At 43.5% G+C, this 139,454-nt stretch overlaps 15 protein-coding genes and 2 long non-coding RNA genes across 35 annotated transcripts; 13 read left to right on the top strand and 4 right to left on the bottom strand.

The window, feature by feature from the left end:
• The first annotated feature begins 11,972 nt into the window (after positions 1-11,972).
• Positions 11,973-12,919, top strand: LOC6498355. Its single transcript, XM_001962579.4, has one exon. It carries the CDS (start codon positions 12,106-12,108, stop codon positions 12,814-12,816), a length of 711 nt encoding a protein of 236 aa, XP_001962615.2. The 5' UTR covers positions 11,973-12,105; the 3' UTR covers positions 12,817-12,919.
• A 64-nt stretch (positions 12,920-12,983) lies between these two features.
• Positions 12,984-14,817, top strand: LOC6498356. 2 transcript variants are annotated; one of them, XM_014906596.3, is made up of 2 exons: positions 13,193-13,276; positions 13,369-14,817. In XM_014906596.3, the coding sequence occupies exon 2, from the start codon at positions 13,420-13,422 to the stop codon at positions 13,882-13,884; it is 465 nt and encodes a 154-aa protein (XP_014762082.1). In that variant the 5' UTR covers positions 13,193-13,276; positions 13,369-13,419; the 3' UTR covers positions 13,885-14,817. The 2 variants fall into 2 exon arrangements, with proteins under 2 accessions (XP_001962616.1, XP_014762082.1); XM_001962580.4 differs by having other exon boundaries at positions 12,984-14,817.
• A 43-nt stretch (positions 14,818-14,860) lies between these two features.
• Positions 14,861-15,740, top strand: LOC6498357. The gene has a single exon (XM_032455298.2). It carries the CDS (start codon positions 14,861-14,863, stop codon positions 15,650-15,652), a length of 792 nt encoding a protein of 263 aa, XP_032311189.1. The 3' UTR covers positions 15,653-15,740.
• Positions 15,741-15,986: 246 nt separating this feature from the next.
• Positions 15,987-16,797, top strand: LOC6502465. Its single transcript, XM_001962582.4, has one exon. The coding sequence runs from the start codon at positions 15,987-15,989 to the stop codon at positions 16,749-16,751; it is 765 nt and encodes a 254-aa protein (XP_001962618.1). The 3' UTR covers positions 16,752-16,797.
• A 108-nt stretch (positions 16,798-16,905) lies between these two features.
• On the top strand, positions 16,906-17,758 carry LOC6498358. The gene has a single exon (XM_001962583.4). It carries the CDS (start codon positions 16,950-16,952, stop codon positions 17,688-17,690), a length of 741 nt encoding a protein of 246 aa, XP_001962619.2. The 5' UTR covers positions 16,906-16,949; the 3' UTR covers positions 17,691-17,758.
• Positions 17,759-18,052: 294 nt separating this feature from the next.
• Positions 18,053-19,578, top strand: LOC123257338. The gene is made up of 2 exons (XR_006507384.1): positions 18,053-18,179; positions 18,237-19,578. It is a non-coding gene; the product is annotated as an uncharacterized LOC123257338 (long non-coding RNA).
• Positions 19,579-48,801: 29,223 nt separating this feature from the next.
• Positions 48,802-82,789, top strand: LOC6498360 (serine-rich adhesin for platelets). Of its 12 annotated transcripts, XM_032455063.2 has the most exons (12): positions 48,802-49,012; positions 65,986-66,449; positions 72,829-73,386; positions 74,761-75,128; positions 75,194-76,857; positions 76,937-77,095; positions 77,446-78,123; positions 78,307-78,980; positions 79,048-79,711; positions 79,795-79,861; positions 80,341-80,406; positions 82,137-82,258. In XM_032455063.2, exons 2-11 carry the CDS (start codon positions 66,201-66,203, stop codon positions 80,357-80,359), a joined length of 5,100 nt encoding a protein of 1,699 aa, XP_032310954.1. In that variant the 5' UTR covers positions 48,802-49,012; positions 65,986-66,200; the 3' UTR covers positions 80,360-80,406; positions 82,137-82,258. The 12 variants fall into 12 exon arrangements, with proteins under 12 accessions (XP_032310954.1, XP_032310955.1, XP_044572307.1 ...); XM_032455064.2 differs by lacking the exon at positions 79,795-79,861 and having other exon boundaries at positions 82,137-82,789; XM_044716372.1 differs by lacking the exon at positions 82,137-82,258 and having other exon boundaries at positions 80,341-80,503.
• A 283-nt stretch (positions 82,790-83,072) lies between these two features.
• Positions 83,073-85,474, top strand: LOC6498361 (CD63 antigen). 2 transcript variants are annotated; one of them, XM_014906606.3, is made up of 4 exons: positions 83,073-83,127; positions 83,965-84,055; positions 84,561-85,163; positions 85,227-85,474. In XM_014906606.3, exons 2-4 carry the CDS (start codon positions 83,987-83,989, stop codon positions 85,299-85,301), a joined length of 747 nt encoding a protein of 248 aa, XP_014762092.1. In that variant the 5' UTR covers positions 83,073-83,127; positions 83,965-83,986; the 3' UTR covers positions 85,302-85,474. The 2 variants fall into 2 exon arrangements, with proteins under 2 accessions (XP_014762092.1, XP_001962622.1); XM_001962586.4 differs by lacking the exon at positions 83,073-83,127 and adding an exon at positions 83,758-83,903.
• A 1,216-nt stretch (positions 85,475-86,690) lies between these two features.
• LOC6498362 (tetraspanin-6) lies at positions 86,691-89,209 on the top strand. Its single transcript, XM_001962587.4, has 5 exons — positions 86,691-86,836; positions 86,937-87,048; positions 88,111-88,299; positions 88,357-88,527; positions 88,582-89,209. Exons 2-5 carry the CDS (start codon positions 86,968-86,970, stop codon positions 89,065-89,067), a joined length of 927 nt encoding a protein of 308 aa, XP_001962623.3. The 5' UTR covers positions 86,691-86,836; positions 86,937-86,967; the 3' UTR covers positions 89,068-89,209.
• Positions 89,134-93,194, bottom strand: LOC6497174 (argininosuccinate lyase). Its single transcript, XM_001962588.4, has 3 exons — positions 92,312-93,194; positions 91,674-92,074; positions 89,134-89,473 (listed from the first exon to the last, which is right to left on the bottom strand). Exons 1-3 carry the CDS (start codon positions 93,054-93,056, stop codon positions 89,192-89,194), a joined length of 1,428 nt encoding a protein of 475 aa, XP_001962624.1. The 5' UTR covers positions 93,057-93,194; the 3' UTR covers positions 89,134-89,191.
• A 224-nt stretch (positions 93,195-93,418) lies between these two features.
• On the bottom strand, positions 93,419-94,466 carry LOC6497173 (dTTP/UTP pyrophosphatase). The gene is made up of 4 exons (XM_001962589.4): positions 94,320-94,466; positions 94,016-94,260; positions 93,815-93,961; positions 93,419-93,755 (listed from the first exon to the last, which is right to left on the bottom strand). The coding sequence occupies exons 1-4, from the start codon at positions 94,407-94,409 to the stop codon at positions 93,611-93,613; spliced, it is 627 nt and encodes a 208-aa protein (XP_001962625.1). The 5' UTR covers positions 94,410-94,466; the 3' UTR covers positions 93,419-93,610.
• A 162-nt stretch (positions 94,467-94,628) lies between these two features.
• LOC6498363 lies at positions 94,629-100,090 on the top strand. Of its 4 annotated transcripts, none has more exons than XM_014906607.3 (4): positions 94,629-94,768; positions 96,009-96,683; positions 98,810-99,103; positions 99,159-100,090. In XM_014906607.3, exons 2-4 carry the CDS (start codon positions 96,114-96,116, stop codon positions 99,456-99,458), a joined length of 1,164 nt encoding a protein of 387 aa, XP_014762093.1. In that variant the 5' UTR covers positions 94,629-94,768; positions 96,009-96,113; the 3' UTR covers positions 99,459-100,090. The 4 variants fall into 4 exon arrangements, with proteins under 4 accessions (XP_014762093.1, XP_044572309.1, XP_044572311.1 ...); XM_044716374.1 differs by having other exon boundaries at positions 94,706-94,843; XM_044716376.1 differs by lacking the exon at positions 94,629-94,768 and adding an exon at positions 94,929-95,036.
• On the top strand, positions 96,690-97,942 carry LOC116656012. Its single transcript, XR_004311041.1, has 2 exons — positions 96,690-97,709; positions 97,766-97,942. It is a non-coding gene; the product is annotated as an uncharacterized LOC116656012 (long non-coding RNA).
• On the bottom strand, positions 99,865-105,194 carry LOC6497172 (igLON family member 5). The gene is made up of 6 exons (XM_001962591.4): positions 104,861-105,194; positions 101,145-101,388; positions 100,727-101,082; positions 100,393-100,674; positions 100,263-100,334; positions 99,865-100,198 (listed from the first exon to the last, which is right to left on the bottom strand). The coding sequence occupies exons 1-6, from the start codon at positions 104,937-104,939 to the stop codon at positions 100,107-100,109; spliced, it is 1,125 nt and encodes a 374-aa protein (XP_001962627.1). The 5' UTR covers positions 104,940-105,194; the 3' UTR covers positions 99,865-100,106.
• A 1,147-nt stretch (positions 105,195-106,341) lies between these two features.
• On the top strand, positions 106,342-107,898 carry LOC6498364 (DNA polymerase delta subunit 3). The gene has a single exon (XM_001962592.4). The coding sequence runs from the start codon at positions 106,415-106,417 to the stop codon at positions 107,717-107,719; it is 1,305 nt and encodes a 434-aa protein (XP_001962628.1). The 5' UTR covers positions 106,342-106,414; the 3' UTR covers positions 107,720-107,898.
• Positions 107,899-108,050: 152 nt separating this feature from the next.
• LOC6497171 (SET and MYND domain-containing protein 4) lies at positions 108,051-114,189 on the bottom strand. 2 transcript variants are annotated; one of them, XM_001962593.4, is made up of 6 exons: positions 112,905-114,184; positions 111,551-111,791; positions 111,215-111,495; positions 110,093-111,140; positions 109,599-109,941; positions 108,051-109,323 (listed from the first exon to the last, which is right to left on the bottom strand). In XM_001962593.4, exons 1-6 carry the CDS (start codon positions 113,345-113,347, stop codon positions 109,016-109,018), a joined length of 2,664 nt encoding a protein of 887 aa, XP_001962629.1. In that variant the 5' UTR covers positions 113,348-114,184; the 3' UTR covers positions 108,051-109,015. The 2 variants fall into 2 exon arrangements, with proteins under 2 accessions (XP_001962629.1, XP_032311140.1); XM_032455249.2 differs by having other exon boundaries at positions 109,182-109,535; positions 112,905-114,189.
• Positions 114,190-114,344: 155 nt separating this feature from the next.
• Positions 114,345-133,262, top strand: LOC6498365 (zinc transporter 2). 2 transcript variants are annotated; one of them, XM_001962594.4, is made up of 8 exons: positions 114,345-114,506; positions 115,874-116,070; positions 120,037-120,147; positions 121,027-121,147; positions 124,571-124,750; positions 131,301-131,826; positions 132,326-132,473; positions 132,935-133,262. In XM_001962594.4, the coding sequence occupies exons 1-8, from the start codon at positions 114,475-114,477 to the stop codon at positions 133,078-133,080; spliced, it is 1,461 nt and encodes a 486-aa protein (XP_001962630.1). In that variant the 5' UTR covers positions 114,345-114,474; the 3' UTR covers positions 133,081-133,262. The 2 variants fall into 2 exon arrangements, with proteins under 2 accessions (XP_001962630.1, XP_014762096.1); XM_014906610.3 differs by lacking the exons at positions 114,345-114,506; positions 115,874-116,070 and adding an exon at positions 116,263-116,585.
• Positions 133,263-139,454: the final 6,192 nt, after the last annotated feature.

The following is a 139,454-nucleotide window of genomic DNA, read 5'->3' as shown; positions in this document are numbered from 1 at the left end:
TTTCAGCTGGACCAAATCGCATACATCATAAATATATATACACATATATATATATAATATCTGGCAGTGGGCTGGGGGTGGAGGTGTGGGTGCAACTTCAATAATCATTATCAGCAAAGCGACAACGTTGTCGCTGCCTCCCGCCATCAACGTTGTCGTCTCGCACTTTGCAACATCATGTTGCGGAAACAGATAACGCACGGACACGGCCAGGGGTTCATGGATGGGGCTGGCATAGCGGGAAGGGAACATACCAGTCGTCCTGGGGAGGAAGCAGCCGGGTCCGGAGCGGTGGCAGTCCACGCAGCACATAACATTTAATGCCGATAGTTCGGGGTCCAGCCAAGACGACAACTCGAGCTTCAAATTGAAATCAATGATGCGCAAGCTTATGCCACAAAACCAAAAACCGAAGGCGAGGAAAAAAATACACCCTAGCTGACAGTGGCGGCTCTAATGTAGCATCAACATATGGGGACTCCCAGGCCGGCGTGCCCGGGAGCAAATGATGCGAAAATCTGTATTCCACTTGCCACCCGCCAGGCAACGACGCCGGTGTCCGGATTTCTGCAGTCCAGCCGGAACCATAAAAAAGTGTTAATGTTTTTTCAATCTCCAGGAAAGGTAGAACGTGCAAGAAGGAAAAATTTATAGAAAAAATACGATATGCTTGGAATTTCCGTTGCCAGACGTTGGTCAGAAGGAGCTTACAAGTTTTCCAACAAGAGATAATCGTGCTTTAATAGCGAAATATGCCAAATCCGAGTATAGGATTTCACTTTGTGAATTTTAAGCCACACATTTCATGCCTTGAATATTCACATCTTAAGGCAAGTTGTCCGGCAACTGTATAAACCCGACACCATGGAGTCTTAAAATAAAGTTGTTCGATCAATCGATCGGGCCGCCACAAGTCTAACAAATCAAACTACGGGCTACTTGGTAAAATGGTTCAACGTCTGCCCACGCAAAAAAGTCACAGCTCCGAAAATGGTATACAAATTAGCAGATAAACTATAATTAGCATAAAACATGGCCTCAAGTCCAGAGCTTCAGAGACTTGCTTTGCAAATCAAATCCAACACAATCCAGTCAAAATTTATGCAAAATCAACACTTTACGCTAATGATTTGCGACAAACCGAAACATCGTAGACAGTTCCCGGACTTATCTGCATTGGGAGCATCAAATGAATACGACTTTCGGACCATTAACATATCCAAAACTTAATGCGTATTCTTCTATTGGCCTGGGCCCCGGTATCGCTTTATGAATGATCTGGATCGATTATGGCGTAGAACTTTCTGTAGCACATGTGTAGTTTCCTCTTTTTATAGATCGCGAATATAAGACGGAATATTGCTTGTATATAGTCAGATATTTAAATTTAACTGTTAGTTAATGATTGGCAAACTATTCCCCATACATCGATAAAGCTTGTATAAAATCTTAATCCGAAGACAGGTTACCTTTCCTTCTCGTTGTTGTTCCATGCATCTCCATTTGTTGGCCCATAAATTCTACTTAAAGAAGTTGTTAGTTGACAGTCGAAGAACTGTGAATGGACCCGAAGCCGATTTCCAATGGGCCTAGATAACAGCTCCGAGGGAGACTGAGTAAAGCATATATTTTAGGCCATTTAATAAGCTTATGCTTAGCTCAGAGGGAGAAGTGTGAGTTTTTGTTACCAAAAACTATAGAAGGGTATTAGCCGGCTGCTTTAACATATTGGAAGAACTAGATACTTAAGGAAATCACAACAAAAGACATCAATCATTTCCTTTAATCATTGAAGATTGTGCATTATTTTTTGGGGATTATATGACTAAAATAAATAGAATTAACTTTGGCGCTAATAACTTATGTTAAATATTACTATTTTTACTTCCTAAGGTTTTAGGGTTTGCTGTGAACCTTTTTATATTAAAAGGAACAGAGTCCCTGCTAGATCCTTTAGTCTGTGGATTGTTAAGATCCAAAAACAGAATTCTCACACCACCGCTTTATAAAATAGTTTTATTTACAAAATTTATCAAATGTATATATTTTAATTATATTATTTTTAACCAAAGCACGACTGGTGTGCTAGTTTAGAATGCTCCTCATGATTCATCGATAATCCCATGTTACGCTGCTCCGACACAGAGCAATCGTCCTTCTTGGAGTGCTCAGCAGACGACATGTCCTTAGTCCTTGTCTGCTCATGTTCTTGGCAGGCTTTTATCTGGCTGTTGTGAGTGGAACGGTATTCGGTGTTTGGTTACACGACCGCAGTCCATTTCGGGCCAGCCCACAGATGCGACGACCCCTGCCACCAGATTCGGAGGTTACGGGGTTAGAGTTCCCGCAACTAACATATTGTGCGAGCATACATACTTATTTATCGATGGACGCGTGTCTGTTTATTAATTGAAGTATTTGTTCAGTGTGTTGTCGTCATCGTAGCCGCCGCCTGTTGTCTGTTTGTTTTTCCATGGTTGCTCCTCGCTGTGGTTGTTGTTTCAGTGTCGCGTCAACACTTGAAATTTGAAACATTCGGGCTCTTCTTTATTTTCTCTGGGGTTCGATCGGTTTGCTACTTGTTTACATTAACCAATTAGCGTGGGGCAGGGGGCAAGCAGGTTGGGGTTAAGTCCTTTGACATTCCCGTGACATGTTTCGACTCATATTTGTTTTGACATTTCCATCAAGTGCGGGGGTGTGCTTACGTGTGCCACTGAACAACTGGCACATAGAAACCCTAGAGGCTCTAGTAGTTACGCATTTTCGTCCAGCAGGTGCCTTTTATTCAAAAATTACGCTTTTCCCATCAAAAAATGATGTAAAGATTTCATATTTCGCTGGAAACATGCCTTTAACTAGTGCTCCTTTTCCTTAGGCTTACTAAACGATTTTGTGAACTTTCTCCGATTAACCGGATAGCGATTTTCCCCACCAGGCCCTCCTGCCCCCAACTATCGTTCCCCATCAGGACGACAGAATCCATTGGTGCTTTGGGGATTCGTTCTTTTTTGTGCTATCAAAACAAATTGCAGTGACAGCAGCAGGCGCAGGAAATTTTATTTGGCAACCCCGCCACTTAACCCGATCTCCCGACCCCAAAAACCAAGCCCAACCCCATCTCCAACCCTAACCGTTGGAAGCTGTAACCCTCACCTTTCGCCGACCGAGGCCACATCCCACATAATGATGATGCGCAAGTGTCGCGTGCACCTTTTTGGGGTTAGGCGAAGAATCCTGGGCGGATGGCGGATGCGATGTATTAGTCGAACGTGTGGGGCTGCGGTCGTCCTGGGATGCCTGCAAGGAGATTGCCCATAAAAATTCCATAAAGATAGCGATTTATGTTCGAGAGCGGCGAGAAAGGGTTGCCGAGTCGATGCGTAAATTGATGTGGCTTCTGCTGTAATGGCACTTCTCATCTCGGCATTCCAGATTCCCGGCATCATCAGCATTTGTTGCTGACATTTTCGCTACTTAGGGGAGTGCGAGATTCTATATATACACGCCGATATATACATACATATTTTTTTGTATCAGCTGTAAGGTCTTTTGTGCGGGGTTGGTGTGGAAATGATTTGCAGGTGGTTATTAATCAAATTAATGTGCTTATTGATAACGGCCTGAATGCCTCGCCGTAATGTTGTCGCCTCGCCTTTGTTGATGTTTGCCGCTTTAAGTGGAAGACCAGACCTCAGATCTCAGACGACAGACGGCAGACTGCAGACAGACGGGCAACACGCACATTTTACAAGCTTTTAAAAAGAGATTATCTTATCCCATCGGAGGAGCGGGTTGGAGAACAGGAACACGGGGCCGCACTTAATAGAAAACCAATTCCAAAGTTACCAAATTTACATTCAAATCAAAACGAAAGCGCCGCTGCGGCCGGCAGTGGTGGGGAAAGTGTAGAAGAACCATTCCGAAAACATTGGTAATCATTCCGGGAGGGACTGAAATTGAGACATCAAATTGGTTAGGGATCTCTTGGCCAGGGAAAAAACCACTTAAATCACCTGAGCGACAAGCGGAGATAACGAGAATTGAAACAAAAAACGGAAAAAAGACAAGAAACCACAAGCCGGCCAGAAATGGGCTGAAAACAAATCAAGCGCCCGATTTGGAGAGGCCCTTTCAATGCACCTATTTCCCCAATCGGAAGGCAGGCTGATTTATTTAGAGAGACTAATTATGTGATGTCTGTTTCAGTATTAGACGATGCTCGTACGACTTGAGGCGCACACACACAAAACCTGGCCCGAACAATGGTCAAAAACAAATGACTACAACAGGTCATGGCAGCAACAAACACACCGTTGACAGCCAAAGTGCATCTTTAATTTCTTGTTTTTGTTGCTGATGTGTGATGATGTTGACTACGATATGCCACGGCCCAGTGAACAGGGAGTATCTGAAGCTCAGGCCTCCGGAATGGACAGGGCACGCGATACTCGTTCGAAAGCCATTCGAAAGCGGCTAATAAATGCAGAACCGTCGGCTGACAGCCCCCTGGCAGACAGGTTGACAACTTAGTCAACCGGGAGACATCGAAATATATATGCAGGAGATGTGGTTTCAAGGGAACTAAGCTGGGACTAGACTGAGGAGCAGTGGACTGGATAGAGACACAACTAGAGGTACACCAATGGCTCTTTTTGCATCTTTAAGCATAGAGTACCTTGGCTTAAAAGAACTCTAATTCCATGTATTTATTTCTGACATTTTAATTTCGGCAAGACTTCACTTTACGTTGAAACTGCTCCCTTTGGGACTGCATTCCGCCACGTTTTTGGGAGTAGATGCCTTTCCATCAGACCTCCGCCCATGGCGAGCGGTTCAATAACTCGGCAACGTAAACAACTTAATTAGCAAACGGCGAGCGGCAAGAATGTTGAGCAGTGAAGGATGAGGGAATGGGAGTGGGAGAACGGGGGCTAATTAATTTCGAACGCATGCCAAAACCAATCCTGGTTGCTGTCCACCCGCTGATTATTATGTGAGTCCAACACCGCCGACTCCAGGCCCCCGGACGGATGGATCGGTTGTCTGGTAGCACTGCCTCAAGACTTAGCTCCAGCTATATGAATATATACCTATATATATTTTTGAAGCTCACCTACGCGAATCGAGGGGATTTTGGGGGTCCGAAGCGTTGGCGGTGCGTGCGTTTTTTGCCTAATTAATGGCGGCAATTTGTAAACGTCTCGAAATGCGCGAAAATGTATTTGCCAAATGGGCTGCGGCCTGGGCCAGCTCGGTAATAAGAAACTGGTATGGCATGGCAGGGTAAGGCGGCCCCAGCAGTGCGCTTTTTAAGGCGTTGATTGATCAGGGGCCCAGGTACGAGTACAAAAAAAAAAAGAACGCAGCAGCAGCTCCAGACGCTGCAGATGACGATGCGTTGCATGTTGATGAACAGTCGCTGGAGGATCGACCTGGATCGGCGATCGTTGATCGTTCGCCACGTACCTCCAAAGTGCCTATATTTTTCTTAACAAAATTATTTGCCTGGCATACATAAGCAGCACGCGAGCGCCATAATCCATAATCCATAATAATGTCACCAAGTGTTGATCGTCGACCGCCGATCGCACATCGCTGATCTTGCCTAATAATGATGTCGCGTCAGTTCAACGGCTTGTGACACATCGAAATATTAAATTGAAGCAGAAAGAAATGCAAGGAATCGAAATGGAAACGGATGATTTACGAGGCAATGGCCGACAATGCCAATGAATAATTTTGAAGGTGATTCCGCGGTGTTGGGTTCGCTTGATCTCGCCGGGCCGGGCAGTCCGTCGATTTATGGCCCTCCATAATTGTCATAATTCTCTGTATGGCCAACAAGTAGCTACCGCCCGATCCGGGGGGATACTGGCCCGAAGCTCCGGTATGGGATTCTGGAACACCTCCAGCTGGGCTACCGTTTAAATTTGATAAGGGAACCCTACCGGTCACAAGGTACCCACCGACGCCACATGTGGCCCATCTGTGGCGAATCGCCGCAACAAGATCGCAATTAATTCGCGCGGATAAATCTTCAAGTGCTAACTACATGACAACAACAAAGTAGTTACACTTCGCCCAGCAACCAAGCCTCCATGCCCCATACCCCAAACCCCACACACAAAATCACGACATCGGTCCCGTGAATTTTCGGTGCCTCCTCTGATTGCATTCTGCGGCTGCCGGAGTCTTCCGGCGATTGCCCCAAAGAATCTCCGCTGGGTCTCCGCGGTTCGGTGTCTTCTGGTGGTGTCTGTTCGTTTAATTTCAATTTGTTGCCGCTGCAAAATTTATGACGGTTATTAGCAAAAGACGTGCGGCCAGCACATTCCTCATCATGATGTTCATTCGCCCCGGCGGTTTCCTGTCTGCCCGGCAGGATCCCTCGGCTACTTAAACTCCATTTTCTTCACGCCTGCGCAACTGGCAACTTGCTACGTGCAACTTCCAGACGACGCGCGGTGGCAATGTTTACTCGCCCCAGACAAATTTCATTGTAACCCGAGTAACTTGGTAGTGCCTGCCTTTGGATCTTGGCTTTGGCTCTGGTCCTCTGTAGTTGGTAGTTGGAAGTTGGCTTTTTGGCGGGGCACATGTAGTCGCCTTTGTTGTCTAGGTAATTGCGTTTATAGTTTGTCATGTTGGCTCTCTGGTGAGGCCATTTTGGTTGGCTTTTGCAGTCTCAGGTTTTGGCTTCTGTTACAGTTTCATTTGAAATTTGCCTGCTGGCGCTTGTTTTGGCTTATCAAGATTTTACTGATTGATAGTTGCTCAGGTTCTTATGGAGTGCATCTACACTTGAAATTAATTTAAGTATCTTAAGATGTCTCAAAGAGACCAGCAGAAGAGTGTGAATATTTTTTTAAGAGGTATAACTGCCCATGCCCAACACTTCCTGACCTATGGCTAATAAATTATTTAATTAGCTCCCATTACCATTTTCACTCATCCTGGAGGAAGAGCGTGGCCGCACACCAAACTGGCGGATAAGATCGCCAACACGTCGCGACGTCCAGCTCGCGGGATCAGCGCTCATAGGAGGCAGAGGAGGGTGGCCTGGATTGCAGGCTCCCCAGCCTCAAGGGTGTGACAAATTTTGGGTCATCCCGTTACCGACTCCCCTACCGACATCGCCCAGGAGAGCCGATCTCGGTGTGTGGCTGGCGGAGATCGACAAATGCGCTGTTTACCTGCAGGAACACGAACTCTGGTTCGCATATCCCCATCCGAGAATTCATTAAGTGGTTAATCATATGCGCAGAGCGGCTCCACCAGACCTTGGTGTCCTTTTTGGGTGTCCTTTACCCCGCCAGGCTGGTTCCTCGGCTGCTTGGCTGCCTAGATGCCTGGCTGCCACAATTAATATGCGTCCAGCGATCGTAATCAATTCTTGCCAGGCCGACTCATAGTCGTCGTAGAACTCGAAACGCTGGCAGACCGAACACGTGCGGGTCATTAGTCGCAGTCACGCATTTTGAGTATAGCCGGTGTCCGAGGGCTGAGTAGGGCCCAACCCCCAGAGCGAGGCCCCCACCGAACACCTCTGCCTATACCGGCCACCACCTCCATGTCCATGGGCCACTCCATCTCTGCGGCATGTCCGTTTTGTTGATTTTAGTAGGAAATGATTTTGTACGCTTGGCTCAACTTGGCTCGTTTTTGTTTTCCCATTTTTGGCGCTCAGCTGCAAAATTTCATGAGTAGCTGGAACTGAGTAAGTCTTTGTTTCGTTCATCCAAATGGGTGCAAATGAACCCAGGCAGCTGACCGTTGGTCATCAATGACTACTGATTTGAAACCCGAGGGAGTCCTTGAGGGAAAAAGGATACTGTTTAACAAATGATTTACAATATGTAAAGAGTAGATATTTGCCAGGGCTGGAGGTTCTGCAGTTGATCTGCAGTTAAGCTTTAATCGAAAAAGAAAATGTAGCTTAATTGTTAATTATTTCGTAGTAATTTTATTCCCCATCCAACTAAGTCACGTGTGAAACCACTAAAAGCCAACTAAATTGTTTGATTTCATGCCACAAAAAATGAAATTACGTATTCGTGGGAGCCTGGGAGAGCAAAGAAAGGATGTGGTCGCAGGAACCTCACGATTGGGGCTTCTTGACTGGGCCATTTGCACGATGGCAATATGCCAACAGGAGTGTGGCATGCAACATCAGCCAGCCGAGGCTTTTAACCTTTTTGGCCTGCAAGCGACCGATTTCTTGTAGTTTCGATTAATGGACACACTAATGCACGCATTAGAGCAACTTTCGGGCCGAAAAATCGGTGGCACGTGCGGGACAAATACCGACAAATTTGTTATGATGAATAAACAAACAGAGACACACAGGAAAAATATATTTATTACTAATATCTGACAACAATTTATGCGGCCATTAACAGCGGCAATACAACGTGTTTATTTCAACATTCTGCCAGTCCATAAAAAGTATAAAAATATGTGGCCAAAACGACAAGAAGCCAAGCAAAAAACGACAAATAAAATAAATAAATATTAATATCTTGGAAATCAATCAAAATTCAAGGCATGTCCGTGGTACCGGCGCGCTCCGCTCGGACGAGTGCAAAAATCGCCCATAACCCATAAACTGTTCATAAATCCAAACACCCACGAAAAGTATTATTCACTCGGAGTGAGTGGCGAACAAAAGGCATTCAACAATAAGACTATTTGAGCCGATCGTCTGTCTGGCCAGTGGATTCGTGTGGGCCTTCAGTGGGTCATGGTGGGTCTCCCAGGAAAGTGATAGTAATAGTAATTGATCAGTAAATGGAATCAGTAAGCGAGAGGTTTCCGGTAAAGGGAGGTCTCATTCCACGCCTGTAAGTCCCGAAACTCTGAACGTTGATCTGAATTTGTCATCGCAAATAGCATGTTCCCATTCAAAGTAAAAAATATGGAAATTTATTGCCTCCCAGGTTGGTATTCCCAACAATCGAAGAGGAAGTTCCCCAACCTCTAACCTCGTTCTGGCTGCCACGTAAATTTATGCCACTAATAAAAATGTTGAAAAAATAAATTAGCGAAATTCCGGAAATTGTAACAAATTAACATTAGCACAAATGTAATTAGTAACGCCGAGTTGGGCGGTGCTTTTTCACTCTAGTTTCATTTTCCCGTTGCGGGGGTGAAGTATTGCATATATTATATAGTAATTATACGACCGTAACTTACACATTTTGGTCAGATTCGGAATAGACAGGGTTGGATACGAATGGATCAAAAATACCTTATTACAGGTGGCAGGCATTCGCAAAATATTTCCAGACACTCGTATTTTCGGGAACCTTTTCACTTTCTTAGTGGGTGTGTCTGCCGAGTCTGTTTGAACAGCTTTTCTCTCCTGTTGACTTAATATAGTTTGTTTGCTTAACTTTGTTTACAACTCCGCTGACGAACTAGGAAGACGCCGAAACAGCTCGCTTGGATTCAGAAGGTGCTCTACAATAACTCATTAATAATCTCCGATGCTGGACCGGGAACCATATGCCCCAACAGCTGTCTCGTTTTTGGATTCCCCGCTATCAGTTTTGGGCGGTAGGAGGGGGCCAGGAAAGCCATGCAGAACTTCCGTTTCGACGGGGGCTGCGGACGGGGGTGCTGCGGCATAATTACATGACTTTCCTAGTTGCAAGCTCCATTTGAGCTTCCGTTCTGCAGCGAATGCGGTAAATTTACCAATCTCCCGCCCATTCTCTTGCCCCAAAAATGCATTATTAATTGCTATGGCTTTGATTTATCTAAGAAGCCGTCTACAGGCGACCTCAGTGCCCGCCCCACGCAGCCCAGCCCCCGTCCTGAGTGTAGGGCGGCCGGGTGGCGAGGAGCACCCCGTTTTTGCAACCCTTGGAGAATTTTCCATAACGCTCCACTCACAATGTTTAATTGTGGAAATGAGAAATATGCGGAAGCGTTGACGATTCCGCTCCAGCGTCTGCTGCACTTGTCGCATCACTTGATGCGCCCAGCCCCAGTTTCAGTCCGTGTCCGTGCCCGTGTCCACATACACATGCCCCACCCAGCGGTGCCCCTCATCCTCCGGCTGAGCCCAGGCACCCTCGTTAGATGGCATGTCAGCGGCATTGTGAGCTCTAAGTCTACACTGGAAAGTGAACACTATAATTATAAGACAATATTTTTAATAAAATATATACGTATACTCAATATTCGAGCTCTAAGAAACACTTCTAATCACTTTGATATTTATAATTCTTTATTATTATTGCATCAAAAGCTGCTTTATAATCATAGTCTGTAATAATTTGTCAGTGTAACCATCAGCATCTGTAGCCTAGCCGTGGCTGTCTGTTCCACTCCCACATGCCCTGTCTCGGCACTTGCCGCACTGCTCCTCCAGAGCCGCCACCCCCCTCTCCAGTAAACTAAATGACACAAAAATATGGGCTTAACCGGAAACGGATGTATTATCTGCGCTAACTGCGCTGCCACACACAACAGTCAGTCAGTCAGAGTCAGCCCGGGTTGGGCTCAAACTCGAGTTCTAGCTTGGACTCGGACCTGGGCCGCGCCGGGGCTTGCGTTTGAGTTTGCTTTTGGGCTTGGGTTTGGTTTGGGTACGGGCTCGGGCTCCGACTCGGGCTCGGGTCGTGGAACTAATAGAATATTATAAATCGTAGAACGAGGCAACCTGTCTTCTCCACTGACCCACGGATGACGGTGGCCGCCCCCTACCCTGAGCCTCTCATTTCCTCTAAATCTCCGTGCCCGTTCTCGTTCGTTCCGCTTCTGTAAGCTTTTTGGCTTGTGCTTTTTGCGGCTCCCGAACATTTCATGTTGGCATGCAAAATCCCGAGTTACGTCGGAAAAACTGTGGTGTGGGCCTGTGCCGTTAGCTGGCTTGTTGCATATGGAGAGAGGGTTGGGGGTCCCGGCCTGGTCCACTGGGTTTGCTTGCATGTCGTTGTCAAGCACTTGCCGACGCTTTCACTTTCCTTTCCCTCTGGGCCCTTTCATCGTTTTTGGCTAAAAACAAAAAACTTATCTCTAGAAGTATTTTGGCCCACTGATATCTTTTTTGTGCGAAGTAACTACTTCTTATATGATCCTTCGTTTTTTGACTTAAAAAACTAAGAAGATCAATAATCCAATCACGAAATCAGTTACGGCATCCAGAAAAAGTTAACAATTTGATTGAAAACTCAAGGGTTACATCGTAAGCCTTTGCCGTATCTATTGCAGCTGCCAGATAAGTGATGTCCTTCCTCCCTGGCATTTGCATGTCTTGGGCGGGGATCAAGGATAACCCTGGCACAGCCAGCTGATTGAGATTGAGTCATTTCCGAACAATGCCGTCCAAACCGTCAACCATCAGCCATCAAGCATCTACCATCCACCGTCATCCGACTGTGAAAGTGATCCTGATCGAGGCCGCAGATGCGGCAGTACACAACACAGCTCGAAGAATCCTTTTTGGTCCTTGGTTGCATCCTTTGCGTGTCATTCAAGCGATCAGCAAAATAACAACAAACAATGTAAGGAGGGGCGAAAGGAGTAAGCTGCCAGAGCCTCCTCTCTGGCTGTTTTGTTAGCTTCGATCGGAGCTACTTAGCATTTTCCATTATGGCTTTGTTGTCTTGGTTGATTTTTGCATGCCTCGGTAAGTTTTCAGGCATCCTCGTAGTGCACAATAGGTCTCAACTATGGGGATTGTCAAATATTTCTGATTGCCATAGCATAGAGATATTACAACTTCAATAATGAAAAAAATAGACTGCAACATCTAGTTGCAACTTTCAAGGGCTGAAATATATACACTTTTGGCTGATTGTCCTTTTGACTGATAAGTATGAAAGTCAGTATAAATATTTGGCACTAAAAGATTCACAAATAGAGAATTTGAATGATTGCATGGATTAATCTTTCAAAACTAGACTTCCTCTATTCACACACTTTTAATTTTTAAAATGTAAAATATTCTGTTAATGAAAAACAGCATACTCAATTATCAAAATTTGGTGCTCCACTTTTGAACAGAATGCAAAGGAACGCTGCAGTTACTCCAGTTACCGCTGCCGTGACGAGACGATCCGTGGTCCGCTCCGAAATCAGTTCCATGAGGTGGATATGGTTGACCCGCTGCGAGGGTCGGACGGGGAGAGAACACGAAGTGTCGAAGAGATTTTTACGAAGCGTGTCTATGCGACAGCCTCGATATTTATTATTGTAGCTTCTCTTCAGATAATAATGCTGTCGCAGTGGCTCAATAAGGACGGCGAAATCCTGATGATTGGTTTTTTCTGCACCCTGGCAAGCGTAGGACCCATCGCTCTTCTTACCTTGGCGCCCAGACTGCGGAGGTTCATCTGTGTTAGCTGGACTCTCTCCTGCATTTTCGTAGAACTGTCAGTGGTTGGCACCGCCATGGCGGTCATAGATCATACCGTATACCAAGCTGTCTTATCCCTGTTGGGAGCCGTGGCATTGATCGTCATCCTGTGTATTTTGGGTGCAATGCTGCCCCAAAAAATTCTCCCAGGCGAAATAAGCATTTTTGTATCGCTTGTCCTATTCGGCCTGGCCTGCATTGTGATAATGGGCACGTTTATGGCAACGTACCATGCGACATTCAAACGGATTTTCTTTTTTTTTTTAGCGGGTTTTCAGGTTTTTATCTGCCTGTACAACATCCAGATAATCCACGGCAGACGATTCAAGGTTCCGGACTACGATTACGTATATTGTGCCACAATGTTATACCTGCACTACTTCCTGTTCTTCGTGGACATCATCTTTTGCTTCTGGACGAGACATGACCATGTGGTTCCACAAGAATAAGGAGCATTTTCCCAAAAAAAAAAATAGGTTCAGTAACCTGGACTTTATTTATGATTGTTTATATGGAACAACGTTAATTTATAGAATATATATACAAAACAAATGTCAGATTTGAGCAGGTTTTCAGTCGCAAACCCATAAGGAGCTTCTGCTTATAAAAAGAAACTTCCAAGGGATTGGGGGGTTTGGTCGTTGATTGGGTTTTTGCATTTCACGGACACTCGTTTCTCATCTCGTTTGAGAATTGAAAGGGACTCTGCTCTGCCGAGAGTCAATTGTCAGGGCTTTCGCCTGCCCCAATCTCTACTACCGATGGACAATATCTACCACCAGGACAATGTGCGAGCCGTTTCTATTGCAGCGGTGGACGAGATGACGCAGTTCATCCGCGGCATCTACTACCGTGCCGTGCCGTTCATCTGCGTGACGGTGTTTGTGTGGATCCTCCTGGCAGCAATAGGTATCGAACTGTACCACTACTTACTTGTTCCTTTCTACGTGCTACTGATCTTTGCTTTCCTGACGATGGTGGTGCTACACTGCATCCCCCAGACCGCCATATGTACCCCCTGCAATTGGATCTTGGCATGCTTCGTGGTGGCCATGACTACGTTGGGTGGTGCCCAATCCGCTACTGGCCTAGGGACGCTGCCCTTGGTTCTGGCCGTCTTCGGCGTGACTCTCATCGTCCTCATTCTTAACTTTTCTGGAGCGATGTGCCCGCAGGACTTTCTCCCCGGCGGTGTGTTCTCCACGCTTTTGATGATCTTCTTGTTGATAGCCCTCATCGCCTTGGGCATCGTCCAGTTGTGCACTGGAAATCAAAAGGTCCTGGACGCCTTCATCAGCATTCTTTTCATAATGGTGATCATTGCGATCCCCATCCAGGCGCAGTTTAACCATGGCCGGCTGGATGCCATCGAATTGGTGCCGCAGCAACACCTCGTTGTCTGCGCCCTGACCGTCTACCTGCACACCGTAATGTTCTTCAGCTGCATATGCTACTTCATCAAGGTAGAAGAGAAGAAGGCCGCCACGGCCCCTTCTACCACTTCAGAGTATTACTAGACGAATGACTGTATTCGATGACTGTATTCTCCATGAGACTCCAGGGGAAGAGGGTTAGCCAAGCCCCTAAGCAAAGAGCACACAGATTTGCTGACCAAGGAGGAAGGGATGTCATCCCATTACAGTCCTGATCTAGTCTCTAGCTCACTGGACCGCGATAAAAAAAATGGAATCCAAAGAACCAGAGCTTTCTTAATAGCTGACTATCTGCGACTATGAATCTGTGATTCATACAAAGTGTAGTGCTAAAGTGACAATAAAATGAATATATTTTTTAAAGAACATTTTTATAATAAACAATAAAAAGTAATCTTTATTTTTCATTCAACTTTTTAATTCAACTGGCTTCCAACTTTATGGCGGAACAGCTTACAGATAATATTAAAAATGAATCCTAAACAAACATTTGGTTTCAATTCTACAATCTGGTGGACCTTATGCCCACAGTATTAAGCTGTCAACCGAGGATTACGGTCGGGTTCAGTTGGACAGGATATTTTATCTGAACGTCCACAGTTACACAGCGCTAGCTTTGGTTATCCGGTGGATTGGATTCGAGGATTGTCCAAATTTCCCTATGGACGTCAAGAATGTTTCTCTGCAGTTGGCCCAGGGACTCCTGCACTGTCTTCGCGACTGCTTCACACCTGCTTGGAGTTCCAGGATCACAAATGAGAGTAAAATGCAGCTATGGAGCCCACCGTATTATTGATGGGGACGACGTTTCGACGCCCGCACATGTATGTGGTCAGATCGAGGGTTGGGGAGATTGTCAATGTCATGGATTACAACGTTCGTAACTCGTAAAAATGTTTCTTTTTGAAATACACAACCTGTAGAGCAAAGGGAAAAAAAGTTTAGTACATAAAACACCTTCTTAGGACCTATTCTTGATTCAGATAATAGTAAAAAGTAATCAGTTAGTGCCTGTTATTTGATGCTTTGAAATTATTGTCTTCAAAATTTGGTAGGCCTTATGCCGACAGTATCGAACCGGCAAACCGAGCCGGTAGAATATGGTGGTCAACCGGTCCACGTGGATACCATATCGTATCTGTCGATCGACAGTTACACCGCGATAGCTTTCGTTCGCAACGTTTACGCCAACCTAGCGATTCTGAGCACCGTGTCGATTATCCAAATGCTGATTGTCTCGTTATTCAATGTTGAAGTTTCACAAATGCTTCCGGTTCCGGCGTTCTTGTGGTTGATCATGGCCTTCGCTATCCTGACCCTGCTTAACTGCACTCCAAGGCTGCGGTACAAAGCGCCATACAATTGGCTCTTGGCCATCGTTATAGTCGAGTGTGTGACGCTTTTTACCCTGCACTTTCATTTCCTCGTGTATTCCTATGTGATGATTCTGTGCGGACTGTTTGCTGTTGTCTGCGTAATCGTTTGCACCTACTGGGGCGCCAAGGGCCCCAAGAGGTATATGCCCAACGCCGCCACTGCCACCGTCATAGTGGGAACAGCGTTGGTGTGCATGTTCCTTTTCCTGGTGATAGCTATCTTGATAAAGCGGGTCTTCATTCTGGGATTCATCTTTGTGCTGTTCATCCTGGTGGCCATGGTAGCGACTGTGCAATCGGAATTCATACACGCGCGCATGAACTACTTCCCGATGGGCGACGAGGTCGGCTGCGCCGTGACGATCTTCCTCTGCGGTTGGGCCATGCACTCCTGCATTCTCTTCTCGATTGTGGTCATCAGACAGCAAATAACTTCGAGTCCCCGGGGCGGAATGGGACCTATGGATAGTGCTTGAAAAATTCCGCGCGCGAAGACTTTTTTATAGAAACAACTTTGTAAAGAGTATCCCAATCCAGCTACGAAATATACAACTATGAAAATCACAGAACTCTTTACAGTTACCCTTTTGTGAATACGAATACTATCCAATACTTTTTCAGTTGCTTTGAGTTAAATGCCAAGATGAAAAAAAAAAAAATCATAAAAAGTAGAAACACATCCGAACAATAAACTGGATTCTTGAGCCACTACCGTACATTAAAAACATTACATTATACACATACATTACCGAACCATACTCTGCATCCTTAATATAGCACTAAATAAATCCTTGTTGAACGAAACCTAATATGGAAAACGAAGGTTTACCCATAAATCAGGTTTACCGATCCCCTTGGAGGACGAGAGACCAGCAACAGCAGCCGCAGGAGGAGATTTTGATCATCGATGAGCACCAACTGCACAGTTTCATTTTCAAAATTTACTCTCTTGCCATCACACTGTGCGCGTTGTCTGCGATTCCGTGGATTATCCTGTCAAGTCTCGAATTAGAAGTTGAAGAGAAGATCGCCGTTCCACCTTGGGTGTGGGCGGTGTTGGCCATGATCCTCCTGACGGTGCTCAGTTGCATTCCGCAGACGCCCAATACCACGCCCATCTGCTGGGCCTTGGTGATCCTTTGCGTGTTTTTTATCACGTTCTTCGGTGCATATTATGTTCACTATCAAAAGGTCGTGGTCCTCGTTAGTTGCATGTTGATTTCTGTAATTTTGCTGGTCCTGCTGCACTTCTACGGGGCCAAGGCTCCCGAGGTCGTGCTCCCCAACATACTCTGCACCTGCTGTGTGGTTCTCTTTGGCATGATCACAATGATGACTCTCATGATCCTGATGCTGATCACCAGAAACGTCATCTATCAGCTTGCCTTGGGCATAGTTATCATGATTATCGTGATAAGCACAGCCCCCATCCAGGCCATGTACAACTGCGGCCGACTTAATTACGTGCCCATTAATGAGACGGCAGGCTGCGCCAACGCATTTTATATTCACTTTGTATTCGGTACCGCCTGCATGTTGTTATTTGCTGAGTTCTACAAGGCAGTAAATACATGAAGTTACAATAAAATTGCCAGCCATTTCCAAATTTGTATAATAGTAATCATTTTTAATTTCAACCTGTACTCTGGTAAGTACTAACTTTGTTTGAGAATAAAAATAGTTTTGTAGACAAAACTTAATGATTTTAACTTCAATATCCTATCATTTTGCTTCACATGTCTCGACCAAAAACATTTTTGAAACAAATTAACGATGTTTGCAGTCCGCCGTGTAAATCTCCGAGCTTTGAGCGAGCCAGACATATTTGGCATTCCCCCCGACCAAAACATCAGCCATGCCGGCCGTGTCTACGGACTTAGTGTTGTCCTGGCCGTGGTGGCCCTCTCGCAGTGGTTGATCCTGGGCTGGTGCAACGTCGAGGTGGATAAAACCTACGAGGAACGCTACGGTTGGTGGCTGTTGTGCACTTTCTTCGCGGTCGTAATCCTCGCCTGGACGAAAGTGGGTCGAAAGGTGCCGTTCAACTACATCATCATCGCGTGCATTGTGGAGAGCTCCACTGTCTATATTGCCTTGGAGCAGACTAATAGCAAAAACGGACTAGTCAACTTCTATGCCGGCGTGGTGGTGGTCGCCCTGATGCTCGCATCGATTTTCTGGGGCGCCTACTTTCCCATGTTCATAGTGCCGGGAGACCTGGTGCTCAGTATCCTAGTTGCCATAGCAAACATAATGATGATCCTGTTCTTCCTGAATGCTTTTTGGTTTGGCTTCCCAGCTATATACACGGCAGTGAGAAACACATTCGCCGTGGTGGCCGTCTGCATGGTGATGTACACGGCCACCATCATTCACGACCGGCAGTTCGATGTCCCCAAGAACGAGTATCTGTTCCTCAGTGTCCTGCAGTTCTTCTCCTACATGATCCTGCACGAGCGCATCCTGACCCTAGCCAATCAAAACAGCCGGAATAGCATAGAATGCGGTGTATAATTTGGACTTATACATTAAAACAAATAAAAAACCATAATTTTTTACAGGAAATAAATTTTATAAAAAGTTCTGGAATATTTTTACTGTATTCTTTTTTCAGATGTATTTTTTAGGAAATCTTGGAGCCATTGTTTCCGGGGCTCGAACAGAATTTCGAGGCATGTGCCAGACTCAGACAAAGGAGGAAATTGAATAATAAGCCCACAAAATTTAAAAAAAGAATGTTTCATAATATTGAGGCGCGTGCAGGGGAGTCTTTATTTGAGGAACAGCTGATCCATCAGACTGCAGTTCACAAAGTAGGTAAACGACTAAATGCAGATCACAAGCCAGATTCATAATTACAGTTAATATCGTAATAATTCATCTTCGCCGAAGCGAACTGTGCAAACAGAGCTCCTTAAATATTCAAATTTAATAAGGACTTCGGCTCGGATGAGATCTAAGGCAGCTCCGCATCGATTTAAACTGGATTAAGTGGAGGAAAAAGTAACTATAGTTCGAAATTTACATAAGGTATGCAGTGCTTTACCCCACTTCGCCCAGTTGATAAGCTGCCGTAACCGAAGAAGTGCCTCTGAGAACAGGATTAGTCTGGCAGAGGACCGGACTGTCCAAGACCAAACAAAGCGGCAGCTGTGTGAGACAAAGGATCGCGAGTCCTTGCAACAATGCGCTATCCACTTAAGGTCCAAGCGAGGCGAAAGGAAACCCGTTATGAGTCACACAAATCTCAGACTACGCGGCGAGGGTTACCTTCCGCCGATCTGCCCGTTTATCTGCCGCTATCTTCCGGGAGTAGCTGCCCATCACCCCATCCCCTCGAAACAGATCCCTTCGGAACCCTTTTTCTCCAAGGCGTCGCGGTCAGTCGCGAAAACAATCGGCGGCCGAAAATGTTTATTACGAGGATAAGAGATGATGATGATGGTGATAAAGAGGAGATCATTTATACACTCGAAAAAATACTTTGCAATTGCAGGTCATATTTTATTCTTTCTTAGCCCCCTAAAGTCAATACTTCTCATAAGATATAAGCTCTCAAAAATATCAATGATTTTATACCAATGCTCAAGAGCCCTCTATATAACTTTATAATTAAGCCATAATTATTTCCGGATCCAGTTACGCCCTAATATTCTCTTAAGAACACATTTTTTTCAAGTGTAAAAGTACCATCTCACTGCAGCAGCTTTCGATCAAAGCATCTGGAGCCAAGCTGCGCCGAACTGACCTATGGTAGTAAGGAAGTAACCTTTCGGGAAAATCTTGCACGAAAATCGTGGGAAATTTTCCCAAAAGCGCATATCGAATGCAATTAAACGTTCGCGATGTCTCGCGGTGGTTACTTTGCAGCCCGAAACCCAATACCCGTAAACCGATTTCCAGGGGGTTGGTTAATGCGCGCGGAAAACTTGCGCCTTTTCCCCGAAACTCTCATTTTCACCCTCAAAATATAACGTGAAAGTGGAAAATGAAAATGGGGGGTAAAAGGAATAATTCCGCTTGTTGCGTGGTCAGCTTGTGATTTACCTTTCCGGTGACAAAACGCGGAAGTATTGTAAATCGAGTTGTGAGCTGCTGGGCAGCTACAGGAAAGCAGTAAGAGGAGGGTGGTGCTCGACTTTAACGCCCAACTTCTGCTAACGACTTTGGTAGGCGGCGGTGGGTTCTGTGGACTAACGTGGGAAACTCGGACTTCAACCTCAACTGGTAGCTGGCAATTGAAGGCATTCGCGTAATTAAATGCAACGAAATGTGGCAGCAGCAGTTTGATTTCTCCCCAGATAACCAAACTGAACCGAAGGTGGTGGAATTTCACGTAATCATTTCCATCTGTTGGTGGTCTTAATGGCCAAAATAAATAAATATTGTACTTTGCTGTTTATTTACAATGTTTATTTAGTTTATATTATGGGTGAAAAGCTTAATTTTTATGAATATTTTTGATATACTATATTAACATTCAAATTGCAAAGCCATATCGTAAGATATTCGCAAATCATTAGTCATATTTTAAGACCCCGTTCCATCGAATGAACTTGACTTCTTCGGAGGGTTCTAAGAAAAGCAGGGGGAGTTCCCTTCTGCCATTTCCACGGCATCATCAGCACGTCTTCAGTACCAAGTCTGGAGCCAGGTCCAATGGTTCCGTGACTTAATGCGAAATAATTACAACTTGTTCGCACATCATTCAGCACAAGCAGAAAAAAATTATCTGTCAGCTCGTCGTCCCCTTCATTTGTTTGCCAATGACGAATGTGACCCGTCGATGGCGATGATGATGATGGAAACTTCAAAACGACACTTGCCTTATTTGCTTGTTTTTTGCAAAAATAAAAAAAAAATGGGGAAAAAATAAAAGCTGTTGTGGGCGCGTCGGTAAAATTTCAAAGTCGGCATCATTAACACCAATGCGCCATTTTGGTATTTCGATGTCGATGAGTTGTTGAGTGTTGATGGTGATTGATGTAACTTTTGAGCCAGCCAGCCAGCCAGCGCACTTGGAACTCGATCTCGAGTGAGTGTACCAAATTGGTAGCTTGCTGGCAGCCCATCGACCCTCCGGCCCCGCACTCATCCACTTCCTCCCTTGCCCAGGGCCCTGTTCCCCGAGCCTGTGTATTTGTTGTTTTAGTCTGTAGTCTCAGGCCGCCTTCCCCTGGTCTATGCTAATTTGTTATTTTAAGCATGTTTGTTTGCCGACCCGCTCCTTCCAAGCCCTCCAGCCCAGAGTCTCGCCCGAATCGTATGAAAATATTGACAAATGCGACAGGCCGAGGGGGATCTAGATGAGAATGGGAATCGAATGTTACCATTCGTGTCTGCACCTGAGGCGAAATATACTCTGCAACAAATACAAACAAGTAAACCAATTAAAGCAAAAGATACAACTGAATTCTTAATGCAATGCATCGCCCAGACCGCCGTATGCCGAAATAAATTTGAAAATAATTTCCAGAAACGTGCCTCAGTCCTTGGAAAAAATAGCAAGTCCTAGAGTAAATTAATTAGGAAATAATTTGTAAGATTGAGGTGCGATAAGTGTTCTGGTAGGCCGGGAAAGAATTATCTGTTGCCCAGAATAATGAGGAACATGCAGGATCTTTTCTGGGTTTATCAAATGAAAATCCAGTTTTAGGACTCTTGTAATTACGACCTTTATTTTTGAACTTTGAAAAGGAAATTAATTGGCAAATAATTGAGAAAAAAAGGATTCTAGAGAAGGGTAGATTTATGGGCTTACTACATGTACACTTAAGACTTTTGTAAACCTTGTAAACTTTGTCCAGATCCTCAATAACCTTATTAACTCACTTTGGAAGTCAGTCTGGGAGCAATCTGGTCACTAGCTGTCCGGGCGGTCCTGTTCCATCGTTGAAGAAGGATAACAAGTTCTAACCCCAAATAAACCATAACTCAACGCACTAATTATGAGTTCGAGACAAAGGTGGTCCGGATTGACTTCACCGCTCTGGGCCGCTTGGCCCAAAACCAGACTCGAAATATTCAATTACCACAAATTTGTCGGCAGAGCATAAATGCAATAATTAAGAATCAAGTTGCCAACAAAGTGGACTAGACCAGATCAGACGGAGGTAGAGTCGCCGCAGTAAGCCGACCCTCTTTTCGGGGCGGAGTGGTGACTTCGACTCCGAATCCGACTGCATTTGCACAACTTCCGTCGAAAGTCATGTAACTTATTTCTTGTTACGCTTGAGAAATTTTCACAGTTGACATTGAGACCGGGCCGAGTAACTGAAAACTCGAAAACTAACCCAAATAGGTTTCGGAAGCTGCGGTCGACCGAGCCTCAGACCCTGAATGTTGTCGAAGGGGCGATACGCCAGGGGTTGGTGGGAAGGGGCCAGGGACGGAAAGGGACCCTGCCAAACAGTAACTTCTTTTCTTGGTTTTGTTTTAGCGGTGGACGCATTTAAATGTGTTTCCAATTTGTTCGTTCCGTCCTTTCGTCCTTCCGTCCCATATCCTTATCACATATACCGCCTGGAGTGGCAGTGGCACTCGTGAGAGAATTTCCAGCACCGCAAACCTCGGGCGGATCGCTCGACTGACTGCATTCCCCCCTCCTTGTCGCCACCCCTCGGCGACATCCTCTTTAAGGCAAATGTGACACCACCTCGACGGGCATTCGGTTTTGTGGATTTTAATTATGGGTGACAATGGCTGCGGAATTGATTTTCGATATTTGATATTCGCTGCGGTTAGTTAACGCTCTTTAGCGTTGAAAACGCGACAACAGCCGGGTTCAATGGGGTGACGGCTTGGTATATGGAATTACAACGCACCAGGAACAACCTAACTCTTTGATTTCATTTTCAAGACACTCGGACTCAACCTTTGATTTACGAGTACCACTAAAAATATATCAAAATGGTTTTAGTTCTTTTGTTTTAAAGTTAACGTTTCTTTACTTCGATGCTAAATAGGTCCTTTTTGGATTTATTTTTTCTTTTTGGGTCGTGAATCAAAATAATTTAAGATAGTTTTCTTAAAAGCTTGTTTCAAATATTTTGAAGAGATAAAGACTTTGTCCTGTCCAAATACTCGTACTATTTATCATCTTTAATCAATAATAAGAACTATCTTTATTGAATACATCATCTTCGAAAGCATCAAACCCAGAAATGTAGACATCAACTTATGTCCTGGAATGTAATCTGCATTTAGCGCCCCCCAATCCATCATCCACTGAATTCCTTCCACTTGGACAGAGTCCATCCCCTGTCGGCTTAGTGCAGTTCGTGGAAAAGTATATAGACGCCGTCCTGTCTAAGAACTTCCACTTGGCCAAACGCCCAGACCAGGTAACCGAACCATTTAGTTGGCCCGGCCCCCCACAGTACCAAACACTCTACCTGTTTGCAGAGACCGTGAAACGCCTAAAACTAATTGAGACCGCCCTCATTGAATAATTTCAGAAGATTTTTCTCGCTTCTTTTTTCCAAGCTGAGATTCATTTTCCGTAGACGAAAAGGTGCCACCGGCGAGGAGGGACTCGGTGCTGCGAGGGCACTGTGGGTAATGATGATGTATGGGTAATTTGAATGATTAATGGGCTGCGCTTGATGCCAGTGTTCCGGTCACAGTTGAAGGCTTGCCCGCTTGTCGGGCCCTCGGCAGAAGGATATGCCCCCAGCCCACAAAAAGATGTGAAATTTAATTAAAATAATTTTTATGGTAGCTTAAGAGAACGTCTGTAAAGGACGGCAAAAAGGTGCATTCGTGGCAAAGTCCTAAAAATTATCAAAACAAAAAGAATCCTTATTAAAGAGATTGTTGTTTCATCCACATTTCTGTATCGTCCACTTTAAATCTCAGCCAGTTACTGCTCCCAAGTGTGCTGTGCGTTCGCTCTGTCCTGGCTGCATAATCATTATGAACTATCGGACCACAAGCCTGGACCAATAAGGCGGCATATCCTTTTTGGCCCGTGGCCATAATCAGCACACAATCAGGCTCACGGTCCGTCCGTGATGGCCCGGGCGGATGGTAAAAATTAACTTTTTTAATGAATTGCCTGGCTGAGGTGGGGCTGTGGGGAGGAAATGGGAGCTGGCCGCCCTGTAGACAGTTGCAACGCAATGTAACGTGACGCCAAACGCATTATGTCATATCGCTGATTGAACCAGCGAACCGCACCGAACCCAGCCGAGTCGAGCTGAACTGAACTGAACTGAACCGGCGAAATTGTGGGTCTAGAACAAAAGATCTGGCCGGGCCGAAGGCACTGGCCTGGCCTGAGAGCCATTTCAGTGGCCATTAAAATTGTATATTTTAATTTGATTTTCCTCTCGCCGTTCCATTGCCAATAATAATCATGTAACGCGACCCCAAAACTTCACCTCTCGCCTCTCGGCCTGGCCGCCGAGTGTTAAGCGGATAAAAATGGCAAGGGCGGTGAAAATTACGGGGAAGCTGCTTATAAGGCTATTATATCTATCGGGCCTAAGCCGTGATTGCAGAATCTGTCGCAGTGTTCTGTCGAGTGTTACCCCATTCGCAACCCCTTATCCTTTTCCTTGGCGGAGCAATTGACAAAAGACAAATCCCCGTTTGACGCTTTTGATGCATCAGCAGCGGCTGCAACGCCTGCATCTTCCACAGCAATCGTATCTGAAGAGTGTCTTTGTGTCTTTGGATATCTGTATCTTCGCCTCGGCCCGGCTCATTCCCATCGGACATGTGCGGATTTATTATTTCCTTCTTTTTTCGTTTACTTTCGCGCAATGAATACGCGGCTTATTCGATTATTGTGTACGACGAAGAAGTCTGCTTTCATTTCCTTTTCAGCCGCGATGATTGAACGCCAGCTATCTTTTATGACTTAGGCGTTGTCTCTCTGGGACCCAATCGGTTGCCACAAAAGCAGGTCACACACACACACACACAGGACTCGGCGCGACTGTCAACGGATTATCCTTATTCCCCACCTACCCCTGCCCCAGCCATCACCTCTGCGCCGATCGGGTGAGGATAATTGTCAAGGTTCATGGCGGCCCGGCCTCACCCGCTGATTACTAAACCTCTCGTCACATTTTCCATTTCATATTTCATATTGCTTTTTTTAATTAAACCACTTTTTGTGGCTTCCGCCAAAGGCGCTTATTGAAGCCATTTTATTTTGAAATCATTTTTTTTATCAAAGACTCTCCTCCAAGGGACAGCCCTCGAGGGAGTTAGGCACATAATGGAAATAGTGTCAAGTTTATGCCAACCACTTCGATCGTTTTACTCCAATTTGGCTAATACTGGTAATGACAGCTATGACCAGACCAATGAGAAAGGGTAATGCCCCTCTCTGTTTATTTGCGACAACTGTGAAGCGGTATCTCGGCGTACTGTATCTACAATAGTTATTTGATATTTACTTAGATAATAGCTTATAGCTATAGACTTTGGACTCTGCTTATTATAGCTCCAGTAACTCTTGTACGTTTTTGCCAGCTTAACTATATCCCTATACTTTATTAAAGTAAATTTTTAGTCACCTTATGATTGGCTCCCAAAGTTAAGTAGCCTAGGCTGTGAGCTCCCACTCGCCCACTTCCGGCGGTCAGCAAAATGGCATCCAAACGGACAAAATGGCGGTGGATGCTGCCATGAGTGCGCTGACCCCAACACTTACGCACACACATTCCAACGTGCGAGTGTGTGTGTGTACTAATTTTTTTCTGCCCTGGGTAAACAATATTTTGAGCGTTAAAACCGACAAGCAAATAAACAAAGTCACAGGCAGCAGTCCCAGCAACAAATGTGTGTTGTAATAAATTATGTTTGCTCAAAATTTATGCCTATATGTGCACATACCGACTGGTGTGTGTGTGTGTGTGTGTTCTCTGGTCCAATATTAATACCTACATAATTAATGAGCGTCCGCTGCGGCCTCGTGCACAAAATGCATATGCCAAAGCCACCGCCAGACTCACATTCAGTCGAATACCACCCGCCATCCGCCACCCGGCAGCCCAAGTGCATGTGCTTGTGTTTGTTTATGCATTTTGTGGCTGACAGCATCTGTCATTTGCCATTGGGGACGCTGTGTCCGGGTCTGGAAATGTCAACCATTCCGGCGGTTAGAGTCAATATCAATCCCCGCCAGTTGCCAACCAACGGCTCATCCCTTTTCTCGGTCTGGATTCCCTGTTCCACTCCCAGTTCTAGAGTGTCTGTGAGTAATTGCAAAAATCCACTAAAATAAATAAAACCCAATTACAAAAATGGTTGATTGATGGCACTATCTTCCTTTGGCACAATTTTAAACCATTTATAAAATCTTCCAATTAATTACAACTTAAAGGTATACTTACAAATTAATAAAAAGATTTCATTTATTTACAATAGTTTGACTTTCCTAATACAAGTACCACCTGAGGATATATTTTAACAAAAAAATCTGGAAATTCTAGAGCCTGGGAAAAAAAGAGAATGTAAAATATTCGCACACATAGGCTAGTAGAGGTTTCCCACACCAGGTGGGTCCCGGGATTCCAGGACACTCAGCACGATCACAAACCCCACCGCCCCGGGGGTGAACAGTTTCTGGCGAAACCAAGCCGGGAATCGTAAAATCTTTCACACCTCCGGCCCGGCTGGAAGTCAGAGGCCCGGGACGACAAAAGTCGGCTGATTAATCGGAATATATCGATCAGGCTGTTTAGCAGACAGCCTGGCGTTAATGTTCCGCTCTCGGCTTTTCTTCAGGCTCGGAGCTCTCGTCCCTCGGCCCTCGGGCTGCCTGCTGCTTCTGCCCCGAAATCCTGCACCTGTGCGCGTCCTGTGACGTTTCAGGTGTGCACATTAGTCACAGACAGCCAAACACAGAAGGAGATGGTGGGTGCGGGGAAAAAGATAAAGCCAGGCAAGGACAACGCCGAGGACGACGACGAAGAGAAAGAGAATGAGAACGAGGACATTAACGAGCCAGGCAGTTAGTTGCTTTCGCCATCGATGATGCAGCACTTTGCATGGTAATTTCAGTTAGCCCGCCATTTGGAGCGGGGGGGAATTCTTTTCGGGTGCCCCGGTTCCGGGCCCCTTCAGCCCCGCCCCGGCTATACACCAACCACCGCCCCATCCCATCCCGGTGTGCATATGACAAATGTTTTTCAATGCCAGAAATTTTCACAGTCATGGTCATTTAAAGCGGGTCCCTTCATAATGCATCCGCGGTCTCTGCCCCACGAATTGTGCCAAATCATTTGGCCAAAATAAATTAAATATGATTTCGGTTTGTCAGCCGGACGAAAGCTGATTTATGGGGCCATCAAACGCTCAGCCATTCAGTCATAAATTAAGGACGAGCCACTTCCACATGTTGCTTGAATATTTAATATTTAATGGTTGGGCATATGTAAATATGTAACTAAAGCAGATGGATCGATAATTAATATTAGGTTAACTAAAATAAGTATTGCCTATGAAACCACCCATAAACTTGCATCATCTGATGGCGTTGATTAAGAAACAATTTTTAACACAGGTACTTAGCATTTGGAAAACAAATCGAGCTTAAATGCTGATAAATTAATTGAGACGGACGTCAGTGAAATATTAAATTCAATTACAATGTCTACCTACATTTCATTAAGGAGAGATTAAAATTTGAACAAAAACAAAACCAATAACAAGAAATGCAACATTCAACTGAACTTAATCGCCAAAAACAATAAACTGTTGCAGGTGTGTCGGTGTCGGAGGTTGGCGAGGGAGCTTTCGTGTTTGCTGAGTGTATCGAAATTTACGATCAATTTTTAATATATTTTATGTGAATTTTTAATTTGTCGCCTGCGCCGGAGAACCTCACACCACCGAATTAAGATTATTCATAAACGCTTCGTTTTATTTTCCATTTGGCGGCTACGCTTGTTGTACGTGTACATTATTAATATTTTAATATTACCGAGCGGGGCTCGCTCGCCGGGACTGCCTTAATTTAATATTTATTTATATGGCTTCACGAATTTATAATAAGCAACACACATTAACTAATTAATATTGAAACAAGCAAGGCGACGGCCAAACGACAAAATTCTAAATGCAGTAACAGCGGGCTAAAAAAAAGGCTATTTAAATTACCGAAAAATAACAATTCATAAAGATTCAATAAGCTCCCCGACTTTTTCCAGGCTCTCCAGCCAACAACCCAGCGCCATCTCTCCCATCCTGTTCCGCTGTTACGAGTTGCCCCTCCGGTTTTTAGTTCTGAGTCCCGGCTTCAGACTCGTTATCGGGGAGCATCGTCTTGGGTCTGGCCTTTGACTTTTTTAGTTTCTTTCTCCGATTGAGACTTTTTGTCGGTGACGCTGTCGGTGTCGGAGTCGGAGTAGCGTTGACTAATTTTCATAAAATAACAATCGATTTTAGAGCCGAAGAAAAAGGTGTGAAGTATTAATAAGATGTCAACGAGAAAATGTTAATTTCGTAAATAAGTCGATTTTGGTATCTTCTGCTTTAAGTCGAAGCTGGTTGTTTTGTCTTGTTTTGGTTTTTTTGGAGCTCTACACAAGACTATTGTTTTCATGCAGAAGCTATAATATTTTAGATTTAAAAGCCCTCTGAGTGTGCATAATCAAATACAGGTCACATTCAGAAGGGCCCGTGGCCCTAGAATGAATGGGTTAGAGTTCGCTCATTCAAGTTTTTGTATTAGTTTAGTTTATACCATCCACAAATTTTTTTTGAATTTTTTTCAAATATCTTATTTATATCTGTCCAAAATATGTTTTCAAGTTTACAGTTCCGTTAGCTGCATGGTTTCGTATTACAAATGGATCGACTCGATGTTTCAATTCCTCATAACTATAGTTCCAAAAATTTACATAACTCACCGGGGCTGTCCTGAAGCCTGCCAGTAACCATGAAATATCATTCGACGGAGGTATTTCTGTGTTCTGCGCTGAACGGGTCGAGTAACCGCATTTCTCATTCGGTGCTGGTTGCATTTTGGTTTCTCATTTTCTCTTGCGCCCTTCCCGCCTGGACCTTCATCGACTTTAACTTGCACTCGATGTCTCACCTTTCGAATGATTTATTAAAGTGTCATTAGTGCACGAATGTTCGAAAAATGAAACGAAACCGAGCCGCACAGTCGCTCAACCGCTGAACCGCTGAACAGCTCAGCCGCCTTGCCTATTGAGTAGCTGGTGAAGTGGGGGAACTGATGGGTCTGGAGTGCGGTAATGAAGTTACCAACGTCCCATCGACGATCGACGTGTAATGGCTGCGTTAAGTAGTTGATGTCTGAGGTGGTTGCCTCTTGTAAATTTAAATGAAGCGGGCATCCATCTCCGACCCATCTCCCCATCCTCATCTCCGATTCCGATTCCGAACCCAAATCCAACCCGATCCCAATCACACTCTCGCTCCATTACCGTTAGCCGTGATGCTCAGATGCCATGATCTCCAGCCTTTGACCCATCGTTGTGGTCTGACAGCCCCATTGATTTATTTTCGCCCATAAAGTGGGCTACATCTGGGATGAGTCGAGGCGAGAAAATTAAGTTGTAGTCGGGAGAATGCACTAGAGTGCCGCCTCGATCTGATAAACTCGATAAAAGTGCCCATAAAAGTTATATACGACTCTGACGCACTTGACCCAACAGATCAGCTGTCATCGGCTTATCAGATGCATAAGAAACAATTGGATTAGCTGATAAGGCAATTTATACAGCACCTAAGAATTCAAATGATTCAAGCTAGAGAGTTTAGTGGATCACCGAAAATGTTAAATGCCTAGGTAAGAGTTTTAAGATTGACATGGTGTCAATTTTTGTTTAAATCTACCACTTCCAGAATCTCCTTTTAAAATGGTTATAAATTGTTAGTTCAAAATATGCATTAGTATGTAATATGTATATATTTTTTAAAGATTTTTGAAACGATCAAAAATGTCCCAAAAAGTAACAAATTTCACACATTATGAAGTTTATTAGTTTTTATTTTGGCATGGCCACCCTTGACCAAGACCCATTTAGGCCGCTTCCGTTTTTGGAGCACCACCCTATCGTTGGATCGCTGGAACACCTGCGCATGTCACGTAGCACTTCTCCGCTGGCCAAAATACCACGGCTACCTTAAAACAGGCAACAACAAATGATAACCGTTCACGCCGCATAAATTTTTTGATTGTACGAGGGGGGACTTGGAGCTGCGAGCGGGCGTCCCAATCAAATATTCAAATTTGTATACGTTTTTGTGGGGCTACGGCGTTCATAACTTCATCTTTAAAATGAATCGATGAAATATGTACCAAAACGAAGCGATCTGCCGCGGCGAATGGCGACAGTTAGTGACTGTCCCCTCTCATATATTTGCTGGCCAACTTGTTACTGTCAAAATAACCGGAGAGCGGACTGGGCCAGGAATGGGATAGCTGCGACCTGTCTAATACCCCATAAATAAAACTTTAGGAGGGGTCGCCCGACGAAATTGTAGTGCACAAAAACAAATACCCCCGACATCGGACGAACACACGAGTCCAGGGCCGATCACTCATACTTACTAAAAAAATCAAAAACTGACCGCGGGGTGCACTGCGTGAGGGAACCCATTGTCACTCACTGGTTTTTTGGTCGGCCAGGGGACGTTTGGAGCAGAAGTGCCATCGTGATAACTTCATAACTTAACGCATTTGAATAATTTGGTATGCGCATTTCAATTTTTTTTTTTTGGTTTGTGGGTTTGTTTTGTTGCAATGGAAATGGAGCTGGATTCTAGAGGCGGGGAATGGAGGTTTATGTGTTCAGTCGGAAAATATTGACAGCGACAAATGTTAATAGATGGATATACATTTTGATTTTTGGATTGTGGGTACAAAACGAGAAACAAACTGCCTTGAAAGGAGACATTCATTATGGGTAGCTTTAAGAAGCACTAATAACATTCTAAGATTTAAGGCACCTTCGTTATTTTCACTTATCGCATTTTGTGTATATTTTTTTTAATTTTTTACTCAAAAATTACACTTTTATAATTAATATTTATACAACAGAAAATGAACAAACATTAATTGCTAGCAGATATAAATTATGAATACCGTAATTGCCAACCAAAAATATAATTTATTATAGAAGCTAATAATTATTCCATTTTATTATTTTAGGCCGAACAAATAAATGTAACGGTTTGCGAACTTCACATTATTAATCATAAATCATGCAAAAATGTGCATAAATTTCGCAAAGCCAAAATAAATAATTTGCGCCTTTACATGGGTCATAATAAGGAGCCGATTGGATTGCGATGAATAATTAATTGACAAAAAACGCAATTTTCTATGTGTAAAAAAAGTGTTGCAAAAACCTGCTTGACAAATTAGCAACATTAAATAAAAAGTTAGAATGCTTTCAGCACCCAACAAAGCATTTTACACAAGTCACCATAATATATTATTAGTTTTAAGAACCGTTTTAAAGAGCCCCGAGTGATATTTCGCTAATTCCTCAACGTTATCCGGAGCTAATCTTTGGCAATTTGTCAAGCCGGAATTGAAAACAATGTTGACTAGTAGCGATTTATGTTTAAATAACAGTTACTTTGCGGAGAATGGCTAGTTAATAATATTTAAATTAAGTATAAATTAAGGGAATTAATGAGGCAACACGCGTAAAAGTAATTTTTCTTTATTAGTCATACTAATCTTATAAATTCTTTGCTTTTTTTTATAAAAATTTTCTGAAGAATCTAAATTAAAACCTGTAAGAACTGGTATATTTTTATATGCCTATAGCAACTACAATTATCAATACCTAAAGTCGCTATTTAATATTCATATTTAAAAGAAATAATTCTCATCATTACACAGCCAAATCGTTAAGTTTTGATAATTTATCTTTATAACAAAGTATCACATTTTTCGGATCGCAATCATGAAATGTTAATTTCTAAATTTTCATTTAATTATATAGTCCAGCACGGAGAATGCCTGTTCGGGCCAGAGAGCCAGAAACTTTGAGCCAAAACGCCGACGACGGGGCCGCCATTAACACAAATGACTTTGCAAAATGGCGGCCATATTAGGCAAGAAGCACAGACTTGGCCGTCTTGACCGTCTTGGCCAGTCTGGCTTGGCCAGAAAACCAGCAACTACCGCCTGGCTGGAGCTTGGGTCTGGTTTGACAAGCGCATGTTGATTGGGGCACCGAGATTGGCAAACCACGATGGGGATGATGACGATTGCGATGATTATGATGATGGGGGGAACAGTTGCCGCCGCTGACAGTGATGACTGTCAAGAGCAATTAAAGTCAAACTCCAGTCCGGGGAGACTTAGATTTTTCACCGCCGCTAACGCAGCTGCGCATGGTCAGTGGACCATCTATCCATCCGTCCATCCAGCCATTCATCCATCCATCGGTCTAGTCCCGGACGTGAGCTGTCGTCCAGCCTGGCCAAATGCAACAGCGGAGTTCATGGACGTGGCAAAGGGGGATAGGTGTTGCCAAGCCCAGAGGATATTGGATTATCCAAATAAAAACTACTATTTTAGGTAAAATAAATTTCCAATTTTTTAGCCCAGGGCCACGCCCATGAAAAAGACTAGCAGCCTCAGTTGAGCAGATCCAAAACCTACAATTAACAAAGGCAACAGCAGCAGCTTTAACTTAATTTCTTGAGTTTTTCCACTCGAAAAACTATGTAATTTAGTACTTGAAAAGAGGCAGAAAGGGCCAGAAAACGATGTGTTAAAGGAGGGCGGCAGTGGAGGTGGAAAAAAGGTAAGAAAAAAGGTAACTGGAGGAGTGCGTCATCGTCATCATCGCCTTTATCGCGATCATCGTCGGCGTGGACAACTCAATCAGCGTATAAGTTTCTGCGTCTGCATATTGTGTGTGACATGAAGTGTGCCCAATAATGAGCAATTAACGCCTTACTGCCCACTTTTTTTCATCATCCTCACCGGCAACATCACCAGCTGCTTTTTGATTGCCAAACGGTAGTTTGTCTGCTTTTTTCTCTTTTACCTTTAAATATTCCGCAGTCCATAGCCAGATGAATTGGTGTCTGGAATCTCTAGCTCCATCTCGTTTGCACCTATCCGCCCCTCTTCTTGGCTCACTCATCAGCGGCACATACGAGACGCGGCGGGTAGAAAGCAATTTTGTAGCGCCTTTTATCTGGCACCGACAAGTCTTCAACACCTTTCGAGTGCTCCGCGAAGAAAACACGAAGGTAAAAAAACAACAACCCAAAAAAATAACTTAAAACTCGTTGTAATAAGAAGTTGGTTAAAAACAGTAATAATAATAAAGAAAATCACCAAATCATCATCAACATCATCATCAGCATCCACGATCGCCGGCATCAAACGATGAATCGATTTACACATCGTTGGCGGAGCTTTGGGATGCTGCAGATGCGAGGGGCGTTCTTTGAGTTCAATCTTTGGATACTTGTTATTAAAAGGGTTTTTTAAAACTACGGATATCCCTCAAATATATCCCTAAAAATAGTCTGCATATATAATAAATATAAAAACTAAACTCTAAGGTTTACAATTTCCTTCCTTACAATAGCAGCCATCTATAAAAAGTGTGAAACAGTATATTAAATATGTGCCAAGGATTAATTAAAAAACTCTTCACATTAATTATATAAATCTATTTGTATCATAAATGTATTTTTTGTGTTTTAATCATTTAATTCTTTGAAGCCGCATACCCTATTTCGGTATGCAAACAAGTTCGTTGCCTAAGTTATTCGTTTCTCCCTTCTTGTTTATTTACATGGATAAGTAATGCGCAAGCTGTATTGGCACTTGATGTGATGGAGGAGGAACTCTGATGGAGGAGGACTGTCGACTGCGAAAAGAACGAAAGGTGTAATTAATGGCGAACAACTTCATATTGATGAGCTGTTAATTAAAGTCGTACGTTGCCTACTGCGTCGACAGCATAATCCTCTTAGAGCGAAAAGACCAGCGTGACTATCAATTCCGCAAATAAATAAAAAATGCTCGGAATTGGAATCGTCGCAGAATTTGTCATTGTTTGCAAGAGAGAAGCCCAAAGCGGAGTGGGATCGAGTGGAAGGAATACGGAGAAAGTAAGTCATTGATGTTCTGGGCCGGATCTCTAATTGGCCGCCGACGTCTTTTTGGGGGCCACTTCTGGCCATTGTTCGGCGGAGGCCACCGGGCCATCGGCTTAGCAACGCTCCAGTGGCATAGTTATTAGCGTGATTGGCACGAAATTCGTTTTGGGCTATGACCGATTCGAGAAACCGCACGACCCATGGCAAAAGTCAGACCCGGAGAAAATATGTAGTATCTGGCTTGGCCCAGAAAAACCGCAACGCAATGTACATACAGTGGCACTGTCATCGGGTAATTGCAGCCAAATCTAAACTTTTAAATCACATTTCCAGCCGGTGTCGATCCTCTGATCTGATCCTTTTCAAGCAACAAGTGCTGCTCCCTCCAGCTGCCCTTTTTTTTACCAGCCGACCGCAAATTATGAACAAATGAATTGGCAAGTAAAAACCATAAGTGCAAAAGGCAGCAGACAAAAAGGGTTTTGCGGTTCGCATTGCTCCCTTTTGGCCAGACCCCTGAAAAATATGACATGCACCCAGACCGCAAGGCCAACAGATTGCAAATTGCGGGCTAAAGTCGGCACATTGCCTAGAATCACACTGGTGCCTGCGTGGGTGTTAAATGGGAGAGCACTACCCACAGAGGTTACAAAATAGGTTTTTACAAATAAAGCCGTATAGTTTAAGTTACAATTTTAGCACATATCCCTTTATTATTTATGCCAACTACCAGCTCACTAATCTGTATACATTTTACTGAATATTTCAAGTATTGAATGTTTAATATTTTACCCCCAATCGCTCAATTCCGCCCAAACAAATATTAAATATTCGCAGTTCATTCTTAATGAAGTGACAACAACCATAACTAAGTGGGCGTTGAAGATTTTTATTTGATTTTATTGTTTCTGGCGAACGTGCCAAAAGCTAACAGTTAATCTGGGCCTGTAGTCCTCCCCTTCTGGCCATGGGCGGGGGCGAGGGCATGGCAAATTAAATCAAATGAAAAGTCAAACCCATAAACACATGCTACGCCGCAATGTGCCACCAATGTGGCAATGTGGCCCCCACACAGGCACTGCCCGAAACACTTTTCCACCCTCGACGGAACAATTGCGAGGGTTGCTAAACACCGCGCCCAGAAACAATTGCGATACATTTTAGCTAAATTTATGCACCCCTTTTCACCTTGCACTTGTCATTTTTTACGGCCCATCGACACGAGGGGTTCCAAGTGGTAAAAAACAGTAACCGAACCGAACGGATCTGAGCTTACTGCGGTAATTTGAGCGGATCAAGCCGACTGTTGATACTCCCAAGCTAATACCCCTAAACGACCTAAATCCGCTCATCGATATATCACTTGATAGTGTCAGATTCAATTTGGAATGAATCGTTTTTTGCCAAAGCCAGAGCGATGAGGCCCATACCGAACAGTTGTGGGCTGATCCAAAGGATTTTCTGGGGATTTGTTCGAAGTATAGATGCTGGGAGGTAGTGTTAAGTTACGGATGTCCATCTGGCGATGAATCTAATATTTCCTGGACTTCAAACCCTAATTACTCTCATTAAAACGGCTGCAGATGAACCATAAAAAGTTGACCCTTTCCACAAACAAACCAAATGAGCGAGGCATTTAGATTAATGTCTAAATTACAAAGCCAACAAGAAATGTGGTAAATTTTTCAAAAACCAAAAAAAGCAAAAAGCCGAAATTCGAAATTTTCTTCACCTTTTATCTCAATTTTTTCGAGAAGTTGTGGGCGACCGAAAATGCTGATAAATGAGCTAAGTAAATGTGGAAATAATGACTCCAGCCCTGAGTCCACCTCTGCCTATTACTCCGGCTTGGTTTTAGTTGAAGCCGAGATATATGACGGCGGGAAAATAGTTCTACACAGCCGCCAATCTGATTGATGAACGGACATTAGGGCAGTAGTCGTAAGTGCCGAACGGGCACGGACGGAAAGTGTTAAAAAATTGTGAGTGATGATGCGCTCTAATTGCACGCATAATCAACAGTCAGTGCAGCGATGCAATCATCCAAAGTGCTTCTCGGGTCCTCAATTAAATGGAATCTTCTTCACAACCTCAAATGCCTCTGCGTCGGTCTTCACAATCGCGTGTTTATCGGCCACAGCATCCAAAGTTGGTAGATAAATGCTGGAGATAAGTCCGCATAGACGTCGGAATGTCTGCCTCTGCCTCTGCGTCGGATGGTGAACGATCGAGATAGAGAATCCCAGCAATCTTCCACATTCTCAAATGTATGCGCCGCTAATTTCGATTTTTATTAAACGACCATCGCAGCGCATATAAAAATCGGTATTCCTACTCGCCTTTTCTCACTCATTCCATTTTTGAATATCATCCTAAATAATTAAACATACCGGGCACGTCGTTATGGGTCTGCGCCATAGAAAAATAACAGCATATATATGAAGTACTCATATTTAATTTCAATTTCATGTCACAGACTTCTGGCTGGGAGCCGGGAGCTGGGAGCTGGCTGATGCTGCAGATAATTATTATGCCGACTGCATTAGAGTTAAAGTTCTTCGTTCGGCAGGCAGCTCTATTCGAATTCCTCCGCCATCGTCACTCCACTCCAGTCCACTCCACACCCATTGCCAATTGCAATTAACCCAAGTGACAGGCAGAATGGAGCCAGTAACAAAATCCTTCACGGCTCACAGGGGGAAGCACAGGAACGGGCATTGGCAAGTAAGATGTTTTTAAACAGCATTCGGTACGATAAAGCATTCGATAGAAATTCCTAAAGCTGAATGCTTAATTAGCAAACCAAAAATATTATTCTGTTTATCCTGCATAAGTAATTTAAATGGCTTTGAAACTTTTTAAGCAAGCTAATGGAAACCCAAAGTGCAACAAGTGACTTTCAGGACTTTCTAGAGCGGAAGGCTGCAGTCTTCAAATTAAGTGGATGCGCTGCTAAATGTGCAACAGAGTCGTTGAAAGAGCCCCGCTCTGAAAAAGGTTAAAAGTAAAGAGGGAAAATAGGAAAAACTGCTCAACGGCTGGCGGGAAAAACAAAATTGACAACACGCCGCAAAATTCAATTACGTATTCATGTATGCAAAGGAGGAAGCGCCAAATACGCAGCCGGGCGACAATGGTAGAGCCACGCCCCCAACCACCCAAGGCCCACTCTCAGCCTGTATGGGCGGGCCTAGAAGTAGAACAGTGGAATATAACTAAAGTTGAAATGATATTTTAATTTATATTTAAATAATCTTATGGAAAAAAGCTTAAGCTCTGAAGGTTAAATATAAAAATTATTTTTTTTTTGTTCTAAATATTTAAAGAGTCCTTTTCTAGGAAAGCACATGTGCTCCACTGTTTCAAACAGTTTGAGCTTGGAAACTCCCCTCCCAGAACGCCCTTTCTTAGCACTAGACGGCATTTGATTGTTTGTTGAATGTCTGAGTGTGTGGGTATACAGAATGTGCCTATATGTATGGGTGTGACTGTCATTTATGCAAAATAGCTGGCATGCCAAGGAAGCAGGGTCGCCTCCTGCAAGTCCTGCGACTCCTGCACCCCAGAAAGCCCCATAGCCCCACAGCTTATCTCTGCTGGCCTATTGATAAAGGCAGCGGAAGGGCTTAGACACCAAAAGGCAGCCGACGGAAGAGTCAACCCACAACAAAATTATTATGCCGGGGAAAAAACGAAAGTCTTCTGCTCGGAGCTGTCGGATTTGTGAGCCACAAACATTTCTATTAGAGATGCCGCCAATGAGCCCCAATAGATCCGATCGGTGGAGGAGTTTTGCGCGTGTTTATGTATCAATCAGAGGAGCGGATCCATTTGCATGATGCGGCACAAAACGAAGTAGCTGGAAATGGATCTGGCATCGGCATTGGAGCCTGAGATGGGGATGACGATAGAGATGGCTATGGCTATAGCGATGGAGATGGCGATGCACTGACTCAGCTCTGAGTTCTCTGCGATCATGAGAAAGACGAGATTAGCGCAACGAATTATGAAATTGAAATTACTCCAAAAAGTGTTTGGCGATCGATACGAATCCGAAGACCAAGAGTCAGCATTTTTCCCCAATACCAGCGAGTCATCGTGGATCAAATGCGTTTTGCCGACGCGTGATAGTTGTGTGTGTATATAGGTGTATATACTCCTGATCCCACCCCCTTCCAACTGCCGGCTGATGCCCCTTAAGATGCGCTAATCTGTAAAGGAGGCCTCCCGCCATCTAATCTCAGCCGGGCCAATTCAATCTAATTAATCAAAATTCACCAAACGAATAGTGTCAAATAGTTCGGGGGTCGCTTTGTAATTGCTACCAATTGAAACGGAAAACGGTATGAAATACCCGGACTGCCTCGCCCAAGTCGATTGTGTTGTGTCAACTGTGACACAGACGGTGACTGTCGCCTCCCGGTGACTGCAATCGATCATTTTTTGGGTAGCCCTGGCCTCCACTCACATCTTTGTGGGCCTCTGTCTCTGGTTAGCCGCCCCATTTGCCCGGCATTCCACGCCTGACATTTGCTCGGTTCGAGCCATTCGATTGTCAGCCAATTAAACGGTTGACCAAATTGGGTTAACAACTGGCCGATTGTGCTTGTTCGAGATATGGAGATCGAGCCACCGATCTGATATAACCCACACTTCGATACCCAAAATCATTCAATTATGGAAATTATGCTTTAATTTTTCCACAATTTCCAGAGAAAGATATTAATCATGGCGCAACTAAATGCCAAGTTTCGGCAACGGTTACAGGTATTATAAAGCCTCTGACAAATATTATAATAGAGGTTATAATAGAGTTTTAATTTGGGCCTACATTTTAGACTTTAAAACAATTGAAACACATTTTAATAAAAGTTTGCTCATCAGAATTCGAAACTCTTTTCTCACATAGATTATCTCGTTATTGCTACGCAAAGTATATTTTTGCATTTTTATTACCTGGTAATTAGTTTTTGAAAAAATACAACAAAAATGTATCCGATTCGAACGTTGACACCTTCCTTGACCATTTTCGTTGGCGTCACCTGTCCAACGCACGTTCGAAGCTGTCGCTGGTGCGTTAAAAATGATTAATTAAGGCATTTGAAAATCATTTGTCATTCTTAATTTATTAATTAATTAGAATTGCCCAACACGTACATTGACACCTGAGGCGGCCCGAAGCTCTCAGTGGGCGGGGGAGGGGTCGGAGAAGAGAAAACCGGTTCAAGGTGAACCAAATGCCCAAGCAGCTTGCCGAAAACAAGCACAAAATGCACTTTGGGGATGCGTTTGGAGCGCCAAGGAAACCGAAACATGCTGCATACTTCAAGGGTTTTTTTTTAAATGGCGACTACATAAATAAATATATAAAATTAGTTTTTACATTTCTTACAATTCTTACAAATATTTTAAATATATATGCTTAGCTTTTCTCATAAGTCCAATAATTAATATTTATAAGTATTTTTAATTCATTATACTGTTGTTAAGGTTTGCTTGGCGCCTTTCTGGTCACACAGGGAGCTATCCAAGTTTTGAACCGTTTGCTTAGAGATGACATTTATTTTAGAGATGGTATTTTTTATTATCGGAACTCAGCGCCACCTATGAGAGAGTAGACGCTTTACTGTCCCGTTAGTTCAAAAACCTAACAATAGGTTGTTAAATAATATAACTTTATAAAATAGTCAAAAAATTAATATTTTTTTATAAATTGAAAACGTAAAATATGGCTCACTTGGTTCTGCTTTGCACCCATTTGCACACAATGTTTTAGGTCCATTATTTTGGATATATATATATATTTTTTAGGGATATAGGTCTAAAAGTTATAAAACATTTATATGTTAACTCCATATTTTATTGTAGCAAAAATATAGACAGGCTAGTTTAAGTCCCGTATATCTAGAGTTTTACACATTCTTGGATATCAAAGAAGCCACCCCAAGACATTCAGTCACGTTCTCCGATAGCCGGCGATAAATAAACTAAATTGTGTTTTCATTATGCACAATCACAGTAGTTCCATTGTATGATGTTTTGATTCGCTTCGATTTACGATCTGACCGCACAATGGATCCCCGATAGCCATAAGGAAGTGGAAGTCTGACAGCTGCTGAATCTTCGCATGAGTTTGTCCATATGCAGGGTTTTTTTGTAACCGAATAATAAACGTGACCAACCATACAGCGATAAAGTGTCAAGTTGAAGGCCTCTTCAACGCCGGCATCCACGGTGCGTATACGTAATCCAAGCTACCCATCGATCTTACTCCCCCACTCTTCAATGGGTCTTAGATCCGTATTTCCTGGGTTTCACAATATAATTAAGGTATTAACGATAAGCATTTGAGCGTTTAGTTTGGCTTGCACAGCATGTACCAACTATTATTACTCAATAATAATATTTTCCGAAGCCATTCAAATGTTTACGACTTAATGAGTAGATTCAATCGCCTTAAAGAACTGTCAAATCATGCAAATAAATGGCCCCCTAACATCTCACACCCCCGCCAGTGGTCTTTATGTTGTCGTGAGGCTTTAAACAATGCGACCCTAAGTAAATAAACATTGGAAATCAATAAAAATTTCGGATTTTTTAATAAAATGCAGAGAGTGCCAAGAATATCTAAGAGTTATAAAAAGAGGTGGAATAAAAAATGGTGATAAATTAATAAATTATACATTGGAAAGGTTATTTCTATTGCTATTAAAAGAACTATTGCTTGAGAGGTTACTTTTATAGTTTTTTAAATGCAAACGTTTCTTAGATTAAAATAATCATTTTCCATTTAATTTCATTTCTAAAAACTCCATCTGATTAAAGATTTTTGATCTGTAGTAAATTGACGTATATGTGTCCCAATTTAAAAAAAGATTTTGGAATGTGTATACAAATGAATTTATGGTTAAATTTTGCTGATTATATAGACTTATATGGAAGAACAAGGCAATCGAACATCAAATTTGACAAATGGATGCAAATAAATAAGAATTTGACCAAAAATTCTCTCTAAACAACAGCTTAAACCACTCAAGAATCGGTTGGAAATTGACCAAGATATAGCCATCGCAGGGGGTCATATTGTGCTCCCCATGCACTTTCCGCATTTTGAAGGGGATAGCCCTGAAAATTTAACGAAAAATGTAAAAAATATTTTGTTTCTAGATTTTGATGCAGATTGATGGAGAATCGATCTACAAATCGTTTAAGGTATTCCGCTCAAGAATCGGCTGGAAATTGACCAAGATATAGCCATCGCAGAGGGTCATATTGTACTCCCCATGCACTTTCCGCATTTTGAAGGGGATAGCCCAGAAAATTTGGCGAAAAATGTAAAAAATATTTTGTTTCTAGATTTTGATGCGGATTGATGGAGAATCGATCTACAAATCGTTTAAGGTATTCCGCTCAAGAATCGGCTGGAAATTGACCAAGATATAGCCATCGCAAAGGGTCATATTGTACTCCCCATGCACTTTCCGCATTTTGAAGGGGATAGCCCAGAAAATTTGGCGAAAAATCTAAAAAATATTTTGTTTCTAGATTTTGATGCGGATTGATGGAGAATCGATCTACAAATCGTTTAAGGTATTCCGCTCAAGAATCGGCTGGAAATTGACCAAGATATAGCCATCGCAGAGGGTCATATTGTACTCCCCATGCACTTTCCGCATTTTGAAGGGGATAGCCCAGAAAATTTGGCGAAAAATGTAAAAAATATTTTGTTTCTAGATTTTGATGCGGATTGATGGAGAATCGATCTACAAATCGTTTAAGGTATTCCGCTCAAGAATCGGCTGGAAATTGACCAAGATATAGCCATCGCAGAAGGTCATATTGTACTCCCCATGCACTTTCCGCATTTTGAAGGGGATAGCCCAGAAAATTTGGCGAAAAATGTAAAAAATATTTTGTTATAGATTTTGATGCGGATTGATGGAGAATCGATCTACAAATCGTTTAAGGTATTCCGCTCAAGAATCGGATGGAAATTGGCCAAGATATAGCAATGGCGGTGGGCCATATTGTGCTCCCATCCGTTTTGTCAAAAGTTGTGAAGCGTCCCCTTTTAAACTTTTTTTTGGTCTTTGGACACTTTTACCTTTTTGTTTAAGGCATTGGCAAATAATACAAGTTCTTCGCCTTAAACTTTCTCCGTTGAAAAACACAAAGATCGAAGACACGTCTCCAATGCATCCGTTCATCTCCATCCCCAGGCACATATGTATATATCTATTTCCATATCCACCAGAAGGTGTCAGCTGCATTCGATCTGGAGCTCGACTTGTGGCGGTTACTTGTCGCTGCTGGGGCGTATGATTGATGTGATGATGACACCACTGCCACGTTGGTGCTGTGCACAGTTAGAGACAAAGGCGAAACCGTTATGAATCGTTAAAGGCCATCAATCATTAGGGGCTGCCATATCGATATCGATAGCTTTCTGCGTGTTGGCAGACGAATTGGTGCCAGGTCGGATGACTTCGATTGCCCAGAACTGATGGATAATAAAATTCTGATCTTTATGGATATGTATATCGCATCAAAAGGCGGTCATTTCCAATGGATTTATGTCAATTTCAAATATCGTGTTCCAGCCTGCGTTAGGGACCTGCTTTGAAGTTATGTCCCAGGTGGGCGTTTCCCGGCTCATCTCATTTTATTTTTATTTTACTTGTTTTATTAAAGCTTATTTTATAAGATCACGGGGATTTTTATAAGCAAGCTTTCAAAAGAAGAGCCATAAAGTTTTGATTATGTTTTTATGGATCATCTGATATGGGTATTTGTTGATTTATTGCAGAAATGTATATTTTAAGCATATTATATATTAATCAATTAATGATTTTTTAAATTTTTGGAAAGTTAATTCTTTATTATTAGTAGAGAAAAACACAAAAACTAATAAGTTTTGAATAGAAAAATTAAATATTTTGTAATCATCCTAAAAAACGTCGTTAAAATCCGTTCCTCATCACACCCTGGCTGCACCCAAACAATTAAAATTAAATCAATTGTTGGAGAAGCTCACGCAATGCAGTTTGACATTTGCCCAAAGATTTTGAGGAGATATACTGATGCAAACGCAATCAATCATTAGCATCTTTACAAAAGTTAATTCTCGTCTTTTCATGAGTCTTTTTTTCATGTCATGAAACAGCACCGCCCACGCTACTCCTTCATCGAGTGCTGCCATTATGTCTGGGATATATAGAAAATTGAATCGTTGTGCAGTGTGTGGCACGCATACAATTAACACAAATGAATGAATAATTAAAATGGAGAAAGACTTAAGCGACAAACTTTATGCCAGCGTCGAGTCGAATCGCATTGTGTCGAGGAATCGAGGGAGCAGCCAACTCTGCCAGCCAGCCAGTCAGTCAGTGAGTGAGTCAGTCAATCAGGCATAGTTCGGAGCTTCCCACCAGCCAAAATGTTAAATTACAAAAGAGCAGACATTGCATGTACTTTGCAGATTTGGTGAAGCTGCTGAAATGATGCCATCAGCGCCAACGAGACACAACAATAGACATTTTGTACAGTGAAGCCTAAACCTATCTTAATTAATAGAATTAAATTCTGATAGAAAATGTATCTTTTTAGTAGAAGGTAGTTAAATCCACCTTAAGAACAAATGATTTCTTAAATACTCATTTCTATTAAGAAAAAATTAATATCTTTCATATAATGTGAGGCAGAACTCACTGTATTTGTATCGGATGTGGGTTGCCTGGGCGAGCAATGAAGATGCCCAGATACACACTCCAAAGACAATTGTCTGCCAGAGTGTTTCTCAACTCCTGACCCCACCCCTTGCCCATTTTGGTCACCTATTTGGCCTCCCTCTCGCACAGCATACCTCTCCCTTTCTCCCTTCCATTCATTGAGCTTAATGGAGCGCATAATTAACTAATGTAGGTGAAACAGCCTCCAAGCCGCTCGGCGACGACCCGTGGCACAAATGAAGTGCGCAATTGTAACAGCTCTTGGCGGACCTCCTCGGAATTGGGCAACCCAAAAAGCGGGCCGAAATTGGGAAGAAACGCCTACTTTTGGCCGCCTTGGGTTTCACTCACTTGCCGCAATTAACAGTTTTTAATTATCCAAAATGCCGTTCGGTGGGTTACATTTAATATTGCCTTAAACACATTGGTTAATTGGATTATATAACACTCAATGAGTCTAGGAAAGACTAGGTCTAAAATATGTCAAGAGAGGATGAATTGTTTCCTACTATAATTTTTAAAATTTTTAATTAGTACGACTTGCAGTGTATTAAAGCCAAAACTGTATCTTAAAGGTACTGGAAACTTATTCGGTTCAATGATCCATTTCAGCTTGTACGATTACTTTGATAGAGCCCCCTCAACCTTCTTTCCCAGGGTGTTGGAAAACAAGAAATTCGCATTTAACCATTTAACAACTAAAGTATTTTTTTGCTGACCATTTACGGAGACCTAATGAATAACCGACTTGCTGACGGAGTACTGGCTGACTAGGACAGACTTTATGGCATGCTGTAGTCACTAAAGATGAAGAAACGTTGCGAAAGACATGGCCTGTCCCCCAATGAAAATGAGTTGAATAATTACGAAAAGCTGAGAGATAATAAAAATGCAATAATAGACTTGCAGTTCGGTGTCTACCCACTGACTAGAGCAAAATTCGAACTGAAAATATTTATGGCTCAGATGGTGTGTCATCAGGTGTCTTTGATATTTTTGCATAATTTTTCCAATTGGGTCACTATAATTATTTCCAAAATAACATCTAAATTATTCTAAAATCAACGTCATTTCACTTTATAATTATTCAAAATGGAATCTGGCGAGCATATGTAACTGGTATTAAATTATAAATCTCTATTGATTAATTGCTGACATGATAAATACGTTCCCTCTAAATGTGACACAAGTTGCGCGCCTCGAAACTATAGAGACGAATAAAATTAAAAATTAAAAATACAAAGTAATACCCACAATGGGAAGAACCACAATAACGACTACGGTAACCGCACCAACAAAAAGCACAACAAACAATTTGTAATTAACACGCGTGGGTCTCAGACTGAGACGCTCCACAAATCGAGGGAAACAAGCGATATAGAAATACTTGAACAATTTGATATTCAGCTTCGCCACATGGTCCAGTTGCCATAAAAGGTCGGCCGATCCACTGACAGCCTATGCCAAATAAACAGTTCTTATCGAAAAAGTATGTCACTTTTAATTCAAGCTCAATTTATCTTCTGTTGCTTAGGTATTAAAAATTAATTTAAAAATGACTTTTTCCTTTCCTAAAATAACTGAAACTATGCTCATAGTTTTATAGTTATGAAACGTACTGTGAAAGTATACAATATACAAATTTGCTATATAATCGCGCTTCTCCGCAAAAACTTGAACTTGTCCAAAATCGTTTGACTGACTGATTTATATGAATTTTATTTATAGAATTTGGCCAGAATCCAATAGAACTGGGCAGAACAAAAACATTTACATGCCATGTAAATTGGCTGTCCACTTCAGACATTTATTTAATTATTTATTTATAATTAAATTGTTTATTTAACCAGATATGTGGTCTTTGCCATTTCGGTTGGCCAGGAAGCCAATTAGTTTAGCTCTATAAGGCCTAAACTATTTGACGTTTCTCGTTGGTAGCATCTCCTAGCCATTCTGCATATACATGGCTTGAAGACTTTTATCGTTTGGCTCAATCTGCGTTTAGACCCGTAGGAAACATCCAAAATGTCAGCATTGCTAGTTAATTAAGTGATCACAAAAATGCTAAATACGATGACATAAATGATCTTGAAATACACGAAAAGGACAGGAAGGAAGTGCTTGGAATGTTTGGGAAGGCTTTGGTTTTAAATTCAACAGGTCTGAGGTCATCAAGACCCACCAAATTAATCTGGGAATTGTAGCCATTTCATAGTTTATTCAATTTAGGTTCACTCTTCTAGCCAACTTTTAATTTATATAATTTAGGCCCCTTGTAATCTGCAGTGAGTAATCTTGTCCGGAACGTCGACTTCTGTCCTGTCAGTCAGCCGGAGACAACGCAATATTTTTTAGCCTAGCTTGTTTGTGGCATTTTCTGTTTTTTTTTTTGGTGGCAGCCCGCTTTTGGGCTCCATTTAATCTTTTGGCTGCTACATGTAATAGCTCTTTAAAAGGTTCAGAGCCCAGGCTCGAGAGTACGACTCTTGAATTGGGTCAGTCAAGTGTTATGTATGCACCTAAGTATTTACTTATAAAGCATGTGAGCCGCTGTACTCTAGTCTAGGCGGCTTGACTCGACACGGCTGCCAGCTAACTTGGCTGGTGGTTACTGGCTGCTGGGGCATGCCACACACATCAGGCCCGGAGATGAACATTGATTAGACGGAGTCACAGGTTACGGGGGCTAATCGTGCGCCAAACGACGTTTACTGCTCGAAAACCAAATTTTTGGTAAATACTCTTGGGCTAAAACATCGCAGCATATGACTCAATTTGTGGCTTACAAAAATGGTTCCTTTATTAGAGCGTTGCATGATGGAAGTTGGTTTCTTGTCTTTCAAGGCTTCCTACTTATAAAGCTCATGTTCAAAGACTTGAAATCTATTTAAGCCATCGATGTTTTGACACCCCTTCGGAAACAATGATCCTGCATTGTGACCAATATCATAAATAGTTGATGTTATGTCATCAGTCCTCACCTCAAATCTCGGCCAAGACTAGCGCGTGGCCAAAGACCCACTCTAATTAAATATTCAAAACATATTCCCCCATAAATGTCTCATAAACACACGATTTTCCTTTCTTTTTTTCTTTTTGGTTTTTTAATTTTGTCAAAAAGGGCACGTACGTGGATAAATGCAAATTTAGTCGTAAATCAAACATAAACAAACAGATGACAAAAACATGTGTCAAGCTTGGAAATTTTAGAAGTACTCTTAGGAACTAGAACTTCAGGACAAACACATCCTTTGGTTCTAAACCCTTTTCCTAATTTCTCAATACGTCTATATTTGAATTGACATTTAGTTCGCTATTAAATGTTTACTTTGATTAAAGACCTTTCAGCTAATATGACAATTAGACAAAAATCTCAATTAATTATCAATCAATTAGGTTTTAAAAACCAAAGTCTTGAAAACAGCTTAGTCAGCAATCTGTGGCGACACCGGAAGCTACTGCGAAACGTCATCAGTTGAAACTTTACCCATTACCAGGGCGTGTCTTCACAATCAGCAAACATAAAATAAAAGGAAAAAATCTCCACAAAAAACTCTTCTTTATGTTTTGCGGCTAATTAAACATTGTATGTTTTTTATGCACTTTCTCTTAGGGTATTATGAGAATATATCAGAGAAAAACTGTATGAACCTTAAAATAAGATTCTTCACGACCTTAATTCGACAAAATCAACGGAATTCTTCAGTCTTCAACTTAATTAATATTTTTTAAAGAGTATTTAAATATTTTATCTCAAAACTTGTTGGCTTTTTTGAGGTTTTGTGTTTGGCAATTAGTCAAGCATGCACCGTCTAGTCAAATTCAGGAAGAATGTCAAAACACGTACAACAATTTGTTTGAGGAAGCACCCAGATGAACATACAAAAATATTAGCTTACCTTTTCGTTGTGGGATCTGCTGATTTTTTGTGTACATTTATAGTATTTTTAATTTACTTTTATGTCTGCGTGTGGCACGTGGTGTACCCAGCGAGGGAATCCACGATATGGTCACGCCCATTCGGTGCCCATTAGCTGATGCATTAACGCGTTAAGTTCCGTCATTTTATTAAAAAAAAAAAATAGAGATATTTCATTTGTGTATTAAGACAAAAATACGCAGAACAGAATACAGAAATAAGAGACTTCATAAATTAATAATATATATGTACATTTATTTCCTTCGAACATTGTCTATTATTATGTTTAGTTTTCCTTGTAATGGTCTAAGCCAAGTTTGGAAACAACCACCACTTGCCATTAGCGATTCATAACTAAAGAAATTGAAAACCGTAAATGGAGCACCCAAATTGTAACACAAAATCCCCAAAAATAGAAAAGCAATAACACTCCGAGGTGCAATTTGTTGGCCTGGCGACGATAACTTAAAACTCGTGCCATAACTTTCAAATGCGATTTGTTAAAAATTTGTAGCGAAATAAAATGTAAAAATCCACCAAGGAAGAGAACGGCAGTACAAGAGCTGGCCAGGCTACCGAGCAAGTAGTGCGGCTAATTCGCGAATCGGAAAAGCACAGTCCCAAGCACTTCCCAAACCAAAACCCAGGCCCAATCCAAATCCAATTTCAATTGCATTGCGAATGCGGCAGCAAAAGCCACGTTTTTGAACCGCCCGACCCCGAAAGGGTCAAGTGGCGCGTGTAGCAAGAGCCATGGTGAAAACCACCTCGGGACAGCGAGCACAGTACTCCAACCTTAGACAAGTTTTTGCTCAGATTCAGTTTTAGTTTACAGCCACCCACTGAAGGGTTTTCAGAGAACTGATCTCCCAGCCAGAGCGTTCGATATTCATGCCCCAGTGCGTGGCAAGACCTTACTTCCAGCCTGAACTTGACATGGATTTTATCTCGGATCGTGCGTGTTGTCATGAGTGCTGTAGGTAGGGTAGTAATCGGTCTAGAGTCTAGACTGCATTGGGCTCGACCCACGTTCAGCAATGAGATACTCGAATGTGCGAAACCGAATCGAAAGTGTGCTGTTCTAATTGATGGCTTAATTCCCCTGGCCGAGAGAGCATCAATGACACCTCGCTTTTGGCCAGAGGCAGTAAATGCTTAATTGGGCCGGCCAGTAGACACCTTAAAAGATTAATGCTCGTTTTTAATAATCCCCAGATTCAGTGCAAGACCCATAAAGTTATTGGTTCAATGGCACACTTGAATTCCTTACGAAGCACGTAAGCGGTTAGTACGTTACGTTAAAAACGCCGGTTGAGCGCCACAAAATAAGGCAACAAAAGCCGGTTGGAAAGAGCGGCTTGGAGGCTTTTAAAGAGAGTTTCAATAGGGTTGTCATAGTTGACAGGGAATAGTAAATACTATTCTATAGAGAAGTTGGGAAATATAGTAAAATACATCAGAGTTATAGTAAGAAACTAAACTTAAAGGTATAGTATTTTAAACTATTTCCTCACATCCTATTAAGTGGCAGGAGTGGGTGGCTGAAGTATGACTTCATTTCTGAGCACTTAACTTACCCATAGATCGCTTTCAATTGTTATTACCATTTATTGTGGAGCTCCTTTTTGAGAAATACACTATAAATCAACTTTTATTACAATGACTTGGGCCCCGTGTAGGTATGGTTATTGTAAGTAATAATAAATTAAATGAAAACAGAACTTAGCCAAAGAGAGACTTGGGTTTGGGACTTCTCTTTCAGCCCGTGGAGCTCTTACGGGCCAAGCTCCAACTGGCCGAGAGAGCGTGGCTCACTAGCTGACATCATCCGAGAGCTGGGCTCAGAGCTAGCCTCTGAGCCAAGTTGAAATGGTTAGAGCCAGGTGTTGGACGCGGCATATTTAATGCGCGGTGCGAGCGCAAAACTCTTTTAGTATAGCGTTGGCGTGCGAGACAGTCGGTTCGGTTCCCAAGCAGTCCGGCAGTCGGCCTAAAACGAGTTCGTCCTAAACCCAGACCCCAACAGACATATGTGTACAAAATAAATGTGTGGCTGTGTATCCGCACACTCGCGAGTAGATACTGTATGAGCGCACACCTCTGCGGTGCCGAAAATAAAAGTATAAAGTTAATCTAGATAATTTCGCTGGAACAAAAAACAAGAGTAAACACTAAACAATTGTAGACGCTGTGCGACTGATGTCAGCCAGACGCGTACCTCTTGAAGTGAAGCCAAGCGTTGAGTGTGAAATGCAAAACGAGCGAATTCAAAACCCCAGAGCTTCAGGCCCTAAACACTAGGCACTAAGTTGGCATTAAGTTTGCGTCTCGACGGCTAGGCAGGCAGCCGACTAGGCAGAGTTCCGAAAACAATTGCTAAGAAAGTGAAAGATCTGAGAGACAAAAGGAAAAGTCCGAGAAAGGGAAAGGTTAGAGCTACCCGCTTTGCATATGCTCCGTCAAGTGCAACGCTTAGAAGTTTTAGCTTTTGGCCATGCTCTTAGCCAATAGCTTAGCCAGGTAGCTAGCTAGCCATCTAGCCAACCCACCTGTGGCAACAGCTGTTACACTTAGACAATCGCCCACTTGCACCTAGATCATTGAAACTTTATTTTCAATATTTTTCAATAATTTTTTGCCCCATGCTTTGCCGTTGCTGACTTTGCGTTTTTATCTTTTTTTTGTATTCATCAAGAGCAAAATATATTAAAAATTAAATGAAAAAAACAATCCCCTATACCACGCGTTTTTTCGTCGAATTGCCATTGATTCATTGAGCCCTGTCTGTGTGAGTGTCTCTCTGTGCGAGTGTGTGTCTGTGCGTAAGTGTGTTGGTGAACATACAGTCAACAGAGCCCGGGGAAAAAAGCAGCCAAGCGACATTGATGCCAATGTGCAGTTGTTGTTGGCTCCTGCATCGGACCAGAATATAATGAAATAAAATTAAATAAAATATAAGCTAAAACGCCTTCAGTGGACTTGGGGGCCGAAAAGAGATATCAACGCCATCGACTATCGCGGACAGGTATGTGTAATTCGTCTCTTTTTGATTTATTTCCACTGAACTTTTTTGGTAACTCCAGGCCATAAATTGTCTTGTTTTTACGTGTTTACTAGGCATCCAATCTTACATTCAAATAGCCAAAATTAACCCGAGAGAAGTTGGCCAAAAGACAAATTGTCTTTTGGAAGGAAGTGACAAACAAAATAAACCAGTTGACAATATTTGAAATAACAAAAAAAGGCACTCTGGTTTATCACAATGAATATTTAATTAATACAATTTGCTACCACATTTAGAATGCAAATAATTTCTACCTGAATACTTTTCAAAATCCCATCACGAGTTCATTGACTAAGGTATCCTATCTTTGTTCTTTTGTTAATTCATTGTTATGAAAGCTGGCAAACATTACAAATGAAAGAAATACATTCTCTTTTACTTCAAGAAGTCATTCCCATGATTATAATTATGATTTCCGAACCCATTTCTCTCTGTGCTCCATTTTAGAACCGGCAACAATGGCAGAGAATATTCACTCTGCTTTCTTTTGTCCCATTTATAAAGATATTTTTCTCATTTAATTAGCTGATCTATCTATGATATTTCCATAAAGATCCGCCAAAATTTATCTAGATATCACTCCCATCCAGCTCATCAGGGTTCATTGGAGGACAAAGTACTTTGCTAACACACCATGAATCATTCAAGTTCAATGATTCTATTGCCTTTCTTAAAGTTTCTCGGTTAGTCATGCCCCGATAACATCAAACCCTATGACTACTTCCCATTTTTATATGCAGATTTATTGTGTTGAGTAAATACCCAACCTATTCTTAATATATCCTTCAATTTGTGTCTATATCGAATGCTTTTCGGACGATAAATGTGGCCGCCGAGACTTGTGGCGTACATTAGTGCAAATTACCATTTGGACTCCAAAGGTGTTGGCCCCAATTGTCACCTCCGAAAGATATTGAAACGGAAAACTGGGCGCGGAACTCAACGCTTATGGCATATTGCATTACCTCGTCAAAAAGTAACGATAGGACTTGATTTCATTGCTATTTATTTTTATTTTTACGGGCACGCGCCTTTTTGTCGGTTTATCGGTCGAGCTGAATGTCAGAGTTAGAAGTTGGGTTGCTTTTGGCAGCTGAGGTTGACATTAAGAGCATTTCAACACCCCAGCGAGATACTTTTTAATTAAGCTGAACTTACAGGGACACCAAAAAATGCATATTATGCATATTGGGAAAAGAGGTGGGAAAAAAATGTCCACCGAAATGAGCTAATCCTTCTCCTCCAAAAATAAGTAAAGCCTTTTGGCCGTGTTGTGTTTAATTAAGTGCCAATGTGGCTCCTGACACTTTATTCTCCACACCCTTCATAACCAGATAAGGTTTAATGTTGAAACTGACCAAAATTCAATTCGAGTGGAGTTCAGCTTTGAATTCTCAATAATTCTTAATGGTTTTTTTCACATTTGTTCCTTTTGTTATGCCAAAATATTTTCAAAAGTAGAATCAAATGGGAACAAAAAATCCACAAAGAATAAAAAAAAATTATTTCAAGTCATAATTGTTGGCTTTGCCTTTTTTGGCTGAAACAAAAATAAAATTCTTTATAAATCATTTTCTAGCTAATGTTTCCAATGAACTCTGCCAAGCCGTTTGCAATTTGTTTGCATTTCACGGCATTAATTTTTTGAGTTTGGGCTTAAACAGGATGCTCCAATGTGATTCATAGAAAAGTCGGATTTCTAGCCAAGGTTGTCTGCTGGCCATCGTGATGTCAGATCGCCACAATCTACGTAAGAGTCTATTTGTTTATTATCTCTTCTTGTGTCTTACGGATTTCAGTCCTTTCATTTTTCATCGTTACCGGGCTTAATTAAACCATAAACACCTCAAAACATGCTACCATATTTAACAGAACCCCACACAGAGTGTGTGGTGCCGAATGGTGGTGGTGACCCACCCATCTCAACTGGCAACGACCCACACGACAAGCATTTCTTGTTTCATTTTTCATTTTTTTCCAAGACAATGCCAAATCATTGAGCAGCCAAAAAGTGCAGCAAACAAACACCTCCACAAAACAGGCGGCCAACTCAAGCCACTGAGCCGAGCTGTGGTGCAGAAAACAGTCGAGTGGAGTGGCTCGGAGACCCAACCTATAGACATGTTTAATCAATTTAAATTACCTTCAATTAGGCTCTTTGTTTGCGGGCTCTTGGACATTGCGAAAAGTCTTCGGCGTCTCCATCTGCATAAATGAAATGCAAATGAGGAAAATGCAACTAATTTGTTTGGATTCCCTATCTCTCCGATGGAAGCTTGCCTATCTATCCGTCTTCAATGTTAGGCAATGCCGGCAATTAAACATTTAATAGCTTCATTTGATATGCATAATGGTCTGAATTGTAGTGGGAGTCGGCTCTACTTTGGATTTCCGAAAAATGCAAATTTTTCATTGAATCATAAAACCATTCCTTGTCGACTCTTTTGTAAATGAATGGGGGAGGGGACTGTGGATTGGTTAATAGAATTTATTAAGCCTTTGAGTGATTTTTGATAGCTTTTCAAGCTGATCGTAAAGTGATACGATGAAATTAATCTGGTGTTCTATTGATTTTATACTCTTATGAAAAGGGAAATCAGATTGCTATAAATTTAATTTAGGATCGAAAAGGAGAGGGACTTACCTTCAATGGCCCAAAATTTGCCATTAAAAATTACACAAAGTTGATCATTTTCAAGTCAATAACCCCTGAAAAAAATATAATTTCATAAGTAAGTAAAATTGGAAATTTCCCATCAAGTTTCAGTTTCCCCAGCAAAGCAAATACAAAAGACTTAAGACACAAACTTAGCCACATAATTGGTTTGCCGTGCATATAATTAATCTCTTTATCCAAATGCAGCTACTCGGAGTCTCCTCTGAGTGAAAGTTGTCCAAAGCCGATCGTCTAAATGTCTACGATCGTCACTTGTCACCCCAGTCACAGCCTAGCCACTCAGCCGCCCCCTTCCATCCTGATGGAACCATTTAAATGAGCTATCAAATCGGCACCCCAACCGAGACGTACTGTGTCATTGAACCAACAAATCAAAGCCTCTTACCGAAACTCACACAAAAACTCTTGGTTTACAGTCGCTCGGTGATCAGTGTTCAGGATTGATGACAAGCCTAGCAATGCCAAATGACAATTATCAACGCGGCACAGTGTCATAAAATAGACGAATGAAAATGGCTAAAAAAAACCATCAACTAAAACCAGAAACCAGAGCCAAATGACAGCGAACAAAAAGCCGAAATGTGTTTATTGACGTCATTCCATGGAACAGGCAAAAAACTTTTAATGTGGAGAAAATCCAGGCACTCCGTCCGGGTGTCGCGGGAGGATCTGAGGGAGTGGACAGGCCGGTGAGACGCCAACCACCAACAACTAACCACACCACCACCACCCGCTGGGCCATAGCCAAAGCCAAAGCCCAAAGCTGCCTGCAAACCGTAATAATTGCAAACAATTACAAAGGCAATAAGAGACCTGGCAAAAACTGCCAGGTATTAGTTGAAGGCCTATTTGATACCCTGGAATAGAAATCCAGGATTTTCTGGACTATAACGGACTATAGAAACTATCAAGAGTCATACAGAAAATTGTATTTCAATAATAACAACCAACACCCCTTTCGGAAAACATTTAAGAAACCCTAAGCCATTGTCTTGTCTAAGATTTTTTCGATCGTTTGGCTCCGATGAGGGATTAGCCTTTTTTCACTGTGGATACCGGGAAGCCATATTAAAGCCCATTAGTTGAAGGTTCATTACGGTTCAGTCCTGACACGGCTCCTGTCTCCTGTCGGTCGATTCGATTTTGTTTATTTATTTTTTGCGGCTTGCATAAATTATATTCACGATATTCTGTTGTTCATGGGGACGTCACCTTTTGGCTCTCGTCTTTGGGTCTCTGTTTTTTTCATGCTGGGGGATTTTCGGGCATGGGCTTAAGTTTGGTGCTGCCAATTACGAGCATGAAGGTCTTTGACTGCGCAATCTTAGCAGCACCGACCACTACAATGGCAGCTAGAAAATTTGTAACATTTTTTGTTGTCTAACTTAAGTTGATGTTGTTATTTCATTTTGGTCTTGGTGTTTCTTTTAAGACTTGTTTTTCATGGTTTTAATTTGTTCGTCGTTGCTTATCCCATGGAGTCTAGCAATTATATTATTTATTATCTTTTTTCGCTCAACTACTTTTTAGCCAATGTTTTGTGAATGTTTTTCACGCTCTTGAGTTGATTGGCTTGCAAAATGTTAATGGCAATGAAAATGTTGTAAGATAAACGAGCTCTTAACTGCGGATCCAACGCAAATAATGCAAATTTTCCATATGATTTTCTTTCATTTTCATACGGATTCCTCACTTACACTTTCCGTCAACCATGTATATAATCGTATGGCCGACAGAAACAATTTTTTTCAATTAGCTCCAATCGGCAATCGCAATTAACTTTTACAAGATTTCTTAATGGAAAACGCTGGCGGTGGATACTGCATTTTTTTTCCTCTTAACCCAGATGGCCACCATATAACAATTGTTTGTTAAATTAAATTGATAGCATTTATAATTTAATGTTTCAATTAATTTAAATCAACAATACTATGTTTAACGTACGAACTTTAAATTCCAAATTCTGGGACTAGAAGTCAACCAAAACCAAATGGCATCATGCAATTATGAATTTAAATTTATTTTTTGCGTGCAGTCGGCAATAAAGAATCTTATTAAAAGTATTAGATTTAATTAAGATTTATGAAGCTATTAAATACAAAAAAATAGTTGCCGTAAGTCCCAGTAATATAATATATATGTAGGAACTGGTTTGATTTTTAGTTTTATCAGAATGTGTATTCTTCTTTTTATTTATTTTTAAAATAAACATTTTTATGCCCACTTCAACTTGACCTTCAAAAGCGATACTGTAATAGGATGCCATTATTTGAGCGTTTTTTGATAGCTCAATTTCCTCTGGAGCCCACTAGCTGGTCGTTAGAAAAGTTCAAGTTGAAATTTAATAATGCAGGCTAATTGGGCGGAATTATATAACAGTGTTTATATGGAGCGGTATGCAAATTTATGTCGGCGAACACGTAAAGTTCGCTGCTGACCTAGAATTAAAGACAGAAATGGCTTTTGTGCGACTATTGAGGTGCGATAACTGGGTGAGGAAATAAGCAATTTCTGTTTATATTTTTCGGGTTGTTTTCTGGGCCCTGACCCTGAAAATTAATTGACTTTGTACAGCAGGGGAATACTCAATAACTCTCTATCTCTATACATTATTTATGGTCTGTTTAGTCAGCTTTTTTTAATGAGTGCAACAGCCCAGCAGGTTCAGTAATCTCTTTGGGTGGCTGACGGGGGATTGGCTGGCATTCGTAAGGCTGCACTGGCTGCAGAGTTTTGGGTTACTCAATATCAAAACACGGAACTGCGATATAATTTTCCTATATCTTGCGGTCGTAGCAGACGCCCAGACATCGCACAGTGTTCAACATAATTTCCTCAAACTTTTTCAACTCCATTCTGTGTTTCAGCTGCTTTCACTTTTCCGTTTCGCGGTTCACTTTTCCTTAACAACTTACTTTTGTATCGATTATTGATTATTGCTCTCATTTTGGCGCATGTTTCTTTCTTTCCCAGTTTGTTGCTGCTGCTGGGGCTCCGTCGAAATGAAAAGTTTTCGCTTCGCCATTTGTCATAATTAATTTTTGCGCTTTACGATTTAATTGTTGAGAGAAATAGCAGCAACATGAACAAAAAGTTTGGTGCACAAATAACCATTTTGAAAGTTATTAGGTCTTTGGATGGACCGAAATCTTTTATTTAGGTTGATTAAGTACTGTGTGTGATGATAAATCAACCAAAGCGAAAGCTACAATAAGACTTATGTGGAGGAATGTAATTTTAATTCATTAGCAAACAACTTTTTGACGTGCTTTTAATAAAGAGCGTTTTAGTTGCATATTACCCAGTAACTATCCCCAATTTGCAATCTTCCTAACTGATTGCAGCCAGAGATAATCTGAAAAAACTGAAAGTCATCATCGGGCCAGATTTGCATTACGGCTTGTGGCCAAAACCATTGCAGAAACCATCTCATTATGAACAAATGGTGCCCGCAAACCAAAGTATTACTTCGCATTCGAGCGGGCTGCCATGACTAAGCCAGCGGACTATGGCAGCGTGTTAATCAGCAATTTAGAATATTTTTTCCGCTCGCAGTTTGTTTTTCTTCTTCTCGAAATAGTAAAAAAAGGCCCAGCACAATAGTGCCCAAGTGGCGGAGGGCCCCCGGATTTCATTTCCTGTTTCTTGGACACTTTGTTACTGTTGTTATTGGCACAGCTGTTGCCTGTCGGTTGTTGGTCGGCGTTGTTATTGCATCGCATTGCATTTATCATGTAACTCACACAAAGACGGACAGATTGAGAGGGAGAGAGCCCTTAGAGCTCCGGCGAAACAAGCTGCTGCATTGATTTCCTTTTTGCTATCTTGACAGCATTAACTTGAGGTCTGCAGGGGGCCCCAGGGATGCCAACGAGGGGGAGGGTTTGGGGCAACACTTCGACAGAGACAAACGAAATAAATGCGCGATCGGGCGATAAACTATTTTTAAAGACAGCCACAAAAGGAACCAGCAACGCAGCAGCCACAGCAGCAAAAAGGCCATAACAACAGGAAAGAAATAAGCTCTTTGAAATGGTTCAGTTAAGTGTTTGAAATAATTGATGCCCTGGAATTAAAGAGAAGAAGCTTGAAAGAGCCTTTTACAAACTTGAACACAATCCTTGAAACAAATTCAAGGAGAAATCCAAATATTATTTTTACCTTTGTCCCCTGCAATCACAAATATATTACTATTAACTTTACAACTAACTCTAAGCCCCATTAAAACTTTAAATTCAATATACCTTTTGATTTATTTGGCTGGGAATTCAAAGACACCTTGAAATGATTTCTCACACAGCCAGACAAAGTTGGCCATAGTAAGGGAGTTTAGGCCCTAACAAGCTGCATCACTTAGGCTGCTGCTTGGAGTCCAGCTCCTTCCTGTGGATCGCCAGTGATTCTTGGTCGCAAAAGAGTAGCAGATGCAAGTCCCAATGGCTGTTTGTTTAATGCCATGGTTAGCTCTAAAAGGAGCTGCGGCTCATTTCCTGTAGCTGCGGCTAAGACAATTCTAAGCAGAGACTGGGGAGCCATCCTTTTGTCTTTGGGCCAAGAGGCTTGAGAGCTTGTTAGTTAGAACCTCTTGCTGTTGTCTGTTTTCTGCCATTTCAAGTTTGTCGCTTGTACGAACCACGTACTTGTGGTATTGACCATTTTTAGCCTTTTAAGTACACTTTGGTCATTGTTAAGTACTTATGCGTGTCAGAGGCGCATTCGACTCCTCGGACTCGGACTCGGACTCAGACTCGGACTCTGCCTCTATTTCTGTCCATTCTGGCTGTTCTTCGGCTGCCTTTTGGGGCACATGTTTTACCTGGTTATTTATGGGCAAAGTGTCAGCGCTAATCAAATGGCTGAATCACAATCTATTTGGTATGTGTATTGCATTGTTTTTCTCCTTACTCTTTTAGTAAGTATGGGATCTGAAAGGTCGAAGAACCAGCAATCGTATTAGAAAAGAGATTCCATAATATTCCATGCAGTTTTTTGGTCCATCAGCCGAAAGCGATTCCAATCTTTAGAGCCAAGACGTGCAGTTTGAATATCAGTTTTTGTGGGTCTAGTTTTTGGCCATGTTAACTACCAGTTCCTTGATATGGTTTCCTCCATGACAACCAATGCGGACCCATAAACTGCAGCTTTATGGCCAGCGTGTGGCGACCCATGTGGAATGATCCGAATGACGCAATATGGCTACATATTTAAAAACGTTTCGTTTGATCTTTATGCACGGGACACGTGTGGCCCGAAAAGATTTGTCATCGCCCCCGCAACGGGATTATAGAACTCTCGGAAATCTGATCTTAAGCTCTCGTCCACTGACTGACGCCCGTCAGAATCCCAGTCGAGTCTCGGCTCAACCTAACCTTACCCAATCGGTGATCAAGAGATGTTGGGAACTGATGGTGAAGCCTAGGCAAACGAGTTCTACGGGTCAATGCTTTATGACTTAACGGCAATTTGGCCAAAAAATACTAAATTAGAAAAGTCCAAAGACATGTGACGGACAATCGATATGGAAATTAGCCAAAAGAAAGAGAGAAAGAACGAAATTGGAGCCGAAAATTAAACCGACATAATGATGGAGCTGGCTAAGATCAGCGATTTATTGTTGAAGAATATAAACAGATTACAAATAAAGTAATAAAAATTAATCTATTTAAAATTGAACTCACATCAGCCAATAAATCAGTTACTATTTAACTTTTTATCAGAGAATCGCCAACAAATTACATTTTTGTGACTAAAATAATAATATTTCTTGAGAACCCTCTCGCTTGCCACTCAAGAAACTTGAAAATGAAGCTGTCATCGATTATCTGAATTATTTCCGCATGCAACTGTGAAACAGCAAGCTCGAAAAGCAAAATAAATAATGAAAATTGAAATTTTTTCGAGCCAAGACAAAGAATGAACAAAGAGCGAAGCGAAATTCCCTCAAAAGCATTTCAGCTGTCAAAAACATGTCAGGCTGACGAATTGCTCGACCGTTTTGTCTTTTATTCAGGCTCTGAAGTATTTTTTTTTTGTTTTCGTTTCGGCTGTGCAACAACACCAAAGAGTTGCCCTTTGAGCTCGTTATTTCGTTTTGTCCAGACAAACAAAACCAAAAAATTACGCAAAAAAACGAAATTAACCGTTAAGTTGTGTAATTTCACCCAAAATGCTAACGGCAATTCAAAATGTTTGTTTTAACAAGTCATTCCGCTTTATTAACCGACGATTTTCCATCCAGTTCTGGTATGAGTAAGTAAAAAACAGAAGACTTAAGCAACGAACTCGTCGAAATGGGCACAGAAATGGGACGCCGCTGTTGTAAACCGAATGTAAGAACCAAATCACAGTGACTCAATGGGACTTTCAGATATGGGCCAAGTGGATGAATGGGGAAAATTTCATGACAGAACGCAAAAGCTAAAAAATCACATTTTATTTGTCTCTGTCTGCCGGTGGATGATGATTTCCAGTTTCCAGTTTTAATTAGCATATTGATGCGAGGCAGCAACTTTTGCCCCCAGTTCTGACTGTTTCAGTGTCTGTCTCTGTCGGACGCCCCCACACTGGCCGATCAGACAAAGTGAAAAAAAGCACACACAAAAATACAAAAATAACGAAAATTAACTTTAATTTTCAACTGAGCAAACGAGTGACCATCAGTTGGGTCTCGGAGGAAACTGGTTTCCTACGGCCAACAGATGTGACTCCGAATGCGTTTACCACTGACGTTGAGTGGGGATGTGGGTCTGGTGAAGATCTAAAGCTAAACATGGTATTATAAAGTGGAACGCCTTCAAAGTCAAGTTCAATGACGTACTCATGCCATCAAGTACTGGAAATACTCGCGGCGAATATCAGGAAAGGTTCGCGCGATAAGGTAGGTTGTTGTACAACAGCTCATATATGGCAATGACAGAGCAAACAAAACTGGCCGACGCCAAACTAAGCTAAATTAAGCAGAAAGAACAACACACCGCGACTTGTTAAATGATTTCTTTGATAAGGCTGATTTGCGGATAGTGTTCAATTTGCATATCTAATAGGCCACAAACAGTTTCTGATGCATATAATTACTAGCGCCGACTAGGGGAGGGCTGGCTTCTCTAATAAGGGGCTTTTCTGCGAGTTCTTCTCATCACTTTCCCCATCTATTGCTCCGGCAGCTCTCTTTGTTCTGTAAATGGCCCGCTTGACAAATCACGCCTCTTTGACTTTCTTCTGCTCTTTTTATTTTATTTACCTTTTTACTGTGCATATAATTACGGTCAAAAGATTGGTGCCAGAGTACTTTTCGCTTTTGCTTTCTGCTCCTAAAGTATTGCGCCCATTGTGCCGGCAGCTGCTGGATGTGGAACTGCCATTAGCAGTTGAGAAAAGCGGCTCGAAGAATGTGTCATAAAATGGTGCAAAATAAAGTGAACTGAAATCAAAAGAAATGTCAGAGATTTCTCACAGCAGCAGCTACGGCAGCAAATTGTATCTGGTAGCAGCTGCCAGCTGTTGGGTGAAAGTTGTTTGGATTTCGGTATTCGCTTTTTATTTGGTACTTGAAACGTACTCGGTCATATAATTTTCTGTAATGACATTGAGGGGACAAATCATGGAGACGAATTGCAGAATGAAAGTTCTCTTTACAGTTCCATGGCTTGGAAAGGGGTCTTAAGTGGGACCTACCAATTTGGCAATCGAGCTGAGAAATGCTGTTTTAAAAATATGATTACCGCCTGGTTGCTGCCAATTAAGATTCTAATACCCGTGGGTGTTTGCCAGTGGGAATCTTTCACCGTATTAAAATCCATTTATGTAAATGAAAGACTAATCGATCTATCTTAATCTGCGAACAAAATTCGCACACCACCCATGCGAATTTATCGATGTACCGCCAACTCCATATGCAAATTTTTCAACTTTTTTCGTTGTTTGTTTCTTTTCTTCGTTATCTATGGCAAAATTTTTCATGTTTTTCTTTACCTTCTCTTGCCAAACTCGAAGCCAATTAAAGCCAAACAAAAGACCAGGCGACATATGCGCGCTCACAGCTTGTTCGAGGTGTTCAAGGCTGTAGATTAGCCGGCGACAAGAAAAAAGCGGCAAGCAGCACAAATCAATCAGCAAATAGCGCCAAATTATTATGTAAATTATAATTTCTTACTGCCAGTGTTGCCTTGCAAAAAAGTAAAAGTGTTAAAATCACAATGTTGAAATTATGTTTCGGATGAAATACAACAAAGAAACAAGGGCCAACAAATTCCACAAAAATATACGTTAACAGCTCATATTTCACTTAAGAAAATATGAAGGCAAAAAAGCAGGCTTGAGGTCGAGGGCCACACAGGGGCTCCCTTGGAGGCGTCACTTGTAATTATCTTTGGGCCCTGCAACGACCCTTTCCACGAAACCCCATCCAGCCATCCATCCATCCATCCATCTATGTATCGCTCCCTGTGCGGTAACCCCTTTCCTGTTGTCGTTTTTCTTTCGTTACGCTTCATTTAATATGCAGTTCCTGATTTTGTTTCGTCGTTTCTTTTCTTTTTTGCCGAACAGTGCCGAATGGCTCATTTATTTTGTCACATTGAAGTCAGAAATGCATGTGGGAGTGAGAAAAGGAGGGCGGGGAGCCCCAGATATGTTACATACATTTTGTGGCTTGATTTTTCGGCTCTGATAAACTTTGGATGTTGGCTTTATTTATTGGTTTGTTTCACTTTCGGGGCAAACCGCTGTGAGGGCGGTTGGTTGCAAATGTTGCTTGACAATTGCAGGCGCCGCCACATGCAACTCAATTTGCTGGGCTCGGTGAATGGGATTTATGCGAGGAACTAACTTTAGGTTAACTGAGACAGATTTGCATTTTTACGCTATTCACAGTGACTCACAGTTACTGAATTATTATGTTGAAAATGTAACTATTCTCCAAGCTGCAGCATGGGGACCAATCTCTCCATGAATCACTTTAGGAAAAGCAAACAGCAAGCCCCCTAAGCAAGCCTGCTAATTAATATTCAAATATTTGAATTGGCCATTCAATGCGAGTGTAAGTGTGAAAAATAACGGTAGCAGAATCAAGACAACCATGACGCAAACAAATTTAACATTTTTAGGGCATCGTAAATATTTTGGGTTCGGAAACTTTCGGAAAATAAACTTTCAACTTTACTGCCGGGGGAGGAGATGGATTGCGCAAGATGGTGATAAAATTGCACATTACGCATACGCAGCGTATGCATATTACGCATACGCACTGTTCGCCAGCGAGCGAAGTGCAGGTAGCGGAAAATTGATGGGGCTGGCTGGTGGTGGGCGTCAGCAGGAAATCATAAAATTACAATTTTCATTGGACGGAACAAGTATATCTATCATTATACTTATATCCATGATATGTCTGTGCATCGGAGACAGAGCTACAGCAGCAACGATTACCCGGCCCGTGGGTAGAGTGTGAATGGCTTAGAGGTTGGAACCTGTCTCTGCTTTTGGCACTCTGCCGGGCCCAAGCTATAATTATGTAATTGTGTAATGTGAGTGAAATGCTCGGGGGGACCATTTAGTCGCACAACAAATTGCAAGCCATAAGTTCAGATTCTTTTCAAATGTCAACTCGACTTCAGACCATTGGCTCATTTGCCTAATTAAATGAGAATGGAAATGAAAAGCACATGCCATCTACGGGTAAAGCAAGTGCGGGTGCCACTGATTAGCAGGCCTCGTTACAATATTCTACAGACTCTATAATTAACCGATTTGCGCATTTTCCTATTCTCAGGCATTTCTCATACGGAAGTCAAACAAAGAACTGAGATTATTTTGCGTGTGACTAATAACGGCTGCTAAACGAAAGCCTGCCCCCAACCAGGTCCAGCTTAAAACGAAACAAGTCTAAAAAATATATTAAAAATGAATTATTTTCCAAGCCGCACACAATCCATTCCGCAATAAAAAAAAGAGTAAAGTACCCAAACCCTGCCCAAGTATAAAATGACGGAAGCCAGCCTCAATTGTGGTTTCTTTCGTATGTATTCAGATATATTTATGGCTAGATATATCAATAGACTCATATAGAGGCGGTGCTACTCAATTGCGGCGGCAATCAAAACGTTTTTTATAATATTCTCATAATTGAATTGTAGCGACGCAGCAAACAAATATTATTTTGTTGAGAATTTGATCCAAAGGAGATTGAGACACACAAGCTTGGAGGTTAAAGATTAATGTTGAAAGGCAACGAAAGATAAATAACAAGTAAATGGTTTGAGCCAAAATCTAATAGAATAAAGCCCCGAAAGAATAAAATATAATGGTACCTCAAAGGAAGTTCAAACAAATGATTTATCGAGCTGTTGAAAAAATATACAAAAAAAACTAGTTTTAAACAAAATTTTGAAGTAAACTGAATGTAATAATATTTTGGTATAATATCAATTCAACGTCTTGGCCATACAAACCATACAACTCATTGAAGTGCCAACTTTTCAGTTCACACTTGGTGTCCATGTCTTGGGGAGCGTGCTGCTTCTGTTTTTGTGTCGCACAAATCAAATTCAAATTAGAACACACGAAATACACGCGAGTGCCAATTATGCAAATTTTGCACAGTTTGTCAGTCCGTCAGATAGTCTGTCTCTGCAGCAACAACACAGATTTGCATATCGGTCAATTGTTGCACGATTTTCGTGGTTCGCGCACGCGTTGCAAATACACAAAAGTGTGAATTAAAATTCCAATTTTTGCCGGTGCTTACGGCGGGAAATATTTTTACAAAAACGCACTTTCAATGCCAATTTAACACCCTCACATCTTTTCAATCACCTTTTAGGCTTGATTATTTCGAATATAAATAAACATGGCCCCAAGTCTTTTTTTTAGCCCACGCACAGCCAACTATTTATAAATAAATGGCAAATCAATCAAGTCGAGGTGGAAGGGAAAAATTGTAATACAAAACCAAAAATGAGGGATTAACCTACATAGAAAACACTCGACCCGTGAAGCAACACCAAAATCAATCGAATTTCTGGCGAATTACGCATCGAGTTGATATGGAAATGACTGGAATCGACCGCAGATTTCTGCTCATGCGAAATGACTTTCATTTTAGGCAGTTGCTATAAATATGAAAACAATAAAAACTGCTGCAGTTGTGGATATTTCCTTACTGCGGTTGGGTGACAGTCAAACTGTGAATAACAACAGTATTATAATTAGACTGACCTTCATAGCCACTTGGGTGCTGTGATTGTAACAAGGGTCCGATACAAAGCCACCAAATAGACTTGAACAACTCAACTTGAAAATTGTATTTCTGTGGTTGGCTTTTGCTACTACAAAAGTGAGAAACTTCAGTAGAACCAATAAACAAATGATATTTGGAAGATAAAACTAAAAACTCCTTTCAACGCCACGAACCGAACAAATGACTTAGGCAACAAACCTGAAATTCTCAATATTTTAATTTTCTAGACTTAATGCATTCAATTTGTTTTCCGTGCGCAATCAGCATAACCTTTTGGCTAGAAAAGTATATGCAAAATAATAAAACGTTTGGATGGATACAATAAATGGCCACTACCCGTGGCGCCCAGTTCCATGTCATTAAATTTATGCCAGAGCTTAATTACTCTAAATTACGCTTAATTAAATTTTAATTAACACAATCAACTAGCGCACACTGGGATGTATAAACAGAAAAAAATAGAGTCTCTAAAAAAACCGGCAAAACGTGTCCAAAATACAAATCCAATTTGTGAATGTGGAGTAAGTCTGCGTGCCACTGAAGTCTGAACTAAAATCGCATAAAAAGTGCAGCCGCAATTTCAGGCTGCTTTTATTTCTAGGCAAAGTGCTAAGAGATTCAGCAACGCATTCGCCAAAACCAAAACCAAAACCGAAACCAAAAACCAAAACGAGTGCAAGTTCAACGGGGAAAACGGGTTTCCACCAGCCAGCTCTCCACAGCATATGAGGAAGTTAATGCCTGAGCAGATCGGCCAAGCGAAGCTGTGGAAAACTTAGTAACAGTTACTATTTAGCGGTCGGCCAAAGCCGCATAAAATATTCCGCAAAATTGCTTTTCACTCCTCAGCGTCTTGTGGGTGTTTTTCCCGAAGAGGAGGCGGGGTGTCCACCCAATTGCATCCACTGGTCTGCTTTCCACTCTGGTCTTCGACTCTTGGGTTGTGCTAAATTTAGCCTTAACGTTTTATCGTGAATTCATTTTTCCAGACCTGTAAGACACTGGCATTTCAGTGTTAATGCCGCCCCACTCCTTTGGACTGTCTTAATGGGTGAAACAGTGGTAATAGTCAATAGGTTTCTGGGTTTAATTCAATTACGACATAAAAAGCTTCAAAATATATATGAGAAAACCTCCATGAAAGTCTAAAAATAAATGTATTAAAAACCATTAATTAAGCCCCACAATTTTACCAAATTTTAACCTTTCGACCGAAGACCGACCGCAGTGCTCCAAAATAAATGAAGTTCTTGCATAACTCTGACAATTACAAATGATGTGACTGACATATGACGACAGCCCACCAAAAGTATACGCATTAAAGAAGCGTAGTTTTTCGGACGACTACCTGAAATAATAATAACGAAACAAGAGATTAAATTAAACTAAAAAGAGAGACAAGTGGACACACATGTTTGCGATTGGCGGACAGAGGCTTTGAAGCGGAAATAGACTGTGACATCCGCTGACAGCCCGGCTTGGGTAGGGGAACGAGGGGCAATCAAAGAATCTCAGACAACCTGCCGCTGGGCGCTCTCGGTCCCCATAGCTTTGTCTTGGAATATCTCATCGTATCCGCTGGACGTTGGCCGCAAATTTAATTAGAAATCTGCACGACGGCTTCGGCTCGGGAGAGACTTCAAAAGCACCTCGGTTCAAAGCACCTTTGCTTCCGCTAGTCAGCTAGTCAGCAAAAATCACATTCGTACCTCTAGATTATAACCATGTATATACATTTCACACTTTGCAACATAATTAACTAACAAAATTTCTTTCAACTCTGCTCTTGTCATTCCAGGCAACGCACAGAACAACACACATACCGACAGTTGGCTCAGAAAAGTCTCAAATTAGACCGTGAAAGCCACAAAGTAAATAACCAGCAAAGCGTGCAAAAGGAAAAGCCAAGGAAATTATAAGAGAAGTCTAGGGGGTCTAGGGGCAGAAGCATAGGCAGAGTCAGAGGCACATGCACACAGTAGCAGGCCTAGAATAGCTAGAAAATTATTATTATGATAATAAATTAAAGTTGCCATTAATTTAGCCAAAACGAAACGCGAAAGAAGCCTGGGAAGCAGACGGTAGTAGCATAATAACAATAAATAATAATTTGAAATAGGCGAGCAAAACCAGAAGAAGACGACCACAAAGAAGCGGCTAAGTGCAGCCTCCCGTTCCGGAGAAATACAGAGAGAGAAAGAAACAAGCCAGATCCAGAGACAGCAACAGAGTTGGCCAGAGTTACAGAAGAAAAGGCAGCGAGCAAATCCAAAGCAGCTCGAGCGCATCGAGCGTGCAAATTAAAAGCGCACAACAGTAGCTCCCAGCTCCAACATGGAAGTGGCCACAACAAACAATCACAGTCAGAGCCATCACCATCATCCCCATCATCATCATCATCTGCAGACGGCTCCCAGCTCGGGATCCGGGGTCGGGATAGTAAGCGGGATCGGGGGCTCCAGGTCCCCATTCCAGCGAGAGGTGCGTGAATGGCAACGCATCGATCCCAATACCGGAGCCCTGTTCAGCGGACGACTGGAGGCAGACCGCTGGATAAATGGACCACTGAACAGCTACGGCAAGGTGAGTAAAAAAAGCATTATCCAAAGATGGTAGCGTGATCCGCAACCGATTTGGTAATCCCCCATGGCTCTGAAAATTTCTGGGAATCAGAGGGAGCCCGATAAAAATTGAGTCGGAGAACAGTTTCCTAAAGTTTACAAGTCTTTCAGTTGTAAGTGCAACACATAATAAAGATATATATAATATGATTTCATTGTATAAACTTTTTATGGTCTACAAAATTGTAAACTCACGAATTGAACACACATCCCTAAAATACTATTAAATTTCGCCCTGATTGATGAAACCCATGGTTCTATCCCATGAAGCTGGGCTTCAGCTCTTGGCCCAGGCCTAATTGCTGGGCTTTTTGTTTGTCCATCGTATTTTAAATGAAATTGAAAGGCCTTCTGGTAGAGTCGTCTGCACTCCAGACCCTCCAAATGGGGAGGCGTTCACTAATTTAGCGGAGGCTGTGGCAATAGCGGCTTGATTGCTAGTCTAGGTTACCCTGCTGTCCGATTTTAATCAGTTAATAGTTTATTTAGTGGAATACCAACAGGAAACTTGAACGATTAAAGCTAAACGAAAATTAATAGAGGTTTTAAAAGTCACTTTGTATGCTTGCAATATCTGAACTGCGACTTTAGGCTTCTGGCAATTAAGTGCAACACAAATTCTTCAGATGAAAACCCCAAACATCTGAGTTCTAATAGTTTGGCCAGAATGGAACGTTAACTGCGCCTGGCTAAATAAAAATTTCGGAATGTGACAGATGCTTGATGGCGGTTAGCAAATACCGCAACTGCAGTTGGCCAGTTTTGTGTGTCAGCCAGCCTTTTCCCCAACTGCCTATCAAATCCCAGACATCGACATGGCCATGGACATGGACATGGTCTTGGAGATGAAGGCAGATGCGTTGACCGTTTTACTCAGCCGTAATTAACAGGTCACACGCACATCGGTACTCCTCGGTGATAAGTTGAACGCGAATCGGAATGGCTGAGCAGATAAATGGAGACTCCAGGTGAAAGAATGGAAAGGAAAGAGCTTCGACGCTGTGCCACTTATTAATCGATTTCGCAGACGCTGAGGAGAGATCTTAGATTCGGCACTGCCAGATGGTAATTAATTCGTGCTATTCTTTGGATTTCACTTGTCTTTAGGCTATGCTTGAGCCATTGATTGCTCTAGAATTTGTCGGTTAATTATAAGTGCTTGTGGCTGGCTGGTTGGATGGCTGGATGGATGGCAGGCCAAAGCAATACTTCGGGGCCTATCGTTAATTTTGTGCTTGTTCATCCACCGTCAGCCGTCATCAACCCCATCATCATCATCCTCACTGTCGTCTTCCCCAGCCCATAATAAAATGTGGTGTGTGTGGTCAAGTCAAGTTGGGGCCTCGAGTGCCACGGCTTCGGTATCGGCCACGGCCCAGAACCAAAACAAAATAAAGTCGCGAATCGCGATGGCAGTTTAGTTCGCCGCGTGACTGGACCAACTGAAATAGCACCACATACTTGACGAGATCTGGACTCTAAGATATTCTACCCTACTACCATTTGGGCCGAAACGTCCATCAAATGCAATGACATCATGGCTCTGGTATTGCCGGTACTCAATCTGAAGAGATTGATCCAAATAATTAAGTGATTTTTTCATCAATGCTGATCGGCTTATGAGACAATGGAATATCCTATTGCCCCATCGATGAGATCATAGTAAGACATATTTTTTAGATTATTGACCTTAGAATCGTTCAGTCATCTGGGAAATTGCTTGAGAATTTTAACTATTTAGACAATGAATGAAGGTTTCATGTGTGTGATGATTGATTTTAAAATTGCAGTTGTTTTAGTCTCTATTCTCCAAATAAATTTTGAAAAGTCTCCCATTACATAATTGCATATCATTAACTTGAATGTGCCAATGCGGATTAGTTCAAAGTTGACATTTCAAATGAAATCTTCCCGAAGCTAAATTCGATATAATTTAATGACCGAACAGTCACTCAATTTAGCGACTGTTACATTCACCCGATCAGAGTCGATATGCCCTTTTTCAGACATACTTTTATGGCTGCAGGGTATTCGCGCAGAGTACCCGAAACACCAAAAACCGAGCCGGCTAAAAAATCCCATTGAAAGTTGTTCCATTCCGCTGACTTTGTATCTTATCGCGATTGAACTTTGTTGCCACTGCGGCTGACGACGCTGGGAAGAGTTGGAGCGACTAGGGAAGCGATCAATACAATCAACTGGAAACGATCGGCAGAAAGAATACACCGCCAGGTCCTAGACCGCATCAGATTCGATTTAAAGAGCGCAGCTCGTCGACTCCGTTTGATGGCCAAGTCCGGGATTTATATCACCGATGTCCCGCTGTTCGCCGCAGCGATTTTCGCCGACAAAGGCAATGCCAAAGACAAAGTCAAAGGCGGCCAAGAGTGCCGGTGCCGCCACGGGTCGCGGGGAAATCAATTTGGCAATAACCGATCCGCTCAGACGCAGACTAGAGCACCGATCACGGATCGCGGCAGATCGGAGACGCACCCAGGCACCGTTAGGCAACAGATAGATCCCTGACAACCTCTTCATTAGCATTATGGATTGTGGCGAGACGGCTAGGCCAAAAGCAAAAAGCAAACAGAAATTTACATTTTGCAAGATTCTGCAGCATGCAAGCGCAGTTGCAGTTGCAGCTTTTGAATTATTTGCCGGCAGTCTGGTTGCTTGTTGCCACAATGTTTTGCAGGCTAACGGTACAAAGCCGCTGGCAATGCCACAGCAGCAGCCGCATCAGTTTTGTGGGTCACTGGGTTGCCACAAGTCTAACCAGAAGAGCGTCAGAAGATTCTGCGGCTCCAGTGGAGACTCCAGTGCCTGTGGTCAGTGCCCGGGTGCGACTGTGTGCTCCGAAAGCCATTTGGCCACTTGGCCACTTGGCCGCCACACGTAAATTGCTTGCAACTAATTGAGGATGTCAACTGACGTGTCTTGCCGCAATTAAGTGTTTCCTCTACCGCTAATGAACTCCACACTACGCCCAACGTTCGGCGGAGATAGACGGTGGGAAGGAGAGCGCTGGCAACAATCGACTTGGGGCATCAACTCCAATGACGCAAACGCGGGCGCGCACATGATTTACTCGCCGCATCATATAGAGATATAAAGCCAACGAGATCGTGACAGAAATAATGCATATAAAATGTATAGTATTATGGTTAAAAAAGCACAGAACGGCAAATAAAAAAGGTCCAGCCAAGTGGCCCAAGATGGACCAAAGGAGAACCTTGAAAGGCAATTTAAGAGGCACTGTGGTTTAAGGAGGGTGGTTATAGATCTTAGACATTATTGAAAAAAGATATAGTTATGATAGATAAACGAACTAAGAGTTAACTGAGAGTCTTAAGATATACTTATGCCAAAATTAATTTTAACTGAAATTCTATTCTTGGCTTTAATGTAGAATTCTGACCAGAAGTCCATAAAGTTCCTAACAAAGTCAAGCCACTGTGCCTGTCTTTAAATGCATAGAGTGCCAAAGTCAGTGCCAGCTAAAAATAAAAAGAGTCAACGCTTTGTGGCATGTCTATGAAGGCGATCTGTGCGAGCTGCCAGGCAGCCAGCAAACCCAAAAGGCGACATGCATGCCCCGGACCTGAACCCAATCAGTGGGACGGTGGGACGCACTGGCAGGCGGATAGACACCGACATGGGGCATATGGTGGAGTCACACAGAACGGCTGTAGCAGCAGTCGGAGCCGGGAGATAGACAGTCAATCTTGTGGCCACAGACAGACAGCCACGACCAGGCAGACGACTGCGACCGTGATGATGATGGTGAAGGTGGGGGATGGTGATCATTAAATTCGTTTCAAGCGCGGCCCAGGCCCAGGAAACTAAATATTTTGGCATTCCGTTGCACAGCTCAAAACTTATATCTAGGAGCTTATATAGAATTTTAAAAAGAAGCCAAAGAGCAATATCTGAACAAAGAAATGATTTTTGAAGTGTACTCTGCTAACCGAAGAGCAGAAAAATAAGCAAAGTCTTCCTCCACATCATCACGACTTCGGTTGGCATATAATATATGCGAAAGCTGGGCTTTGGAAGTCGTGGCAAGTCTCTGCATTTCATTGAACCTTCAACTTGACTTTGCTTCGTTCGACTTTGGTATTTTCAATTTGGTGGTTTCCTTTTTTCAGCTGTATGTTTTTGGTCTTTTTTTTATCTGCATCAGCTGCCCAGTTGCCCAGCGGAGGCTGTTCATGACACTGATCCGGCTGGCTTACTATGACCGGGCCAAAATAATTCATTTACAGTTGGCTTTCTTCGCCAGCTGTGGCTTTGATTGGACACCCCCTGGGCCATGCATATTGGCACAGCTTAATTAGCCCGAGCAGACAACAAGACTCCGACCAAGATCAAGACCAACCAACCAAGCAGCCAGCCAAGCAGCCTACACATGCCAGCCGGGACTAAAATGGCACAACAAGCTAGTAAAGTAACGAAAAGCGAACAGCGTTTGGTGTTTGCTGTTTTCGGTTTGCTTGGAAAAGAGGTCATCGATAGACGTTTGGCGCACACACCGAAAAGTGCAATACATTGCGGAAAATCGGCCACAGCTCCCCCAAGAGTCGTCTCCACCTCCTCCTGCTCCTGCTCCCGCTCGCACCTCTCCCCGTGACCATCGTGAGAAACTCCGGCAGAACGTGCATGGCCCGGGGGCACGGCTTATAATTTATGCCTGCCCCGCAATTTTGCCCTCTTTCTTGGTCACAGTCGCCATCCGTGCTGCTCCAGCTCAAGGATGAGTGTGACTTTAGGGAGCCGCTGAAATTACTATGCATTGTCCGTTCGCCCTGAGGTCAATAGGGAGCTCGAAGAGGCAGACGCCGAATGGAAATCAGTGTCTGACTCAGAAAACGACCAGAGACCAGTGTGAATAAGTAAAGGCTCTGATTGAGAACTTTTTGAAGGGTTAACCCTGAACTCAAAAGCGAACAGTGCCAGACAGCATTTAAGAACCATCAACAAGTTTGGGAAAATATGAAAACTATTACGAAACCATTATTATTACCTTTATTACCAACGTTTGTAGCTGAAATCTCTAGATTCTAGAACCAAAATGAATAGAACCCAGAAATGACTCAACCCCCAATGTGCATACAATTTACATTTTGTCTTTGTTGCCTACCGCTTCGGAGAACATTCAAAATTTGTGTTGTTTTTTGTGAATATTCTATTCAAACAATGCTGCACTTTGACTCATAGTCAAATGTGCAATTGCTTTATGGTCATTGACACGAATACGCCACGAACTGGACACCGGCGGGTTAAGTTTTCAACTCGAGTATATTATACATTTTAGCACCATAAATCATCAATGCAATCGATTGCCACAATCGATCTTTGGGCCAGTGGTTGGGCCTTCGAGTGTGCTTTTGTCTCTGGCTCTTTTCTTCGGCGGTGTGTCATGGCACGATCGAATCCAACGGATCTGCTAATTGTTCGCGTCCATGGGTGCAAAAGGGTGCAGTTGTAGTGCAGTTGCAGTTGCAAATGCAATCGCTCTCGAGACTCTTTTGATTTGTGGCTGGCGTTTGGTCACGTGTGTTAGGCAAACGGTCCCGAGCACGCCCAGCTGTCGAGATAAGAGCCAGCGGACCGTTCCTCCAAGGAGCCGCCGAACGGGACGGAATAGGAGGCTAGCCGCTTGACGGTCAAGTGTTTCGTCTGGCAACTTTCATACGCCCCGTTGCCAACGGCCGAATGCCATGCGACACACCGCTTCTACGCCCCACATTGGACACACCCACCACATGCCCACACACACGCCGCACACTCTGGCACCGCAGAAATTTAGACAATCACATTGCGATGACTTGTTTAATGTTTTATTTATCTCGTTTTTAAGAGATTTGAAAGCAAGCAATCGATAAAAGCCTTTACTGGTAGTAGTTGATGTATCAATTAGATCAGGCCAAGTAGATTTTCAGGGTTTTCAGAATAAAGTTAGAAACTAGTAAGACTTAACTTTAATCCAAACTAAACCAAAGAGAATTTAACATGCCATCCAATAAGTTAATATTGGAACAGTGAAGTTAAAATTGAAGCGCTTAATCCTAAACTTAGGGAGATATTTTGCGGTGGGTTTTAAGAGCCCGAGGCATTAGAATCTATTGATTAGATTCTTTAATTTTATGGCAAAAAAAAGAAAAGATAAACATTTATGGAGATCACAAGCCAGCCATCAGAAAAACTACAGTCAAACTTACCAAAATACAATACCAATCCCGTAACAAACTGAAACCATCTTAACGATAATCCTTAAACTGATCCCTATCATTATCCTGCCATCACTGAATCCCGATTCTCTCTCTCCGCTCTCTCCCCAGATATCCGACTCCCAAAACATCTCACAGCCGAACGGCACACAGCACACACAGCGCAAACAGTTGGAGGTGCTGAAGGCCCGCACCGCCAACGGCGCCATGCAGGTGATCCGCACCCAGACGGTGCAGAAGAGCTCCTCCTCGTGGGCCTCCTCCACATCCACCACCACCACCAGCACCACCACCCACCGCACCAGCAATGGCCACGGTCCACCTCCGCATCCCCTCCCAAATTCCACCCCGCTCATCCACGCCTCATCCGGCGTTGACATTTGCGAGCTGAGCGACGATAGCAGTCTAAGCGGTAGCGATGCTGGCATCGTCCGCCCCGCTTCCTCAGCCACATCCGCATCTGCAGCCCAATCCGCGTCCGCATCCGCATCCGCGCTGAGCCAGGAGCTCATCGACGATCATGTTGATTTTGTTGTGATTAATGGCGAGGCGAGCGACAACGACGACGAAGACAGTAACAGAAACAGAAACAGAGACGAGTATTCGCACAGAGTCGGCCTCAATTTGTTACCCGATACGGCTCCCAGCCAGAAATTGAGCAATCTAATGGTAAGTCGCTTGGGCCAGGCTAAAACGCGGTAGTCCACAATTTTTCCAGCCACTCTGCTGTGCCTTGTCGGCTCATTAGCATGCGCCCATGTTTGCTTTTCCCATCTTGCTTTTGTAGTCGGTTTTCTTTTCGGAGGAGTAGTCTCCTGACCACGGCCATGGCAATGACCGAAAATGGCCAGTTGTTAGTGGCGGCCAATTGTCGTGGCCAAAAAAAAGTTCCTAGCTCTAGGCCTTTGGGAAAATTATTGAAATCTCGTACTAAGCAGAGGACTTACAATTATCTGACGGGCAAACATGAAATAGTCGGTAATAGATTTGCCAGTTAAGTTATTCTTGAACAGCTAATAACTTAATTTATCAAGTGAAGACTGCATAAGTGAGCGATTAAATCTAAAAACAGAAAACTCTCTAATGAATGACTTCATTTTCTTAAAAAAATTACCTCCAATCATTTAAGAGCATGCGACAGCTACCAAAGAAAATGAACAAAGTTCTGCAATTGGTCAAGTGCCATTTATCAAAGTATACTTTACTAGACCATCCAGAGACGACCATTCACTCCCCCACAGTCAGTCTGGCTTGGATACAAGATTGAGTCAGCTTTTGCATCGAAATCGAATGGAAATCGTTAATAATAGACCAGCTCAATTAGGCGATGCCTGCCACTTCAGCTGGACATCTGGGTCATGACCACAATGGAAATTTCTCCGCAGCGCGACTCACTCATTAGGCGAAGTTGTAAAAAGTGTCTAATTATTGGGCAGCTCCAAAAGTGACTGCGAAAGTGTCTGGAGACACGACGAACGCCCACAATCGTCAGTCGGTTCTGGTCATCAATCTTGAAACGAAAATTTCTTTTGGGGAATTCCGCATTCTGAGAACTCATAGGTTGATTTTTGATTTATAAGGGGCTTGGAGGGGATTCTATAAATATATATTTGAAATAGAACCCATATTAGAACGTATTACTTCACAATCAATCATTAAGCTTTTAAAACTAAGCCATTTAGTCCACTACTTACCTTTGATATGGGTTGCAATATGTTACAGGATTTAAATCAATCATAACCATTTATTGAATGCGGAAATTCATTAGCTTTGCTTGCTTTGCACTCGATCACTTGAGAGTGTATTTATAGGCGTCTTAAGTGCTTAGCTTCCTTAAGCAGTTCCTGTCAAACAATGCACCCACTGCCACAGAGTGGCAATTACAAAAACGTCAATAAAGATAACCATACCCGGTACCATACACACCCGCCCTCGAGAGCCCCATAATGCGCTCAGATCAGCTCCACTGAGCTCTTCTTTGTGCCCGATTTTACTTTATTTTTCAATTCGCCATTGATGTTGTTGTTTGCTTGCCATTTACAGAAAAGCAGCTCGAGCATTTCCAGCCAGAGCAGCAACAATTCAAATTTAACAACTGCAGCGGCACAAGCGAGCAACACCCACACCCACAGAAGTGCGGGCAAAATAAGCCTACATGCAATTGTCGGACCAGAATCATCGTCATCATTGTCATCATCATCATCGCCAGCGGCCTGGGCCAAGCAGGCTGACTTATATGGCCAGCCACCGAGTCGCGTGGGTGGTGCCAGTGGTGCTGGTACTGGTACTGGTGTTGCTGGTGGAGCAGATGCTGACGTAGCTGTGACTCCGCCAACGCACCGTCGTGATTTGGAAAGTTTCCGGCATTATAACGATGACGGGAACAGTAACAACGACGACGAAGAGTTGCGGTAAGTTACCGAAAATTTTTAACCATTCCCCCATCAACCCTGATACTACTCGGATCACTTTTCAGGCTCACTGCCCGCCACCAGCGTCGCCAGCAGGTGTCCCAGTCGGTCTACGCCCCACCCCTGCCCTCGCTCGGATCATCGATGCTCCAGCGCTCCCGCTCCATCTCCACGGACGATCTCAGCAACGACTGGGAGCGCGAGGACAAGAGTGAGCAGCCAACGGGGGAGTGGCGCCGGGTCAGCAAACTGCGCCGCTCCTTCCAGTCTCAGGAGCACTACAAGTCCCCGGCAGTTGCCACTCGTCCGCGTCCCTTGGACCTTCCAGGAAATTCAGTAAGCGTCGCCCGTTTGCGGGCAGAACTAGAAAACGGCCGGCGGCTCAACACGGCCATGCGAAACAACCACGTTGATCTGGCAGCCCTCGACACCATTCTGAACTCCCCCACGGCCAAACCGGCAGTGGCAAAACGAAACACCTTCCTCACCGCCGAATCCCTGCAGGAGATTCGGGGAAAGCTGAAGAAGCTCTCCGACGAGAGTCTGTACAAGGAGGACTTCCTGGCCTATCACCAGAAGAAGAAGGAGCCCTCTGTGGAGAAGCTTGCTGCTCCTCAGCTGCCGGCTCCTTCCGCGTTCAGACCTGTCCACAACACCCACAGCTTGGAATCACGCCAACGGCAGAAGGACACCAGTTCCAGTGAGTGGCACTTGCGGCGGAAGTCCTACGGCTTTGAGAAGATGTCGCCACCGGAAGACAAAAGCATTTTCCGCGTAGACGCCTCGACAGATAGCGGCTTGGGCCGGTCCGGCGAGCAACTCGGCAACTGGTCGCCCACGGAGAGGAGTGGAGCATCGGTGCCACAACAGCCCCACAATGGCGGCGGGACGATTATACACTTCGGGAGGGCGGTGAAGCCCGTCCAGATTTCGCCCAGCCCCACCGAAGGGGAGCTCAGCAAGAGGCATTCAATTGCCGTGGAGGAAACATGGCGTGACTTGAGGAAGACATCCCAGGTCCACGTTAACGGAGGAACTGTGACCAGCAGCAGCACCACCACCTCCTCGAGCTTCAACAATCACCTGCAGAGGGGCAGTGCCCAGAAGCGGGTGGAGTTCTGCAAGACGGAGGTTCACTTTGCCGCCGAATCGGGAAGGGTGAACATCGTGGAGACTGACGGCAAGCCGCCGCCGACGCAAAACTTTCGCCGGCGCCGTCGCACTGCCAGCGGTCCGCTCCAGAGTCTGGTGAAATCCGCCAGCACTGTCAGTGGCAGCAACGATAGTGTTACTCACTTTGGCGATGATTCCCAACGACGCAAGACGATTGCCACCAGCACCGTGGCCTACCGCGCCACTCTTATGGATCCACCGGAGGTGGTCAGCCAGCCAGTCGCCACTCAGTCGGCAATAGGGAGCAGCAGCACCATTTCCTCCACCTCCTCCTCGGCCTCCGCCTCTAACTTATCCAGCTCACAGGTAACCGTGACCACAGAGCCACGTTACAGTCTGATGGAGTCCACCTCGCGGAACAGTTACACTTCCACCAGCGGCGTGGACACCACGGACAACGAGACGGACGAGTTGTCCAACATTCGGGGCATCCTGAAAAACAAGCCCGTTAAACCGAAGCCCTATCATCTGGGCGAGAACATCGAGAGCGCCGATGTGCTCTGGAGTGTGCCGGCCATGAAGACGGATCGGGAGAGTCCCTCCGCCAGAGATAGTGGTACGTACTGATTGACGTACTGATATCCTAAATGGCCTTAAATAGTATTTAATAAATACTATTATCATTCCCTGACTAGGTACTACCAGTGTTTCCCCAATCACCACCAAATCGGTGGCCGAGCGGATTCGCATTGTGGAGCAGCGACAACACCAGCAGCAACCATCGCCGGCTGGAAACGGATATTCCACCAAGATCAACGTGAGCCTGGGAGCCTCCGAAGATTGGCAAGATGCAGGTTGGTAGCTTATGAATATTTCAATAATTTGAAGTGTATATTTGGTTAGATAGTTGGAATGCCCGTAGATTGTAGTACCTACCTTGTCTACTGAAATATGTTGTATGATTTAGTCTATCTGGGTCTCAGCCATGGACTCCTCTACTTGACTTGAACTCTGTACTCTCGATTGTATTTTAATGCATGTTGTGAACTCTGGCTGCGCTTCTCTAAACCACATCTAATGCTACATCTAACCCCACTCGCTAAGCTCAACACGATAACCACGCTCTAAAAAAATAAAAACCAAAAAGCCCGAACCATGAATTGTCAACCCCACCAACGACACTTTCCGCACATTTCCCACACAGGCACCCATCTGCATCAGCAACGTCACCGCCATCGTCGTCCCAGCGCTCAGGAGCTTTTGCTGGAGGATCTTCGCCAGCACCAGCGCATCCTGGACGAGGGCCTGAAGTCCACGTCCCTTATAATGCGCACCATGCGCTCGGCCAGCGAATTCGATGAGGCCATGCGGCGCCTGAGCATAGCTTCGATTGAGTCCGCCCTGGTCCAGCCGACGATCGTGGTGCCCACGCCCATGCTGCGCTCGCACAGTTACCAGGAGGAGGGCTCCATCCCCTCCCGCCGCCCCTCGACCATCTCCACCACCTCCATCACCAGCAGCGATCTCTTCGGCAGCGCCTTGTACGACTCCCTGCCCCGTACTCCGCTCGCCCCGCCCATGCTCAAGTTGCTGGGCAACACCCAGATCCCCGTCAGCCAGCAGCTCATCCAGTTGCGAAGGCTCTACGACGCCGCCGAGCAGGATCAGGACCAAGAGGACAGTGCCGACGAAGAGGTGAAGCGGTACTTCCGGGACAACAACAGCGACAGCGGTGGCGGAACCCAGGGCAGCTCTTCTCCAGAACAGCAGCGTCCGGCAGAACTGTTTCAGGGCAGCGAGTATTCAAGCAGCTGGAGCCGGATGAAAGCCAAGCGCACTATTTGGAAGATTGAGACTCAAGATCAGATTCTGCAGCGAGCAGGTAACGCTGTCATCTAATTATTCTAACAGGGTTGAGTTAGAGGAGTTCAGTCAAGGAATCGTTCGACAGGATGTAGTTTTCGGAAAAAGAAAGATTCATATATATTTAAAATAAATGAGTTGGGGGGGGAAAAAGATTCACGTACGAGTTCTTTTTAATTTCCAAATGCTATCTCCTTTCCAGATCTACCCAAATCAAACGTGATGAACATAGCACTCCATGCACCACGCGTGGAAAAGCCCAAGGCCACACCACCCACTCTGCGTATAGGCCAACTGGTGCCGGTGGCCAAGCCCAGGACTCTTTTCATCCAGCCCCAAATTCAGGATCAAAATCCTGCGGATGCTGCCGAAGACTCAAGCAGCGAGACCTTGAAAATAATCAAAGAAGCTCGTGGAGCTCGCAAGCTGCGGGAGCACGAACTCTCCTACTTTGGAGTTCAACAGCAACAGGCGGCGCAAACAAAACTCCCATCCGCCTCCACAAATCCCCGCAGGACTCTTCCCTCACGCAGCAGGACAAGCCATAGTGAGGAGACCAGCACCAATGGTACCACCAAAACCACCACCAAGTGGCAACTGCTCAACGATCGACCCGACTTGCTGAGGCACAGCAGCCCGCAGCACAAGGACATTGAAACGACCAACGACTACGACGAGGATGAAAACGAAAACGAGGAGCACTGTTACGAAAACATTGCCAACGAGCTGACCACCACTTTCCGGGTGAAGTCACCATCCCTGTCGCCAGATCGATCCAGATCAAGATCGCCAGGAAGCTACGAACGGAAGCGCGACCTGCAAAGGGATGCACAGATCCTGAGCGAAATGACTCGAAACGCTGATCAGACTTTGAAGGTGGAACACACCAATAATTATAATGCTTTCAATATCTTAATAAATTCTCTTTTGGGTTTCTTGCCAGGCTCTCTCCGACGAAGCGGCCATCAAGGATCAGCGGCGTCGATCCTGCTCCTTGCAGCGTCGCAACTCCAAACCGCTGGAAACAATCGACGAGAAGGTAAAGGTATACCCTGCCTCCCAGTCTCTTGGCGTGGCCCGAGGCACCTTTGCCTCGGAAGCGCGACGCAATTCCCGTCAGTCGACGCCATCGCCCACAAGGGCTCGCAGCTCATCCCAGTCCTCCATTGAGTGCTGTCCCCGCGATCGTTCGCGCTCCAGCTCTCGCGAATCGATGACCCAAGGTGGTGGCTCCTCCGATGACCAGGTGGCCACCAAACACCGTGCGGAACGGTTGCGACTGCGCACCCCCAAGCGTGAGAAGTCACGCCATGAGCCACGAGAAACCGAACTCCGAATCAAACCACGAAACAGCTCGAGTGCCCACGCTGCAGGATCCTCCTCGCTGGAGTCCAAGCGGAGCTCCCATCACGTCCGGCACAGCAATAGGGAGGTAGAGAAATCTAATGAGACCAAGACCTCCTCCGGCACTCGCCTGGTGAGATCCTCGCGTGTCGCCGAGGAGAGTCGCTCCAGGCCAAGTGGGCTGCGGGATCGGGAGCGGGAACGTGACCGGGAGCGCTCGCGGGGAAGCGAGAAACATCGGGAGGAGCTCTCTCGCTCTAGAGGTAAGTCTACTGAGGGATCGGGCTCTGGAAAAAAGAAACGTATTTAAAAGATGATCCTGTTAATATGGTCACGTCTCTTACAGAACTACTTGTTTTGGGCTTGCTTATAATGGGTGCCACTCAGCCCCAGAGGCTGAATAAGCGTATTAGGTTTGCGAGATGATTTTAAAATGAGGACAGTCAGTTACTCTACTAAACTGCACTTTTTTTAAGCAGAAATTAGGAACATCTGCTCAGGCACACTAAAGTTTAAATACAAAATCAAAACAAAAATAAATAAACATATTTTGAGGCACTTAATCATTAAATCACACATTTTTGTAAAACACCTAACAGTTTAGTTTATTCGAATTTAATAATTTAAATATTTTTAACTTGAGAGAAAAGTAAAAAAAACTGTGAACAAAATATAGTAGTTTTTCATAGACATTAAAAGCCTAAAATAAAGGCTTTAAAATCAGTGATTAAACAAAATATTGATGAACTAAATATCCACATTTTCACACCCACACCTACACACAGTTTAGTCTAAAACAAATAACTTAAGTAGAAATTTATTCTGTGGAATTCTATTCATCGCTAATCCTTTAGAAAAATTCTATTAAAAATTTCCCATTTTACCTCCACAGATCACTCCAGTCGCTCTAGGCACAGTGAACACACGACTTCGGGCACCCGCGAGAGCAGCCGTCCAAGTAAGACGCGATCGAGTCGCAGCAGCCATGACTCAGCGACACCACACAAAAAGTCCACAACAACCACAACGAGCACATCAAGCGCTAAAAAATCATCGAAAACCACAGCACACCATACAGCAACCACCACTTCGGCATCAGCACCACCGACATCGCACAACGAACTGACGTACGTATACGTAACGAATTTAGCCAATACACAAACCGACGACCAGGAGGCCGCGAAAAACGTAACCGAAAGGGGCCAAAAGGAGGTTACTGAACCCGAGGCCGAAATCGAGGCTGATTATGCCAGTATCGAGGAGATGGAGGGGATTCCTCTGGAAACTCCCCAGCCTCCACCGCGTACCAAGCGCAAGAGATCCCTCATCCCCGTGCCCGTTGGCCAGCCACCCAGCTATGAGTACCGCACCAAGCTGGAGATGATTCCGCCCAGCTACTCCAACCAGTCTACGCTGAAGTGCCGCAGTGTGGGCCGCCGGAAGCCATCCCTGAAGGCCACCCAGTCGACCACCTCGAGCTTCGCCTTTATGCCCTACTTGCCGGCCAAGCGCAACTCGAGTGTCAGCCATGTGTACGACAACTACCTGCTGTATGCCACCAGCGAGAGTCCGGCCAAGTTGGACAAGCTGCTGCGCCCGTACCAAAACAATCTGAGCAACGATCATGCCCAGCTCTTTGGCGGCGGTGCGGCGGCGGGGGCGGTGGCAAGAAGAACGGGCGGTCGGCTGGGAGGCTGGCCGAGGCGCCTCAAGATGCGGCAGGTTCGCAGCAGCGTATCCACCCACCAGCCCTTCGGCATCTGCACATGTTCATAGTCAGCGCTGGAATCGCTCAGCTCGAGATCGAATTTAAAGCACCCCCAAGAAACCAAAAATCAGCAAAAACACACATGTACTTGCACCGGCAAGGATCTCGTCACAAAGTCACACCCAAAATAATCCCAAATGCACGATTGAGTTCTATATCCCACTGCCGTCTAATCCCACCCACTGTGTTCCCTACTAATACTAAACCAAGCAAAACAAAACAAACCATTACTGACGTGCAAGAGATGTTTATTTCGTGTATTATTATTTATTTTGGAGCGCACACAAAACTCAAAACTCGGCCAAAGCACTCAAGCACAAAAAGGGCCTGTCTGGTTCTGTTTTTACATTTCACAGCGTAAGAGTTTTCAAAATTTTGATTTCTTTCCTAACACCCAGTATTGCATGTTTGGTTTTATCTGGAAGAGTGTAATCTCTCCAACTATGATTTAAGCGTTTTATTAATTTCCCACAAAGTAGCCTTGAAATCAAACTTTTATCCAAAACTCCAACTAATATGGTTTTTACGTTTCAATAACAACTAAACTTTGGTCTGAGCTTGCATGTTTGTTGGCAATTAACAAACTCACTCTATTTAATCTCTAACTAAACCGAAACTCGCTCCACTCTATCAGTAGAATCAACTCTAAAACTGACTATGAACATGTTGCTGGAAACCAGAAAAAGATCAACCGAATTCATCAATGAAATTGGAATTAATCAAAAAACGAAGCACAACTCCAATCCAAACGACATCAATGACATTATGCCTTGCTCTATTCTATATTTCTTTAGCAACTGGATCTCCGTAGTTGAAGTAGAAATTTGGAAACGATAAAATAGTAGAAAATATATTAAAAATATTTTAGCTCGCCATTCACCACAAAACACTAATTTGTAACCCTTTCTCAATTTCTGCAGACACGGTAAAAGCACACTGAATGGACACCATCATAACGGAAGCGGAAGTGGCAAGCACCACGGATCGGGACATGGCCACCGGGAGCAGCCGCACCATGTGCACAGCCTGACAACGACTACAATTGCAGCCAGTAGGCATCAACGCGATCGCCATGGCAAGGATAGAAAATAATGATGGCAACTCCGACGAAGCAACGAACTACTAAAACATTAAATAATAATTTTATTGATATACTTATGCAATTAGCCACTAACACATGAACGACCATCCCCCTGATTCGATAAGACTTTAATGGTAATTTTTGAAATTTTCGGGCACTGTGAGAAAAATTTCAAAATAATTACCCAAAGTTGGCAAGGGTAAATTAACTGATTGTCTAATGTTCGACCCCAAATAAGAATGTGACTTTGAGAATGTTCCAGTTCCAGTTCCTGTTCGCATTTCCCTCACATTTTTCACACGCTCACCCCAACGCTTTGGCATTGCACTCGAAATTCAAGTATTAAAAATTATGCCAGCAAATCCCCAAAATGAAAACTAAAAACTAAACACTAAAAATAACAAATGATACTCATATATATTTTTCGATAGCATTTAGTATACGACAAGAAAAAGTGAATAAAAATTAAATTACATTTATATTTTTCATAAATTTCTCTGTGTTTCATTATGGCCTTTCTTAGTATTGTTTCAATTACAAGAACCTACTTTCATCCAAAAAAAAAAAAATGGGGTATTGAGGCGAGATTAAAAATTATTTTTTCGCATTACTATGTAGCTCGTTGGAAAGCTTTTTCGCAGCTTTTCAGCCAAGTATTTCTTCACACACTAGTACGTTAATTTTTTATCACTAAACTCATACCAACAAACGCGATTGCGGCGGGGTTCTGAAGAGTCTCTCGTACCAAATAATCCTATATGAGCGAGCCGGCTCTCAGTTGTTGTCCAACCGCCGTCACGTCAAATTAAAAATTGTCCTCTTGCTGCGCGGTAAGTAGAGCAGTAATCTAAAATCCAGCACAAGTGCCATGGCCATAAAAATAGAACTATTTTATCAAATTGAAATTTTTGAGTGCATACTGGATACCTTTAAAAATCACACATTATTTTAAAAAAGTGCGAAGTAATATTCGTAGAGTGTGTAATAATTATTGGCAATGGGTTATGACACACGAATGAGTCACCGATCTGATAAGTGAAGCGATTACACTTGGCCAGATGGCTTCCCTATCAAACAATACAAAAAACAACCGAATCAAACAAATCAAAATTTATAGGCCTTGCTAATGCATTAGATCGCAGTTTCACATTTTCTAATCAATTTCAGGGAGTAATGGCTTTAAACATTAATATTTAATGGTACGCCTCTATTGAAAAGAAGTAAAAAAATCCTTTTATTTCCATTACATTTATATTACACTACCTATGAAATTATATTACACTAATTAATCAATATATTTTTATATGTAAATAAAAAAAATGCAAAGTTTTTGCCTGATTTTATCTTATCGGTTTCCAAATTTTTGTTTATCTTGTCTTCGTCTCGGCAACATCAGCAAAAACCACAACAAACACATCAGTAGGCTGACCACATTTGGCTTAAACAAAAGCAGAATGCGCTATCATTTGCTGATAAGAAAAATATATACATACATATAAATGTTGATTAGAAATGAAACTTTCCTTGGTGTCCCCGTTAGTCTGCACAAAACTTTACTTGACTTTTGAAATCGTTTCGAGCAGGTTGTGTTTCTGACCACGTAAAAGTTAGTTGAATTTCTTTGTTAAGAGAATTTTATTAAACTGAAACTATATTCTATTTTACAGATATTACAACAATTTAAGCACGATGTCTCTCTTAACTGGCAGTGCCAATGCGGTGAAGTACACCCTATTTGGATTTAATTTGATCTTTTTGGTAAGTTTTAGAATTGGTCTTTTGCGCGAATGAGTCATTCAGCCATAGGTCAACTAAAGCGATAAATTGGAAAGAAAGATTAGATAGTAAAAACTGATCAGGGGAATCACTTAGCAGACTCATAATTATATTTTCCTAAATTTATCTAGAAAATTTTACTAGACGTATTTGTTATTAGTCAAATACCAATATTATTTTCAATAATATTTTGAAAAGTTAAATGAAAAATTCCTCGATTCCTCGTTTATTCCTCGATCGATTTTAATGTTATGCTATGTTATTAATTAACTTTAAGCCAATATGCCCGTTGAATTATATTATTATCTTATCAAATATTAAATTGTGCCTGTAATACCAAATAAACAAATTTAGTTTAATGGATTAGTATTGGGTATATATTCCCAAAATAACTTTATCTTATAGATAGCAAAGGAAATTCTTTCTTAAAATATTTCGAGGAAGCTCGAATTTTTAACTTGGATGATAATAAATGATTTATTTCCAGATCACGGGTATTATTCTGATAGCTGTTGGAGCCGGAGTTGGAGCGGTTTATACTGGATATGAGCTCTTCTTGGCCGGAAAGTTCTTCTCGATCCCCACGTTCCTGATCGTGATTGGTTCATTTATCATCGTGATCTCATTCTTCGGATGCTGGGGAGCCGTCAAGGAGAACTATTGCCTGGTGCTGAGCTTCTCGATCATGCTGGCCATCATCTTTATCCTGGAGCTCGCTGCCGGCATCAGCGGCTACGTTCTGCGTAATGACGCCTCCGAACTGATCGGAAAATCGCTCAAAGCTTCAATGGCAGAGTACAATAACGAGACCCAAAACCCGACCACGGCCCTTTGGGACGATGTTCAGCGAAGTTTCGACTGCTGCGGCGTTACCAACTTCATGGACTGGAAAGAAAGGTTCCCTTCAGGAGAACTGCCCATTTCTTGCTGCACCCCCATAGTAGGACAGGTTGGCACCCTTACGTGCACCAATACTGTGCAAAGTACGGATAACCTCCACTCCGACGGCTGTCTTGGAGGCTTCTCCAACTACATTGCCGCGCACGCGGTCAGCTTGGGGGCTGCTGGCGTGGTCATAGCTATTCTACAGGTAACTTTTACCAAAAAATAACACTACCAATGCTTAACTTTATATCCAATTTCTATCTTGCAGTTCTTTGGCGTCATTTTCGCATGCTACATAGCTCGGGAGATCAAAATCCGAAACGGCATCACTGGATTCATCTAGAACTCAATTGTAAGAGTTTCGTGACAGGAGCCCAGTGCTGATCTATACATTTAAGGCTTGACTAGAACCATAGTGTTACTTCTGTCTATTACTCTGCTTATATTGCTTTGTATAAATAAAATATTGGTAAATTCAGTTAGAGAGACTTAAGAATTTACCTTTCAAAAATTAAAGACAAAATACTTTTTATTTTGTGCCTTTTTTCTGGCTTATCTTTATTATTGCGTTACTGTTGGCTGAATTCCACAAAGCCAATCTTATCGAATGAGCTTTCGAAGTCAATAAAATTCAGTGCATTATTCTGCACTTGTAAATCTGTCTCACCATGTACACAAATAAGTAAAAAATCATAGTATTTGTATACAAAAAAAAACAAAAGTTCATCGATTATAAAGATTTCATTTATTTTATGAATGCGTCTTACTATAACACCAAAATAATTCTAGCAAAGATTTATATCCTTAATATTTGATTCGGTTGAACAATATTCGAATAATTTCCATTTGTTAAATATATTTAATATTTTTACAATCTTTGAAATCTGAAAGCTTTGAAATTGAATAGTTCTATAACGTAAAAGTACGCCATCGCTACATTTGTTCATATTGCTTCCAAAAAGAAACCAAACAACTAGAATACTCACAAGTGAACACACCTGTGTTTACTCGTGAATAATTCAAACTATTCGGAAGTGCAGCCCGATTAAAAAATCGATAAACCATAAAAGTTGACTCACTGAAAAATGAATTCAAATCGATAATATACTCGATTTGAGCCCGCGACCTTGTGGAGTGAACTTGAAAAGCAATGCATATATGTAAATGTAATTGCGGGGAAGACATAGAAGTAAATTAGTAGTTGGTATTAGTTTTAGCCCCATTAACGCTATTCCAGCAGAATCGAAAAGTTCCAATATTCGATTTCAGTAATTCAATTCATTGCAAAATACTCACTTAATAAAAACAAGGAAAACATTATCTTATCTTATATTTGTCAAACTGGAAGAATATGAACAATTGCTGCCTGATAAGCGTCTCTTGGAAAGTTTTCCCGCTATTGGAAGTCACAGAGAGAAAAATATGAGAAACTAATTTTAGAAAATGACAAAAAAAATCAATCATACGCACAGTGTTTCACATACGTAATAGAAGCTTAAAAAAATCACTCATACGCACTGTTGTCCTGAAATATAAATAAACATTTCATCAGGAATTGATAAAAAGTGTCCATAATTCAATTTATATTATATTTATTTTTTTATATTATTAAATAAAAAACTCTGAGGTACTGAATTGGCAAAGGCTTTTGAAGCAGAATGAGAACTTGTTTGGGAATAATATACCCCAAAAAATCAAATATTTCTTCATGTGTAGTAATGAGTGGGCGGAACGGGGGGTGGTACGGCCAGACAACACCTGCCGGAGCGTGGGAGAGCGGCCGACCCGTCACCGGAGGAGAGACCTGTTCGCTGATTGCGTTCAGAGCTCCGCCACACAGGTCCCCGCTCAGTTCACGGGTAACTAGCAAAAGTTAAAGTACGTTACTGCTCGTGTGCGGTCGGTGGCCTATTAAAGTCACTAATATACTATATTCATATCGGAAAGTGACTGTTACTTAAACATTTACGTATTTCAGCTTAATACCAGCGAGAATTCGAAATTTCACAATGGCGAATCGGGAATTGCAGCTCAATTCTGGAATGCGGTGCGCCAAATATATGCTCATTATTGTGAGCTTTATGTTTGCGGTGAGTTGATCCTTCAGGGCATTACAAACTCCGTGATTCACAGTCCGCCATCTTGAGTCATTTTTCATTTTTTCTGCGTGTTTCATTTTTATCAAATAGACCGTATTTCTTATCAGCATTGGTATTGTGTGGGTGTGGGTTTTGTTTTTGGTTTTTTTGTGAATCATTTTGCGTTTACGTATATCGCTGATAGGAAATCATATGAGAGCAAAGAGAATAATATTTAAGAATATTAAGTAAAGAGAAACGGGTCAAGAACAAAGTCAGGTTTCCTTTTTTCGGCGGGCTTTGTTTGAATAAGATTAAAAACACTTGAGATAATTATATCACCATTATTGTGATCTAAGATATACCTTTTAACTCATTGAGTCGAATACTTAGTTTAATTGGCCCATCTAAAAGCTTTTATTTTAGATCGATATATTTGGAATCTTTATTTCTCCTCAGTTTCAGTCAATCTATAAAATGTACTCCATTTTGATAAGATAGTGGCTCCCAAAATATGTATATGTTGGATTCTGATAATGGAAAAATTCATTACAGTCAATATGCATTTGCGGAAACAAAATCTGTGCTACTTTAGACTTCAAATTGACTAATGACTATAACAAAACAACTAAAAAATCGAAGGGGATGTTTGTTGTTGGTCAACAACAGCTAACTATTTCGTCATACACTCAGAAAAAATATAGAATCAAGTCAACAATTAATTATTCAAAAACCATACTTTGTATTCCTTTTTCTATCGACATATTTATATTTGATTTTTGCAATACAAATTATATTATAATTTTAAGTAATCATTTCACATCTTAATTTTTTTCCATTTTAAGGCAAGATATTGCTCGTTGCACAATATCATATAACATGAAAGGGGGTATTAGTTGGCAAATACTATAATATATAGGGATTATATAGGGATTATATATATATACTATATATATAGGGATATAGGGATTGTCCTATAATATAGGACAAATCATCGCTTCAAATCTGCTCACATATTCACACTCGAAAAGCTGAGCTGTTGTGACATGAAATGGTTTCTCCCTCCTCCCTTAGCTGACCGCCATTCTACTCATCATGGTGGGAACTACGATTCAGACGATCTTTGGAGACTTTAGCCTCTTCATCGATGGACACTTTTCGTCGCCCCCGGCCCTGCTCATTGCCATTGGCTTCATTCTTATTGCTGTGGCCACTCTGGGCGCCTATGGAGCCGTTAAGGAGAGTGTGATGGTGATCAACCTGGTAAGGATAATAAACATTAATTTTTGGAAATAAAATTGATGTCATTTTCCATTTCAGTATGGTGTTTGCCTGTTCCTGGTCTTCATCCTGGAGGTGTCCGCAGCTATTGCCGCCTTCGTGATGCAGTCCCAGGTGAAGGGAATGCTGATCCGCACCATGTACCAAGCCATGTCCGAATACAACAACGATCCTTATGTGAAAGCTGGTGTGGATTTAATGCAGTCTGAAGTAGGTTTATTTAAATAACTATTTGGATTTAGCTAATCAATGGAGATTTTACAGCTTAAGTGCTGCGGCGTTTACCAGCCCGAAGACTGGAAGGACTACTATCCACCAAACAAGAACCTCACCCTGCCTGCCGACGACGTAGTTGTCCCCAACTCCTGCTGCGGCGAGGCGCCCAAATATGAGATCGACGCCACTGAGGCTATCTGTCTGCAGCCCTCCATCTCTGGCTGCTTCAACAAGATGGACTTCATTATATCACAGAGCTCCATGCTGATTGCCACGGGAGCCACCACAGTGGCCTTCGTCCAGCTTCTGGGCGTTCTTTGTGCCTTCATGCTGGCCAAGACTCTCCGCCGCAACAAGTCCATCCGAGAGGCCCGTCGCTGGCAACTGCAGCAGAGTCTCGGCGTGCTCATCTCCGGTGGAAAGATGGCCCCGCCCCAGAACTCGGCAGTCACCGGATACCAGCAGTTGGGCAACGGCGAACAGGGCAGCCAGGAGCCCTACACCTACACACCCCAGAGTCCCAGCGTGAACTAGACCCTCTGCGGCATATTTATTCATACCAGTATATACATAAATCTAAAGCACATCCAAAGAGATCAGTTTGTAATTTAAAAATTTTAATTTGTTAACGAAACGAAAAAATAATAAAGCTTCGGTCCTAGGACTGTTTGCGCAATTCCTTGGCAAACTTTTTAAGTAATCGAAGCTGCTCCACGACACTTGCGCTGGCAGTTCCGCCGATCACGTCGTACTGCGACACGTTATTGGCATAGTCCGCCACACTGGCGATGTCTGATCCGAAGGCGGGGCATATCACCTGGAGCTCTCCCAGTGGCACCTCGGTGATACCCACTCCACGCTCCTCCGCCAGCGAAACCACTTTGCCAATGAAATGATGGGCCTGGCGGAAGGGAATGCCCTTCTTAACAAGATAGTAGGCCTGAAACATACAACAAAAATAATCATGAGAAAGGTTTATATTGCGAGATTGGAATAAATGATTTCAGTTTAAAACAACAATAATAATTTTGCGCCAAGATATAGCCTTCGCAGGGGGTCATATTGGCCTTACACTTTCCACATTTTAAAAGGGATAGTCCAGAAAATGTGACGAAAAATCTAAAAAATATTTTGTTTCTAGATTTTGATGCAGATTGACGGAGAATATATCCACAAATCGTTTAAGGTACTCCGCTCAAGAATCGGATGGAAATTGGATAGCCAAGATATGGCTATCGCAGGTTGTCATATTCGCCTCCCCATGCAATTTCTGAATTTTTAAGGGGATAGCCCAGAAAATGGGACGAAAAATCTAAAAAATATTTCGTTTCTAGATTTTGATGCAGACTGATAAAGAACTGATGTACAAATCGTTTAAGGCATTCCGCTTAAGAATCGGATGGAAATTGGCCAAGATATAGCCTTCGAAGGGAGTCACATTGTGCTCCCTATGCACTTTCCGCATTTTAAAGGGGATAGCCCAGAAAATGTGACGAAAAATTTAAAAAATATTTTGTTTCCAGATTTTGATGCAGATTGACGGAGAATCTATCCACAAATCGTTTAAGGTACTCCGCTCAAGAATCGGATGGAAATTGGCCAAGAAATGGCTATGGCAGGTTGTCATATTGGCCTCCCCATGCAATTTCTGAATTTTGAAGGGGATAGCCCAGAAAATGTGACGAAAAATGTAAAAAATATTTTGTTTCTGGATTCTGATGCAGATTGACGGAGAATCTATCCACAAATCGCTTTAGGTACTCCGCTCAAGAATCGGATGGAAATTGGCCAAGATATGGCTATGGCAGGTTGTCATATTGGCCTCCCCATGCAATTTCTGAATTTTGAAGGGGATAGCCCAGAAAATGTGACGAAAAATCTAAAAAATATTTTGTTTCTAGATTTTGATGCAGATTGACGGAGAATCTATCCACAAATCGTTTAAGGTACTCCGCTCAAGAATCGGATGGAAATTGGCCAAGATATGGCTATGGCAGGTTGTCATATTGGCCTCCCCATGCAATTTCTGAATTTTGAAGGGGATAACCCAGAAAATGTGACGAAAAATTTAAAAAATATTTTGTTTCCAGATTTTGATGCAGATTGACGGAGAATCTATCCACAAATCGTTTAAGGTACTCCGCTCAAGAATCGGATGGAAATTGGCCAAGAAATGGCTATGGCAGGTTGTCATATTGGCCTCCCCATGCAATTTCTGAATTTTGAAGGGGATAGCCCAGAAAATGTGACGAAAAATGTAAAAAATATTTTGTTTCTGGATTCTGATGCAGATTGACGGAGAATCTATCCACAAATCGCTTTAGGTACTCCGCTCAAGAATCGGATGGAAATTGGCCAAGATATGGCTATCGCAGGTTGTCATATTCGCCTCCCCATGCAATTTCTGAATTTTGAAGGGGATAGCCCAGAAAATGTGACGAAAAATTTAAAAAATATTTTGTTTCCAGATTTTGATGCAGATTGACGGAGAATCTATCCACAAATCGTTTAAGATACTCCGCTCAAGAATCGGATGGAAATTGGCCAAGATATGGCTATGGCAGGTTGTCATATTGGCCTCCCCATGCAATTTCTGAATTTTGAAGGGGATAGCCCAGAAAATGTGACGAAAAATGTAAAAAATATTTTGTTTCTGGATTCTGATGCAGATTGACGGAGAATCTATCCACAAATCGCTTTAGGTACTCCGCTCAAGAATCGGATGGAAATTGGCCAAGATATGGCTATGGCAGGTTGTCATATTGGCCTCCCCATGCAATTTCTGAATTTTGAAGGGGATAGCCCAGAAAATGTGACGAAAAATCTAAAAAATATTTTGTTTCTAGATTTTGATGCAGATTGACGGAGAATCTATTCACAAATCGTTTAAGGTACTTCGCTCAAGAATCGGATGGAAATTGGCCAAGATATAGCCTTCGCAGGGACCGATATTGACCAACCATTCATTTTGCAGGGCACCCCCCAGAAAATTTTGCAAAAAATATTGAAAAATATTTTAGATCCAATCTTGATAAAGAATGTAGATACTTTGTAGGGTCGGGTATGCCTCTTTCCATGCGTTGACCAACATTATAATACCCTTTGAAGCTGGTTATATACCGAGTAGTTCATCAACTCACCCAATCCGTGGCCAACATATCCGTACTAAGCGCCGACTCCATCGCATCCCGCTGTACTTGCATCGTCTGCAGTACTCCATCTGTCACTTCAAGGACCTGGGACAGCTTGTCAAAGGACTGGAAGCAATACTCCTTGTCGAACTGAAGATCCTTGTTGTAGGTGGACGGAGTGCCCTTGATAGTCATCATTATTCCCGTTAAATTTGAAGTGATCACTCCAGATATACCTCGAATAAGTTCCAAGCTGTCGGGATTCCGTTTCTGTGGCATCAGGCTGCTGCCACTGGAGAAGCTATCGTCCAGTCGAATGAAGTTAAACTCCTTAGTGCTGTAGATAATGAGATCTTCGGCTAAACGGGAGAGGTGAAGGCTCACCAAGGAGCAGCAGTAAATGAAGTCCACTGGGAAAGATAGATAAATATTTTAATATATAGTGATTGAAATACAAAAATTAATATATATTCTTTAGTGTACATAACAATCCAACTCAACTAATAACTCTTATCAGTCTCCTAACCATATAATCTTTACCAAGTCATCTTCTGATAAGAAATCAATAGAACTCGATTGGCAGTATAGACGACTTTGAAATGACTTGAGTGGTCGATCCTTTGTCGTTTAATTGGATGTATACTCACCCACAAAATCCCGATCTCCTACCGCATGCATGCTGTTGGGCGTTACTCCCGAAAAGCCCAGACGTTCCGCCAGCCATAGGCGATCAATTCCCAGGGGGTTCCCTGCCAGGGCTCCGCTTCCGAGGGGCAGAACATTGGCTCTTTCCCGGAGCTCGATCAAGCGCTTGGCATCTTCACGCAGGGCAAAGGCATGGGAGAGCAGCCAGTGGGAGAACTGGACTGTCTGGGCGCGTTGCAGATGCGTGTAACCGGGCATAAGGACGCCCAGATTCTCCTCCGCCTGCCGGGTGGCCGTTTCAATCACACGGCTTACACGTCCCAGGGTTTCACGAATGGCCTTGCGCATCCAAAGTTTCATGTCAGTAACCACCTGATCGTTGCGACTGCGTCCAGTGTGCAGACGCTGGCCCAGCTCGCCAGTGATCTCCACCAGCAGCCGTTCATTGACCGTGTGCACGTCCTCGTCGCCGGGCTGGAACTTCACACCTCCCTCAACCCAATCGAAGCGGAGCAGCTCCAGACTCTTTACTAACTTGTCCGCTTCGGCGGCATCCAGATGTCCGGCTCTATGTAGTGCCTCGGCATAGGCCTTACTGGCGTCCAGGTCGTCCGCGTAGAGCCTGGAATCGTAGGGCAGGCTATTGTTCAGGGCCTGGAGAGCTTGATGGGGCTTCTGGCTAAAGCGTCCACCCCACAACTGATAGCAGCTCTTGGGAATGGCCGGTTGCTGGGTCTGCTGGGACATGATCGGTCCTTTTCACGTAAATGTTTGAAGACTACTGAGCTAGCTTCCCTGGCGCAAGCTCTTGAAAACATTTATTGTACTCTTCTCGTTTATATAATCGTGTTATCTTTAAAAATAATGTGTTGCTCTGTTTTTTACGAATTGTAAATGATTAGGGAAAGTCAAAGCGCTCTGCGAACAGTGGTTTTAAAACTTAAACTTTTAATTTTTAAATTACAATGCACACTAACAGCAATAACTTTCAATTATATCTTGTGATGGAAATTATTGATAGCCATTTTAATTCATAAATTTCACCTTTAATTTGTAAATTTAAACTATTATCACCCACTGTGAGTTGCTCCCTCATAAATAATTTTAGCTCGCTGTTATTAAATTTTTATTTTTAATTGACTGTAGCTAAAAAAAAAACAAACAAACCTACGCCAAGGCGTAGAGATATAGACGCTTATCAACCGAGATTAAAGTCACCGTGTCGTGAGTAGCCTCTGACGCTTGTTGCCGCATACATTTAAGGCAGTTTGGATGTGATGGGCGCGACGTTGACAATTCAGTTAGGAGAGGTCTTCCAGAAATAACTTGTTTAATTCGCAACAGAGCCGGTGCAGTGGCAGGCCCATGACGCAGTAAAAATCGCCATCAATTCGTTGGATGAGGGCGCCTCCAGGTCCCTGGACACCATAGGCTCCAGCTTTGTCACTGCCAGGAATAAATTTGTTATAATCTTTAGGATCAACATATGATTCTACATGACTTACAGGGGATCCTTTGAATCTACGTAGTTCTTGATTTGTTCTGGTAACAGCTCACCAAAGTAAACGTCCGCCGTATCCGTGAATTTGCGAACTCCTTTAGCATGTTTCAGTATCACTCCGCTGAATACGCGGTTTGATTTTCCAGATAAACTATAAAATAGACAGTGTTTAAGTTTTGAAACTATAAAACAATCAAGAAAGTACTTTTCAAGCATCCTGATGGCGTCGGCGGGGTCCTTGGGCTTGCCGTAGATTTCCTTTCCCAAGGTGACCATTGTATCGGCCGCAATTACCACCAGATTCTTGTTGTCCCCGGCGGCGCTTAACCTGTCGAAGACTTCCTCTGCTTTTCCGAGGGCTGTGGCTTCTATATAGTCCGAGAATTCCTTATAGTCGTCCGGGTTCAAGTCCTCTTCGAACGTAGAGGGGCACAGCTCGGCATTTAAGCCCTTCAACGATAACCATCTACGTAAATATTCAGGATTTGTAAGTTTCTGGTGCTACATACCAGCATGGTGACCAGCTCCTGCCTCCTCGGTGAGCCGCTGGCCAGGACGATGCGGTAGTTGCCCAACAAATGCTTGATTGGCGCCAACATAATTAATTCCTTTATTTACAAACAAAACGTGCGAATTACGAAAACAGGTGTTCTGCGCTTGGTATTTCAGGAATGCGACGCACGGTCACTCTGGCGCACTGTCAGCCGTTCACGGGCATTCCAAGGGATCCGAAAACGGTCACTCGGCTGGCAGCAGCTGGTCGGTTACAAGAACAAAAAACAATAATCGAAAACCTAGCATTTGTTGCGAAAAAATAGAATTACAGAAAAGATCGCGTAACTTTGTTGCTTGTCGGTTGAGAAGGCGAGAGCGGAGAGACCGATTCAACTATTGGGCGAGGAGCAATGAAAAGCCCCCAGTGACAGCAGAATGCAGGCGATGGTGTTGCATAAATTCCGTTAGTAATTCTAACTATTTCTGCTTGGCTTTGTTGTTGTTGCTGTAGTTGTGCGCGTGTGCCGAGTCTGAATGTGTAGGTGTCTATATTAGCTTAGTGATATTTATATTCTTAATTACAAAGCAGCGCCGTCGTCGGTCGACGGTCGATGGTCTTGGTCGCGTTGGGTTGCCGAATTAAAGGTTTTAGTTCGCCATTGGCGGGCGGAGCACCTAGTCGCTGATATTACATGAAAACGGGCAACAACAACAACCGCGCAACGGTCGGCGTACGTGCCACAAAACGCACACACACCTTTGCCACCACAAGACACCAAGCCGCCACACGCCGCCAAATACCCAAATCATCACCTTGAGGTGCCTGTCTCATCGGCGGAATCGCTTCCTATATTTGTTTTTCCCGCCGTCTAGCGGAACTTCTTGCACTCCCCCAGTGGTGTCAAGGTAGCCGACGAGACAACAAAACAGCAGCGACCAAAATAGTAGTACTAACTAAGTGGTCTTCCCCAAAAAGTTCAAGATTCATGAGACTTTCTTGGTGACTTTTAGTTCTCACTGTTGTGAAGTACTGTTATACTTCAGGTATCTTGCATAACCAGTTTTCCAAACTATTCTAGAATAGTTTACTAAAAGTCCGTCCTCAACCAGTATCAGCTTCTAATAATTCCACCCCATCTGTACTCGAGTTTATGTTTATACGAATGTCTGCGAAATTGGACTGTCGGCTGCTGATAAGGCGATTCTATTGTTTCTGTCATTAATTGCACTTTGAACGGTCCATAAAGTTTTGTTATTATGGCTTTTGTGCAATAAATAATTAGTTTTGAAACGCTTTCAACAGTTCAACAAGTGAAGAGTGTGTAAACGATTTAAATTTTCAAAATATAACAAGCCTTAAATGCATTTAAATTTAATTTTAGAGTGAATTACTCCACAGAAACCTAATACTATACTTAACTTGACAACTTAATAATAGTAAACAATTCAGTGAATAAATATTAACTAAAGACAAGTCTCCCAATGTGGCTAAAATTGAATTATTTTCAATAATTTCTTCAAGTAAAGTGGCTGTACCAAAAAATCCAAATATATTAATCGGTGGCTTTCAAACTACTCTAGTCACTTTCTTAGGTGGCTCCCAAACTGTAATCACAAAACTCGCATGCGATTTAATCCTCCCCGAATATTACTCACAAGAGGCAGTAATCAACTTGGCTCTCTTTCTCTCTCTCTCTCCACAGCCCTAGCAGACGACACACACACATCACGTGTCTGACTCTGGCTGCAGTTTTGTAGCCCACGATCACGCGCAGCTCTCTCCGAGATCTCTCACCTTCACAGCCGACATGTTCTCCAAGCAGCAGCTGCTCCGCCAGGTGGGCTACCTGACGTCAGCGGCCACAGCCACAGCCACAGCTACAGCCAAAGCTCCGCCAAAGCACTCTAGTCAAGCTAACTTCGGCAGCGCCAGCGCCAGCAGCAGTCACAGTTCACACTCTGTCGTGGACGGTCACAGTCACGGTGATTCAGAGTCGGAGTCGGCGCACGTCGTTTGTTTCTCAGCACAGTCAGCCCAGCAGTTGGTAGGAAAACTACTGCAGCAGCGCAGCCAGGACATCCAGCGCTTCATTCACACGCAATCAGCCACAGGACAGCGGGCCAAAGCCACGCAGCAGCAGCACCAACAGCAGCAGACCACCACCAAGTTCGCCATGTCATCGCTGGCGGCGGAGCCCCTGCAAGCCCACAAGCCGGACGAAATCACGGCCAGTGGCGACAAGGAGGCGGAGACCCCCGGGCTGGGCGCCTCCTGCCACGACGTGGCCTCAGCATCCGCCAGTGCCGGCAAGAAGCCCTGCTTCAACACCGGACTCGGGGAGATCCTCCAGTTCATGGAGCTCATCGGCAACCTGAAGGTAAAGGAGACCAGTTCTCATCACTCCATCCACCCGCCCGTCATGTGTGTGCATCGATTTTTCCCACTTCTGCTAGAGTTGGCTCCCCCAGTGTTTTGATTTGGCTTCAGGCTCTTACTCCGCATCTTTATGAAATCGCGTGTCAAGTGGAATTATTCGCAAAAATTGTACTACGAGTGCGGCGTCATGGCCATGAGCACCTACTCATAACCATTGTAGGATTTATTTTATCTATTTGGCCTTTGGGATCATATAGATACTACGGATACAGGGAGTCTGACAAGACAACCTTCAGCGAGAATGTCAAGGTTTCAAGAGGTCTGAAAAGAGTACTTCGAGAAGTATTATTATATAGATAGTTATTTGAAAGTTTCTTGACTTTTCCATGCGTTGTCATGGTTTTCTGAAACCCCTTAGTAGTCATAATTTTTCCTAAACCTTATCAGAATACTGTTCCCTTGTCCCACCCAACAGAGCCCCTCAGAAAATAAACAAAAGTGTGAAAACGAAAGCTAATAGGACGCGAAAATGTATTTATTTACGTTTCGAATAATCTGTTCTACTTTATCTCTGCTCTCTGCCTGTGGGCTCTATTTTGTTTTAAATATTTTCAAAAATGTTGTATAATTTCAGCGACAGCCTCGCTCTTGCTCTTGTCCCCTCGAACGCACTCGTATAGTTGCTTGCCAAGAAATATATTTATATATGTAGATATTCGAACAGATATAATATCGAGAATTAAGTTGTTTGTTAGCTAATATAGTTGGATAGTACGGCGTCTCTAGACACTCGGCAGCTGGTTGCAAGCCATAGAACTGACAACGCCACTGTCCACACGCTCCAAAGCCATCAGGCTTTTATCTAATCAGCCCAGCTGAGCTTAGGCACGGGACTCTTTCTTATCGACATGCTCGCCCAGGCATTCAAATCACTTGTAATTTGACCCACGTCCACTTGGCTTGCGTTTTGCGATTCCCCAAATCTCTCTACAAAAAACTGCAAATAAGCAAAAGCGAAATAGCTCACGTGAGGATGATGACATTATATTTATTTGTGTTTAAATTTCATTGTTTTGTTCCCAGTGGATGACTGGGAATGAGTCCCCACCGTCAGCATTGACGTCCGCCGGAGAACAGAGACCCACAAACTAGACCCAAATTTTCCCCCCAGGCAGTTCTCTAAATTCTGTGAATAATCTAAGCTATATACAAAGTATTCCAATTGCATATAGAGCGTGCAAAGGCAAAATGAAAAGAAAAGCAACGCGTGACTTTGATCTTGGCCTTCAAAGTATATAAGCTATCTGGGGGTGCTCCGCAAGGGGTGAAGGCTTCCCTGAGGTGATAATATATTCTAGAATCTAGAATGTAGAATGTCAAGATGTTTTCTTAGCAGAGCGGAACGGATTAGTAATTATTTTGTACGATCTGCCAATGATGATTCCTAACTAATTCGCCATTAAACTCTGAACTAAATGGGCTTCTCTTGTTGGTCGATAGCCTTCCACTACCCAATAACGCAATTAATCAGATTACCCTAATTGTTTACATGTTCGATTGAGCTTTCCTGAAAACCAATATCTGGGGGGCAGATAAAAGACCAAGTCCTCCGATAAAGTCCAAAATCATTTCGTGGCCACACCCCGATCAGGCCAGCTAATCAATTAGCTCTGATAAGTCACTGATACCGTCGCATATACATAGGCAGTGACTTCTTGCACTTTAATTAAACCATGGAGTTAATGAAACGGGAAACTCAATTTCGCATCGGACTCGGACGGGAAGCGAACCGCATTGGCCATGGACGAGCAACGTCTTTTGAACCTTGCTACCCGCCGCCGGTTTCTATAAATAAAACGTTTATTGATCAAATAGCAACAGTCTCCACCCGCCGCCGGCGCCGTGGGCAGGCCTGGGTTGAAGGTCTGGGGCAAGGGGCACCAACCTTGATGTGTGCAACGAGGCAACCCGGCCACGACGATGTCACCAGCGTCGCCTCGTCAGTGGTTTTAATTAGTTAGAGTGGCAGGTGGAGGATGATTTTCCTTTCCTAACATTCACACATTGTTGGGTAATCTTTGGCCCTTATTGAATTGTGATTAACCCTTTCCTCCCTTCCTCTGACAGCACACCAAGCGCACTGGATGGGTGCTGCGGGATGTCAACGATTGCGAATCGATTTCGGGTCACATGTACCGGATGAGCATGCTGACCTTCCTGCTGGACGGCAGCGAGGGCCTCAACCAGATCCGCTGCATGGAGCTGGCGTTGGTGCACGATCTGGCGGAGAGTCTGGTGGGCGACATAACGCCCTTCTGCGGAGTGTCCAAGGACGAGAAGCGGGCCATGGAGTTCAAGGCCATGGAGGACATATGCAAGCTGATCGAGCCGAGAGGCAAGCGCATTATGGAGCTATTTGAGGTGAGTTTCTAGGACATCCTCCGAGACATCCCCAATAATCCCATTCAATCCGCAGGAGTACGAGCATGGACAGAGTGCCGAGAGCAAGTTCGTCAAGGATCTGGATCGTCTGGACATGGTGATGCAGGCCTTCGAGTACGAGAAGCGGGACAACTGCCTGCTGAAGCACCAGGAGTTCTTCGACTCCACGGAGGGCAAGTTCAACCATCCGTTTGTGAAGAAGCTGGTGAACGAGATCTACGAGCAGCGTGATGTTCTCGCCAAGGCGAAGGGCGCCACGCCGCCGCCGGCCATCGAAGTGCCCAATATGGAGAAGCCCTCAAAAGTGGCCAACGGCCACGAAAGCTCGAGTTGAGCGTAGTTCTAGAGACCCGTTTTAGGCTAGTGCACGAACACATCCTCACAAACAAGAAGAAAATAAGAAAACACCACGCTCTTAATTTGTAAGCCAATCCAACTAACAAACTATTAAGCCTACCTCGACACGCTCATAGCTAGTACTAACTTTTATCACACTAATTTATTGCAAAACATACGGAAAGAAGGTAACCGATGGGGAGTAGCTACTAGCTATCCATTATTCTAAACAAACACCTGTGGAACACACGTCTCCTTAGTTCAATCTCCTCTATGTTAAGCGTAAAGTTGTGGAACGAGTTTCGGGTCAAATACCAGATTGATCCGAAGCGCATTCAATTGTACATAACTAAACACATTGTAGTTAATTTTAAAGTGTATGACGAACTAATGTAATTGTTGTCTTAGAGGAATTTTATTTAGCCAGCCGAACTAACACGAAATCAAAGTGAATGTCCAGACAAGAATATAATCAAAGTACTTGATTTTACCCTTCAGTGTATGTTCTCACCCGCAGTACTCTACCCTTTTGATCGGACAATTGATGTACCCAAGTCTATGATTAATATTAAATTGTGAATTAGGCAATATAAAGATGCAGTCACGCTTCACAAGTGGCTAAAAGACAAACCACCAGGTGTTTTGATTAAAAACTGGAAACTTTATTGACAAAAAAAGGAAAAATAAGCCAAAGGACCAGTAGCCTGTGGTTCCTCCTAGCTGAGTTGGCAATGTATTCTGTAATCATAAGGAAATTAATCTATAGTCCTTTACAGGATATATTTTTGGGAAAAAAACAAACCTTCAATGACTATAAACTGGTTCTCGCGGGATGCCGTCTGGTGTGAGTGCTGGCCGTGCTTTTTGGCTTTATCTGAGAATAAGTTACTATAGTTCTTGGATAATTCTGATAGATCCTTGTTGGCACTTACGATGCACTGTTATGATGCGGTCCGTCTCGCCCATGGAGTTCTTGGCCCTGCACTTGTACTCTCCAAAGTCGCGCTTGGTGACCGGACGCAGGGTGATTCGCATCACAATCCGGTAGACGTGGTCTACCGTAACGGACTCATAGGACCCACCTTGCAGCAGCTCCGAGTCCTTCATCCAAAAGTTCACAGACGGCGGCTGCGATTCCGACACACACTCCAGAGTCAGTTTCTGTCCCACGCCGACATAGATGGTATCGTAGCGCGTCCAGATTGTGGGCGCAACTGAACCCAAGTATATTTAACTGGATAGCATAACTAACTTGGCTCTACTTACAGTTCACGACGAGCATGACTCTCTTGCTCACGGTGGGCGGCACTCCGTTGGAGGCGATGCACAGGTAGGCGCCCATGTGGGATCGCTGCAGCTGCCAGAGGGTCAGGTTCTGGCCCTCCACGCTGTAGATTTCGCGGTCATCGTCGTTGGTGAGCAGGAGTGGCGTGGTCTCCTCGCGCCGCCAGGTGATGGTGGGCTGTGGTACTCCAGTGGCGCTGCATGTCAGCGTTACATTCTGTCCGGTGGAGCGGACCACGTCCTGGCTAGTCTGGTAATCAACGATGTCGGGCGGCACCACCACGTCTAAGTAGCCCATTTGGCTCTTCATGGGATCTGTGTTGATTTGGCACATGTACCTAGGGATTTTGGGACATCTATCTATCACTTTATCCTTCCTATAAGATTCTAGAAGACTCACCATCCGCGATCCGACTCCTGAACATCCCGAATTTTCAGCTGCCAGATGCGGTGCTCCGTGTGCGAAATGGCAATCCGGTGGTTCTTGGTGATGACATGGTTCTGGATGCTCAGAATGGTCTGCGTGTCCACTCGCAGCCAGGCCACTTTGAAGCTAACCAGGTCGTGGACAACACAGGTCAGCAGGGCGTCTCGTCCCACGGGAACCGTCGAGTTGTTGATGGGACCGCTGAACTTGGGATCCGCTGGAAGGAAGATTGCACCAAAACCCAATTGGTTGACATTTATGGCTATCCTCATTACGGGACTAAATGGGGCGGACACCAGGGATGGGACGGGAGGAGGGCTGGCCACCACCGTGGGGTGGTTTATGAGGCTTGCAAATGTTAGAGAGTGGCATTTGGCGCGTCCCATTTTGGGGAACTGAGGCGCAAAAATTTAATTGAATTAAAAAAAGTGTTTTTCATTTTGAATGTGTTGCCTGTGCACATTGGCAATTCCTAATCCACAATTATAAGGATAATTATTCAAGTTCCTTTCCACCCGCGATTCTGCCCCTGTCTGCAGAATGTCAACGGCCTACCAGAAATGCTTGCCAGATGCCCCAAAGTCCTGCAGGATGTTTTAAATTGTCATAAATTTGTGGAGGTTAAGGTTTAGTCGAGCCAGCAGCTAATAATCCTACAATTATGAAAATTAATATTTGATTAGGAGTGACCTTCGTTCTGGGGAGAATCATATTTAAGAACATTTCTTTTTCTATACTTTTGTGCAAGGGAGGGAGGCTTTTTCGGTCTTATAAAGTATATATCCTGATCAGGACCACCCTGATTCAATATAAGCTTTTTTGTCCATTCCTAAGCGAACTAGTCTCTCAGTTTTAAAGATAACTTTCCAAATTTTGGCTTTCCTTGCTATAAAATGAGATAACTTTTAAGTTTTTGTAGTCACAAAGGTGGGAGTGTCTATATAATATATTCCATTTTTGATCAACTGACCTGCTCTTAAAAGTTTAGTAAAGATCCTTCGACTATATCACATTACTGCCTCAAATCGAAAATATAATAACTCACCTTATAGCTCATCTACCTTTTACAAGGTAGAAGGTTAGAGTCTTCTTTTAAAACTCATATTGGAAGAAACTGCTTTGATTCTAAATCTTCCATAATAGAATAGTTTCTAAGCCAAGCCCCATTTATCTGGAGGCTATACCCTTAGTTCCCAAATTCAGCTTTCTTTTCTTGCTTCAAATAATATCTTTTGGTTTTTAAGAATACGTTGTTTTATTTATATTTGTAGTTTCTTGATTTTCTGTTCGTTATAAGATAAATATTAAGTTTTTCCCAAGTCTACCCAGTCCAAACCCCATACCCTAAGTTCAAAATCATTGCCGGGTGATGGCTGATGTTACTTTTCATTACTTTAGCAATCATTTTCAGCCAGGCTGCCTACCGCAAGTTTTCAAATTCTGCCACCTTCCAATCGCTGGGGCTCCAACCACAAAAGCCTCAGACCACAAATAAAAGGAATGGGCCGAGCCAGAGCCAGAGCCCGAGCCAGGCAGGCCAGAAAAAAAAGAAATCACATCACATGCCTAACAAGTAGCATGATTTTGTGGCCGGGAGACGAGACCACCCCTCACACAGCAAATACCTAAATTACAATTATGACCAAATAATAACCCGAAAAAATGCAAAAATCGAATGGAGCCGAGTGGTCTGGGGATGGGGGAAGTGCTAGTACCTGGAAAATTGTAAAAACCTGGCTACACCTCTACAGTGGTAACTGCCCCCCACCATTTGAAGCCATTTCAAGCCCCCGAAACTGATGGCGCTGCGGGTGAGGGCGTGTTTCCACCAAACTAGCATCAAATTGGGGGGTCCTACGACGCCAGGCCATATAGCCTATAATTTGCGATTATGTTTGGGTCTGAGTCCAGGGTCTGGGTCCTGGGTCCGTTTCTGGGGTTGCTCTTTTCGGCCGTTTAATGTGTGAGACGCCATTGTTTGATGTTGCCTTCGGTTGATATGGTTTCTGGGATTGTTGCTCCGGTTGTTCCCGCCGCCTGCCACCTGCCGGCTGTTGTTATTGCAATTTGGCTATTGCATGTTTGCATATTGAAACATTCCGAAGAAAGGAGCTGGTCGGGCTATTTAACCATAAAACACATCCATATGTCCACTGAGAACACAGAGGTGGGCTTTGTGCTAAAAGCTTTTCTGATAAATTTTAAAAAACTAAATACATTGTAAAAGGAGAGTGACTTTATTCTGAGTGTATTAGTTAAAATGCATACTAGTATTATGCTTTTTTTGTGCCTGGAAGGTAATGTATGTTCGTGATGAACTTTTTAGTCGCTAAATGGCATTGTTGTAGAGCATTTTATTAGAGGAAATTGACGATGAGTTGTTAGTTGCAGTCACTGTTTTGTGAAAATTTAATTTCTGTCAAGGCTTAAGCAACTGCTTCCCCTAGAAATCCCCACGCCGGTGAACTTGAAACGGAAAGTGAATGTCCTGTCTCCTGTTAGACACTCCAACTGTCTGCAGGCGAGTGCAGGCGAAGCGAATCACAATCAGCACGCAATGTCTGCCAAAAAAATGAATGGCGAAATGGAAAATAACCCACTGCAGTCCCTCCTGCCTGGTACTCCCACCCAAGGAGCCGACACTTCAGCGCCAGAAACCACCGACTGCGAGTAAAAAAATAAAATATCGCAGAGTGCAATAGGAAGTGGGAGAACGTCGCCTTTCCGCGACTGTCTGTCTGTCTGTCTGCCTGCCCGCTGTGCCGGGGTAGTAGGTGGTAGGACGTCGGATGGACACCCAGGATGGCCAAGGGTGGCGGCCATCACTCCTCGTCGGAGCTGCTGCTGCTCACTTCTCACTTTCTTATCGCGCTCTGCGGCTTGGCTGCCAATATTTATGTTTATTTTGCATTTGGCACATTGATTTAAGCAACAAATTTTGATATATTTATCGTATTTGGCTCCCCAAAGTCAAGGAAAATTTGTTTTGATTTTTCCCTCCCTTCCCTAATCTTCTACTGGCTGGGAGCAGACCATTTTTCCTGGCGGAAGCTAGCCCTCGTAACTCTTCCCCCGGACTGAGTCCTGCGCCCGTCGTCTGGGGAATATGTTGGCCGCAGTTTATTCACTTATGGACTCGTTGGACTTCCGATTGCCGGCCGCCTTCCATTTGGGCCGAAGCCCCTGCTATTTATGACGCTTTCGTTGGCGCTTTTGTTTCGGCCAACTTGCACGGTAAATGGAGTCAATTAGCCGAACCTCTTCAGTTACAGTTTCTGTTGCCAAAGCAGCTTGTTAGATAGTAATTAAATCGGAAAAATGGTATTTCCTATCTTAAGATTTTCACTTGTGTTTCTCTAAAACTTAATCCTCTTTTCTACAAATCTAAAATGGTGTGGTATTGCTTGAAGATAGATTAAGAAATCAATGATTAAATATACTATTTATATATGAATTATTAGAAAAATATTAAATTAGTTATGAACACTGTCTATTTTTGTTTCGTTATATACTGATTAGAAGTGTAGATTGATGTCCCTTTTATGTTCCATCATCTATTATAGTATCTATTATCCTTTCAAACCCAAACACTTGATTTCATCTCCTCCTACGCCTAATATTTAACAACAATACTTCAAGAAATCATTCTCGCATTTGAATAGATCGATTTTGTCAAGGCGCCAACTTACAATTGTTCAGCTCCGAGAAGCTGGCCAGGCTGAAGTAAATGCACTTCAGGAGCAGCAGCCAAGTGATAGAGCAGCCCATTGTAATCCGCAATTTGGTTCACAGCATCAGCGGCCGACCAAAGTGTCTAACTTTTCTAATGCCCCCTTCCGTTTTGGTCCTTCTTTTTTCCACTTTCACTCTCAAATGGCCCAAGTTGAACTTCCGCCGCACTAACGCGAATTTATTTTTTCCGGTTTTTTGGTAAAGCCTTCCGCCAATCGCCGGAGAGACGTCCGCACACTCTTGCAACTGGCCGCGAACTGCGGAATGGCGCTGATAATCAAGTGTCAAAATTCATATTCAAAATTCAAATGGCGATGGCGTTGCGCATGTGTCCTGCGGCCTTGCTGCTCTGCGGGTGGGTGGGTGTTAGTGCTGCTGCGGTTGGGAGGATGAGGTGGGTGGTCGACTGGGTGGCTGGCTAGTCGTCAGGGTGCCCCGGAGGCGAAGAATCGAGGTATGCAATAGTGAATGTTTCATTCATAAAGCGCCCGCCGTAACGTTCTCATATGCACGTGACACTTGTCGCAGTTGTTGCTGTTTGGCCATTGCTCATATGAACTCATGTGACATTGTGCAGAGGGAAAGTGACATTTCCCGAGAAAAGGGTGCATCTCCTTGCCAACCCACCAGCAACTCTCCCTTTCGACTGCTCCCAAGACCATTCTAATTAACCCCCAAATTCCGTACATCCCTGGGCACCTTCGCCTCTTGCTGCCAAACTTTTGCAGTTTTTGCCGCGCTTGCAGTTTACTGACAGGTGCGGTTTCCACGTGTGAGCTCAGCGCGCTCTCTATTTGCGCACAATTAGCGCTTTTCAATAGCAATAACAATAACGATGGTAATAAGCCTGTTTCTTCTTGTTTTTCCTAAGTGGAAATCTTTTGCTGGCATATGCAAGTTTTCCTCACCAGGTAAGGAGTAAGAAAAATACATGTTAGACAATCATTTCCTTTCATTTTATTTTCAAAGGAATGCTATTTAGGGGTACTCTGCAAAATTGAATATATGTTACTATTTGAAGAATAATCCATTATTAAAAAGATTTTAATGGAATTAAAGGTTAAAGATTGTATAAAAGGATAACAAGGCAACTAAACAGATAAATATTTATTAAAAATCGTGAATCTCAATGAAAAATAATTCCAGGTTTTGAAAATACGTTGAGAAACTAAATATATAGCAAGAAGCTTTTGTCATGAGGTACTTTACGTTGCCAGATCGAAGGCCATTAGAGGGTGATTCCCCTAAACGCAATGGTGTGTTACTAGAATATAATAAACATGATAAATAGCAAGATTTTCTAGTAAATCCTATAGAAAGTTATAGTTTTCCTTTTCAAAATTCAATTTTAAGAATCTTTTGACTTGGTTAGTAGTTGCGTCAACTATCGATAGCTTGCGATAAATAGCTAGAATTGCAAGCTAGCCAGATCTAGCAGTAAAATAGCTGAGCTTGCAGCTCGGCCTCGCTTGTTTTCGCGCAATTTTATTTACGAAAACAACGACATAAAAATGTCCCTCAAAAAGGCTTTAGAAGATTGTCTTATTGATTTCGACCGTCGTATCATGGTCACCGACCTGCTGGAGGAGTACAAGCTGCCCTACAAGGAGGTCAACGAGACCCTGGAAGAGTACATTAAGAAACAGGAACCGGCTACGAAATTCGAGAAGAGATTCTTGGTGCACGGAAAGCGGAGTACAGAAGGATCTGAATCCGGATCAGAAGATGAGGTCTTCACTGTGGTGCAGGAAAGCAAACTGCAGGATTGGCTGTCCAAGCTGAAGGATGCCCAGTCCCAGCTGTACAGCGTGGAAATAGCCGGGGGCTCCAAGTCCCCGGCCACCATTTTCCAGCCCATGCAGTACCTGGAGGTGAAACTGGGCAAGGTGGAGCCGCGTGCTGGAGTGAACGGAGTCGACAAGCCTGCCCCAGTCGCAAATGGTGCTCAAAAGACTTCATCCCTCACCAATGGTGTGAAAAAGGAGGACTCAAAAGCTACGGTTAAGCAGGAAACGGTCAAGTCATCAGTCAAGTCGGAACCATCTAAATCCGCGGTCAAGAAGGAGTCGGAGAAGGTGTCACCAGAGTCCAAGAAGACCTCACCCAAAGAGCAGGCCTCGAGTTCCAAAGCGGGTGCAGCCAAGAAGGGCAGCATCAGTAGCTTCTTCACAGCAGCCCCAGCGGGAAACAAGCAGAAGGATGTGAAACCCACGCCCAGCAAGGCATCGAGTACCATGGACAACTTCTTCAAGAAGCAGCCACCAGGAGCCAAGAAGTCGCCCCCCGCGCAAAAGGAAAGTGCAACTGCAAAGCAAAAAGAGCCGTCACCCAAAAACAAAAAGAAATCGCCATCCCCAACGAAGAAGAAAGCTGCAGCCAACACTTCCGTCCAGTTGTTCGACGAGGAGAGTGCCGAGTCCTCCGACGAGGAGGAGAAACTGGACAAAATGAGGCGCAAGGTGATTGGCTCGGAGGATGAGTCCGATAAGGAGAAGCCCATGACATCCAAGCGGAGGCGCATCAGCGATTCAGAAGACGAGGAGCAGCCGCCCAAGAAGGCCGCCGAGGCAGAGCCCGTCACTGTAGACGATGAGTCCATGGACACGGAGCCGGCTAACGAAACCTACTTGGATGAGGAGGGATTTGTGATTACCCAGCGCAAGCCCTCAAAAAGCCAGCCAGCTAAGAAGAAGCCTTCTCCCAAGGCAGCAGCTCCGGCTGCCAAGAAGAAGTCACCGCCATCAGCCCCCAAAGGTGGCAAGGAAGCAACAAAAACCAAGCAAGCTGGCATCCTGAACTTCTTTTCGAAGAAGTAGTCATAAGCATGAAGCAGAATGTTAAATAAGTTAAGGTTAATAACATCTTATTGTTTTTTAAATACAGCTCTTTACGAGAATACTGTGAAGTTGTGAAGAGTATAGTTAGTTATAGTTAGAAATCGAAGAAAGTTGAACAATTCCCAGTAAAAGGCAATCAAATTTGTTGTTAAAAAGAATTTTATTGCATTTGTTTAGCTACTAGAAGTTGGTTTAAGTATCTTGTTGAAATTTGTATTTGGTATTTATTTATATTCGTCGCGTGTGTGATTTTGTGTGTCCACATGTGGGTGTGTCGGTGTGAGATCGGCCTGGTCTTTGCGTTTTCAGTGCATTTTGTATTTGATTTTTTCGTTATTTCGTTAATTCGTATAATCCAAAACACTTTCAAAAAATTAAGGCGAGGTTTGAAAAACATTTTGTTTGTTAAATACAATTTGAATATTAATTAATTTAAATTGTTCTCTTGTCTGTTTGTTTCTGCAGCGATTGCGTTTGATTCCTATCTGATTTTTAAGCATTAAAAGCTTACAGTCAGGCTGCCCGTTGGCAAGCAAATACATATGTCTGTGATTAAAGGACTTCTCTGGATGTTTGGACTAAAAAATAATTTTGTGTAATGCAAACAATCGGGGATTGGATTGGTGTCTAAGCTTAGGTAGAAGCTTCTCAGAAGCTAAAATAATGCTTATAATTAGAGTTGCATTTATCTATTTGTTTACTTAATAGATCCAGTGGGGCTGCTCACTGGGCGCCCGAGACGTTCCGGATAAGGGCCTAAAATTGAACTAAATTTAAAAGAGCGACCAGTGGGCAGCCCCCGGGAAGTAGCAGCTTTAGCATTTTGATGATTCGTAAATATTGCTCGCAATGCAAAATGAAAAAGTCATTTGCCATATCAATCAATCGATCAGTTAATTATTCAGTTAATCATTTCCTAGGTGTGATATGAACAAAATGTGCATGATATGACTCCTACTAGTACAATAATATGTATGATCGTTTTGATTCCTCTCCATCATCGACTTGCTCCGACTTAGTCACCTAAATGAATGTAACATTCGTTTCGTACAATTTAATATCTCAGCACCATTTTTTTTTAATAATAGCACAAAGTACGCTTGCATGTATTATATGTTATGTGTCTCTCGCATGGTTTCAACAATAGAATTTTCCTAAATTTTTCTGGTTTTTTGTTTGTGTATTATTTGTTGTATTCTCTACAGAGTAAAACAGATCTAAGTATTTTTGAGTTGCTTCTGAGTCGGCTCGCCTGCCCATCCATTGAATTAGTTTCTAAACCTGCGTATCTACGACACTGCCATAGGACTCTTCAGCAAACTTGGGCGCAATATAATCCTCGTAGTAGTTTATGAATATATCCTTGAACTCGTCCGCGATGAACTCCAAAGCGTTAAGCATTTGCATTAGCTCCCGGTCATTGCACTTGTAGTTGCTCAGCGCCATTACGTCCCAGAAGTAGGCGAAGTACTTCACGTACTCGATCGACTGTCCGCCGTACTGGGCCATCACGCCGGGGAGTACGGCTCGCATGATGGAGCCCAGCTTGTTGAATTCCCAGTCGTCCAGCACGGTGGCACCCTCTATTCGGGGTTTCGTTCAAGATTTAAGAGTTAGAGGAGCGGACAGAGAAAGATAGTTTATAAAGAGATAGTTCATAAGGAAGTGGGGTAGGCCCAACCCCTTCTATAAGGAGCTATGTTATCTTCAAAAAATAATCAAAAAACTTTGTAAGAAAAACAAATCAGTATCTCTAGTAGGGTGGAAAAGTGCTGAACCAAGTGGGAACAGTGAGCTGGCAATGAGTACACGTTTAATGAAATCTCATGACGCCCCTCTGGGCAGAGACCATACTCACCTCTGTGCACCATCAGGCACTGCTCCACCAGCAGCCTGGCCAGGGCCACCTTGCACTCGTGCAGGTCCATCAGGTGCCCCTCGGCCCGTTCGATGGCCGCGTACAGCTTGCAGCGCTCCTCGATCAGCTCGCAATCGATGAGCGAGGTGTGGAACGACCAGAACCACTCCAGTTTCTGGGCCTCGCCGCAGCGGGGGCACACTATCAGCTCGGCGCCATTGCACTCCGGCTGGGTATAGTCCTCGGATAACCACCAGCGCAGATTCGGAGCGTGGGGCAGGGCGTCGGGTGTGAAGACTTCCATGCACTTGGGGTTATCACAACGGTAGCGATGGAACTTGTGCTGCGGGAAGTGAAATTTCAAATTTGAATCAAATAGTTTACATCAAATGTGCATCAAAATGTACGTCAGTTTCTCTTCTGGAATGATAAGAGGCAGTTACTCCTCCAGAAGGAACTAGTGCACATTCTGGGATACAGTTTCCCTGACTTACGAACTGATCATCCGCGTGCGAAAGCTGACAGGCATTGCAGTGACACCTGATGCCGCGATCCTTGAGCTGTCTGGTGCGCTCCTCCCGGCGCAACTGCTGATAGTTGCCACTGGCGAAGCAGTTGTAGATACCGGAGCCCGCCGGCAGGTCGAGTAGGGCCAGCGCCGTCATCTTGCGGCCGGACTGCTTGGAGCAGATCGTCGAGGAGCAGCTGTGCCGGCAGAGACTCAATGTGTCTGGATAGACGGCATAGGAGACGACGGCCACTTCGCCGGCTAGCAGATGGAGGTGGCCCTCCTGGAGGCGCATGGGCGATGCCCACAACTGGAACTCGTTCAGTGGCGAAAAGACGTGCGGATCCGCCGGCATGACAAAGGATCGGCATAGTGTGAGCGATCGGTGACGCAGCTGGCCAATGTGACGCATTAGGAGCGCGGCACAAAGCAACTCCCACTCGGCGCTCGACATCCGGGAGGCTGACGGCAGGCTCTTCTCCAACTGCTCGAAGAAGGTGGTGCACTTGCTCAGGTATATTGCCAGGACATGGGAGGCCAGGGCCAGAGCAATCACCGTTTCCGAGGCGTGCTCCTCCCTCAGTCGCTCCAGACGCAGCACAGCACTGTACGCGATATCCTGTCGCTCCACCAGTCCCCCGTTGATGGCCGACCACAACTTGCTAAGCGTCGGTTTCTTCCGGCAGTGAGCCAACATCTCCGGCAGTCCTGTTATCAGCATTCGGAGTGCCAGTTGCAGGAGGCGCGGCATCCCAAACACCTCGCCGAAGGACTCGAACAACTCGATCTGGTGGCCGAAACACTCCACCGCATGGATCGGGGCGTGCTTGAAGCGGCACTGGCGGGAGCAGTAGACCACCAGCCGGTTGGAACAGTAAATGCAGGGGAAGGGAATGAACTGGGTGATCCCGCAATTGTCGCACACCCGGCAGTTGCCGCTCGGCACCATGGCCACTGCCTCTGACTCGAAGATCAGCGCGTTCTTGGCCACGGCCCGGGTGGTGTGCAGTGAAGACGAGTTATCCAGCCATGCTCTGTGGGAACAAAGGGCATTGCAAGGATATCAGAAATCAAAGAAAGTGCGGGCTAGACCTTCAATGGCACTCACATTTCGAAGGCTTTCGAGTCGTTGGTGTCCAAATCGTCGCCCGTTTGCACGGCCATCTCGAAGCGTTCCACCTTGAGGACCTCGCACTGGTGCCAGAGCTCGTGGGTTCGCGTCTCGAAGACCTGGTTCAGTTCAACGTGCAGGAGCTCGTGCAGATGCTCCTCGCAGAGCGCAAAGTTGCGCAATTTTAAGGCACAGGCGGCTTGGCGCAGCTTAATCAATGGCAAGTATTCCTCCGGATAGCCCAGATCCAGGGCGCATAGGCAGTCGTCATAGGATTCCTAAAACACAAAAGACTATAAATCTTATATAAGCTGCGTTGGGTAGAGCTCTTACCGCATAAAGGCCGCAGTCGTAGAGGACTAGGGAGCGGTTGGCGTGGGCCAGAGCGGCGGCCAGCGTGTTCCGGGCTGGGGCCAAGAATATGGCCTCCGTGAAGAGATCGCTGGCCTTGAGCGGATGCTTCTCCTTGCGGTACGAATCGTTGCCGGCCTCTCGCAGGCGTCGCGACTCCTCCTCGGACTTGAAGTGGCCCGTCTGGTGGCGTAGATGTTGAAACCATTTGAGTACGTGGGTTCTGTGCAATTATGGGAAAGGAGGGCGGCTTAATTATTCACGGCAAATGTCAAAACGAAGTGACCCAAATTCTCAATTCGACAGCAAACAATGCTGCTTAACTTAAACGTACGAATGCATGCAATCAAAAGCCACGACCAGGGGTGATAAATCAACGCCCACCACCCAACCACCCAACCAGCCAGCCACTGAACCACCTAGCCACCTAGCCAAGTCACATAGCAAAATAGCACCACCCACCGCTTGCTGCCTGTCGCCTGTCGGCTGTCGGCTACCACTCACTCACACGATAGCTTGGAAAATTTACAAACCAATTTTGTGGGGCTTATTGGCAGATTAGCATAGCCACTCAAATTAAATTAATTCCATCACCGGACCTCACTACTACCCTATACCTTTCCTCATGGAGAGTCCAGTTCCTCTCAAGATTCTGAGGGAGGTAGAGAGACGTCCATCTACCTCTTCTAGTCCCTACAGCGTCAGCTCTTCACACTCTTCAGATGCTCCTCCTAAACCACTTAGATCTCAAGAGGATCAATATAGATTAACATTCGGACAAGACACCACAGTGTTTACTAAGTATCCATCTACCAAGCCCTCCTCATGGACTCCTACTAAGGACTATTATTATGAGGTCTATTATTGCAATTAGAGTTACTCTCTTGTGGATTAGGGTATGGGGATCAGGGTTTCCAAAATCCTTATTCGAGAACAGAATTAATCCTGCCTTCCACCATCTCAATATCCAATCTGTGATACCATTTAGGTCACCTAAAAGACTACTGGCTTGGAACTCTTCTGTCAGATTAGCTCCACACAAAAAAATCACACGAGATAGAATGGATCCAAGTCTGATCTACTGGACTTGGGAGATGAAGGAATAAGGCCTTTAGATCCTTTGCAAAAATTAGAATTATGAATTTGCTTCTTTGTCCTTCACTGGCTCCTAGCCTATTTCTGGTTCCAATAATACTCGTTTCACAAAAAAATACTTTCGGTCGAAAGCGAATAAAAAGTGGAAGTTTCTTAAGCAGCGTATAGAATTTCAAGGATATACTTATATATCCTTGTATCCCTTTACACACAACACACTATAAGGACACTCTTTTTTTACCTAAAATCCAGCAGCGGCTCCTTGGTCGTTGCTGTTGTCGCCGCTGTGGTTGTGGTTGGGGAGGCGAGACTCAGACCGCCCACCGCCCCTATCAGGTCATCATCCTCCTCGGGGTTCTCCGGGCGGGAGAGCGGTGCCGACGACGTGCTCGCCCCAATGTCGCCATCCTCGAGCTCCCGGCTCAGCTTCTGTCGCTGAACGGGGGTCAGGAGCAGGAGCAGTTGCAGCTCATCCTTGTAGATCAACTCGTCCGGGTTGAGTTGCTGCAGTTGCTGGCCAATCAGCTCGCCGAGCGTTGCAGTGGGAGCAGTAGCTGAAGCAGGAATAGGAACAGGAGCTGGAACGGTGGATGAGGAAGAAGCAGAGGCGACAGCAGCAGCGGCGGAAGCGGAAGCGAGGGCGGCTTTGTTGTTCACACGCGCAGAGGAAGAGGAAGAGGCCATCACTTGGTGCCTTGTTGGTGCTTCGGACTCGCTTTTTTCGGGTTTCTCGCGCTCGATCCGTTTAGTTGGGCATTTCGTCACTGCAACAGCAGTCTCGGCAATTTATTTGCTATCATTCGTTTGCACAACTCCCCGACATGATTGGCTAATAACGGTTGCTAAACTTCAGCGAATTCCTGCACGTTGTGGCCTTCATATTGATTTTTTAAACATCGCCTCTGCGTTGGTGGTGGGCTTTCTAACGGTTTTATCGTTGGTTCTTTCGATAGTCCCAATACCGTTATTTAATACCGTTAAGGCTCACCCTTTTCCGCTGACTATACTTGCCGCCATGTTTATACGAGGAGTCCAACTTAAACGCCATTTTGAAAGTTTTGGCAACGTGTTCCATAATGAAATTCTTAGATAACAATATATTATATTTATTATTATATTATTATAAAACCAAATTATTGTACAATCATTGCCTTGCTAAAAAATTATTGGTTTAAATTCCAACAAGTGTCACTTTCTAAATTCTGTTGGCCCCAAGCCGATATATCGCTTTTGAACTTTTTTTGAATGTCTGGCAGCTCTGCTCTTGGGCGCCAAGCTTTGACTTATCAACTTATTTATTATTATTCATCCACCCCCTGTATCTGGCTGTATCTGGCGGCCTACTAAATCTCCACTCCACTCCACGAAAGTAAACAACGCTGGAACGCTGGTCTTGTCTTACCGCACGTTACCATCATTGAAGGGAGCAATTAGCAGACCGTGTGCTATATCCATTCTGGATGAGCTCCACCGATAAGAACTTCCAAGCCCAGTCCCGCTGCTCCCCTCCGCCTTTATCCAATTCGTTTCTCGCACCAAGAAAACAAACAGACACACATGCACTGCACTCGGCTCTCAGTTTCTGTAGACCCTAGGAGTTGTAAGTTTTATCTGGGCTTATCTGCTATTTGTCTTGATCTTATCACTCCCAGCCTCTGATCAGGAAAGTAGGTGGCTGGACGGGATCTCCCGTTTTGATGAACACTTGTCGTTCACATTCTCTGTAGTAACGTTGCTGCCGTAGTACGTGTCTTTTGTGTTAATTTGATTGTTAATTGAGGCGAAAATACAAAAAATAAATTAATTATACAATGTCCAGAAACGAGGATACACCGATTGCCAAGTAAGTTGGAGGAGGAAAACGGTTTATCGCCTCCTGGCCTTATCCAAAAAGTTTCGTGACGCAAAAAGTTGGCCAAAATAAAATCTCTTTTGGCCAAAAATTAACATAAAGCGCCAAATGAGCTGCTGATTTGTTAAATAGGCGTAAGAGCGGACCGCGTGGGAGCGGCGACAACTGTGACGGGTCCCGGGCCTTGGGATTCTAGGTGCGCAGAGGCCTCCAAAAGTTCGGATAGAGGAGCTTAAATAAAGTGCGCCGGCTACGTATTTTCCTTATATATATATATATATTTTTTTTGCCATATTTTATTGCTGTCCCGCCTCCCCCCCTGGCAGCTTTAACAATTTTTTTTTTCTTTGCGCCCGCCCGGCTGCAATTGCGTTGGAAAGTTGCAGAGCAAGTAGTTTAGCGCCATTTGCACTTTTCGTAGTAAAAATTACGCGCACTTGCCCTCCCCCACCCGGCGAACGACAGTGCCCAGCCTCGCCAGCCCTGCCAGCTCCCCCGCCCACTCACACATACGGCACATACTTATCAACGGGCACATCACATCACACACCCACACGCACCCTTACGTGCTGTGCGCTGATGAAGGCGGCGGGCACGGGGGCGTGGCCTTTAAGTAGTCATCGTAGTTTGCGTTAAGTAACAAAACTTCAAATTGAATTTTTCGCTGCACTTTTCATTTTAGCACCTATCAAAAAAAAAAGAACCCTTTCCTCGCTTTCCGAAGCATCAGCTCATTACAGTGGGAACTGCCTGCTGATGGCCAGGAGCGGTAGCGGGCGAGGGAATGTCCTTTTAGCCCAGGATCCATGAGAAGGTTGGGGGCGTGACGCCCCGGTTACATTGTGTCTGGTTAAATGCCGCAGTTGCCGTTGTGTTGGCACCATCACCGGCAACGGTACGTTTTAATTCTCGGTTGGGGTTTTTGGAGTTGAAGCTTCTCCAAAAAAGTTCTCCAACTTGGCGCTGCTTTTGCTTCTGCGGCTGCAGTTACTTCTCATTCTTCTCGTGGCTCTTTCACTTGTTTACTGTGGAAAACAAGTACATTTCTATAGAAACTTAAGGAAACAAAGGGGAAGAAGCCCCAGAATACAAAATAAACCGCTTTAATTAAAACATTAGTTTGCAGACTTTTACGTGACATTAAAAATGGCAATCTAACTATTAAATAGAGTTGGGACTAGCCAAATAGTTGGGGATTACTTAATTAGGTTAACCGAATTATAATCTCGGCTTATAGATTCTATATCCCAGACCTTGATTTTCAATTTTAAAGGACAAAGAAAAGTGTAATAGCTCTAGTCCTTTTAAACTCATTATCAGAAAGACTTCTTTAACAGAAGCATCTTTATTTTTCGTAGACGGACGCACCGGAGTAACTATGGCACAGCACCTTCGTTCCACCTGCTGGAGCAGGGACAGGGCCAGGGCCAGGCCCAGGGACAGGGCCGGGCAGGTGAGACTGGAAGCGCTGGCAATGGCAACAACAATCACCCGGCAACGCCCTCAACACCTGCACAAATTTTTTGTTTACACGGACGCTCCAACAACATCGAAGGTAAGTCAAGGAGGGCGGCATGGTGCATTGTGGGGTTAAAGGTGGGGTCGCAGTGACTGTGACAAACTGTGGGGCACTTTCGTGTCGCTTTCAATCAGTGCGGACTCCCTCGGAGCGGAGCAATTTGCAGTCATTCATAAATTATCAAGAAAACGCAGCAGGCAGCGGCATTTTATTCTGTATTCTGCACTAAAAGTCAAATGCAAACAAATCAAAATCGACAACAACAAGAATCAACAAAATTAGTTTTCACATTGTAATTTTCGTGTTTTATTTTGTGTGGGTGTATACATAATATTGTAGATGTTTGATTGTTCCTAAGTGCCCTAAGTTTTTTGCTGGGAGCTAACCGAAACTGAAGCTATATGGGTGAGTGAGGAGCTATAATATCGGGTAAACGCTTGCTAATTGGAAAATGGCACGGAAATCGACGGAAGAGAACGGCGCCCTACCATATCGAATGAAGGCGACATCGGCTCTGGACAAATGCCGCCTGGAAATGGTGCACGAATACGGTGAGCAGACGACCACTTACCACTTACCACCTACTCCAATATCCCGGCGAAACGCCGCCTCCGCCTCGGCCATCAATCAGCTGATGATTCTCGAGGCTGGCAGGCAAACCAAATTATGGTGGCTCTCAGCATCCAACCTATCCATCCAGCTCCAGCTCCAGTTTCAGCTCCAGCTTTCTCCCTTCGTCAGCCTCCCTCCCTCCAAATGGGGCATAATCAAAATTTATGCTCTTTGCTGACACACCGCTGCTGAGAACAGACCGCATCCGACTACGGCCATATGTCATAAATCGCCGGAGGAGCGGAGTGGTGGAGTAGCGGAGGAGCCAGTGGAACGAACGTTCGCCACCATAATTTACGTATGACATCGTCGATGGACCAAATAAATGTTTGGCCCATTCCTTTCCCAAAGCGAGTAGCTCCGCATAGTCAGATACCTAGAAATCGATGTGGCGGTGTCAAGTTTATATTTTAATTTCCTCCACGAAGTCGGTTAGTCATACTGGGCACTAAATTCTTCATTCTAGGCACTTTACCCTGTAAAGAGATGATTTAATGGGTTAAACAAGAAACCTCAAACTTGTCTGATATTTAGTTACATTAACTGACATTTTTTTAGTTCAGATAGTTCAGGTTCTTGTTGGTTTATCATATTTTTCGCTCTGAGAATAATCATTATTGTGAGATTTTTACGGTGACTGGTTATTGGGCATCTGCTAGTCGAAAGTGTCGAATAAAGAATCGATATTTATATTCCCTCTTTTTCGGATGATTCGATTTATTGGCAGACGAACGAGCCCGAAATGAAATTAAGTTGTGTCTAGACTTTAGACGTTCGACGATGGCTGGCCGTCTCAGAACCGGAGCGTTCTCCACTAGCACATGCTCGAAACTTAGCATATACAACTAGCACATACACTTCCATATAAGCTCCATGTAGATAGAATGAATTAGGCCGCCGTTCTGGGGGCTCTCCGTGCATTCAATCGTAGCTTTAGTCAGTAGCATCGAATAGGTTGCCCCGGAGCTGTAGCTGGACCGGTCAAGTAGTTAGTCGTTCGGTAAGCTCGGTCAAGATGGGAGGATTTCCAGCCAGTACTGGAGTACTAAACAATGCAAATACGTTCTCTCTGGCTCCCGTGGGCAAATCCAGTCCCATTGTTACCAGAGACATATACAAAATCTATGAACCGGCACCAACAAGAGGTAACTAGCTAATGAGGGAGGAAGACAAGTCCAATTATTTGATGATGAGGAATACTGTATACCTTAGAGGAGTTTCCAATTCTTGCATGTTTAAGTCAGTGGACAAATAATACTTGATCAGACTTTATCGCAAACCAGTCTTCAAAAGTATCCATTGTCTCGGAAAAAATGGTAAAATATTCCCATTACTTAACCTTTCGTCTTTGGATGAAAATAGTCTTGCCAATAGACGAGCTACTGGAATTAATATTTGCACATAATAGAGTGGCTCTTGTCGCAGATTTCCGTCTATTAAATTAATGCTCGTAAGCCAACACTTGGGATCGAGTTGTGTTCGGTGCTGACCCTTGCCTCCGACATCATTAATTATTTATAAGTGCAAGTGCAGTGCACAATTGTTGCCATGGCAAATAAGAGATGGATGCGAAGGAGAAAAATCACATCCGTGAATGCCAAGGAAGCATGTGACACCCACCATCCCATCCCCCTTACGGCCCAAGCCTGAGCTCCGAGTCCGGGTGCTCTGGATCCTCAACATACTTTCCGCATTGCGCATACAAACAAGGCGAACGGTCCAAGGTGACCAATTAAAGATGCAGATGGATCGGAGTTGTTTAAATTGCAAGTATGACGATTCTTATGCATCAGCTGGCTGCAGTGCATGCGGCTGCCTCGGCTGCAACGGAACTGGATGCGGGTCTAATAGGTGAAATATCCACGTGCCACAATCTTCGCCACTGCCATTGCTGTTCCAGTACTGCCAGTGCTGGGCTTTGGTTATGCACAGGAATTTAATTTCGCTGCTGGCATTGTTACTACCATTGTGTAAGTGCGAGAGGGAGCATGTGAAAGCAAAGGATTCGGATTCGGATGCGGATGCGGATGCGGACACGGCTGTGCAGAGTCGTGAACGGTCGAAGAACCAGGAACAGGAGCAGGAGCAGGAAGAGGTTGCCGTCAGACGAAGGCCTGGTGTCGGTGGCCTTGCGCTGGATTCAAATGAAGAAACCGCGCTCACTCCGACACCCTGGCCAGTGATGAGATGCCTCACATGTTGGGTGACACGCACAATAAGAAACAAAAAGGATATTCAGAGGCGAACCAAATAAACACATGTTCAGTAACTTATTTTATTTCAATGTAATTAGGATAATTAACATCAAGAAGGATACCCCATCACGAGCTCATCTCTATGGCTCCCAACTGCCGAGCAGTGGAGCATATGCTGGAGCACACACATGTGTGTGGCATATGTGTGTGTGGATGCAGCCACCTTCCTCTGGACGCTCCTGCAGCTTTTCCCGCTTCGAACAATGGAAAGCTGCTCTACAAGGCGCACAGGACGGAAAAATCTGAGATGGGGCAAGAGTGGGAGTGGAAGCGACCAGGGCAAGTGCAAAGAAAATGCAGCGGAAATGACAAAGCATGAAATACGGCTGCGACAAATGCAATAAAGTATTTAATAGACTGCTCCTAGCCGACCAACCAACCAACCAACCAACCAGCCAGCTAGCGAACCAAACCAAGCCAAGCAACTACCAACTTTCGCCTGTCACTGACACCGAAAAAGAATAAAACCAGAAGGAAAATATAACATAAAAAACAAGCTTGGAACTCCAGGAAATGGGCCATATAGAGAATCCATATGGGAGGGGCGTGGCAGCCAAGTAGGAGCAGCAGGAGCAGCAGGAGCAGCGTTGGTGGTCATTATTCACGTACCATGTTAAATAAATTTAAATGCCTGTTTTGTAAATATGTATTGCCTGCGCAACGACATAACAGATGGGCGAAGGGAAAAGTGTTTCCCAAAGGGGATCCAGTGCGATTTGCATGTGTGTGCCGGGCGACAGCCCAGCCACATTGTTAATTTAACACTTTCGAGCAAAAATTGTACGCCTGGCAGACTTAATCGGGGCTTAAAGGAATCACAAAGTGACGTGAAGCGGAGGATATTGTAAAGACTCATATTTCGCACACGAGTAATAGGAAAACACGATGTAAATAAATCAATCAAGTGCGAGGCTTTTGTTCCAAATCTGCTATTGTTGTACTTTGGCCAGCTGCACATGAATCTTAAAATTGATTACAATCGGCCCAATATGTATTAATAAACATTTTTTGAAATTATTCCTTTACATGATATTTTGTTATTAAAGTGCCTTGAAAGAAAAACACTGATTAGCAATTGAATAGGTCTTGTAAATAAACTCTTGAGTTAATTATCCTTTACCGTTTTCCTTTTCAGTGCGGGATCATTGCCATCGGGCCCGAAGCGAGGGCGTGGACATAAAGGCGCGCCGGAAGTTGATCGTAGCCAGCATACTGTGCCTGGTCTTCATGATTGCTGAAATTGTGGGTGAGTCCAGTTAATGTGTGTGTGTGTGTGTGGGTGTAGGGAAATCCCTTCTTTTATTGTCTCCTGGTGACCCTCTCTCCCCCTCAATCCTTGCTCTTTCAATTGCGTTTTCTATTTCCTCTTTTCGCTCAATTCCCAAACTAATTTTGCTCACCTCTGAGAATCTGAGCCAACAAATAAACAAAAAATGAAGAGGAAAAGCAAAAAATGTTAAGTCAAACAATGCGGACGGCAGAAGTAAAAAAAAAAGGATACAGTATAAAAGGCAAAAAGGGACACGAAGGAGACGACGACGATGAAGACGACGACAACAGCAACGACAACGGCGAGACGATTAAAAACTGAGGACCGGAAGTGCAACAATATGGCGACCGGAAGGGCTTACTGTCTGCTGTCAACCCTCCTCCATTTATGACGGCCACGGGGCGAAGGGGTGGCGGATCGGTTGGTTATACAATAAACATTTAATTTTCGAGTGGCGACGTTGTCGTCGGTGCTTCGACGGCTGTTGCCGTTAATCGCTTTGCAATTACCTACAATGTTCCATACCCGGATCGGACGGAAACCAGGACTCGGGGCCAGTCCGAGGAAGGGATTTCTTCTTTTTTTTGTGTCCCTTACTTTGCACTTTTTTTCTGTCGTCCTTTCAAATCGAAATTGTTGTGCTCCGGGTCTCTCCAGTGTAAAAATAGAACGAAAGAGCCGAGTAAGCAAGTGAAAACTCCTCCCTTTTACTGTTTTCCGACAAAATCCGGGGGATTGTCTCCCCCCAACAGCCTCCACCAGCCACCTCCAGCCCCAATCAGCATCCACAATTCCCACAGATTGTCGAGTTAATTTTTTGCGCATTTATTTACTCTCGCACCCGACCTGGAACAGGTGGCGTCCTATCGAACAGTCTGGCCATCGCAACAGACGCCGCACATTTGCTCACCGATTTCGCCAGTTTTATGATCTCGTTGTTTGCCATTTGGATTGCCGGACGCCCATCTACGCAGCGGTAAGTACTCCCAGCCGGAGACGGCAAATGAAGACACTGCCAGAAGTCACTGGGGGGTGTGGGGGAAGGGAAATCAATAAAACGTAAACTTTCAATCTTTTCTGCATTCCTTTTAGTCGTTGGCTGGTGTCAACTTTTGCCTCAAGCTGTATGCTATCCCCTCCTTAACTACAGGACCGGACTATTCGGGACTTTACTGGGAAAAATAATGTTGAAACGTAACTTGAGTATTTATGACCAAGATGTGATGGTCAATTGAAACAAGAAGTTTAAAGAAAGACTTCTGATACTGTTATTTAGTCTATAAATATATAAGGAATAAGACCTGAAACTTTTATTCCAGGGAATAGGTTTTTACGATCAAGAATAGATAGTTTTTGAGCTTATACTTTATGACTAAGAACGGAGATGCGACTGGATATTTACATTAATATATCGTATTCATATTCGTAGTAATATTTAGCAATTTTTAAAACATAAAGTATAGTGTCAAGCCTTTAAAGGAAGCTCCCCATTTCCAAACTAGTGTATCTGCAATGCCATGCAATTTATATTCCACTTTTATACGCTTGCTCTGCCACCATAATTTCTGTCGCTCGACTGGACTATTCTTCCTGTGTTTCTGAATTCCCAAGCAGCCGTGTCTCCGCTGCTGCCTGCATTTTCCCATTCGCCATCGTCTAATTAGGCGAAAAGCCTGTTTCCAAATTTCCAGTGCCTTCCTCTAGCGTCTGTGGCTGCTGCAATGGTTCCTATTGCTATTGCTGCTCCTGCTGCTGCTGTTTCTGTTGCCTCTGCCTCTGCGTACTATGTACTATACGTTCGGCCGTTGCACATTTTTCAATTGGTCTTTGGGAACAGTGCACCCTCTCTTACCACCGTACCCCCATCCCCTTACCACTGGGACCCCTCCTGCCATGGCATCCATCTTGCGCTCAACTAGAAGGAGGGAGGCGAACGGCACGTTCTGCTCATTCATGCAAAAATCTCACTCACTCGACGACTCGACTGCAGCCACAAAGTGAATAATGAAAAACTTTTGCAATTTCAAGCGTGTTGCATGGTAATTTTGTAAATTTCGCTCATGCCACCAGACTCAGACTGTGCCTCCATCTCCTAGTCGGTGTGCGTTGATGTTGCTTCTGTTTTTGTTTCAGTTGGTCTTGTACTCTCTGGTGGCTACACTTTGCAAAATATGCTATTTTATTTTTCATTTTATGTTCTGGGAAAGAGCTAAAAGAGATATTTATATACACAAAATTAAAACTCTTACAATATAGAAAGATATATGCTACAAATCAGAAATATAGAGCCAGAATCTTCAAGAGAAATCCCTTGTTTCTTAAGCAGTCATCGCTAACTCCCCCGTTGAGTTTTAAAATAAAATTAGCATACTTTTTTGGGCAATTTCAAAGACGTATAATTAATGCAAATAATGTTACTTATAATCGAACCTTACAATTTTTTTATTTCTGAGTGTTTGTGTGCAAGATGCATGATGCTGTTGGTGCTGCATTCTGCACGGAGGAGAGGGCTCTCTGCCTAAGCCCCAGCCTCAGTCTCAGTCTGGTTGAATGCGTCTCTTTTGGGCCTGGTCTTCTGGTCGGGCTTGGTTTCAGTGCGGTTCGCAGCCCTCCTCCTTCGGGCTTCTTTCCACCCATTTTGGCGCTAGCTCCGGCGCTGGCGTTGCCGAGTTGACAAGCCTAATTTATCAAAACAAAACACATTTGCACAATTGCAAAGGCAAACGCAGAAAACGAAATGCAAAATGAACGACAACTAAGTATAATACAGTGGATTATTTCAATTTAGTTTTATTATTCAGAAAAATGCTAAAGCTTGATACATTTTATTAATATAAACCTCTGTTTCATGGCGAAGAAATCAAATATTTAAAAAAAAAAAAAACTTCAAGGATTTTCTATAAGATATTTGTTGATATTTTGAATGTAAATACTGGAATAAATTCAAAAATTTACTAGACAAGAGTAAAAAAATCTGGACGTATAAACAAGGATATTTAAAAGTAGGATCTGTTAAACTGTATTGTGTCAAAAATGAAATCTAATTTTGATAATACTTTTAACATAATATAGTTTTACCAGAAAATCAATAAAACTCCTTTATGGATAGTTCCAATTAAGTGTTTTGGCTACTTTATATTAATTATTTGATTCAGACCCAGTGTGCCCAGAACCGCCATTGAGGTAGCTGAGGCCCTTCATCTGGGAGCGAAGGACCAACGACTAGAGGGTCTGGGGAGCGGACCGACAGCAGCAGGCGGTCATTAAGCAAATGGCTGCACTTGCAACGCCAACTGCAAGGCCCCAACTAACGTATATATATATATTTTGTATACACATATACCGAGGGCTCCACCATACATTGACACAATGAGGGAATACCGGGAGGATGGGGGACACGACGGATGTTTGCTGGAAATTAAATTGTATTATTATGGCGAGACATTCGTTGCTGTAGCTGCCTGCTGCCTTCTGGCATCGCATTAGTTAGCAGGCTGGCAAAATTGTTGCCTTTTGCCATTATTTCAATTTTATAACGAGAGTGGTAGCCCCGTAACCGCCCCCTTTTTACCTGTCGGCTTCCGGTGTTCTGGTGGGTTGGTGGCTCGGTGGGTATGGTCTGGTGGCTTTGGCTCGCTCTGATGCGGCATGGCTTGTTTTCTGGTCTGGGTTTGGCTTTAATTGAACGACCCTCGACTTCGTCGCCGTCGCCGTCGCCATCGCCGTCGTCGTCGTTGTCGTTCAGGTGTTGACTTTGACCCAACCAAAAAATAATATACAAAAAATTAGCAGCGGGGACGCACATGCAAAACGCTCGTTACATTAGGGAAATTCAAAAAAACACTCCCCCCATTCTCGAGTGCTCATTTCGAGCCCCGAAAATTATCATCTGGGGACGAGACCGCGCCCCGAAAAGTACAAACCTGTGAGACTGAAATTAAAATAGCATTTGACAAATTTTGGTCACATTTATCAACTCATGTTAATTTTTAACATCCCCGCACTCGCCAGGCTCAATGTCAACTCCAATTTGTATTGCGATGTGCGGCTGAGGAGCTTATCTCATGTGTCAGAATTGTGCTTTGAGGGGTTTATGGGGGTTTATTTGAGGGGTTAAGGTTATTGATGTAGAATTACGATGAGAGTCGGCTTATGCCTAAAATTTGACGGCTTGTCAATTGGGGCTTTATGTTTTTCAGATTTTATAGCAATTTCTCTGAGAGTTAGCTAACAGATATTTAATAGTTTTTAGATCCCTATAGTTAGACTCTTTTAAACCTTGTAGGTTCATATTATATTAAAAGTGACAATCTGAACTTTATTATTTTTTTTTATCAACTTTTTCCAACTTCCCATCAAGACTTCAATAACCTAACTCCTTCCACTTTATCTTTGACAGGATGTCCTTCGGCTGGTATCGTGCTGAGGTCATTGGAGCCATGGCCTCCGTCTTCATGATCTGGGTCATCACTGGAATCCTCGTCTGGCTGGCCATCGGACGCCTCATTAGCGGCGACTACGAAGTGGATGCCAAGATCATGCTGATCACATCGGGCCTGGCCATATTGGTTAATGTCATGTAAGTACTATCCATCCGATATGCAGATCTCTGATGCCAAACTGTCTGGGGGACGTCAGTCCAAGTCGGACAACTCTGACCGGTTGTCTGTTCGTGTGACTGCAAAGTTTTTCTGTTTTCCTTCGGGCAGTTTTCCAATTGCAATTGCCGCAATCAACTTGTCCCGGGCAAGGGCCAGGCCAGCAAATGGGTCAGAACTGCACTGCAAATGTGGCCCGTTCCCTTGGCCCATTCGCATTCGCATTCCCATTCTCGGCTAGCGTTCCCTTACGTATTTGCCAGTTGTTGCGGCAACTTTCTCCACATTTTAGCGACAACTTTTTCCACAAGTTTAGAATTTCTTCTCGTTTCGTTCTCTTATTTTTTTCTCGATTTTTTTTTTATTTTTCCCTCTTGCGTCAACAAAAGCCAAAAGCGACGTCGACGAGGAGTTTGCTTGTGTTTGTGTTGGCCAGCCCCAGAGGTGGAGAATTCTCTAAACGGGAATGGGGTAGCATGCCATCGAAGAGGGCTTCGATATGGCTCCGAACGGTGGCCAATGGGGAGTCTCATGCCACAGGATTTCATTTTACTTTGGCAACCTAAAAATAAATCGAACCAGCAAAGTTTAACGCCTTATTTAATTCTATTTCAATTTTCCAATTGCTTTTATGTTTACACGGCTATTGTGATTTTTATCAAGAAATTTTACCTTCCTTGCTTTTTTGCTGAATCTTTGTTTTATTTTAAAGGGAATTTTTAATTTTAAAAGGTTATTTGTCTTTCCAATAACTATTTTAAAGGTCTGCATATGAGATTTATCTATTATAGTGCTTTAATATATATAATTTGATTAATTTTATCTGTATTGAATGTATCTGAATACATTAAGATACATTTTTCATTAATTTGTTCCCTCTATGTGAAATATTGTTTTAATATCATCTGAAGAGTATTTAGTGTTCGTGGCTTAAATAGTTAATCGGTCCACTTGTTTTGATTTCGTGGAGTGCACCTGCAAGCATGCAACGCCTCCTCCAGCGCCCTTAACCCTACGCCCGCTCCGGCCCGCGCCTTCTGTGATGCTCATTCAAGTGGCTGTCGAAGCATAGTTTTTGGCGCATAAATCGCAACGTTCAATGGCGAGCTGAGCGGCAGCTTCTCACCCCCATCCTCACACTAGCACACGTGTTATGTGTGGCGCCTCCTCCTCTTGCCTCCATTTCCCACTCACCTATGTTGCTGCTGTTGTTGCCGTTGTTGGCAGTTGGTCGGGTAGCGCAAAAATTTTCCAGTTGACGTTGGCATTTTCAGTGTTTGCCACTTGAATTGTTTGATTACGTGAATTGATTGTGAAAAACGTGCAGCAGAAGCAACTCTCCTGGCTTAGAGATTGTGGCCAAGAAGAATATGGGAGGGGGGAGTGTGAGGTGTGGCTAAGGCCATCTTTGGATGCTGCCATAAAAGTAGGAAGTTAGGTCAAGTCAATGCTGTAGCTTCTTCCTCGTCCACTTCCCTATTTTACGTCTTCCGCTTCCGCTTACGCCTTGACTTCTTCTGCTTCTTCTTTATAGTCGGGACCTCAACCTGTGTTCGAACAACGAAATTAAATGGCCACCTTTTACCGTTATGCGATTTTGTGAACGAGTTTGCTGCAAATTTCAACTATTTTGCAGTCCAAGTTGCTCTCACTGTTATTGAAGGCTTTTTACTTAGTTTCATTTAGTCGTTGAGCGCTCTCTGGACTTTTTCCTTCTTTTTTTTTCAGTTTTTAGTTCAATTAGCACAATGCCGAAAATAGCAGGAAAACACTCATACACACACACACCACATAGCCCACACTCACACACGCATAGAAGTTTCCGGTTGCTTTGTGAACTGCTGTTGTTTTTGTTGTTGTTACTGGGTTAACTTTTGAGTGGCGCCAACGACGTCCGTCGACTTCACATCGTTAAAACGCCCATTAGGACGGCCAAAGCAGCGCCAGCGGTAGCGGCGGCGAGGCAAATGGAGGAAAGCAGAAATGGTCGGAGAATGGTTGGAGAAAAAAAAAGGGAGTCGAATGAAATCTCTAGTACGGTAAAATTTTATTGGACGAATCCGGAGCTTAATTTATACTTTTCAAATTGGAAGCGCAAAGTGCTAGTATTCGGATCTGATTCTAGGATTTTATGAAAATATATCTCATTCTAAGAAACTAGATTTAAACACAAGAGATCTAAGAGGATTTAATAAAAATGAGGAGAATCCAAGGATCTAATCCAGGAATCTATTAGGTTATTTTCATTATAAGAGGTGTATATATAAGTCTTTCTAGCATATATGTAATATAAATTGATAAAATTTTAGCATACAACAAAATACAATTTAAATCTGTAGATCTTCTTTATAAAGAACTTCTTTATAAAGAAGCAAGATCTTGTCATATTCATATCAAGTGTACAAACATACCAAGATATAACTTCATTTATACCATTTTAATGGCAATATTACATACCATTTTAAATGGTGTTCAAGTATATTTATCATTAAATTGAAATACCGAATTTATGGCTTTGGTTAACGGTGCGTCATGTTTAGACTTTACTGTAAGAATCATTCACACCAATACACGAACACACACAAGCTCTCATAAAGCCTGACCTTAAACTGCAAGTGGGACATTAGCGAGAGCAAATGCCAGTGAAATATGAGAGGATCCTGTGGCGGGAAGCTTGGGGGCGGGGCAGCTTGTGGCAGAGAGGTGCTAAAGCAATTACAACCAGAGTGTGGCGATGAAGGCGCTTAGCAACTGGAATGGCAGTTAGGACAGATGGATGAATGCACAACGGAATTTTTCTTTAAAGCAATCAAATAAATTTGATATGGAAGTGGGCAGGTACGTAGGTGGAAACTTGAAAATTTAATCAAGTTTATTTTCCTGACGGTTTCACACTTTAAACAAGGTGATTTCCAGCGTTTAAAAGCTTATGTATATTGGGAGGCCATCGGAAAAGGACGCCATCTTGGAAGGTCCTTGCTACTCATTTCCATTCTCATCGTTTGTTTTTTGGTCACAACTTGAAGCAGTTCCGTCAAGGAAGCCTGATCGTTATTTTGTTCATTATTCTCAATAATTTCTTTCATGTATTGGCCACTTACCGACCCTCATACCAGATACTTCCCACATTGAGTCTCCGCCATGTGAATATTGAGACTGGTCGTCAGTCATTCGTTTCTCCATTCCGGCCAGCCACTTGAGACCGAAGCTAGCCAAAAGCTTGTTAGCCTGACAACTCAATTTCATTTTCAATTTCTTAAGACCACGCTGCGATGGCCCGGCCGGCACAGGGCGAAGAAGCTACCAGGCCAAATGTGGCCATAATTTGTCAAACAGCAACAAAAAATAGGAGACGCCAGAAAGAAAAGCAAGGAGCAAATAAATATAAGCGCTGGCGGAAGATGGGAGGCGGTGGATGGTGCTTCTTGTGGGGCAATGCGTTGATGGGCACTAAATAAATTGTACGGAATGGCGCGGAGCATCGCATTCAGCTCTGGAAAGTAGTGCTGCCAAGTGATGGCATTAGAAGAAGCTTAGAATCACACTGCTGAAAATAGAAAATAGTGGAAACTATTTCTAAGATCCTGGCCTTGGGTCGTAACTATTCAAATATGAACTTATGCTTGTCAAATTTGTATTTGTTCCCCTCTCGAAAGTAACCAACACTGGCAGAAGGAGCCCTCGAGTCCGGCAATTTCCCTCACCACTGATCCCAGCTTGGTGGCCACGTGGTCAGTGGTGGGGCGCCATGGTGGTGCCAGAGATTCCATGCCGAGCACATACGCTTTTCGACTTTGAACATCCGATTGCCGAGGCATTACCCCGACCAAGGTCCCTCGTCACTGCCCCCCGTCTGTGTGTTGGCGTGGTGTGTGTCCTCGAGCGCAAAAAATGCCAATGCTAGCGACATTGGCCCCGCCACCAGCGCCACCTTCGCCCAGGCTCCACCAGCCCGCCAGCCCACCAGCCCGGCATTGTTGTTCCAACTGTGTCGCTGTAATTTGTAGCGCGCAATGAAGCATTTCCCCTTGATTTTGCGGCATCTTTACTCGCCTCGTTAGTGGCCAACAAACGACATCAGCCATGACAACACCAGGACTCGTTGCCGGGACCAGCGACCCAGCAGCGAGCCAAGGGGCAGGCACTGGGTAAGGAATCCTGGCGAGCTGCTGGCTCAGGGCGGCAGCCCTGGCAGCGTATGTGCCATGTCCTGATTTAATTGACAGGAACATAAATATTAGCGCATATCTTGACTCAGCTCGCCTTGGCGTGGCTCTGCTTGGCTTGGTTGGGCTTTGGTCGCGTATGTGACTGTTGCCAGGATTTGCAGCCACGGAGGATGTCTTGGGGCATGATGGGAGAGCTACGCTCCTGGACCTGGACTTGGTTTACCCTGCTGTGGTCTGGTCTGGTCTGATCTGTCACCCGGATGAGTGGCTCGTTAAGCTGTCGACTCTGGAACAAGGATGGGGCTGGAGCTCCGTCTAGGACTAAGACCACAGGACCAAGGAATAAAGACAGCCGGACACGTTTATTGCACTCGTATTAACGCGCTTTTTACTACCGAGTGTTGGTATTTATTTGACCTGCAGTGTTTCTAAGACAGTCCACGCGAATAAAAAGGGGACGGAACCTCGTAAAAAGCTTTTTCGCTTTGACTGTATCGAGTAAACGCCAGGGACTGCAAAAGCGGAGTAACTTTTAAATTTACTTTTACGTTCTGCGTATAAATCAATCGCCGTGAAATTTTCAGATACCAATTTATGGGACTATCAAAAATGAAATTTATGCTTTTGATATTCGGATGTAATGGTGGATAGAAATTTTAGCCGCAATTAGAAAATTTAATTTACTCAATTCCAATTAGTGGAAACCCATTTATGTTTATTGAAATAATGAAATCGTATCAAATTTATTACTGAGCTACTCCTACCAATCGAATAATACTTTATATAATTTGTGGAATAATAAATGTTTCATCTTCAAGATGTCAGTATTGGGTTTGACGTCAATTAGCCAAAGCCGTTGACACCCGACCAGGGTCATCTGGAATGGTTGGAACCGTGTTCCGCCCCACAAACAGCTTTATCCGTTTGAGCCGGCAAAGACTGCTCACTTTGGGCTTTGTGTTTGGTCCTGCCAATGGTTGGTTGTGCGTAATTTATGCGAGTTTATTTATTGATGCTCGAAACTGCATTGTTTCGGCCAAAAGCCGCCTAAGTGCAGCCGCCGGCATCGGCAACGGCGGACGGAGCTCAGAGAGAAATCGGTTCCGTCCAGCCCCGGTCCCACAGACACGGTCGCTGGTCCGTTGGTATGTCGGTTGGTCGACCATGGCCTTTTTCCCCAAATAGAAAACCCATAAATCTGCAATGTCGGAGCATTTAAAATGAATAAAAAGTCAATGTGCCGAGCTATTAACTGCCTGATGCATGCCGTGAGCCGAGGGGGCGGCCAGAGCGCACGGGGGGTGGCACGGGGGCTCTGAGGCAGGGGAGTGGGAGTGGGTTAGTCAACCGGTTGCCATTTTCGACAATACATTTGTATTTGCATGCGGCAATGTGTCCGGACGTACTGAACTGGAGCAGCCCAGATGGGCCTGGGGTCGGCTCGGTCGAAATCGGGCAGGAGCGGTTAGTTTGGATGGTCGGCTCGCAGGATCCCTTGCACAGGACTCGCACACACCTTCCGGTACACAGAGCAGGGACAGCACCCCACCCGTGGTGCTGGCTGGGCCGGAGAACAGTGCCTAAAATTATTTATTTTTCGAAGAAAAATATAATTGATTTATGGAAATGACTGCAAACCTATAGAGTCTAGTTAAAGGGTTTTGAATATAAATGCGACAGAAAACTGGTTATTACACTTAGCTAATGGCTACCAAATGGTCGTAATGGATCTATTAAAAAATAAGTTGGATGCTTTTTTTAAGGATAGGGGTTTTCTTTGGTCCACTATAGTTATGACGAATATTATTGTAAGATCCTGTCGAATTTATTTAGTAATTTGTAGAGGAACCTATGGATAAGATCTATGTGGAATATTTGATTTTGATGATTGATTTCAGAGATATATATATTATATTACATTGTGAACCAGTTTACTAAGAGTACTAAGAGTGAAATCCCTCATAGAATAAGCACTTACAAGAAGTGATTCCTGGTCCCACTGTGAATGACCTGCCCATGTTTGCTTGACTGTGCGGTGCGAGTCTTGTTGGTGCATTAAAATGCTGAAATAAAATGCCAAACAATGCAAAAGCGTTTCCCGCATACCGTAGCACCCCGCTCTTGGGCCGGCAAATAAAACACAGGAAAGTAACGGGAAAAAAAAATACATTTTGGGTGCGTTTTTGTTTTCGTACTGTGGCCAGGCTAACGTGGCCCAGACAGGAATGGGATGTTGGGAGTTGGGCTGGAAGTTGGACACAGAGCCGGCTGGCCGACCGGCTCAACATAGCTTGCAACATTTTCAAGCATATTAAATATTTGTGATAACGTTTTCAATTTCCCAACCTCTCGTTATTTCCAGAATGGGCGTCCAGCTGCAGCACGGGCATTCGCACGGCCTGGGCGGAGGGCATGGCCACAGCCATGGTGCCCCCTCGAAGAAGTCCAAAAAGCTGAAGCAGAAGCCCCCCCACGTCCATGCCACATCCACGCCCTGCTCCGACTCGCCCACGCAGCGCATTGAGGGAGGGGTGGCCTTTGCCCCCGAGGACGCCGAGTTACCGGGCAGCGGGCTGCCAACATACTCGTACCAGAACGCCAAGCTGGTGGATCCTAGTCTGGATTTAGAAATCGCCGCCGTTCTGGCCGAGACTGCACCCGGTGCCCATCACCATGGAGGATCAGCAGGCCGCGAAGCCGTCAACATGAATGTCCGGGCCGCTCTCATCCACGTGATTGGGGATGTCATCCAGAGTGTGGGCGTGTTTGTCGCCGCCGGAGTGATATACTTCTGGCCGGAATACGCCATCGTTGATCCCATCTGTACGTTTGTCTTCTCCATCATTGTGCTCTTCACCACGTTTACGATCATGAAGGATGCCCTACTGGTGAGTGTTTATTGGGGATTTTGTTCAATATTGCAACATCTTACTTAAACCTTTTCGCTTGACAAGCTTAAACTTTAATACCTTAAAATATTAAAATTTTATTTGCATAAAGTAATGGAAAATTAAGTGAATTTTTCAGTGGGAATCATGAAAGGCATTTTGAAAAGCCGACATTAAAAAATAATTGAAATCTTTGCATTGCTTTAGGTTGTTAATCCCAAAGGCAATTATACATACTTTAAATAAATGTATACGTATGAAGGATTTAAAGCCGGTTAAAAAATCAAAAATTATGAATTCGAAGTCTATTGCATTTAAATTGGCAGCGTTAATTGACAACTCGATTAATATAATTGAGTTATGGGAGAAGCAATGTAAAATTGTTTGCAATGAAAACAATTAAAGAACGGCAATTAATGTTGCAATCTTGAACGTATTGTGTGGGTGATCGGATTAAATGTAAATTACGTTGTTTCGTTGTACTTTCGTTACCTGGCAGGTGCTGATGGAGGGAACCCCCAACTACATGCACTACGCGGAGGTCCTGCAGATTTTCCAAGGCATCGAGGGCGTTGAGCGGGTGCACAATTTGCGCATCTGGGCGCTGAGCATTAATAAAGTGGCGCTATCTGCGCATTTGGCCATTGGTAAGTACCAGCCAGAGGGCTATGGCGTTCAGTTTGGCCTTGTGGCTCAGCCGGACGGGGCCAAACCAAACCGAATCAGACCAGAAAGGTCGTTGGGCGCCGTTTGCGCTGATGCATGTGTTTGTCCGCCGTCCGGGGGGATTGTGTGTGTGCTTTTGGGCATGGATGGTAATTATCCCAATGGATTTGTTGTTGTTTTAAGCGTTAGTAGCCCCTCGAAGCCCGCTCCTAGTCCCTACCACGTCCATGTCCATGGGCAGACAGTGAGCAATTAGCTTAATTATTTTTGAAATGGCTTTTTAAGCGTGGACAATTTTGATAGAGCGAGGGCGAGTACCAGTGAATGGAGTTGCAAGTTGGCAGTTGCCCATTGGCCATTGTCCACCCCCCATTAACGTTATCCTTGCGATGCTGGCTAATCGTTTCCTTCTCTTTCTCTCTCTCTCTCCACTCCCTCTCAGCTGTCAATGCCAATCCAAAGCAGATCCTGGATGCAGCCACCTCGGCGGTTCATTTGCGCTACAACTTTTTTGAGACTACCATTCAAATCGAGGATTATACCGCCCAAATGGAGAGTTGTCTGCAGTGCAATGTGCCCGAAAAGTGACCACAGAGTGGACAAGGAGGAAGTGCTCGACCAATTCCAAAGTATATTCTATGATATATATTCAATATTTTGTGTTACCGAGACAAACATACATATATACAATGTAATGAGTAAACAAATTCTCGACGGCCACAAATCAGCCACAAAGTTCTATATTAAAATTTGATTTGATTTTCTTCTTAGCTTACCTGCGTGTTTATCGGCTTATCACACTGGCATGTCGCCGTGTGTCGGGCTCATGAAGCTGTTTAACATAATCTGCTTTACGTGATGATACTACACACCCACCCATCCCGGGGTGGGTGCACTTCATCATGAACAGGTGGCCCTGCTGGCGGTGGATGATGTTGATAAATTCCCATAAAGTAATACCCTCAATAATATGAAACAACCGACATTTTTCATACCTGACTTATTAGAGTTGAGGTGACGTTGGAGTAGTGACTGGGTTTTAAATTGCCTTAATTATTAACAAAGCTGCTAGACTGCAATTGGTATTTATTTGTTATAGACAAAGTATGAAGTGGCAAGCTCTCAACCGCAAACTATTAACGCTCCACCACAATCTAATAATCCTATTAAGTTACATTAATTTCCCACTGACCACAGACACATTAACCCATCACTTGGTGCAGTCTAAAAATGGACGGGCTACGACTTCATCAACTATGAAATGGATTGCCTTTGACATATGTACGTCGTCAATCGCTTTAATCGAAATGCATTTTTTAACGAGTTTACTGGCAAAGTCGCAATCTCTTTGGTTATCTAGTTCATGCAATTTTTCCAACAAATTTTTCGTAATTCCCCATGGTCGGAATGGGCCGAAGAGTTTTTCCATACGTATTTTCGATCAAAACCCAATGCAAGAGCGATATGCAAACACGCATAAAAGTTATTAAGCCACCGATGGCTGCCACTTTCGGCGATGCACACAAAAATGGCCACCGCGCCCAAAACTAATGCCAATTTATGGGGGCGCACAGGGTTGGGGTGGCCAGTCCCGGACCATCAACACCCGGGCGGCTTACCTGTGACTTCGCCGTCCTGCCCCCCACCTGGGTGGTCACTCCTCCACACTTGTGACAGAAACCACCAACTGCCCGCCACCCCCTCACACTGAACGCTCAAATTATGCATAATTTGGACATGTGGCCATTGCGTAAGCGTCGCTTATGTCGAGGCAGGCGCATTGCGTGTGGAACGAAGCAGCGTTTTCAAATTATGTCTAAATTGTTGACCGACAAACTGGATGGCCGGCCGGTAGGATGGCCGAGGGACGATGAGTGACTGTCTGAGCGATTCGCCGGCGGCCGGCGTTATGTGGGAGTGCCACTGTCGGCTCTCGCGCCTCCGGGAGCGGGCAGGTGGGAGTTGGCTCCTAATCGCCACCAATTTGTTGACGGATTTGCCTTTTGGCAGCCAACAAAGACGCCATCGCTACCGCCAGCGTCACCTTGAACGAATTCCACGAATTTCACCTTAGCCAAGATTGCGGCTTAGAGTTTGGAGTGCAGTAATGCCCTTAAAGTGGCAAGGAGCCACCCACTCGCCCATCCACTCCGACTCCTCAATCCACTCCCTACGCATGCGCAGCTTCGAGTGTTCTAAAAAACCTAAATAACAAAAAGAGCATCCGTCGGCAGGCTGAGAACCTTGTTTAGACCATGTTTTAGAGTTGCGGCTTTGCTTTGGCGGCCACTTGACCTGCAGTTGCAATTGAATGTACTTTTCACACGACCAAGAATGTTTCGGCCAAGAAGAATTCCAAAGTGCCTCAAAGTATGCAAACTTAAAGAGTCATATAATTTATTTATGATCGAATTAATAGGCGCCCTTTAAAATGAAAAGATAGACATTTTAATCTAAATAATTATTATTGTTCTTGAAACAATTCTTTAACTCAACTCTAGTTATGTTCTATATATTTTAATAATTTGTTACCAAGGCTTTGATTAGGAAGATTTAGGAAGATACAGGAAATCACTTAAAGTTGTTGATTTCAGACTAAAAGACAATCGATCTACAAATTGTATATCTCTTCTATATTTTTGTGTAGTCCTTAAAGCAGTTCCCTAAAAAGCAGACTACACTTTAAGGCATTCTTGACTCACTTAACCATAAATTATTTAATTAGTTCCTGGAGAAATTCAATTAAATTTGGCAACATCTAGCTTTAAAATAAATTGGATACAATTTTGAGATGATAAAAAAAAAGAAACAATACTTGTTGGAAAAGTTAAAGCTTTTGATAATTGTTTGCCCTCCATCTCCCTGTCACGATTTCACTTCAACATTTTGCAAAGATGCACAACAAATTTGGGAAGGAATTTCGCGTGCCTGTAGCGGGTGGAGGATGGTTGGAGGGGAGCTGCTGGGGCAAGGACGATGACGTCCAACGTCGTTGCTCATTAAAAACTTTTAGCCAGTTCGAACTTTCTGAGCCCAGAGATAAGCAGCAAGAAAAACAAGGCAAGGGAGTGTAAATTATAAATGCACAAAGTAAACAACAAGGGCGAGAAATATTTTGGAAACATGAAACTGGAACAGGATACGGCAAACTTATTGAGCAATAAGACGTGCTGATTTATTCGGGAAAGAATAAATTCGTTTTAAAGCGCCTTGCACTTGTCACATGCTCGAGTAAATAGACTGCGATTAAGTTAAGCGGCAAAGTGGCGAGCATCGTAGATTGTCATTTGCCAAGGGAATATATGGCTTGGCTGGATGCTCCGGCGGAAAACAAGTGCATTGCATATTTTAATCAAGGGAAAATTGTATTGAAAAATATTGTTAACAATAACAGGCAGCCGCGGCAGTGGCAGCGGCAATGGCAACAGCAACAACAACAGCAATGGTGGCGGCATTTTTAAATGACCCAACCATACAGGCCAACATGTGACAGCCGTGGCGGGGACAATTAAAACTTTTTACTAGCATTCAAATTTTTCAATATAAACCGAACGGTCGGTCCTCCGCGGCCATCGGAGCCGCCAGCGATAGTCGTACCCGTAACTGACCACTGCCATGAACAACAACTGCAACATCGCCAACAAAAGTACCAAGAGCAACAGCAACACATACCAGCACATTGCAACACATTGGGGCACAGCAACATCAGCAGCAACTGAACAGCAATACATGAGCGGGGCAACCAAACAAAAAGCACAATATAAAAAAATCAACGGAATAAAAGGAGAGGAAAGCAAAAGCCACGACATTTCCATGCTGTGAAAAAATGGAAAAAGGGGTTGGGTTCCGGATTGTGTATGGGATTGGGGATTGGGGCTGGGGCTGGCGGCTGGCGGCACGGCATGTGGGGGCTGCCCAGATCGTTGAAAGCGGCGTTAAAAAAAGTACGTGCCCGTGCATGGGGAAAGTGCAGAAGGTCCGCCGCAGGGCATCTGCCTGTGCAATATTTGTCTATGAAAGGAAGCCGTGACAACTGTGGGGGAAAGTGGTGCGGGGGATGGACGCGGCGTGCATTGCCAATATAATGCCCCAGCGGATGCATTGCAGTTGCTTAATAAAGCTTTAAAAAATACAGTTTCCCTTTATGGGCTCATAGCTGAAACAGCAAAATATTTAATTAATGTATGACGGTGGTGCCAATATGCACATTTATGTTTTAAAAACAAACTACAAAACACCAGAAGCTGTACATAAAAAATAAAATTTTTTATTGCTAACAAGTTCTGTTCAAGCCAAGTTTTAAAATAATTTATTAAAGAAAAACAATACGATATCCGAATTTAATATTTTCTTGGGTATTTAAAGTAAAATCTTTTCGTGACAAACAGAGAATGCCCTGAATATCAAAATTCAAATTATTCGAATCAATGATTCTCCTAAAAAAACCAATGCCGACAACAAATGCTATAACATTCGTGGCAATCACATTTTGTCAGCCAACAGGAAGGGATATTTTTGTCGCAAACTTTTCCGACAAACCTTCTGCCGAACTCTTCCAGGACTTGGCCGCATTAAAGTCTAGAAGTTTTGGTGCGTCTATGTATTTCAGCGGAGGGAGAAAGCGCCATGAATTATGTAGAATTTAATCCAAAAGCTTTTGCGAAACGGATCGATGTTGCTCGGTGCCCGCTATGGGGCCTTGAAGATGTGTTTTTTGTGCCAGCAAACAACCAAAACAAAACACCAACAATAACATTACCAGCAACAGCAGCGTCAGAGCCCAAATAACAAAAAAAATTGTTGCCAAGTTTTCTAGCGCAGAGCCTAGGACACAGAAGCATAGAAAATGGCACAATAAACACTGAACGCATATAAAGGACATTCGAGTTCATTTGTTCGGCGCGTTTGCGGCAGGCCATGGTTAAGGGATGTGGCCAAAGGGCAGGCGGGATGGGTTCCGCCGAGTTCGGGGGGCGGGAGCTGGGTGCTGGGGGCTGGGGCGTCCAGTGGGCGTGTCGCTTCGGCTCTGGTCGGCTGGTGCATTGTCGTTGATGTTGTTGGTGTTTTTTTTGTTAAAAACAATGCCACTACGGAGGCACCGAAAAATAGCTGCAACAAACTTTTGCAAACTATACAATTGCATAAAATCGTAAAAAATTTATAGGGAATACATTCGCTTTGGGGGAGGTATGTGCAACAACAGCAACAGTGAGAACAACAAGAACAACATCAACGGGAGCCACACAACAATTGTTGCCATTGCAATGGAGAAGTTGAATAACGAGAAAATTCAAGAAAAAAGGATTTAACTACATAGGCGACTGTGTAATTGCGCTGCAGGAAAAAAATGTAACACAATAAAATCAACAAAGGGTTAAAAAACAAAAAATAAAACATTTAGTCAATAAAGGGTAAGTTGTCAAAAAGATTTAAATAACTACTTCAACTGATATGGGGTTTGGTTTTAACTGCTGGTATTGTTCGGAGAAAAAATGCAATTAATACTTAAGTCGGCAGTATGCCTTGTAGCCTTGTGTAAACAATAAATAAAAAGTTATACTAAAATACATTTAACAAGTTTTTAAATCATATTATAATATATAAATTAAAATATAAAAAATCTCTCTCTGTTTTTGAATCTATGATAATAATACCTTAATATATTTTGTGAAATTTTTTTGGGGGCTTGGCAGGATTGTTTACTCAAAAAACTGACTGATAGAGCCTTTGAAATGGACATAAGTCCTTGGAAAACCATATTTAACAACTTCTGATTGGAGCCAACAAATTTATCGAAACCGTGGCGGCATTCTTTTTTTGGCTCCATTCGAAGTGGTTAATTAAAATGTAATAATCTCAAAAATCTGTAATATAATATTTTATACAAATATGTTCATTGCTCGTATTTTTTATTCACCCGATTTCAATCAAGTCACAATTAATATTGACTTTGGGGTTTGTAGGTGTTATTCGAAATGCAGTTTTTTAAGCATTCCCATGTATATTTTTTAGGAAAAAGATTTCACATTTATCATCCACCGAATCCCTAGTTTGTTTACCTATTGGCTTCGGATCAGTCGGCGTTGCACATCATTCATCATTCGCATTGCTCCCCATTCATAACTTTTTTCGGGTAGACTTTACCTTGGGGCCCGCGAATACCCCAAGCCTAAGCATAATTTCTGTTGTATTGTCGTTGGATCAGTGGAGAAAAACTGCAAATGAACTCGGGTGCCACTGTTGTCATCGTTGTTCTTTTGGCTGGGTCAAAAAAAAAAACCAAAAATAGTAAAAAATGTTAGAAGCGTTGTGGCTGCTCTTTTGGCCTCACCGCATGTTCTGGCTAAGCCACGGGTCTCTTCCCATTTATCCTTACTTTATATACCGGTTTTTTGCATTTCACTTTTTCCTTGCATAGAAAACCGAAAATATAACGCCCGGCACGGCACGGCACGTTAAGCCAATATTTTGTGGCTGCTGAAAGTTATTCAAAGCTCTGCGAGGGGCTTGTGTTTCATTCTGTTGAAATTTTTTACGCTCTACGGTAAGTCTCTGCGAGTTAGCGAAATAAAAACAATTAACCCAAGCAAGCTGAATCAGAATAACTAAAAGTGCCAAAATAACTGTGACCACCCACACCTTAACCAATTTAACCAGTCGGAAACAAGAGCAAAAATTTAAAAGAGTTGGTCTCCCGCATTGACTCGCCGCAGATTTTCGCGTTTTTTTTGTCCCCCGGCCACTTGCATGAGACCGGGCGGTTTTTGTCCCACAGGATGCATTTTCTATGTTTATTCGTTTTTTTGTTCTCCCACCGCTGTGGCGGGCTGGTGACTCGTTTTCTTGTTCACTCACATCCACATAAATTGTTCATTGTTGGCAGGGTGTCAACCCCAACCCCAGCCCCAACATCCCCAACACCAACCACACGTCCCTGTCGGCGACAGGTTTTTGGATGAATA

This window comes from Drosophila ananassae, chromosome 3R (assembly GCF_017639315.1).
Source record: "Drosophila ananassae strain 14024-0371.13 chromosome 3R, ASM1763931v2, whole genome shotgun sequence".
NCBI lineage: Eukaryota > Metazoa > Arthropoda > Insecta > Diptera > Drosophilidae > Drosophila > Drosophila ananassae.
This window is presented reverse-complemented; position numbering and strand designations above follow the sequence as displayed.

Excerpts from the sequence above, each read along its gene's own strand:
- LOC6498355 (XM_001962579.4), top strand. The coding sequence starts at position 12,106 with ATGGTTGACCCGCTGCGAGGGTCGGACGGGGAGAGAACACGAAGTGTC.
- LOC6498356 (XM_001962580.4), top strand. The coding sequence starts at position 13,129 with ATGGACAATATCTACCACCAGGACAATGTGCGAGCCGTTTCTATTGCA.
- LOC6498357 (XM_032455298.2), top strand. The coding sequence starts at position 14,861 with ATGCCGACAGTATCGAACCGGCAAACCGAGCCGGTAGAATATGGTGGT.
- LOC6502465 (XM_001962582.4), top strand. The coding sequence starts at position 15,987 with ATGGAAAACGAAGGTTTACCCATAAATCAGGTTTACCGATCCCCTTGG.
- LOC6498358 (XM_001962583.4), top strand. The coding sequence starts at position 16,950 with ATGTTTGCAGTCCGCCGTGTAAATCTCCGAGCTTTGAGCGAGCCAGAC.
- LOC6498360 (XM_044716368.1), top strand. The coding sequence starts at position 66,201 with ATGGAAGTGGCCACAACAAACAATCACAGTCAGAGCCATCACCATCAT. Across the intron at positions 75,129-75,193 it reads AACGACGACGAAGAGTTGCG|GCTCACTGCCCGCCACCAGC; the intron begins GTAAGTTACCGA and ends ATCACTTTTCAG. Across the intron at positions 76,858-76,936 it reads TCCCTCCGCCAGAGATAGTG|GTACTACCAGTGTTTCCCCA; the intron begins GTACGTACTGAT and ends TTCCCTGACTAG.
- LOC6498361 (XM_014906606.3), top strand. The coding sequence starts at position 83,987 with ATGTCTCTCTTAACTGGCAGTGCCAATGCGGTGAAGTACACCCTATTT. Across the intron at positions 84,056-84,560 it reads GATTTAATTTGATCTTTTTG|ATCACGGGTATTATTCTGAT; the intron begins GTAAGTTTTAGA and ends ATTTATTTCCAG. Across the intron at positions 85,164-85,226 it reads TGGTCATAGCTATTCTACAG|TTCTTTGGCGTCATTTTCGC; the intron begins GTAACTTTTACC and ends TCTATCTTGCAG.
- LOC6498362 (XM_001962587.4), top strand. The coding sequence starts at position 86,968 with ATGGCGAATCGGGAATTGCAGCTCAATTCTGGAATGCGGTGCGCCAAA. Across the intron at positions 87,049-88,110 it reads TTGTGAGCTTTATGTTTGCG|CTGACCGCCATTCTACTCAT; the intron begins GTGAGTTGATCC and ends CTCCTCCCTTAG. Across the intron at positions 88,300-88,356 it reads GTGTGATGGTGATCAACCTG|TATGGTGTTTGCCTGTTCCT; the intron begins GTAAGGATAATA and ends TTTCCATTTCAG.
- LOC6497174 (XM_001962588.4), bottom strand. The coding sequence starts at position 93,056 with ATGTCCCAGCAGACCCAGCAACCGGCCATTCCCAAGAGCTGCTATCAG. Across the intron at positions 92,075-92,311 it reads AGGAGATCGGGATTTTGTGG|TGGACTTCATTTACTGCTGC; the intron begins GTGAGTATACAT and ends TATCTTTCCCAG. Across the intron at positions 89,474-91,673 it reads ATATGTTGGCCACGGATTGG|GCCTACTATCTTGTTAAGAA; the intron begins GTGAGTTGATGA and ends TGTATGTTTCAG.
- LOC6497173 (XM_001962589.4), bottom strand. The coding sequence starts at position 94,409 with ATGTTGGCGCCAATCAAGCATTTGTTGGGCAACTACCGCATCGTCCTG. Across the intron at positions 93,962-94,015 it reads GCCATCAGGATGCTTGAAAA|TTTATCTGGAAAATCAAACC; the intron begins GTACTTTCTTGA and ends TCTATTTTATAG. Across the intron at positions 93,756-93,814 it reads GTAGATTCAAAGGATCCCCT|TGACAAAGCTGGAGCCTATG; the intron begins GTAAGTCATGTA and ends TATTCCTGGCAG.
- LOC6498363 (XM_014906607.3), top strand. The coding sequence starts at position 96,114 with ATGTTCTCCAAGCAGCAGCTGCTCCGCCAGGTGGGCTACCTGACGTCA. Across the intron at positions 96,684-98,809 it reads AGCTCATCGGCAACCTGAAG|CACACCAAGCGCACTGGATG; the intron begins GTAAAGGAGACC and ends TTCCTCTGACAG. Across the intron at positions 99,104-99,158 it reads GCATTATGGAGCTATTTGAG|GAGTACGAGCATGGACAGAG; the intron begins GTGAGTTTCTAG and ends TTCAATCCGCAG.
- LOC6497172 (XM_001962591.4), bottom strand. The coding sequence starts at position 104,939 with ATGGGCTGCTCTATCACTTGGCTGCTGCTCCTGAAGTGCATTTACTTC. Across the intron at positions 101,083-101,144 it reads CAGGAGTCGGATCGCGGATG|GTACATGTGCCAAATCAACA; the intron begins GTGAGTCTTCTA and ends CAAAATCCCTAG. Across the intron at positions 100,335-100,392 it reads CCGCATCATAACAGTGCATC|ATAAAGCCAAAAAGCACGGC; the intron begins GTAAGTGCCAAC and ends ACTTATTCTCAG.
- LOC6498364 (XM_001962592.4), top strand. The coding sequence starts at position 106,415 with ATGTCCCTCAAAAAGGCTTTAGAAGATTGTCTTATTGATTTCGACCGT.
- LOC6497171 (XM_001962593.4), bottom strand. The coding sequence starts at position 113,347 with ATGGCCTCTTCCTCTTCCTCTGCGCGTGTGAACAACAAAGCCGCCCTC. Across the intron at positions 111,792-112,904 it reads GAGCCGCTGCTGGATTTTAG|AACCCACGTACTCAAATGGT; the intron begins GTAAAAAAAGAG and ends ATAATTGCACAG. Across the intron at positions 111,496-111,550 it reads ACGACTGCGGCCTTTATGCG|GAATCCTATGACGACTGCCT; the intron begins GTAAGAGCTCTA and ends TTTGTGTTTTAG.
- LOC6498365 (XM_001962594.4), top strand. The coding sequence starts at position 114,475 with ATGTCCAGAAACGAGGATACACCGATTGCCAA. Across the intron at positions 114,507-115,873 it reads GAGGATACACCGATTGCCAA|ACGGACGCACCGGAGTAACT; the intron begins GTAAGTTGGAGG and ends TATTTTTCGTAG. Across the intron at positions 131,827-132,325 it reads TCATGAAGGATGCCCTACTG|GTGCTGATGGAGGGAACCCC; the intron begins GTGAGTGTTTAT and ends GTTACCTGGCAG.